Here is a 121896-nt window from a genome sequence, read left to right as displayed (position 1 = left end):
CATAATTGATGCAAAGTTCATATTGTGAATCAATATTAAAAGTCTATGTAGTGCTGTTCCACTGGGGTCATATGATAAGGGTGAAAAAGTGAAAGATGATCTTAGATTTTGTGATCCGGTGACACCGGGCTCTCTGGACTCTCACCTTAAATAAAATTGATAAGGGCATCAAAACCAGGTTCTCTGTTCTTGGTAATACAATGATGTAAAAATGGGACTTCTCTGGTGTTGTAGCGGTCTCTCTGCTTAGCAATACCTGTGAGATGTAGGGATAGAAGGGGGGTTGCCCATCTGGGCTCCACCAGTCCGGTGGTGTGAACAGGAAGGGGAGAGAGAAAAGATGCCTCCAATGGTGTAGTAGGTTTAAACAAGTGACTATTTATTAAAAGATAAAGTGGTCTCTTACATATAAACAAGTTAAAAATAGCTTTAGAAGTAAAAGAATTGAGGAACGGCGTTTGGGACGCCTCCTTACTGGTTTCCGGTTTCGTCTGTGCTCGGCCACGCCCTACGCGTTATGTCACCGCTCGTGACTTCAACTGGGGAACCGGATTGGTCCGAGAAGGTTGTCTTTTATGTGACGATACCGGAAGTCGTGTGTCGGCCATCTTTGTTGTGGTAAAGTGCCCCAGTATCCTTATTGATCTTTTGCGCAGCCATTTTAGGTTATTTAAATGCGCCTGTGCTACCGCGGCCATTTTGCAGGTGGCACTATATGTCGAATAGCGGCCATATGTAAAGGGGTCAAGTAAAATCTAGAACGCTGTGTTGATACGAATTCTGTCCTTGTCATCTGAGTTTTTCCTTATACATTTGGTTAATCCTGATGCTAATAGATGTGGAGAGTTACTGTTATAATGTTGTTGTATCTTTGATCTAAGTATAAATAAAAATATTTTAGATGAGAAAGTCTTGCCCGTCGGCCATTTTTTTGTAGTCTAAAATTGTATCTGGTCTTCATGTTAATTAAATCATATGGAAGGCGGGCCTTTTGGAGGAGGGGATTAGTGTTGTTGTCCGCCATGTTACTGTCTGCAATAGAGGTATGATAAGCTGACTGATGATAGGGACTGTCAGTCGATGTCCAGGTGCTTAAGGAGGTGTCCCAATTCTCATAACATAATAAAATGTTATCTAACTATAGTTCAAATAATTAATACATATATATAGAGAACTCTCTAGAGGTTAATATTAGTCTAATGTATATATATCCTATATCCATTATTCAATAAACAATCCATAAAAATCCACGATAACATTGTATCTGTCAAAGTGATTAATACCAATAAAAATCTAAACAAGATATAAAATTAAAAATGCTAAGATTAAAAATTGCTTAAAAAACAGTTTAAGTCAAACTCTACGTTCATTCCTCTAGGTGTAAGTGTACGTAGAGTATGTATCCAATATGACTCTCTTTGGCTGATGCTTCTAATTTTGTGGCTGCCTCTCCATGTAGCTTTATATTTTTCAATACCCCAGAATTGAAGGTGTGAAGGGTCTCGGTTATGTGTTGTCGCAAAATGTTTGGATACATTATGTTTGGGGTTGCCTTTTAAAATATTTTGAATGTGTTCCTTGATCCTTACTTTGAGAGCCCTTTTCGTTCTTCCCACATATTGCAATTGGCAACTGCATTGGAGTACATAGACTACCCCCTCTGTGTGGCACCCCACAAAATCTTTGATTTTGTATGACTGTTGTGTTGTCGTGCATGTGAATTCTTGTCTTTTGCCTTGAAATTTCTTTGCATGACTGCATGCATAGCAATTTCTACACGGATAAAATCCTTTACCTGAAAAAAAGGAATATGTTGCTTCTTTTGGAGGTTCTATGACTGATTTGACTATCATGTTTCTCACCGTTGGTGCTTTTTTGTATATAATGTTGGGTCTTGTTGGTAATATTTGGTTTAAATCTTTGTCATTTCTCAAGATATGCCAATATCGTTGAATAATGTGTGAAACCTGTTTATATTGTACACTGTAATCAAAAATAAGGCTTGGTGCTTCTTGATTGAATGGGGTTTTTGAGTTTTTTTCCAGCATTTTTGTTCTATCCATCCTATTTACTTCTTCTGTTTGTTGTTGTATCCAAGTAGGTTCATATCCTTTTTCTATAAATCTGGATCCTATAAGTCTAGCCTGTTCTTTATAGTCGTTTTCATTCGTGCAGTTTCTTTTTATTCGGACTAATTGTCCCTTGGGTATATTGTAAAGCCACGTTTTGTGGTGGCAGCTGTTTAAAGAAAGATAACTGTTGGTGTCCACTTGTTTGAAAAACGTTTTGGTGACTACTTTGTCTTGTTCCAGATTAATTTGTAAATCTAGGAATTCCACGGTTTTTTCATCTATATTCCATGTTAAATGTATGTTTTTTTCATTTTGATTCAGTTTTTCTAGGAATTGTTCGAGTGCTTCTCTTTTCCCATTCCATATTATGATGACATCGTCGATGTATCTTCTGTATAGCGTGAGTTCTGGCGGGGTATCTTTGTATATGGATTGTTCCTCCCACTGGGCCATGAACGCGTTTGCCACACTAGGTGCGAACTTGGCACCCATTGCTATACCTGTGGTTTGTTTATAATAGGCATGGTTGTGCCAAAAGTAGTTGTTTTTCAAACATGTGTCTAGGCATTTGATGATGCCTAGACACATGTTTGAAAAACAACTACTTTTGGCACAACCATGCCTATTATAAACAAACCACAGGTATAGCAATGGGTGCCAAGTTCGCACCTAGTGTGGCAAACGCGTTCATGGCCCAGTGGGAGGAACAATCCATATACAAAGATACCCCGCCAGAACTCACGCTATACAGAAGATACATCGACGATGTCATCATAATATGGAATGGGAAAAGAGAAGCACTCGAACAATTCCTAGAAAAACTGAATCAAAATGAAAAAAACATACATTTAACATGGAATATAGATGAAAAAAACGTGGAATTCCTAGATTTACAAATTAATCTGGAACAAGACAAAGTAGTCACCAAAACGTTTTTCAAACAAGTGGACACCAACAGTTATCTTTCTTTAAACAGCTGCCACCACAAAACGTGGCTTTACAATATACCCAAGGGACAATTAGTCCGAATAAAAAGAAACTGCACGAATGAAAACGACTATAAAGAACAGGCTAGACTTATAGGATCCAGATTTATAGAAAAAGGATATGAACCTACTTGGATACAACAACAAACAGAAGAAGTAAATAGGATGGATAGAACAAAAATGCTGGAAAAAAACTCAAAAACCCCATTCAATCAAGAAGCACAAAGCCTTATTTTTGATTACAGTGTACAATATAAACAGGTTTCACACATTATTCAACGATATTGGCATATCTTGAGAAATGACAAAGATTTAAACCAAATATTACCAACAAGACCCAACATTATATACAAAAAAGCACCAACGGTGAGAAACATGATAGTCAAATCAGTCATAGAACCTCCAAAAGAAGCAACATATTCCTTTTTTTCAGGTAAAGGATTTTATCCATGTAGAAATTGCTATGCATGCAGTCATGCAAAGAAATTTCAAGGCAAAAGACAAGAATTCACATGCACGACAACACAACAGTCATACAAAATCAAAGATTTTGTGGGGTGCCACACAGAGGGGGTAGTCTATGTACTCCAATGCAGTTGCCAATTGCAATATGTGGGAAGAACGAAAAGGGCTCTCAAAGTAAGGATCAAGGAACACATTCAAAATATTTTAAAAGGCAACCCCAAACATAATGTATCCAAACATTTTGCGACAACACATAACCGAGACCCTTCACACCTTCAATTCTGGGGTATTGAAAAATATAAAGCTACACGGAGAGGCAGCCACAAAATTAGAAGCATCAGCCAAAGAGAGTCATATTGGATACATACTCTACGTACACTTACACCTAGAGGAATGAACGTAGAGTTTGACTTAAACTGTTTTTTAAGCAATTTTTAATCTTAGCATTTTTAATTTTATATCTTGTTTAGATTTTTATTGGTATTAATCACTTTGACAGATACAATGTTATCGTGGATTTTTATGGATTGTTTATTGAATAATGGATATAGGATATATATACATTAGACTAATATTAACCTCTAGAGAGTTCTCTATATATATGTATTAATTATTTGAACTATAGTTAGATAACATTTTATTATGTTATGAGAATTGGGACACCTCCTTAAGCACCTGGACATCGACTGACAGTCCCTATCATCAGTCAGCTTATCATACCTCTATTGCAGACAGTAACATGGCGGACAACAACACTAATCCCCTCCTCCAAAAGGCCCGCCTTCCATATGATTTAATTAACATGAAGACCAGATACAATTTTAGACTACAAAAAAATGGCCGACGGGCAAGACTTTCTCATCTAAAATATTTTTATTTATACTTAGATCAAAGATACAACAACATTATAACAGTAACTCTCCACATCTATTAGCATCAGGATTAACCAAATGTATAAGGAAAAACTCAGATGACAAGGACAGAATTCGTATCAACACAGCGTTCTAGATTTTACTTGACCCCTTTACATATGGCCGCTATTCGACATATAGTGCCACCTGTAAAATGGCCGCGGTAGCACAGGCGCATTTAAATAACCTAAAATGGCTGCGCAAAAGATCAATAAGGATACTAGGGCACTTTACCACAACAAAGATGGCCGACACACGACTTCCGGTATCGTCACATAAAAGACAACCTTCTCGGACCAATCCGGTTCCCCAGTTGAAGTCACAAGCGGTGACGTAACGCGTAGGGCGTGGCCGAGCACAGACGAAACCGGAAACCAGTAAGGAGGCGTCCCAAACGCCGTTCCTCAATTCTTTTACTTCTAAAGCTATTTTTAACTTGTTTATATGTAAGAGACCACTTTATCTTTTAATAAATAGTCACTTGTTTAAACCTACTACACCATTGGAGGCATCTTTTCTCTCTCCCCTTCCTGTTCACACCACCGGACTGGTGGAGCCCAGGTGGGCAACCCCCCTTCTATCCCTACATCTCACAGGTATTGCTAAGCAGAGAGACCGCTACAACACCAGAGAAGTCCCATTTTTACATCATTGTATTACCAAGAACAGAGAACCTGGTTTTGATGCCCTTATCAATTTTATTTAAGGTGAGAGTCCAGAGAGCCCGGTGTCACCGGATCACAAAATCTAAGATCATCTTTCACTTTTTCACCCTTATCATATGACCCCAGTGGAACAGCACTACATAGACTTTTAATATTGATTCACAATATGAACTTTGCATCAATTATGATTAATGTTTATTAATTTTATGCACATAGCACTTTGATGTATTGTTGCACTATGGAGCACCTTTAGATATTGCACGTTTATATATTTGGTATCATCTTATGCACTTTATTTGGAGGAGATAGATTTTAAGCGCGAAATCATTTTTTATTCTATTTCGTTGAGTGAAAGTGAACACTTTAGATTTTGCTGCTATCTATTAAGATATCATCACCCCTCATTTACACCAATTTGCACATATATTAGTTTAGTTCGCCACTGTTACATCTACACCACCTATTTACTCGATTTAGCGCGAGGAACTACACCATACTTTATTTTAAGCATTACAGAGTGATTTCCTTGTCCTCATCAACAATGACACCTGTGGTTAACAGGAGAATCACTGACATGGTCAGCTGGTCCTTTTTGTGGCAGGGCTGAAATGCAGTGGAAATGTTTTTTGGGGATTGAGGGCCAGTTCACACCACATGCAGTCCAGTGTGTTTTTTTTTCTGCATCAAAAACGCATGGAAAGTTGGTCATATAGTTTTCAATGTCATAGGTCACACCAGTGCTTGCCGTTCTAGAAAAAAAAAAAGTAGAACATGCTGCAGGGACTATGGCAATGATATGTTGTTTCAAGATTACAGAGAGCACATGATGATCAGCCAGCCAGCTAGAGAGAGAGAGACTAGGGAACATGCTCAAGCTTTAAGACTCAGTTCACACTATGAGCCACATGTGAATTGCACAGGAAGTGTACTGCATTCCTGTTCAATTCACATGCGAATCAGTGCGATTTAAAACCCATGCCTTTTAAATGGGCTCAAATCGCACCAAAGTACATGCACCTTTTTTGAGCTGCACAGCAACCAGATCATATAGTGGTTTTGTACCATGCGATCCAGTGCAGGCAAATGCACTGCGTTTGGGGGGTCATTAACTTTGTCTACAGAGTGATTTGCATGCGGTGCAGGAAATGAGCACGTACTGCAGCGTTTCCTGCACCGCATAAGTGTGAGCCTAGCCTTAAATAGGTAAGATCTCCAAAAATCTGCAAAGGCTGTCGGACATTTCCCCATTCTGGAAAGTGTCAAGAAGGGCCTTTTTGGTGGATATGGCAGACCTGGAATGTCAGGTCTTGGAGGTGGAAGGAGGATCCAGCTTGGAGGGTCTCAAAGTGGAAGTCGAAGGCATACTGAATAAAAAACTGAAAATTTATATCAAATACTTACCGTAATTTTCCTTTCCTGATAGGCTCCATGGCAGCATACGTGTGGGTTGACCCCGCCTCCATAATTACCCAATAGGACCCCTATAAATTTCAGCTGTGAGCTCCCAGCTGTGTTTGGTAACTAGCCTACTCCAAGCATTGGGAGGGACTCCTGCTGCCATGGAGCCTATCAGGAAAGGAAAATGATGGTAAGTATTTGATATAAATTTTCCGTTTTACTGACAGGCTGCATGGGTGCGACGTGACTAGAAGCAGCGCAAGAGGTTGAGATACTCCAAGTTTAGTGTGCATTCACTGCCTCTGGAGGAGCCAAGCCCTTCGCTTTATAAGCCCTTTGAATGATCTGTACTATCCAAGCAGAAATGGATCTAATTAAAGCCCGATTTCCTTTATTTTTTCCATGTAGAAGAATGAAAAGAAAGTCTGTCTAAAAGATTCTGTAAATTCCAAATATTGACTCAAAGTATGTCCCACATCAAGGGGATGGACATCTCGACCCTCTGTTGTGCCAAAGGTAGGCAACACAATTTCTTGATTTTCATGGAAAATAGATGTTACTTTAGGGTTTGAGCCCAGCATGGGAATTAACACTGCTCCATCTGGAAGAAAAGGCCAGGAAAGGCTCTTTAGAACCTAAGTTTCTGATTTCAGACACTCTTTTGGCTGAGGTTACTGCCACCAGGAAGACGTTCTTAAGTGTGAGGTCTTTGACTGATAGAGGTTTTTCAGGATCTGTTCCAAGCGTGGAAAGAAAATCTAGAACAAGGGGAAGATCCCATTTAGGAAACCTCGGTTTTCTTTGAGGTCTTAACCCGATAGCACCCTTGAAAAATTGGCGAACCAGTGCGTGGTTAGCCCATGAAATTCCTGTAAATACCGAGATGGCTGATATTTGTACACAAAGGGAACTCACTGCTAGAGGCAAATCCAACCCTGTTTGCAGAAAGCTGAGGATATCCTGGACTTCTGGAGAACCACAAGGATTAGGTCTAGAGGACATGTGTTCTGTGAACTTGGACCAGATACGCTCATAAACTCTATTAGTGCTCTTCCGTCTGGCATTAAGAAGAGTCAAAATGTCTTCTTCTGGACAACCTAAGGCTTCAAGCTTTCCCCTCTCAAAACCAGACCCTGAGATGTAGATGAGCAGGGCATGGATGCAGGATTGTGCCTTGGGACAGAAAATCCAGCCTGAGAGGCAGAGGAATTGCATCCCGATAACTGAGGAGTGTTAAGAGGGGAAACCATGGCCTGTTGGGCCAAAACGGTATTACTGCTATGACTTCCACCTCCTCTGTTCTAAGCCTGCGGAGAAACTGGAGTATCACAGGTACCTGAGGGAAGGCATACGCCTTGTTGAACCTCCACCGATCCATTAAGGGCATCTATCCCACAGGCTTGGGGATCCCGGAACCTCGAATAATACTTGGTCAGCTTGCAATTGCATGGGGATGCAAAAAGATCCACTTCTGGAGACACTCCCAGTGTCAGGAGCCATTTGAACACCTCTTTGTGTAGGGACCACTCGTTGTCCACACAAGACAGAAAGTCCGCCTATACATTCTGGACCCCTGGAATGTAGACTGCCGAAATGTTGGACAGATTCTTCTGAGCCCAGTTCATGATTGGCTCCACCTCTCGTAGGAGAGACCAGCTGCGAGTTCCACCTTGCTTCCTTATGTAGGCCACCGCAGTTGTATTTTCCAACCGGAGCCCACTGAGGAGTTTTCTATCAGATGGTGGAAGGATCTGAGTGCCTGAAAGGCTGCCCGCAGTTCCAGTATATTGGATACAATCCCCTGAGATGGTGAGTTCCATCTGCCCTGAGCCACTTCCGGCAATGAGCGCCCCAGCCCCGATTGCTGGCATTTGAGGTTATTGTAACCCATGTGATGGGAAGAATCAAGTGGCAGTTGCGGAGATTTTTTCTCTTGGAGCCACCAAAGGAGAGACTCTCTCATGGATGGAGTGAGGAGAATGCGCTGACTCTTGCTGAGGGAATCCCATTGTTGGAGAAACCCTTTCTGGAATGGGCGAGTGTGCCATTGCGCCCACTTCACCATGGGAATGGTGGCTGCCATTGTGCCAATCACCTTCAGACATTGAAGAGCGGACAGGTGAGATGAAGCAAGTGTTGAGCGGATCCTGTCCCGGATCACCACAATCTTCTCCTCGGGTAGCGAGATGGTGCCTTCTAGCGTGTTGAAATGAGCACCTAGAAATATGAGAGACTGAGATGGATTCAGGTGACTTTTCTCCAAATTCAGGAGCCATCCAAACTCTTGGAGAGAATTACCAGACTCCTGTGCTCTAGTAGTTGACCCTTGTCCTGGGCTAGAAGGAGGAGGTCGTCTAGATAGTGGTGAAGATGAACTCCTTTGACTCGGAGCAGAGCAACAACAGCCAACAGAACCTTGGAGAACACCCGAGGTGATGTCGTGAGACCAAATGGAAGGCAGGTAAACTGTAATGCCCCGTACACACGGTCGGATTTTCCGACGGAAAATGTGTGATAGGACCTTGTTGTCGGAAATTCCGACCGTGTGTAGGCTCCATCACACATTTTCCATCGGATTTTCCGACACACAAAGTTTGACAGCAGGATATAAAATTTTCCGACAACAAAATTTTGTTGTCGGAAATTCCGATCGTGTGTACACAAATCCGACGGACAAAGTGCCACGCATGCTCAGAATAAATAAAGAGATGAAAGCTATTGGCCACTGCCCCGTTTATAGTCCCGACCTACGTGTTTTACGTCACCGCGTTTAGAACGATCGGATTTTCCGACAACTTTGTGTGACCGTGTTTATGCAAGACAAGTTTGAGCCAACATCCGTCGGAAAAAATCCTAGGATTTTGTTGTCGGAATGTCCGAACAAAGTCCGACCATGTGTACGGGGCATAAGTGTTGATCGCCCACTGCAAAGCGAAGGAACTTTGGAAGTCTGCCGCCACTGGAATGTGGAAGTAGGCATCTTTCACGTCTATAGACACCAACCAATACCCTAGATGAACCGACTGTTGATTCGTTAATAGTGATTCCATCTTGAATTTTTCCAGATAAACCGGTTGAGAAGAGTCAAGCCTATGACTGGCCTCTATGTTCCGTTCTTTTTCTGCACCAAGAATAGAGGGGAATACATGCCTTCGCCTCGTTCGCTATCTGGAACAGGAATGGCTGTGCCTTGAGCCAATAAAGAGCTTACATAAGCTAAAAGATCTTGTTTCTTCTCCTCTGAACTTGGTAGATTTGTTGGCATAAATCTTAGTCTGGGAGTGCTGTTGAAAACCCAGGTGTGACCTGAGGAGACCATCTTGACGGTCCAGAAATCCCGAATTGAAGCCGCTAAAACATGCCGGAAGAGGAGAAGGCGAGCCCCCACCTGACATGTTTCAGCGGGCCCAATTTCAAAAGGACTTAGTGGAGTCCTGGTTACCAGAAGAAGCCCCTTTAGTGGGCTTTTTAAAAGAGGTCTGCCTGGATTTCCAAGATCTTGAAAATTCACGACCAGGCTTGTAGCTGCGTGCTTCCCTTGCACTGTCGGTGTTTTGCGTTCTTGAAAAGGTGCATTTCTGGTTCTGTAAAGGCCTATCTTGAGGGAAGAACCCAGACTTACCACCCGTAGCTTGGGTAATGGCGCTATCAAGTTTGTTGCCAAGAGAGACGAGCCTCAAAGGGAATACGGCACCAAGCTTGCTTAGAAGCTGGATCCGCCAACCAGGGTCGGAGCCACAAGGCCCGACGGGCAGTGACCGCTGACAACGTCACCCGAGCCACTAGGCGAATAACATCAATAGAGACCTCCCCCAGAAAGGCGGAGGCTAGCCTGATTTCCTGAATAGGGGAGCTCTTGGCTGCTCCTTCAGAGATACCTCTAAGAGATTCATTCACATTGTCTGACCATGCCTCTAAAGCTTTAGAGACTGCTGCTAAGGCCAGGACAGGTTTACACACTGTGCTTGCTGTCAAATAAATCCTTTTTAGGTCGGAATCAATCCGTCTCTCCAGAGGATCTTTAAATGAGACCGTATCTTCGAGAGGAAGAGTCACATACCTTACAAGTCTCATAATGCAGCATCCACCAAGGGAGCTGACTCAAGATGTTTAACCTCTTCTTCCTTGAAAGGGTGTAGTTTTGTAATTTTAGACTGAATAGAACTTTTTCTATCCATCTTGCCCATTCTTCAGATAGTATGGTTCCTACTTCAGTGAGAAAAGGAAAATATTGACGCTCCTTGCTGAGCTGTTTGAAAAATTTTCTCTGTTTAGGAGGAGAAATTACTGAGTCTTTCCAATTCAAAGCGTCTGAAACAGCTTTCACCAGAGAAGGAACCAGGGCGTATTCAAAGCCCATCCCAGGATTATCTGCTTCTGAGCCGCTATCTGAAGGGGAGCTGACTGGTGACTAGGTTAAGAAGACTCCCACGTCTCATGTACTCTTCTGACAGGGGAATCAGTGGATCTGGAGGAGAATCACGAGGTTTTGCAGCGTCTTTCTCCTGTAGCGACTCTTTCATGACTCGCTTAATTAGTGTTTCCAGGTGTTGGCCTGCACCTTCTCTCTCATTAGCTGCTTTAGAGAAACAGCGGTCACAGAGAGACTTGCTGGCAGGAACTGGGGCCCTGCATCCCCAACATAATTTCTCCAGTCCCCTACTATGAGATGGGGGAGGGGGGGGGGTGAGGAGAGCCTCTACTGTGGTCTTACAGACTTCGAAGATGAACCATGGTGTCTAGAGCCAGAAGAGGAATGCTGGTGGTGTGATTAAGAAGACCCACTCCTACTGCGGGAACTACTTTTTGTCTTTAGTCAGACCTAGAAGGACTGAGAAAGAGGGAAACGCAGAAATAGAGAGGGAAAAAGGCACAAAGTCAGGAATAATGCCTACACTCCACTCTCTTTCCCCCAGCAGGCAGAATAAAGGAAAAAACACATTTTCCAAATCACACCTGCTGCGAGAGGACTGGCCACCAGGAGGCAGTGAAGAGTCCAAGACTGATACTTGAAATCACTGCAGGTGAACAGAGAATGCATCAGACACAGCAGGAAAACGAAAATGCAAAAAAAATCAGACCCATCTGAACTTGCACTTACCTGGGGTAGGCTCTGCAGAAGCTCAGGGAAGTGTGAAATTTGGCATTATCGCTCTGACTCTCTCACACTGGTCACTGGAAGTTCAACATGGCACCTCATGGCAAAGAACTCTGAGGATCAAAAAAAAAAATTGGACCAGTTACACTTAGACCCGGTTTACACACGGGCGGCACGACTTGCAGGTCGCCTCAGCGAGGCGACCTGCAAACGACTTCTGCGGCGACTTGCAAAACGACTTCTATGCAAGTCGCCACAAGTCGCCCCCAAAGTCGTACAGGAACCTTTTTCTATGTCGGAGCGACTTGCGTCGCTCCGATTAGAACGGTTCCATTGTACAGAACGGGAGGTGACTTGTCAGGCGACTAGGTCGCTGACAAGTCGTCCCTGTGTGAACCGAGTCTTACTGGTAACAGTGTTTCTGGGAAGTCTTCCAGGACAGCACCCTGAGAGATGACTGGTCCCACCTGACAGGAAACACAATCAAAGAGGTTAAAACCCCCACCCCTCCCTGTGCTCCTCAGTTGTCAAAAGTACTGACCCACACCAGTGCATGAGAGTGAAAACAAACACCACAAAACTCTATACATTATGAATAAACCTAAAAAGAGTGAGTAGGAAGTAGGCCTGTCGTCCTGGAAGACTTCCCAGAAACACCGTTACCGGTAAGTGTAACTGGTCATTTTCTCAAGTCATCTTCCAAGACAGCACCCTGAGAGAAGAGCAAGTAGCTCAGGCCTAGGTTAGGGTGGGACAACAGCTTGTAGGACCTTCCTACCAAACGCCAGATCCTGAGGTGACAGCAACTCCACTCAATAATATCTCAGGAAGGTGTTTTGACTTGTCCATGTAGCTGCCTTACATATTTGCTCCACCGATGCTCCGGCCCTTTCTGCCCAAGAGGTCGCCAGAGACTGGGTGGAATGTGCCTTAAGGTCCCTTGGGACTGCCGTACCGGAGTGCTCATAGGCTAAAGAAATAGTATGCTTAATCCACCTTACTATAGATGCTCTAGATGCCTGGTGGCCCTTCTTCTGGCCAAAAAAATTAACTAATGGCTGGACCTTCTAAACTCTGACTTTCTCTAAATAAATCAACAGACAGCGTCTGACATCTAGACAATGAAAAGAAATTTCCTTCTCGTTTTGAGGATTATTGCAAAAGGAAGGAAGCACAATCTATTGAGTTCTATGGAACTTCAAGGCTACCCTTCGGGAGGTACAGGGGGTCCTGCCTAAGTACAATCCTGTCATCAAGTAAACATATACAACAAGTGTTTGCCCCAAAAATAGCAAAGGATATCAGTTAGAAAGGAGGTACCATCATCCAGTAATATGTTTGAAAGGGAATATACAAGGGCTACTCCAAGCACGCCCTAATTCACCAAGGTGTTTGGACTATTACGGTACCCAAGTAAAGAGTGAGGCAAGAATAAAATTACAATTTATTTAATTACAAACATTTTTTTGTTGCATAGTAATACACAAAAGACAACTTGAGAGTTATTACATAGTAAACAGTCAAGCAAAAGTATTTAAAATATCAATAAATGAAACCCCCATGGGTGGATGAAGGCATGGTGATGTGAAAGAGGACGTTGGCCTCAACAGTTTCGCGGCCGATGCCGCTTCCTCAGGAGGCGTCCAATTATAACATTTACAAAACAGTCAGAATTACAACAGAACAATAACATATAAGGTTTACTGATATTACAAAGGTAAACTTGAAGTATTGAAGCAGTATGTAACAAAACTCACTAACACTTGCCCAAGTGGGCAAAAAACGGCAATTTTGAGACATCACCTCTTTCAAATCACCATACCTTCATCCACCCATGGGGGTTTCATTTATTGATATTTTAAATACTTTTGCTCGACTGTTTACTATGTAATAACTCTCAAGTTGTCTTTGTGTATTGCAACAAAAAATTTTTGTAATTAAATAAATTGTAATTTTATTCTTGCCTCACTCTTTACTTGGGTACCATAATAGTCCAAACACCTTGGTGAATTAGGGCGTGCTTGGAGTAGCCCTTGTATATTCCCTTTTCCCTTTCAATCATGTAAACGAAAAAATGGCTCAATTGAAAAACCTGAATGTCGCTTATTCTCCTGCCTGTTGTAATCGCCAGTAAGAAAGCCAACTTAAAAGTGAGGAACTTGAGGGGAATCTGATCTAACGGTTCAAAACGGAGCCTTGGTTAGCCCCTCTAAAACTAAAGTAAGGTCCCATGGCGGAAATCTACACATCTGTACTGGGGACAGCCTGTCTCTGACCGACAAGAACCTTTTGATCAGGATCTAGAGCCAATCTCCTGTCCAAAAAACAGGACAGGGCTGCAACCTGTACCCTAAGGGTCTTGGTTGCTAGTCCCTGATCCACACCATCCTGGAGAAATTCCAGGATGGCAGGGATCTCTTGTTGAGAAGTCCCTCTCGCCTGACACCAGCGTGAGAAAATACCCCAGGCCTTTGCGTAAATACACCTTGTAACTGGCTTCCTACTTAGCAGGAGAGTATCAACTACTCTATCAGAAAGACCCTTCTCCCGCAGGTTCTGCCTTTCAAGAGCCAGGCCTTCAGCTTGAAGAAGCCGGGATCTGGGTGGCAGACTGGACCCTGAAGGAGAAGGTCCTGTCGAACAGGAAGATGCTGAGGCGGGGCTATCGACCAACTCCCCAGGTTTGGAAACCAGGCCCTCTTGGGCCACCATGGGGTGATTAGGATCAGACTGCCCTCTGAGTGATACAACTTCTGCAGTACTCTCGGGATTAGACCCAAGGGGGGAAAAGGCATAGGCCAAATGGAAGTTCCAAACTTGGGCCAACGCATCCACCCCCTCTGAATCCCATTCGTGGGAGAGAGAGAAGAATCTCTTTATCCTTCTGTTCTTCCTGCGAGCGAAGAGGTCGATCTCCAGTTTGCCAAAATGCCGGCATACCAGGGAGCATACTTTGGTATTCAACTCCCATTCTCTCTGGAGAATCGGCTGTAGACTGAGATAGTCCACCTCGCTGTTGAATGTTCCCTTTATATGCACTGCTGAAATAGAGAGAATACATTGCTCTGCCCAGCCAATCATCTCTAGTGCCAGAGTCAGAAGAGCGCGAGATCTAGTGCCTCCCTGATGATTCAGGAATGCCACAGCTGTAGCATTGTCTGAAAGAATCTGGACCTTTCGGCCCCTGATCCTTCCCTCGAAACCCTTTAATGCCTCCCCGGCGGCCAAGAGCTCCCGAAAATTAGAGGAGGCGCTTCTCTGACCCCGGCCCCAAGTACCCTGGGCTCGCAGTTCCTCCAGGTGGGCCCCCCACCCCCAGGAACTCGCATCCGTCGTTATTCTGAGGGGCTGAAGTTGGCCCCAAAGGAGACCCCCCTGCAAATTCTGGGGATAAAGCCACCACTGTAGAGATTCCCTTACTTTGTTGTCCAGCGTTCCTCTCTCCCCATCCCAGGAGGAAAGGAGGAAGTGCTGGAGAGTCCTGGAATGGAGCTGAGCCCACGGTACGGCTGGGATACAAGATGTCATTAAACCCAGAACCCTCATGATCCCTCTGTAAGAGACCCTTTCTCCCTTTAACAGGAAAGTAACTGCTGAAATGAGGCCCTCTACCTTGCCCTGAGGCAAGACCAGCCTCTGTTCTGAGGAATCCACCAGGAATCCCAGACAGACCTTCGTCTGGGAAGGCACCAAGGATTTCTCCTTGCTGTTGATCCACCCCAGAGATTCTAAAGGTACTCACTACTCTGGCTAGGTCGGAGAGCAGTTGATGAATGTTACAGTTGTAAATCAGAATGTCATTTAAATAAGGGATCAGCGCTACCCCCTGAAGATGCAGGAAGGCAACCACCTCTGCCAGAACTTTCGTAAACACCCTTGGACTGGATGCCAGTCCGAAGGGAAGAGCCGCAAACTGCCAGTGCTGCACTCCCTGCGCTGAGGCAATTGTGAACCTGAGGAAAACCTGATGTTCTGGAAAGATCGGAACGTGGAGTTAGGCATCCTTCAAATCCATTGTTTCCATAAATACGTCCCTTAGAAGGTGCTTTCTGAGAGTATAAATGCTCTCCATGTGGAACTTCTTGTACCGCAGAAAAACATTCAGACTCCTCAAATTTATAATGAGGCGATACTTCTAAGGGCTTTGGGAGAATGAAGAAGTGAGTAGAAATCCTGACCCCGTTGACTCACTGGGACTGGCACTATGACACCCTGTTCTGCTAGTTCTCTGACATTCTGCAGCTTTGAGGGGGTCCTTGGGCAAGTGGGTTAAAAGAAACTTTGGGGGAGGAGATGAGAGAAACTCCAGCCTGTAGCCCTCTCTTATAATCTGGAGAATATGGGGGCTCTGCGTAATCCCTTCCCGCTGAGAAAGTGGGAAAGCCTTCCCCCTACTCTGTAACTTAGGGCCTTTGTTGGACAACTTTTGGTTTGAAAAGAGAATACTTCCCTTCTGCTTGTCTCTTTCAACCCCCCAACATCTGTTAACGGAGCCCTTCTTATCTGGGAAATGGTTCTTCACCTGGGGGCCTCGAAAAAATTTCCTTTTGTCTTTCTTAGGCTTAGTGGGAAACTTTTTCCCTTTTTCGGTAGACCTAGCAAGAGCCTGATGTAAACTAGTACCGAAAAGGAGGGAACCCTCAAATGGGAGACCACACAAATGGGTTTTAGACAAATTATCCCCGTCCCAAGTCTTGACCCACAGGGCTCTCCTTGCTGAATTCAACAGAGCACCAGATTTTGGCGGTTGTATGTTGGTCTCAACCGCTGCACCTGCTAAGTAGGCAACCGCACTACCTATCACTTCTAACAATCCAGGACCTCCTTAGACTTGGAGGTCCGGGATACGTGATCCATTAATTTGGAGATCCACGCATCTGCGTTTCTCGCTACACAGGCTGAAGCCAATGTAGGGCTCATAGGCGCAGCATTAGCTTCCCAAGCTCTGCGCAAAATGGTCTCAGCTCACCAATCCGGTTGATCTTTGATGTTGCCAGCTTCTTCAAAAGGAAAGATCGGACTGTTTGGATACCCGCACCAAGGAAGCGTCTAACCTAGGTGTTTTACTAAACTTTTCCTCATCTTCCTCTTTGAAGGGGCACCTACAGCTCCTGTATCTCCACAGATACATAAATTGCCCTAAGAAGGCCCTCCATGTCATCAGCTAAAAAGATATGTCTGCCAGTCTTAGAGTCCTCTCCCTCCTCCTGTCTACTAGACCCTCATCAGAAAATCCCCGATCAGGGGCTTCAGATTCTTCTTCTTCCTCAGAATCCTGAGAAAGGAGAGATCTCGGAGGTTCAGGCCACCTCTTAAAGCCTCTGGAAGAGGCAGAGCCCTCCTGGGAGGGGGAACCCTCTTTACTACTATGTGGTTCTGGTTCCCTAGATTTAAGGAAGGTCTGAAAAGCCTTAAGCGTAGACAGCATCTCAGTTTGGACTGTAAGAAATTCTCTCATAACTGGAAATATTTCCTTCCCTGTTAGCTTCTGAGTACATTTAAAGCAAAAGGGTTTTGGATGGTCCGGGGGGTAGTTTCTCATTGCAATTCCTGCATCTTTTAGAACGGGCAGAGGACTTAACACGACAGCTGGCAACCCCATGGGCAGTGGATACACAGGCACAAGGTTAAAAATGGCACTGTCACACAGAGGAAAGAGTCCGGGTACCCCCCCATCAAAACCTGTCGGCCGGTCTGACTCACCCCCTGTGGTCTTTTCCACATCCGTGGACCCTATCCTGTGGGCCTCTCCTTGCGCTCCATTGCTGCCGGTGTCAGTATAACAGTTAGCCTCCGTCTGACATTCACCCAGCTGTACAGGAGAAGTGGGCTCCTGCTCCTCCTGGCTTTAGTCCTTTTATCTGTAGGAGGACAGCGTTGTCCTCCACAGACACAGCCGCCGCCATTTTGCCGGAAATGAAGCTGGCCGCCCTGAGCTCACTTCCAGCGCTGGGGAGGAAACAATGTCATTCCTCCACCAGACGCCGAGCAGATGGTGCCGAGCAGCGCCATCTCCAGCTAACAGCCCGCGCGAGCCACGAGGAGAGAGGCTAGGCGGTCAGCAGTGCTCACAGCACACGCCTAGAAGCATCAGCCACCTGTCACCTTCCCCAGCACTGTCACCGCTACTTAGGCCGTACAGACGGAGGAGAGAGCTAGTTCAAACACACAGCTCATTAGCCTTAAAAAGGCACAACAGGCTGCATAGACCGAAGGATATCCAGGACTCATTTTCTGAACGGCACCCGCACAGGTAAGGAGGGGAGACAAGATAATGGACCCCGAAATTCGGTTTACACCACTTTACCCAGGGCACTCCAGTCCTTAGGGGGGTCTTCCCAATGCTTCCCCCCCTAAGGAAAGTGGATGGGGAAAGCCCCCCAGGAACGATACAGAAATTCTACCGGACCCAGAGGCTTCCCAAGCTTGTGGTCCGACTCCCAGGGGGAGACCACCAGCACCAGGCTTCGGGTCCTATAGAAAAAACAAAACAAACGGTTTCTCTGTGGGGAAACAATCAAAAAATGAGGAGCACAGGGAGGGGCGGGGGTTTTAACCTCTTTGATTGTGTTTCCTGTCAGGTGGGACCAGTCATCTCTCAGGGTGCCGTCCTGGAAGACGAATTGTTGCTCTACATAAAGATGACCTAGACTATAAGAAGATTGCCAAGACCCTGAAACTGAGCTGCAGCACGGTGGCCAAAACCATACAGCGGTTTAACAAGACAGGTTCCATTCAGAACAGGCCTCGCCATGGTCGACCAAAGACGTTGAGTGCACGTGCTCAGCGTCATATCCAGAGGTTGTCTTTGGGAAATAGACGTATAAGTGCTGCCAGCATTGCTGCAGAGGTTGAAGGGGTGGGGGGGTCAGCCTGTCAGTGTTCAGACCATATGCCGCACACTGCATCAAATTGGTCTGTGTGGCTGTCATCCCAGCAGGAAGCCTCTTTTGAAGGTGATGCACAAGAAAGTCCACAAGCAGTTTGCTGAAGACAAGCAGACTAAGGACATGGATTACTGGAACCATGTCCTGTGGTCTATGGGACCAATATAAACTTAATTGGTTCAGATTGTGGTGGGGCGGCAACCAGGTGAGGCATACAAAGACAATTGTGTCTTGCCTACAATCAAGCATGGTGGTGGGAGTATCATGGTCTGGGGCTGCATGAGTGCTGGCAGCACTGGGGAGCTACAGCTCATTGAGGGAATCATGAATGCCAATATGTACTGTGACATACTGAAGCAGAGCATGATTCCCCTCCCTTTGGAGACTGGGCCGCAGGGCACTATTCCTACATGATAACGACCCAAACACACCTCCAAGACGACCACTGCCTTGCTAAAGAAGTTGAGGGTAAAGGTGATGGCCTGGCCAAGCATGTCTCCAGACCTAAACCCTATTGGGCATCTGTGGGGCATCCTTAACAGAAGGTGGAGGAGCTCGGTGGAGGTCACGGACGAGTGGAAGAGGAAAGGTTCCTTTCCTTTGCCATTTGTTCTAGTGTATGGATGAAGCAGGTATGAGAGTGCTCTGGTGAATTAACCAGTTAGTCTATTTTTGATTTCATACACTTTACTTAAACAATTATGGAATACTTGATTCTTAAAAAACTCAAATGATTAAAATTATATATATATATACACATACCGGTATATATATATATATATATATATATACACACACACATAGATCAATTTACATGATTCTAATATATTCTACAATACATAGTATAGTTAAAGCTAATCATATTGTGGGTTGGTCACTATTAATCTTGAAGTGATTTATACTAAGACCTATATATATTAAAAATTATATTAAAAATGTCAATTCCTCATCCAATATTTTAGGAGGGTAAATGAACATATTCGATACTAATGTAAATTAAAATAATGTTAAAAATTATTTAAAAAACAGTTTAAATCGAACTCTACGTTCAGGCCCCCTGGTACAAGGGTACGCAAAGTATGAATCCATTTGGATTCTTTACGGCTAATATCTCGAACCAGGTGACTTCCTCTCCAAGATGGTTTATGTTTTTCTATTCCCCAAAATTGGAGGTGTGCGGGATCTTTGTTATGCACTAATGCAAAATGTTTTGACACATTGTGTTTAGGGAAGCCAGATTTTATATTTTGTACATGTTCCTTTATTCGTGTTTTAAGTGCTCTTTTTGTGCGGCCTACGTATTGCAGGTTACAGCTACATTGTAACACGTACACCACTCCTTCTGTATGACATCCTATAAAATCTCTGATATTAAAATTTTGTCCTGTACTGGTAGCTGTAAATTCTTTGCGCTTTCCGTGAAATTTTTTCGCATGACGGCACGCATAGCAGTTGCGACAGGGATAAAATCCTTTTCCTGAAAAAAATGTATATGTAGATATCGGGCGAGGGTCAGTTACTGATTTTACAATTAGATCTCTAATAGTCGGTGCTCTTTTATATACTATATTCGGTCTCTCTGGTAATATTTGAGGTCCTTATCATTTTTTTAAAATGTGCCAGTGTTTTTGAGTCACTTTTGCTGCATCTTTATATTGTATATTGAAGTCTAATATTATACTAGGTGCTTCTTGTTGGAATCTTTTCTTGGGGTGCTCTTCAAGCATTTTCTTTCTATCGATGAGATTGACGTGTTCAATCTGAAGCACAAGTGAGAGGGCGCTGAGAACGCCAGATCGTTTTTTCATTTACTCTGCCTGTTTTTAATATAATAAATGTAAGAGCAATACTTAAATAAATACTCCTCCTTTGATTTTAAAACTTTAATACACTAGTGGAGCCTCTTTTCTCCCCCTCCCCTCTCTATCTCCCCCATTGCTGAGTATACCAGAGCGGAGCCACATAGAAGGAATGATGGAGAAATAAAAACAGAGAAAGAGAGGTTCCCAGAGACTACCCCTACATCTTAAAGCCACAATCACTGAATGCCTGAGTACTACAAACTGAAGGTGAGGCTTCTGTGAGACCACACTAGGAGACACCATCAGCAGAGAAAATATACCCACTATATTTCATAGACCAGAATTAAATAGAAGAAATACTTATAGACTGTTTACATGCTGCTATCCATCTACCTCATTCAACTTATTTGATATAATTTAATCACCTGCACTTTATTATAGCACCGAAGTGGACTATCATTACACATTTTTATGTTCACCATTTTCATGTCTATTGCTTTATGATATTATTCATGATTGATTGCACATATGATTAATGATTATAGAAGAATTTGCTGTTTTTTATTCACAAGGAGTTGCTTTTTATTCGTAATTTGTTTTTTATTCACGCTGTCTTTATTCACGTTTATTGTAGAGTCTAACTATAACACCACCGCAGTTATTTATATGTATTTATCTACGTATATTTTAAAATTATCACTTTATCAGAGAATAGTGGCGATTGCTATTTAATACAATATAAAAATCATTGATTTTAGCAATATTAGCCGTAATAACTACTATCTGTATAGTCCTTTGACTTTATTTATGCACACAATTTTTTACACTCATTTATGTTTTATTAATATTGCGCGAAATTTACTCAAATATTTACTGTACTAAGTGTTGGTGTGAACACCTTCATTTTGCTGCAATATTATCACTTTTTCGTTAAGGAATAATTATTTGTATAATTGTTTAGCTACCATCACCATTTATCATCCACCAGCGCGAAGGACACTTTTTAGTCTCAGTGCTGGAAAATAATGGTGGCCACACAAAATATTGACACTTTGGGCCCAATTTGGATATTTTCACTTAGGGGTGTACTCACATTTGTTGCCAGCGGTTTAGACATTAATGGCTGTGTGTTGAGTTATTTTGAGGGGACAGCAAATGTACACTGTTATACCAGCTGTACAATCACTACTTTACATTGTAGCAAAATGTCATTTCTTCAGTGTTGTCACATGAAAAGATATAATAAAAATATTTACAAAAATGTGAGGGGTGTCACTTTTGTGAGATACTGTGTGCACATATATATATATATATATATATATATATATACACACACACACACACATACACACACACACACATACACACAATTCACTTTTTGTCACAAATATGTATTTAACATTGTCATTATGGGGTATTGTTTGTAGAATTTTGAGGAAAACAATGAATTTAATCAATTTTGGAATAAGGCTATAACAGAACAAAATGTGGAAAAAGTGAAGCGTTGTGGTTGTGCATATTTTCCAGATGCACTGTAGATGAAGCAGTAGTAAAGACACATACTGACACCAAGAAAAGCAATACAGAATAGTATAAATGTTTATTTTTCTGTGATTTCTTTGTACAATATAGAAAGTTATTTTTTGAATAGTCCTAGTAAATATAAACTTTGTCTGTTATTCTACCTTCAGATGTACACAGAACTAGAAAAAGACAAGGGGATTGTTAAATATAGGCAGAATACACATTGCCATCCAATTTGTTCAGTTTTTAGATAAGGGTACAAAAAGGTTTATTTTACAGTGAGATCAAGTTTAACAACTTCAAAATCCATCATTCTGCAATGTTTAGGGGGCAATTTATGAAAATTAAAAAAAAAAAAAAAAAAAAGTGAGTGGAGCTGTTGCCCAGTCACCACCATATCTTACTACTTTACTCTTCATAAAACAATGTTTTTGGATTTGTTCAATTTCTAACTATTAAGGAATTCAGTGACATACAGCCATTACATGTTAATATGTCATTTCAGAAACCAATCAGACTTACAGCACATATCTGATGATCTCATGAACATAGGATGCACCACTCTAGAGGTTGTGACTGCAGATAATTTAATTAGATCACACATCACTGACTTTATTCTCCCCTTGCAAATTTTAAACTACACCTTTGGGAACAATGTCCTGAGTACAGAATTAAAGTGGAACTAAATGCAAACACAAGATTGCATTTTGAATGTTAGATCACCCACAAGTAATTTAAGTCTATTTCTACTGGATTTATTTTAACACTGTACAACTTCTGCCTCTCATGTTTTACCTTAGGCAGGCCAAAAGAAACTTGCACGATTCCCCTATCAGCACATTCAGTGCTGACAGGGGAATGCCTCCTTCCCTCCAGGAGAAGACAGTGATTACTACTATCGTCTATAGCAGCCACTAGCGATAATCACAAGTGAATCCGGCAGGCTGGTTGTATCCAAGTTGATAGATTGATCAACTTGGTACATTCAGCCTGCCCACACACGGTTCGAATCTTGGACAGTTTCTGCTAAACCGGCCAAGATTCGAACCATGGCTGTCTTTACAGTACCATTCTTCCTATTACATTCTCCAAAATATGAGATTTTGTAAAAGTATGTGTTAGAAATTCAGGCTGGAAAGTAGGCCCCCCCAACCACCACAATGGCCATGGTAGGTGTGTACACCTGGGAACGCAAATCTCACCACCAGAATACCAGAGGGAAAAAAAAAAAAAAGACCATTAGGTAGTCTAAAAACCCAGTTCCTGCTAAGTGGAATATTGGTTTGGTTGGACAGACACGATACAAGTCGATGACCGATATAATGTTGAAAAATAAACTAGTGTTCTTTACTATTTTGATCCTAAAGCCCAATTGAACGCATAATTGCCAGAGTTCTCATTTTTGCTCGAGGATCATGAGCATTGCCAATTGGAGCAATGGGCAGGGGCATATATGGTGGCTGCTGGAGATCCATATTGCTGTGCTGTGTGAAAGAAGGGGTTGGAATCTCCAGTGTGCTGCCAATGCAGGGGAGTTTAGCTTAGCCTGCAGCACATAGGCCAATTTCACATCTATGCGGCTCTGCGAGCAGTGTTTGCACAGGGCCTCCGCACCTTTTTTTAAAATGTAGCCACATGGAAATCACATTGTGCTTTTGCACCATGCATTTATGTATGCGAAAAACTTCACCATGTTTTTCAGTGTGTGAATGGGGGTGCCATTAGGGGTAAACCTAACTATATGCTAGCTAATTATTGTCCAAAATAGGTCAGTTAGACCCAAAGTAAGTGACCTTCTAGTGTATAGAGGTTATAACACCAAATCACCATGCAACCTTACAAAAGTTCTCTGGGTGCTCAACATCTACATTTGACAGGTTTGGCCATATACAGATAACTCTTGTGAAGACTAAGCAGTCCCATACACTGGGGGTGATTTACTAAAACTGGAGTGTACAAAATCTTATGCAGCGCTGCATAGGGACTAATCAGCTTCCACTTTTATTGTCAAATCTGAAGTTAGAAGCGGACTGACTACCATGCACAGCTGCACCAGATTTTACACTCTCCGGTTTTAGTAAATCACCCCCTTTGTTTTGTTCTGTACCCACTAGAATAATATAGTCATCAGAGTGATGATACAGCCTATAGCCAAAATCTTCAATCTGTGGCATTTAGTTCCACTCTATAAAACACTGGCATAGTAAAACTAATATTAGGATTGTTTAAAACCTACGGGAAGTATTGTTTGCACCTTATATTTATAGGTGAAAGACTCTTTATACATAATCTACAAGTGTCATTTAAAATTCACATTTTCTTACACGTATAAATACACATCACAAAAAGGAGCCATACTGGGTTTCAGCACTACACTATTTACAACACTAATAGCTCTTGCTCTACAAAACACATACACAAATCGTGAAATCTTTTGCAATCTACACAACCTAATTTACATTTATACATAGTTACTTAGACCAAATGTGGACAGTCACGGAGTTAATGCTATGATCACATAGTTATTTCACAGACAGAGAGAACATTTACTTCCACTGGTCAGTTCCCTTTTTCTTCTCATAAAGTTAGTTTTGAGATCAGAAGCATAAGGACAGAGATTATGACTTTTGTGAACAGAAAAATATCCTTTTTTTGGCAAAAATATGTTAAGTGCTTACTTTTTTTGGGAGAAAAAAAACCCCCAAAACAGTATAAACAAAACTTAGGCTCTACATTTCAATTTTTAAAAATATAAAGAAGCAGCGCTAAATCAATAAACAGGTTATTCAATCTTAAACGAATGTTTAAAAATATTAAAACAACTAAAATATATGATATATATGTGTTTAAAGTGACACCAAATTATTTTGTGACAAATAATAATCGGTCCACAGGAGCCCATCAGTGAGGGCATTAAAGAAATGTATTTAAAACAAAGTCCAAAAAATAATAATAATCAATCCGCAATCCAATTGTCATATTGGTGTTCCCACACTCTCAAATTCAGTGCTTCCACCACCGAGTGACACCAGATAAATGAGCCTCTTACGGGATCCAGTGGACCATCATATAAATGGTCACATGCGCTTATTAAATCTCTTTAAAACAGGATAGTTCCAAACACCAGGTACTTGTTCAGTCGGGGTTACTCATCAGCATAATAAAAAAAATAAAATATATGCTCCCATAGTGTAATCTGTAAAACGTGTTTATTTAAAAAGCATGATAACAAGCAAAACAACTTGTAAACGGAGCCACACTACACAATTAATGGGCAGAAAGTTCTAAAAATCCACACACAACGGTAAAAACAAATAAAATGCTTTTAAATAAATAAAAGGCTGTGTGGCCACCCCGGGCTCCACACGCCGGTCGGCGAGCATGCATGATGACATGGTGTCGTAGTTGTTTTGCTTGTCATCATGATTTTAAACAAACACGTTTTACGGATTACACTATGGGAGCATATATTTTATTTTATTATTATGCTGATAGGGATTTAACCATTTATATGGTCCACTGGATCCGGTAAGAGGCTCATTTATCTGGTGTGGAAGCACTGAATATTGTGTGGGGACACCCATATGACAACTGGATTGCAGATTGAGTATTATATATATTTTTGGAGTTTACTTTAAATACATTTCTTTAATGGCCTCACTGATGGGCTCCTATGGACTGATTATTTTTGTCACAAAATAGTTTGGTGTGACTTTAAACACATATATTATATATAGCGTATATTTTAGTTGTTTTAATATTTTTAAACATTGGTTTAAGATTGAATCACTTGGTTATTGATTTACCGCTGCTTCTTTATATTATACTTTTGCTGTTGGTGTCACAATTGCTTAAGCAGCTGCTTATTTAGAATTTATATCCTGCACAGGTTTTCCTTATAATTTTTGATCTACATTTCAAATTGTAAACAAAAATTACTGTTGCATGATCATTAATATCAATGTGAATATTTATAATTTGAAATGTAAAAATCTGCGATAAGTCAGCTGAAACACCTAAAGATGTTGGGTAAAAAAAAATATAAGTAAATCATTGCAGTCATACTTCACGCTGTAATACAATGAAAACAGGTTTATCATTAGGACATCACTAAAATTATAGGACAGACAGGTAGGCAAGCTGTTTCCATTTTAAAATGCACCAGAAATTCTCAATGCAGAGTATTAGGGCAGGGGTAAGGTGTCATTTAGAATTTAGACTAAAACTGGAGCATAAGCTTTGCTGATTGAAGAGCTAAAGGTGTGACTCAGTAGAGCGTGTTTTGGACTTGAAATGAGCTCACTGCTTCCCACGGAGAGCAGCATCCCCCTCTACAGTTGCTGGCAGAGGACAGGCTTTTCTGCCAAGACTGTGGCTGCTTTGGAAAGGAAATGAACTGTAAGAGATTGAGCACCTTTTGTTTTGATGCATTTGGAAAGTTTTCTGTTTTAAACTGAAAGTTCAGTTGGGCTTTAAAGGATAAGTTCACCTTTGGTTTCACCATTTTTAGGGTGCAACATATAACATGTTCCCAATGCTGCAGCCGCTGCCAGATCCCCCCTCCCTGTGACAGCAGTACGGGGAGAAGTTCCCTGTACTAGCTGTTGGTTTTTGAAACTAGCAGCTTCGCCCACATGGCCCCGTCATTCATACACAGAGTTCTGTGAATGAATGAACTACAAGTCCCGACATCATTTGTGGCTGTCGGCTTGTAGTTCTCAATGAACTACCACAGCATTGTGGAATGCCATGGCAGTTCATTGAATCTTCCCGTTAGACCCCTTTCACACTGGGGCATTTTTCAGGCGTTTTTGGGATAAAAATAGCGCCTGTAAAGTGACCAAAAAAACCTCCCCTGCAGTCCCAGTGTGAAAGCCCAAGTGCTTTCACACTGGGGCGGTGCGCTGGCAGGATGTTAAAAAAAAGTTCTGCAAGCAGCATCTTTGGGGCGGTGGAGGAGCGGTTTATACATCGCTCCTGCCCATTGGAATGAATGGGCACCGCTGCCGCAGCGCCTGCAAAGCGCCTCAAGAGTGGCGCTACATGGGAGCATTTAACCCTTTGTTTGGCCGCTAGCAGAGTTTAAAAGCGCCCCACTAGCGGCCGAAGAGCGCCGCTAAAATGACGGTAAAGCGCTGCTAAAACTAGCGGCGTTTTACCGTCAATGCCCACCCCAGTGTGAAAGGGGTCGTAGTGTATCTGCTTGCTCGTATGGGATGTACGGGCACACAGATACACCGACAGATCTGCAGGAGACTTGCATGGCACCAGCAATCAGCAATGCTTTACAGGCTCCAAAAAATAAATAAATAAATTCACATTTTTTTACCTGCAAACAATGTGCATTTATTTATTTTTTAAAGTAAACTTATCTTTTAATGTTATTTCTCTGTTTTACTTGTTTTTCTCAATTGTCATAAAAATGTACACAAAGCTTTTAGTGTACATGTTCGTCTAATGATAGTGAAGAAGGGAACTTTACCTTACAAAAATGCTACCAGCAAAGCCTTTTTTTGCAGAAGAGACTTTGTATATGTCTCCTGCATTAAAATCCTCTTACCTGCCTGCCTGCAATATTGTATACTGAGCCTTGCATGTGCAGTTCACTGTGCACAATCACAGTATTCTTTAGTGTCTGGTTGAATTAATCCCGGTGTGCATGCACAGGAGTCATGTCATCCCAGGATATCCAATCAAGGTGGCTGAAGATAGCAAAACAGAATATCAGGCGAATATGTCTGCAGTGGTAAGCAGGCTTACGGGCATTGCATTGCTGGAGTGGAGGCTAGTAAAGTAGGCTTACTCTTAAACTAGATACAATAATAAAAATTCAACTTTAAATAAACTTTTATTTTTTTCTTTTTGTATGGAAAAAAGGTGGGTGTGGATAGGGCCTTTGGTTTTTATTGCTCTTTGCGTTCATATTGGGGTAGAACTTACCTCACTTTCTGAACAAAAGGCAGTGGTTACCAAAAAAGTCCCTAATAAGGGCACATATGGAAATGGTTAAAAGTTAGCACCTCTGTCAAAATTTCTACTTCTGGCTGTTTCTCTACTGGAAAGATAATCCTACCAACTGCTATCACTAGGAAATCTCTACAGGGAACCATACAGCAATAAAAACCTATACAGGGGTTCTAACCTTCCCTCCTACTCAATCCCAAACTAACAAAAAGAAAATACATTTTAGATGGAGTTACACCTAAAGATTACTACATGTAGTTTCTTGATCAGGCAACCACTCTTAAGAAAACAATAAAGGTTTACATTATCTTTACAACTGAGTATATTAAAGAGGAAGTAGGGCCACAGCTTTTTTGGTCCTACTTCTCCTATGGATCACAAGAGGGCATTTTGTTCTGCACACCTGTGACCTGTTTTAAGTGAAACCAACGGTCATCTAACGTCACTTTGCCGGTCCAGGCTGGGAAAAGATTCCGACATTACAGTCGCGATCGACCTGGACCAGCTGGCAGCTGGCTCAGTCTCCCAGCTCCACCACACCCTCCCCTCCCTAGCCCAGCACTCCAGTGAGCGCTAGAGGGGCAGAGCAGAAAGCCAGTAACTGATAGCTCTCTGCTCAGAGTGGGAGGGGAGAACTGAGTGATCAGCAGCGTTTGATTGCTCAGTTCTCACAGCAGAGGAAGTGGGGGACAGATGCAGCATTGGATCTATGCTGTATCCACCTAGGCGAGTGTCTTTTTTTTTTTTGTAAACCCCATACTTTTCTTTTAACTCAAATAGCATGATAGTGCTATATAACTAAAGGGATAACATTCATTAAGAAGACCTGTGTTGCTATTTCAAAATAATCTAAAGCAAAGGGCCTGTTAAATGTAGAGTCAAGAGACTTAAAAGATAAAATCATATCTAACAGATGGCTGCTTTACCAAGATATCCAGTCTCAGTGCAGATCATCCCATTGTAAAAGATAACATGATAACCCCTCCAAAACAGTGTATGTGATGTTGAGGTAAAATGGATACCATTTAACACACAGTCTGTATATGTGATAATCGCAGTCTTAAAATAAATTCAGAGAGGAAAACAAAATAAGGTAGATTTATAGAGGGAGGAGATCACATTTGGATGTTACGATAGGATCCAATCTCAAAAATGTAATTACCCCCACATCAATAGTCACATAGATATAGGAAATAAGCATGCCTATATCAGCGGTCTACCCAACCATCTGGTATCTCTGCATAGAACAGAAGATAAGCTATGGTCTGTACATTTCTAACCATACAGCTTTTTTTGTAATAATAGCAATTGTGGGGATGTAATCTGTGGTGGGTAAGGGACCCTTTCACATTTGCAATGGCTGTCCAAGAACTTTTGAATTGGGTAAATGTTTATGTTATATTTATGATTAAACCCAAATCACCATAGGATGAATGCTTCCATATGACATGCCCCAATAGAAAAGCTCTATCTTAGCTTTAAAACAATCAGTCTCACCACCAGGGTAAACCACTGGAGTTTAAACACAATGGGGTTGATTTACTAAAAGTAGAGAGTTCAAATTCTGGTGAAGCTGTGCAACCAATCAGCTTCCAGGTCTTTTGTCATAGCTTAATTGAACAAGCTAAAGTTAGAAGCTCATTGGCTACAATGCACAGCTGCACCAGATTTTGCACTCTCCACTTTTACTAAAACAACCCCAATATGCCTTCACCTAGCTGCTTTCTAAAGCTTATACTTGGGGTACCAAAAATAGTGCCATTATGTCAAATCAGCCTTAAACATTGTCTAAGATATGTTACAATGGAAATAGTATTCTTAGGTTAATGCTAATGGATTTAGACGCATTTCTACTCAAATGATACAGGAAAATAATTGGGCACTACAACTAAGTCATGTAAGACTATAAAACTAAGTCCATAAAAACCACCAGCCTAAATCATGCTCCCATAATGTATTATAGCGTACATAATCCAAATATAAATATGAAAATATAACAAGCATTATGTAATATTAAGAGCGCAGAAGGCACGATGCATATATTTCAAAAACAATATATTCTGAAGGATAGTACTCTATTGCGCCTGGCACCAGATTTAGTGAACACTAGATGGGGGCAAGACATATTTATATCCACTTCTCTGTACAGTTCCATCTTAGTACACTTCAGATGCAAATAGCGACTGGTACAGCGATTTACATCCAAGCTATTCTCAACCTAATCAGACATATCATTTCTGATGCTTTCCACCTACCTTCATAATGTATTCTATGACCTGATGTTTATTACAGAGATTATCCATTGATTACAAAGATCACAGCAATCCACTTCACATTTCTATCTCATCAGACCAAAACCTGCTTCCAGGTACACACATTTGAATTAAAAAAAACAAAAAACAAAAAAAAATCACTTGTTCAAACTAGAAAAATTAGAATTGGTACATGAGTTTGTCAATTACACTAAAAAGGATTCACCACTGGGTGTCGTCAATAATTTAGGGGTGGGAAATAGGTGCAAGATTTAAAACAAATGGTTTGCCATAAAATCTCAGTTTTGTCGCAAAACACATTGAAAATTGCCACATACAAAACACACAAGAATTCTGGCACATATATGGATGGTAAGTGAAGACTTCAGAATTGTGTGGCAGTGTATTCTTTGTACATTATCTTATAGACCTCTCTCCCATGCAGTCACAATTTCTGATCACTCATGCTAGTCTCACAGTCAGCCACACTTAACAAGTCATCGTACAAGGGTCGCTTTTTGCTTTTCCTGCAGAATTAATGACCCTCATGAGGCAACGTCCAAATTCTTCTAGGATCATCCTCTCTGTGGCAGCTTGGGATTTGGAGAGCTTCTCTCCCTGCTCAGCCTGGGCAAGAAGGCATTCGCACGTGGCTTCAGCAACTTCTCTTGTGACAAATGTAAACGGCAGCCTTAAAAAATGATTGATATCACATGTAAGTCAGATATTTTACAACATTTAAAACAATATAAAATCTAGCTAGCTGAAAAAAGTTTTCAATATATTGACGCTTAATAGTCTTTAGGTGTGGTAGCTGCATAAGTTTTCTTTTATCAGGCTTTTTTACTTATTTTTGCTTGGTAATCCTGTCCGTAACACTTTCGTTTCTAGGGTGACAATGCTCATGCAATGTATTGTATATGGAGCAGCATTGTCTCTTAAACAGGAAGTGTGTCATTACTACAAACCACCACCCCGCTCATCATTTTAAAAAAGGGGGAGATGTTATATTTCACTGCTTTAAGCTGATAATGTTTTAGTATGCACAAAACACAGGATAGCACTGGATCTCTGGCATGATCAACAGGTATTTTTTGCATTTAATCAAAAAAATATAAACAGAACAAGTTTAATGGAATATTTTAAATATGATTGTAAAAGCTAAAGTTTTCTTTTTTTTTTACCTTAATGCAGTCTCTGCATTAAGGTAAAACATTTTTTTTACATGCAGCTCCTTAGAACGCTTCGAACAGAGGCTTGCACACGAAAGCTGCCATGTTCGAGACCCTCCTAGCCGATGTAATGGCCACCAGAAAAGCCCCTTTCTGTGACAAATTCTGTAGGGGCATCTCGCCGTTATTCTCAAATGGAGGTCTCATAAACCTGTTAGATTTCCAGGTTACAAGCCTTAAAGAGGTTGTATATTCTATGCATTAAGGTGAAAAACCTTCTTGTAGTGCAGCAGCCCCCTTTTACCTCTTCTGCGACGAGAATGAGCACAGCAGCTCCAGCTGCTGTCTTGAGCCTTATTGGATAGATTGATAGCAGCAGCAGCAGCAGCCATTGGCTCCCACTGCTGTCAATCAAATCCAGTGACATGAGAGCCGGGGGTGTCAATAGATGCAGCAGCAGGACTCGGGAGCGTGCCTGCATGTGTGCCCCGTGGAATGTAGGTCTCAGAGGGGGCACGCAATGCGGAGAGGAGCGCCGCTGGGGGACCCCAGAAGAGGAGGATCTGGGCCACTGTGTGCAAAACCCTTGCACAGAGTAGGCAAGTATACCATGTTTGTGATTTAAAAAAAAAAAAAAAAAAAACCTTTAGAACCCCTTTAACCCCTTGTCTGCCAAGGTACGATTATACTGCAGCCATGAGCTTGGTATTGTTTTTTTTTTTTCAGCTGGTGATCGGTTGTCATAAAAATATGATCTGGATACTAAGAAAGGGTCACCCGCCATGGTTTCCGGGCTCTCCTGTTCCTCCGGGGAGCCAGGGACGGTGGTAAACTACTTTAGGATAGCGAGCATGAGGAAACTGAGGAACATCTATTCCCTGATCACTCTGCAATTAATGAAGCTGGAGGTGATGAGCAATTCATCACTTTGGGTTCCTTGATTAGCTGCAGCAGAGGTGATATGAGGGGTCCAATAGACCCCATGATATCTCCATAAAGAGGACCTGTCAACTGCATCATGCTATTGAATAGGGGGCTTGTTAGGAGATTTTTTTCAAGAACCCCAGTCACTACACGCATACAAACGAATGCAAATGTGCGCTTAGAGCATGCACTTGTATGAACACATAGCACCACACATGAAATAGCACCACAAACACTGCAGTGAGAGCAATCTATGAATGGGGAGAGAATCCAGTACCAGATCAGACTCCCCCCCCCATAGATCATGCTATAAGGTGTGTAATCAAAGATTCGTTGGACTGCTGTTCTGTCTGAGGACCCAAAGCTCTTAACCACTGCAGCACCAGAAGTTCAGAGGCAGGAAGAGAACAGGCACTGAAGATTTCTCAATGAGTCATTTAATTAATGTGGCTGGCATTTTTGCATTGAAGTCAATAGGCTGTGATTTTTCATTGAAGTCAATAGGGGGTCGTTTTTGCATTGAAGCCAATGGGACATGATTTTGCATTGAAGTCACTAGGGGATGTTTTTGCATTGAAGTCAACGAAACACGATTTTGCATGGAAGTCAATGGAACGCAGCATGCCATTAATCGGCACCTTTTTTTTTTCTATTGGCAAAACACTGATAACCCTATTTTCGGCCGATGATTTTCGGCAGCCGATATATCGGTGCATCCCTACACAGAACTTTTCAGTGAGCTTGGCTGACTTTCATTGTCCACAATAAATTTGTTTTTGTTTTTTAAAAACCCATGAATAAGGTTCTCAGTTGCTGGGTGGGGGACTGTCCTTAATCATGGACACGGTCAGTTGGTGGGGATTAACCATCAAATAGTGCTGGCCTCTGAGGTTGCTTTTTTAAAGCTTCTAGCTTTCTTCTGCTGCACACTGTGTTATGAAGCCAAATGTCTGATAAACAGCTGTGTATATTGAATAGAGAAAATAAGAGTTTTGTACTCACTGTAATATCCTTTTTTTGGAGTTCATTGAGGGACATGGGAAGAAGTCTTTAAACTTTGGATTTTACTGACGTCTACAGGAGCATTACACACTTGTAAACAGAAACTGCAAGTCAGCCTAGGATAATTCCTTCTACTACCAGAATACCTCAGTTTTGTTGTGAAGTACCAAGAGCATGATCAAAAACATAGACAGTTGGGACCTCCATGGACTCCACGGATAAGATTTTACAGTGAGTACAAAAACCCCATTTTCTTTCTTGTTCACTGAAGGTCAGGAATTTTTTTAACCAGTGGCACGTCCAAAAGCAGTCCAACTGAGGGATAGACAACACAGCAATCAAATGTTAACAGGTCACTGGGGACATCTACAGCTCAAAGAGCCACCTAAAGGACCTCACCCTTGAAGTTGGCATCAGATGGGGCTAAAACACCTACCTGGTTGAACTTAGACAAGTGGCAGCATTGCAAATCTGCAAAACAGTTGCTTAATGCAAAAATACCCAACAAGTGCTCAAAGATTCAATAGAGAGCACCTTGACAGGAAAGGGTGGAACCCGATCCTTGAGACCATATGGTTAAACGATGGTCTGTTTGCGCCATTCAGAGAAGATGAAACAAAAAAGCCGGTGCCACTTTTCAGGGTTCATCTGGGATGAAAAAAGGGAATCCAGCTTCAAGGAGAGGTGCCTTTTCCTTTTAATGTTGGTGGCACTTAGGAAAGCCAGAATGCCTATGGACTTGCGTGGTGCTGAGAGTGCGCATTCTGTGTAGGCAGTTCAAGTATATTGGAGGAACTACAAATCCCAGGGAGGAATTAACATACTGGGAACACTTTTTGAAAGTACTAATGCTTTATACACGAATAGACTGATCGATATGTTTGGATGACACTTATATTAGACTTTACATATTGTGGATTCCAAAGTATCAGTGTTAGCTGTGGATTTTAGCATGCCTCTTGGGCAATGAAGGTACACATGCTGCATTGACTGTTTAGTCTCTTAACTCCTCCGTGGGATCTGTAGTTCCTCCAATATAACTGGAGAGGCTGTTTGAAGGTAATGCTGGAATAAACAGACTATTTGATACCTGTGAATGACACTTATGTGAGAATTTTTGTAAACTCCATAGCAGCAATGTTAAGTACAGGGTACAGACTTTATATATAGTGTAACCTTTGTATATCTAGAGAATTGACATTAGACCTGTGTGTATAACCCCATAATTCTGTTAGACAATGGCATGGATTTTCTTTATATATGGAGTTTGAAGAGGGAGAGGAGCGTAAATGTTTTCATTTGTCTTACCAAGTTTGTGCTTAGCTGTGAGCTGTGTGCACTGCCGAAATATATACACATAGACCGAGTGTGTTTTTCAAAGGAGCAATACGTTGCATGATTTTATTCTAGAAACTAGACTTCCTAGCTTTGAGCATTGTAGGAATCAATGACTCAGAGAAGCACTGTGCCTCAGAACTTAGGCTTCAGCAGCCACACCAATAAAGCCAGCGACGAAGAAGAATGGCAAAATCACCCACAGTGACAGAAGATCCTGCCAATCTGGCAGTGCTCACAAAAGGTCTAGTCTTACCAAGTTGCTGTACCACAACAAGTCCAGTCCAGAGTAATCAGGGTTACCAGAATGCCTTCTGAAGGCCTCATGCAAACTGCTGCTTTTAAACTCATGTATTTGTAAGTTTAGGCATTTTTTTTTTAACTGCCCTTAAACTCCCCTCTATGTTATCCTATGTGTCCACGCACACATGGATGTTTTAAGCAGTTTATCAGCAGGGGAGTTTATGGGCTGTTTTCTGAACACCTTAAAATTGTGTTCAGGAGCAATCCCTTGACCACAAAAACCACTGAATGCTATAAAACTTGCTTTTAACAACGTTCAGCATTTTTAATTCTTGGAGTAATTACACAAAAACGCCCAAAAACACTGTTAAAGGCGAGCAATGTAAAGGCACGTTTTCCTGTCAGCAATCAAACGTCCAGAAAGAGTTTTTTAAAATGTCCTGTGTGCATGGGGTCTAATACACAGATGAGGTTGCACTGATCCTACACAGCCACCAGGGCATCCACTGCTTCTCTTCAAGGATCCCTTTACCTGGAGACAAACTTGACCAGGTTTGCTGTTGAACCTGCAGGCTAGGAGGTCCACATTTGGTGTCCCTCACCCGAGACACAGGTCTTGAAACACCTCTGGGTCTATTCACTGCCAGCTGAGGAAATCTGCCTGCCATTTGTTGTCTACACCTGATGTGTATACACCTATTGCATTCCAATCTATCTTGTGCACATTTTATCAAAAAACTTTAGAACAGTTTACAAGAATCTATGGATGATACATGAAACTACAACAGACTTTTAAACCGTTGTGATTTTATTTTATATGTGACAACCTTGAAATTCAAAAGATATAAAATTGTAAAATAAACCACTTACTTTCCCCCACCACTTGTTAGTGATGGTGCTGGCCTTGTGAGCAAATCTGAGATCTGTGAGGAGAGCTTAGTTTTGGCTGCAGTTTGTTGCTGCACTCTCACTTCTGCTGCATCTGCCAGATGCATTAATGTTTTACGTTCTGGGCTCTCTTCAAAATTTTTGCAACCTATGCACTTACATATTGAGGAGCACATGATTTTAGCCTGTGGGAAAAAAACAGACAGACATCATAAGTGGAGAGAAAGCAAACAGCAATGAAATCGGTTACTAAAGTATTAAAATCATGCTATTGAAATTTAAATAAATGCACTGGGAAAGGACTTTCCAACAACAGAAGGGCAGTGTAGATCTATTAACTTCTACGATCTTGAACGGTAACAAATTTTACTAAAACAGCATTGTTGCAACAACAATTAATGTAAACCTTTCTCGAGAGAAACATGGAGGTTACCAATGCAGACTTCTCATTTTTGAAATAAAAAGTTGCCTGGCTGTCACGCTGACCCTCAGGCTTTAAAGAGGAGCTCCAGTCTCCCCCTCAAAAAATTAAAAGTCAGCAGCTACAAATACTGTAGCTGCTGACTTTTAATATAAGGACACTTGCCTGACCAGGGATCCAGCGCTGTCTTCACCCAAGCCAATTCTTCAATGGGCTTTGGGTCCAGGCACCAGCATCTTAATAAAGGGAACCCGCAAGTGAGCTGTCCACCCCAGGGAACACACAGTGATCACTGCTAGTGGCTATAACCTCGGCATTATTCACACGAAAAATCCAACATGTTGGTTGTACCCAAGTTGAGCGATCAATCAACTTGGGTACAATCAGCCTGCCCATAAATGGTTGGAATCTCGGCCGGTCCTCACATCCCAAAAGAAAGAAACCCACACAATGAAATGATACAGTTTGCATATTTTAGACCTAAACTAGACCTTCAAAGCAGTACGGTTTGTTCAGATTACTCTCTATACCTCAGGAAATCAACCTTACCTCGTAACATTCACAGTAGTTTTTTAAACATCCAGAACGTTTACAGTTGCAGCCTTTGCTGTGTCTTCTATCAGACTCTCCTTCCTTTCCTTTACCAATTTTTGGTTTGAAAGCTTCAGGATTTCTATCTAGACAAGCCTAGAAGCAGATAGGAAAATGCAAAGAGGCTGTAGGTACGAGGAATAAATATTTATATAAAAAAAAAAAAAAAAAAAAAAAAAAAAAACAGAAAAGGGTGCAATAAATCAAACTTATTGAAACATTCATCAGCAATGTTGCTGCTTTAATTAAAGTTACATCATGGGAAAAAAATCAGGCAGTTATTAAAATCAATGCATACAAAAGGATCAATAAATACATCTAAAATCCATTTACTAAAAAAATTCCACTTTTCTCACCTTGATTGCTTTTTGTCTTTCATTTTCATGTTCTAAGTTATTGTAGCAATTTGTACAGTTGCAGTTGTTGCAAAACTCTCCATTCGCAAAGCAGTCACAATAGCTAAAATAAATAAAAATGAATTAAAAAATCCAAGTCTAAATATTATTTAATTGCACTTTATTCCCAAAAGATTACATAACTTGCAATGCATGCTGAAAAACTAGCACAATTGTGGTGATTGTTTTGATGCAGTACACATGTGAAGTGATTGATCATCATTGTTAGTTACCAAAAATTCTAACTTTTTAATTGTACATCACAGGACAAAGGATGCTTCATATTCATGACTACTTGGGGATGTCCCAAAGCACTGAACATGAGGGGTGAGCAATACTACAACAAGGCCAACATGCCCAAAACAGAAGAGGGGAGAATGCCACTACAAAACTGCCTACAAAATCTTTTGCTCAAAACTGGCATCTGCATAGACATCAATCTGTTAGAACTTGTAAATGTGTAACACCAGGTATCAGCTTTCTAAACTTGAGCAACAGAAGCTTGATGCTGGATTTCTCAGAAAGCACTGACACTCCTGGTGGAATGGGTCCTAATAGGCAAAGGTGGACTCTTGCCCTTAATACCATAGGCCTGAGGAATGGAACATGTTTCCCCCCCAAGAAAAGAGCAGGTCTGTTTCTTCTTGAGCAATGAGGTTTATTTACTAAAGCTAGAGAGTCCAAAACCAGTCTCACTTCTGCATCAAAACAAATCAACTTCCAGGTTTTATTACCAAAGCTTAATTGAACAAGCTGAGGTTAGAAGCTGACTGGTTTCTCTACAGAAGTGAGACTGATTTTGCACTCTCTAGCTTTAGTAAATAAACCCCAGTGTGTCGTGGCATTGTCTGACTGCACCCTTACAGGGAGTCCACAGGTTTACCCAAAGTTCCAGAATGTTGACTGGTAAATTCCACTCCTCTTACAGCCATGCTGCCCAAACGAAGAGGTTTTCTGAAATACCTCCCTAGGCCAACTGGCTGGCATCTATCACCAAGACCTTAAAGTTCATTGGAAAAAAAGACTTTCCCGTATCCAGCGTCTGCGTGCATATTAATCATTCCAGAGCCGACCTGCTCCCTACCTGCTCCTGGGAGTATGAGCAAGTTCAAGGACTCCTGATGGTCATCCTATACCGACAGATACACAATTAAAGAGCTTTTAAATAAAACTAGGAATAAGGGATGGAATCAAAGGTGGTTACCATCTTTCTACCAGTACCTCCATACGGGCCTAAATTAACTATTTTGGGAACCAAACCTAGAAACTCCAGACGTTGTGTGGTAACCAAACACTAAATTGAACCTTTCCAGGACCTATACCATCTACTGGATATTTGACATCAGCTTCTGAGTCAATTGCTCCAAGAGAAGCAGGTCATCCAGATAACCCGCAATGAATATTCAGGTGCTCGCCAACCCCAGAACCAGAGCCAATACCACATTCTGGGGGGGGGGGGGGTGATAGGATGAAAGGCAACACCACAAACAGATAGTGGCATCCTCCACTGCGAATTGCAAAAAAAACCCTTGATGAGGCCAGAAAATCAGGATGTGTAAATAGGCAACCTTGATATCCACTGATACCAATAAATTCCCTCTGATGAGGCGAACCAAGCACCAACTGGGTGAATTCCATCCTGAATTTTGTGGTTTCAGGGACTTGTGACTTTTGATAGGCCAGACATCTTTGTTTGGCCTGGGAACTGTAAACAAGCTGGAATAGAAGCCATAAGACATCAGCCTTTCCAGAGATGCAAGAAACCTCTTTTTTGTGGTTCCACATATGCCTTTGTGGAGTAAGTGTGGAGGGGCAAAGCAGGGAAACTCTGTCCGAGACTTGCTGCTTACAAAAGGAACTCTTCTTTGATTCAGAAGGCATCCCCAGTTTCTGACCTGTCACCTTCACCACATTCTTCAGTGTGAAGAAAATGCTTTTCCCAACAGGCATCCAAGTATGGTCCAAACAAGTGTTTGCCCTCAAAGAAAATCCTCTCAATGTGCTTCCTGCAGAGAAGTACCGCTGACAGACATTTGAGCCATACAACCCTGCTTATGTGAACAGACATGGTACCCAACCAAGAAAGCTGCCTTCTGGAATTTTTAAAGGCATTTACTGAGAAACTCAATGCTCTTGAAAAATCTTACAGGAAATGCCATACAGCAGGAGCCCCTGGATTCAATTCTCTGGAACAAAGCATATGCTTTGAGGGCTTGGCACACTTCCATTGCATCCACTGCAGGCTGCAGAGCCACTCCTACCAGAGAGAAGCACACCTTAAAGAAGGGACCTCATCCATATGGATCATGAGGGCCTTTTATTCAAGTGGGAAGTAGCCAGGTTAACAACCATAGGACCCCGTCTCTTGTAGAATGCCTCCTCCATCAGGTATTGCTAAGTAAATTGCTTCCTCTGTCTAACCCAGGTTAGCCAAATCGGCATACGTTAAGTCCTGCAAGTGAGGGTGCACTGGGAAGGATTTGGCTTGTTTTGGTGGCTACCAGGACTCAAACCAGGTAACTTTTAGAGTAGAAAGTCCAGAAGTGGCAATATCAAGTTAGTATACACCACATCCACCAGGAAGTCCACTGTGGTAATCTGTGTCAGAGATGGCCCCGGACCTTGAAATTCCTCCTGGGAAGATTCATCTATAGAGGGCACCTGATCCTCTACAGCTTCCTCCTCTGAGTATCCTCTAATGCCTCATCCTCCTGCTTGCATCCCAGGCATTCGAAACCAGTGAGAACCAGATAAGGGCAGGTATTCAGAGCTAATCTAGCCCTTAGAGGAACTGTTACAGGGAGAACTGTGCAGGGGGTCCTCCCTACCTGATAGAAGGGATTAGGAATCCCACCCAATTTTTCATTCCCCCAAACTTTTTGCCTGTGCAAGGGCATTGCCTGCTAAGGTTTTATTGGCTTTCAATACCCTATAGAGGAGTGGCCTCCAAGCTAAAAGTGTCAGGCCAAACCAGAACTCCTAAGTGGCAAGTGACCCCAATGCAGACAAGAGTGACAATACTTGTTGTGCCCTAGCGCCAATTGTGCTGTAGCCTGCTGCAACTGTGCTGGGGATGAGGCTGAGAGCAGTTGAACCTCTGGAGCTGTACTGTACAAAAGTTTAAAAGGCTCAACATGTGGGGGGGCGTGGCCTGACACAGCATGGAGTAGGACGTGCATCTCCTGAGCTCCGTCCATTACTCCTGCTGTAATTAATCCTGGACATCCCATACCGCACCATCCGCTGGATCAACCTCCCCAGAACATCCACCACACGCTGAGCTGTCCATTTCAGCAGCAGGATGAACGGCGGCCCGAACGGCGGCCGGTCTCAGGCAAGTCCGCGGCTTCGGCCTACTCCCGGAGGTCCGTGGCCATCTTGGTCCACCTCTACACCCAGCCCCCATTAAGATAGCTGTGCCTGCCGCTGCCTAATTAAGGAAAAACCTCCTAGGGGACCTAGAACATACCTATCCCCTCATATACAGACTTCCTCTGGCCCCCAATACCCCTGAAGGAGCGGCGGCCACATTTAGGCAAAACTGAGGCTTCGGCCTACACACTGAGGCCGGCAGCCATCTTAGCACACTCACAGACCCGGCCTGTGCTGCACTTCTAATCTGCTGCCTTTTCAATTCTTTCTGGGGAAAAAAAAAAAAAAACTTTCCCTTTGGGGAACCCTCAAAATCTGCACTGTGCATCTAGGCTACTAGTACCCCAAACGGTACGGCAACCCAGTACGCACTTGTCACGTAGAGGCAGACTTTATTCCCGGGTACCTTGGGGGCTCTGTGACTCTAGCCAGCACCCTTTCCCTTCTCACAGGCTACTAAATCTGCTGTAACAATATTGGGGACCCATTTAGTAATTCACCGGACCCCCCAAGTATGTCACCAACCAAAGCACAGAAGGCAGCGGCGGTGAGACTTGACCAATACCGCCGACAAGACAAAGAAGATATGGAGGAAGATGGGGCCTCCGAGAAAGCAGAGGGGGGCGAACGAACAACGAGTGATACTGACAAATTACTTGAAGCAATCACCTTCTGTAGAACTTCCCTCACAGCACAAATTGAGGAAGTCAAGATGGATATTTCCCTTATTAGGCAAGACTTTCAAAAGCTCAGAGATAGAGTGAAGGAAGCTGAGACCAGGCTGAGCACAGTTGAAGACGCCATTCCACCTCTACAAACATCCTCAGACCGCGTACAAAGGCAAATACACCAACTCCTTACCAAACAAGATGACATGGAGAATAGGCTGAGATGATGTAATTTACGCCTGATCGGTCTGCCAGAGGGGACTGAGGGCAAGGACACAACCACGTTCCTCGAACAACTACTGATCAACACCTATGGGAGAGAGGCCTTTTCCCCTATGTTTGCGGTGGGGCGGGCACATCGTATGCCAGCCAGACCCCCGCCGCAGGGAGCCCCTCCTCGCACTTTCATAGCTGAACTCCTCAATTACAAAGATCGAGATACAGCCCTGAGGATGGCAAGAGAGAAAGGCAATATCCCAGTAGGGAATGTCAAAGTCGCCATTTTTCCAGATTTTTCAGCGGAGGTACAGCGCCGTCGGCAGAGCTTTACAGAGGCCAAGCGCAGGCTGAGGAATTTACAATACAAATACTCCATGCTCTTTCCAGCACGCCTCCGTATAGAACATGACGGATGTGCGTTCTTTTTTGAAGATCCTGCAGAAGTGATCTCCTGGTTGGAACGTCGCACCATTCCTGAAAGAGTTCATTGACCAGAGTTATATGACTGCATTGTTCCCTGCTGCTGTATGTAACCCTTTTTGTTGCCGCCTACTTGGGAATGTAAACCGTTCCTTACTACCCGCAAAAAAAGAAGGTTTGTGATGATATGGAATCATTTACAAACCAGCGCGTATATAAAATACAAGTTCTGGACCTTATAGTATGGGAGTCCACTTACTTTCCGGGGCTCCGGAAGAGCAGAAGTCCTACCAGCAACGTGCATCGTGCAGCGAGACTTTACCCCACACACCACTGGGAAGCAGCACTATGATCACTGGAATTTTTTCTGGAACATATTAGATACACTCAATTGGAAACAAGGAGATGGAGAAACCTTACTATATCTAGTACTAATACTATGGATGACATCTCTTACTCTACTCCAAACCCGGAGCCTTAGCCAGTTGTACTGCATTTCCTATGTAACCTCGAAGTTGGAATGTTTCCCAGTTGGATACAAGTTGAGGGAATATGCCTGCACCAGTTTGGGATAGTGTAGGGCGGGGGGGGGGTTCATCTGTTTATAATTTGGTTTAATTTGATTGTGCATACTGACTGCAGACAACAGGTAACGCTTCGAATGCTGTGCTCATGTGAGTGTTCATATGTAATATGTGCTATAGGTTTGATGCAACAAGATTTACATACTAGTAACCTATATGTTTCATACATAAAGAGTAAATTACTTAACATAACTGTTTTCTTAGATTCCAAAAGGTTCTATTTATGGCATCCCTAAAATTTCTTACATGGAATGTGAGGGGCATGCGCGAGAAATTTAAGCGCGCAGCAGTCTTCACATTCCTTAAGAAACAGCGTGCTCATGTGACAGTCTTGGTAGAGACGCATGTGGAGGGGAGCATCCAGATGGCACTCCGCCCACCATGGGTGGGATGGGCATACCATTCTACCCATACATCCCATTCCAGGGGAGTCTCAATCTTGATAGCCAAATCGGTTCATTTTGAGTTGTGTGAATTGTCCACTGATCCACAGGGGCGTTATATATTTATTCTAGCTAAATTATATGGAGAACCCATACTTATATTGGCTTTCTATGTACACCCCCATTTAACATCTCCATAATTAAAGAAGGATTTTCATTCATGACCCGCCACTCTGATATATCTGCAGTTTGGCTAGGAGATTTTAATACCACACTAAACCCGACCTTGGATAGACTACAGCTCACTCCGCTCACCCCTAATACTCCCAATGAAACTAGGTTTTCTAAGCTTATATCCACCTTCCACTTAACAGATACATGGCGTCACAAGTTCCCACAGACTAAATCATACTAGTGTTTCTCATCCTCTCACAATACCATGTCCCGCATAGACTACATATTAATTTCCCACAGATTAATATCAAGACTGTTGGAGGCGGTTTTCTGCCCCAGAACATTCTCGGATCATAGTCCTTACTGGATTACGTTAAGTATCCCCATAGAGAAAACCAACACGGTCTTGGCGTTTAAACCCATTTTGGCTCTCTCTTCTACCGGAGGATGATGAGCTCACGGATAAGTGGAAACTTTACTTTATAGAGAACGATGAGTCAGCATCACCCTCCGCAATATGGGACTCCTTTAAACTATTTGCTCGCTCCACGTTAATTAGTACTATTAATAAAATCAAGACAAACTTCCTCCAGTGCCCTCGGTAAGGCGTGGAGGATTTATCCTCTGCTGAAAAAGACTTTGCTACCACTCCAACCCCCGTAAATGCGGATCTGCTAAAATTACAAACCAGAGTAGTTACCCAGTTACAATACCAGAAAGCCAGACAAAAACTTTTTTTCTCCAGACAAAAAAATGTTTGAGTACGGGGAAAAGGCGGCAAGTTGTTGGCCTACTTAGTGCACAGTGAAGATAGGCCCCCTGTGGTGATCACACTGCATGGCACTGGAGGAGGACAAATAACAGACCCACCTAGTGTTACATCTATCTTCAGGGCTTTCTTTACTGACTTGTATAAAACAATAGCTCCTACTGAAACACAATCAATGTCCACCTTTCTTGAGAAGGTGGTTTTCCCACAGCTAACAGAGGAACAGATAGACCTATTAGAGGCACCCCTCACTACAGACGAAATTACAATTGCCATTGCCAGTTTTGCCAGGTCTAAATCCCCAGGATCAGACGGACTCCCAATTGAGTTTTATTCGCAATACAGCGAAATATTAACCCCTAAATTGTTAACCTTATACAATCACCTCTTCGAGACTGGGACTTTACCCCCATCTATGACAGAGGCAATAATAGTCCTCATTCCCAAACCAGGAAAAGATCCGGGATACCCGGAGTCCCATCGCCCAATATCCCTTTTACAGGTTGATATTAAAATACTCGCCAAAGTGCTATCTATTAGGCTTAATCAGGTTATTTTATCACTAATACATACAGATCAGGCAGGTTTTATGCCTGGTTGCAACACCTCGTTCAATCTCAGAAAACTTTATATGAACTTACAGGCTACACACGAGGAGGTTGGCACACGAGTTGTGGTAACTTTAGACACAGCAAAAGCCTTCGACTCGGTGGAGTGGAGGTATCTCTGGAGATGTCTAGAGGGTTATGGCTTTGGTCCGAAATTTATCAAATGGGTTCAATTGCTATACCAGGCACCCAGGGTGGTGGCTAATGGATGGTCATCTCGGACGTTTGACCTCAGCAGAGGTACGAGACAGGGCTGCCCCTTGTCCCCATTATTGTATGCCCTTGAGGCAGAACCCCTGGCGATATCCATTCGAATGAAGCCGGAGATTAGAGGCCTAAGACTGGGCTCTCTAATCGAAAAAATCAGCATGTATGCCGACAACACACTATTGTATTTAGCGGACTCAGGCCCATCTCTATATACCGCACTCCATACGATCGAACAATTTGGAATATTTTCGGGATTGAAAATCAATTGGGATAAGTCGCAAATTCTACCAATTGATAGCTTCCCACCCCCAGAATCCCAAGCTAGACTACCGCGCTTCAGAGAGTTGATGCTCTCAAATATTTAGGGATCCATATATCCAGATCCCCTGCAGATTACGTATCCCTAAACATAGACCCTCTCATTTCCATGGTTAAAAACAAAATCCGGGTTTGGTCCAAACTCCCACTTGGGACTTGGGGCCGCATAAATTTAATTAAAATGATCTTACTCCCTAAAATTCTGTATGTTCTATGGCACTCTCCGGTTTACCTACCCTTGAAGCACTTTAAAATCTCTAGAGTCCCTTCTTAAGCCATTCCTGTGGGGCGCTAACAGACATAAACTGGCATGGCAAACTCTCAAAAATCAGGCTGACCTCAGTGGCACAGCTCTCCCGGACTTTAACCTATATTACATTGCATCACAGTTGTCACAACTTTTTCATTTGGATAAAACGGATAGCGAGAGGTTTCTCACGCTCCTATGTCCAAGGTGGGCACAACAAACCAAGGACTCGATATACGCTATAGCATCAGGCTCAGGAGGGATGGAATTAGGGGACAATAGATTCTCTATGTTATATCACTACAGGAAAATTTGGGACTTGGCTACCTCTAAACTTGAAATCCCACAGTTCAATGATTACATGCCAGTATGGCACAACAAGAATCTTCCTGAATTCAACAAAATACAAGACACATTTATATGGTCCATACAGGGAATATTTTATCTGCACCACTTAATAAAAGACGGACATCTAAAAACTTTTGATTCACTTAAAGCAGAATTTACAATTCCGAATCAAATGTTCTTTAGATTCTTACAAGTCCGTCATGCGGCGAAATCACAGTTTCCTGATTCCCTCCCAAGCCCTACACCTAATATTCTAATGGCAGTAATTAAGAACACAGACCCACATGAATTGATTTCAGCTTTTTATAACATGCTCTTAACCCCTGTGTCTACTAGAATAGCATATGCTCTTAAACCAAGATGGGAAAGAGATGTGGGACCAATAGAGGATGAGGAGTGGGGCGAGGCACTGGAGTCTTGTAGGGAGGTGTCCCCCAAATTATCAGATCGCCTGTCGCAGCTTTGCATTCTTCATAGGGCATATCTCACACCCCTCAGAGTGGCAAGATATAAACGCACACAATCCACCACATGCCTGATGTGTGGGAAAGAGACTGGCACCTTTTTCCATCCGATATGGACACGTCCTAAGATTCAGGGTCTGTGGGAACAAATTGTGACATTCCTCCATGATACAATGGGCTCACCCCTAGCACTAGATCCAAAACAGTGTCTTTTAGGTATAATTCCAGATACAATTGACAAATACACAAAAACATTTCTCCATGAAACACTCTTTGCAGCAAGAAAGATTATAGCCAAAAAATGGATGAGACAGATGTCTCCTAAACTAGTGTAATGGAAGGTCGAAGTGAATAACACCCTGCCGTATAAGAAATGTATATATATTAATAGAGGCTGTCCTGCTAAGTACAATAAGATATGGGATCGTTGGCTCCAAGAATCTGATACCTGTGTATAATGCAACCAATTTTAGTTTGGAATGTTTCCTTGAAGATACATCTTGTTGCATAGTTACTAAAATTCTATGTATGATTACTGAATATTTTCGCAGAATGAACATAATGTACTATTCAGCATATGTATAGACTTTGGAATTATATATGTACATGTTGTCAAGTTTGTATGTTACAGCAAATATTACATGTATGCACCAGTTAATCAATAAAACATTGTTTGATAAATTTAAAAAAAGGCTCAACATGTAGCTGCTTGTGAGAAGCAGGCAAAATGGTGTCCGCACACGCACAGTCACAAATGGTGACATCACTACGCACATGCACCATGCCGATCCATCCCATTTGAACACCGCTACTGCGGTGTAGTGCTTTTTATAGAAATTTAGTCCAGCTAGCCCGATCTTCACCCAATGGTGGTTGGGCCTTTCATTGCCTTTGGGAACTATACTTCCCTTCGGGGGGGGGGGGGGGTGTTGATCACTGCCACAAACCTGCACCCCGACAACAATAAGGTCACATGGCAGTCTTTACCCTGGAGATTGTGCTCATAGGACCCAATGCCAACTGGCAACATTACAGGCCATCCTAGTTCATCTGTAGACACATATATCACCTAAGGACACAAGCTAAAAACTTAGGTTTAGCTAATCTGGGAGGGGTTATGCTTGGGTGGGGTCTTCCTGCCTTGTTTGGCCAGTGTCCATTCACCTCAAAGCAGCAGCAATAATGAAGTGTCCTGTGTCCTGTAATGTATGAGTAAAAAAATCTATTTTGCATGTGTAGCTCGGTGTACATTTTAAAGCATATTGCAAGAAAGAAAGTCAGAGCCCATATGGAAAAAAGACCTAGGGGTTTATGTATAAAACGTTCGCTGAGCCATATGACAAACATCCACACAAATTTGCCCTATTTTCTGCAAGAATGAGTCCTTACATTTAAAGAGCACCTGTCATTTCAGATCCATCATGGCAGCGCCTGTTAGCGGGCATCCACTCACCTGCTGCCGCCACATCCCTCACCTTGTTGTGTCACTGCCACATCAGCAGCCATCCCATTAAAGTGAATGGGACTGTCGGTGGGTCAAGGAGGAGCCGCTGCGGGACAGAGATGATAGTTGCTCTTTAAAAATTATGATTTAAATTGAGTTGATTTAAATCAAGCCTTTTTACTAGTAATTTAAATCATGATTTAAACCAAATCCACTCTGGTAAAAAAAAAACGTTAAAAAAAAAAAAAATCACTGTGCCAGAAGTTGGGCTTTAACACACTTACAGTACTTAAAGTAGGGGCATCATCAGTTATAAGTAAACCCCATTTTTAACAGGCACCATCTCATAAGAAACGGCAATGTTTACTCAACACCGCACTTGCATTTATGACTCATTCATAAACTACAGACTGCAGTGTCCCCTGAAATGTTCTCTGCAAAATGTTGCAAAGCAATTGGATAGATTGAGAGGCCAGTCACATTACTGACAGATCATGACTTGAATCTCCTCCTCACAGATTCTTTTATCCATTTGAATGAAGCTTTGCTACCTTTGGAATCCTAAAGCAAATGACTAAGCACATTTGTAAAGCATAGCGCTGCCCCTTGTATAGGCGTCGCAGCACTGCCATACGCCTGCCTTATAAACAGATCCCTGTGTTTTGTTTTCTTATAAAATATGATATAGATATCTTGTTTGCATAAATATGCAATATATGAAAATCAGCAGCTTCTGAACGAGTACAAAGAATAAAGTACTTACAGTTTCAGGCACAATGACTTCGTACAATTACATGGCTTTCTTGGGCGACTTGTTGATTCTGAAGAAATTATGCTATGAAGGTGAAAGACAAGAAATAATATACTTTTAAATTTCTCAGCTTTTAAACTAAACCGCAAAGATATATTTAGGGCTGAAACAACGAATCGATTAATCGACAACTAATCGATTATGAAATTAATCGATTACTATTTTCATAATCGATTAATCGGCCAGTAACATAATGGGGTTAAAGAAAAACTAAAATGAGGCCTTTATAGTACAAAAAAAGCAAATAATCGCTACTGTAAATATATTACTTACACAGTTCTACAGTAAAAAAAATGAACCCCTTACAGTAGTTATTATTTGCTTTTTGTTTGTACTCTAAAGGGCCAATTTTTGTTTTTTTAACCCCATTATGTTACTAAATGTCTTAGACCTGGTTCACGCCTATGTGTTTTTAGGTGCTTTTTGCAGAAACGCACTGCAGTTCATTTACATGGTTTCCTATGGGACACGTTCAAGCAAAACGGTGCTTTTTTGGTTCAATATACTTCAATAGAGAAGCTGCAGAAAAGCATGTAATGCGTTTTTGCAGCAATTTGTGCTTTTTAATCTGCCCAACAACAAATTGGCCAAAATAAAGCAAAATGCAAATCGCAGCAAAAACATGCACAAAAATCAAAACGCACAGCAAAAAGCACTGCAGAAACAGATCAAAAGCAAACTGCATAGGTGTGTACCGAGCCTTATGCTGGCCACACCGATCAATTTTCAGAAAAATATTTGTACATTCGCTGAATGAAAGAATGTTGTTTGAAATTTTCACTTGTTTTTAAGATGAATGTCATTTCTGAACGAAAACCACATACACTGTCTGAAAATTCCTTTGACCAAGTTTTGTATTTCCAAATTTTCCCGTCACTGTGGTTGAAAATGAACATCTCTTCTGTCTGTTATTCTCAGAGTGGATTTGATATTTTGCTCCCTAACCATATAGTTGGTTATTTATATTTACAACTGCATAAGGATATTTAAGAATAAATTACCTTTTTTTAAAACTACATATTAACTAAAATTATACACCACACTTTTTTTAAGGTTATTAACTGATTAATCGAAACAATAATCAGCCAACTAATCGATTATGAAAATAATCGTTAGTTGCAGCTCTAGATATATTTATCCTCAAAACCCTCACTGTGTAATGGGAATGTAAACAAGATCAAAGCAAATCTTCTAATTTGTGGTGTATAATTTGTTAACCACTTCAGTCTCCACAAAGTACCAGTACATCGCCAGGTTGAAGGGGTTTATACCAAGATGATGCCTGCAACTACAGGTACCATTCCGATAGCTTATTTTTAATTTTTTTTTTTTTCAGCGGGCGTTGCTCTTTCATGTAAAAGTAATCCTGGAATCTCATTAGCCATTGGATTGCTTTTACAAGAGGTGGAATGCCCACCCCCCTTCTTCCAGGTTCTGCCGGCTGACCATAGAGATGACAAGGGACCGGAAACGTCCTCCATCATTTCTAGGGTCTAAGCAACTGAAAGTGATGAGTATCTTGCCACTTCCTGTTTCGGTTTAATGTAAACAGGCCGTTACATGCCTGTGAAAGCACTGGATAAAACCGATCTTGGTTTGATCTGATGCTTTTAAGAGCAAAGGAGAGATTCTGGGTCTAGTAGACCCCAGATCTCTCAGTAGAGAGTACCTGTCAATGCCCATGATATCATGACCATGAATGTTGTTCATCTCCCCTGTGATAGCAATGTGGATAAAAATTTTTTTAGAGACAGTGTAAAAATAAAAATATTAAATAAAATCATTTGTTAAAGCGCCCCTGTCCCCCTGCGCAAAGGTAAAACGCACGCATCAGACCAGCACGCATATAAAAACAGTGGTCTAGTGATCACACCACACATATGAGGCTTCACCGCCAACATCAGAGCCTGAGCAATAATCTAGCACCAGGCCTTCTGTGTAAAATCTAAAATGGTAACCTGTAAAAGGCTTTAAAATTGTTGCCTACAGATAATTTAATGTACTGTAGTTTGACCCCGTTCCACGGGCGTGCAAAATTTTAAAGCATGACATGTTTGGCATGTATTTACTTGGCATAACATCATCTTTTATATTTTACCAAAAAGTTAGGTATTATATTGTGTCTGTGTGCACTAAAATTCATTAAAAGTAGTATTAATCCCAAAAGTAAACATTTATTATATTGCAGCTTACCAATTCTTAGGCTTCATGTACACTGGCCTATATTTACTGCGGCAGCGGAAAAAAGCAAAACACAGCAAAATCTATTCTTTCGTGTTCAGGAGAGGGAGATCGAAGCTCACGTAAACGCGGCAGCTCCTAAACTCTGCTAAAAGCCTATGCGTACATGGACACATAGGCTTTTATGGAACGGAGTTTAGAGTTAGCTTTGGCAAACAAACACTGAAAGCTCCAAAACTCAAGTTTAGCAGCTGCCACTGTAGGCTAGTGTATATGAAGCCTAAGATGTGATTGCTGAATTAGTTTCCTTTTTTAGGCTTTCTTCTATTTTCCTCTAGTGATCCTCTGGTGATCCAGCCAGCAAGTCTGTTTTTCAACAAAAAAGCTCTCCAGCAGAATGTATCAGTTTATGAGACAATTTACTAAACACTAGCAGGGGTAATTAAAATGATCAGCTTTTGTTTATTCATGTAAAACTGTTATCCCAAAAGGGAAAAAACTGTTTGCAGTAACTGCTTAAAGAGTGTGAGCTGGAGTTTTGGCTTCGATTTATTAGTGGTTTCAAATCTACTAGTACATCTAACACTACTCACCCACCCCAGACTAACAATGCTGCCATCTGCTTTGTCTTGCATGCTCATTTCTCCAGAGTTGTGTCTTACTAACACAGGAGGTGTGTTACTGGCCAGATCACCAGGTGAAAACAGAGGGGAAAAAAGCCTGAAAAAAGAAAACTGAGGCAGCAACCACATCTAATGACTGGTACGCTGCAATATATTACATTTTTGGTTTTGGGCTTATTACCGCTTTAAAGTATATTTTTCCCCTAAAAAATTGTGTTTGGAAAACCGCTGAGCAAATACCACATGACATAAAGAATTGAAACACCCACCATTTTATTCTCTAGGTTCTCTACTTAAATATATAGAATGTTTGGAGGTTCCATGTAATTTTCTAGCAAAAAAAAAAAAAAAAAGGTAGATTTTTACATATATGTGAGAAGTGAGAGAATTGGCCGGGGGGCTGAAGTGGTTAAAGAAGTGCGGGAATCCAAAAAAACAAAAAAAAAAAAAAAAAAACAAAAAACACCATACATACTCACCTACCTACTGTGGTCGGTAAGCTAAGCTCGAGAATCACATGACCGCTGATCACTCAGTTCTCGGGTCCGCTCTAAGCAGAGAGTGGTGACTATCAGTCACCACTCTGTGCTCTGCCCCTCTAGTGCTCCCTGGAGCGCCGGGCAGGAGAGGGGGGGCGGTGGCAGATGGCTCAGGCTCTCTGCAGCGCACTGAGAGGCGGAACCAGCTGCCAGTCAGGTATCTGGGTGGATCCTGACATTGTTGGAATCCCTCCAGAGTCTGTAAAGGCTCCTATTATGCCATTTGACAGAAGGCTTTAGCCTGCTGTTGGTTGATTCTGGGTCACGGGACAGCACAAGTGCAGTCCTGTGATCCACAAGAGAAATATGGTCAAAAGAGCTTTGGCCATATTTTTCTTTTAAGCAACTTAAGCTTTCAAGGATCTGGGCCTCCCCCCTAACCCCAAGCACTATGCGGCAGATGGTGTTGTCATTGGGAAACTTCAGTTACTGAAGTTGTTTTTTGCAAAGCAATCCAGGATTTGGAGTTCTACAGAGTATATAAACATATATGCAGGCACTTTCAAGTACTTCACATAACGGTTACCAATTAAGCAACCTTAACATAAAGATTCACTTTCAGCATTACTTGAATAATTCATTAACAGCAAAACATACAAATGTATATGCTACCTATTTTATATCATAAAAGCTTGCTTACAGAATGTCCAATCCCTTAAAAATCTACTGGTTTAAAGATGACAAAACTAAAATTATACTCACCCATTTAGTGGTCCACGGGGCTGATTCTGTGAGCTCTGAGTAGCAGATAAACCTGCATTGCTTGCTATGGAAACATATGAAGACTGCTGCAACTGTACAAAAGGCAACATAAAATAAAATTAAGTGATATATACAAACAAAAGTTTTAAAACTATACTTAACAGATTAGTAAATTATGCAGCTGAGCCATACAAACATTTGTAAGTGAAAACACAAACAGGCTGTTATAGTAAATCCATACTGAAACCACATAAGCAATGAGAAATACAATGCCCAACTTTGAAACTTTACCAATTATATACAATTGGTTGTTGTAACTTCTGCAGATCTTGTGGAACTAAATCTCAACATCCTGTAAACACAAGAAGTGAGAGTAATCTTCCTTATGGGGACAAAAAAATTCTAACCCTTCCCTACTCTGATCAAAACCAAGAGCTAGAGCTGGGCGCCAATTATTTAATTAGACTGCATGAAATGTTTGGTGGAATTGTAAACCCTTAAGTCACAAAATGTTATGCTATGGATTCTTTTAGATGAATAGTGTCTAGAATGCTTTAAACAATGGAAGAACCAGTATCATCAAGCAATGAAAGGATACAAATAAGCAAGTTATGCCCCCTTAAGTACTACCATGCTAAATTTTAAAGTATGACTGCGGTGTCACTTTACATGGTGAACCTGACGAACTCCAGCCACAAGGTGTTTATTGCTGTATGTACCTTCCATTTTGTTCTGGTGACCACAGGCAGTGAGGAAAATCTCCCTACAGGCACATACACTGCAATGAATCCTAAGTGCCGGTTCACACTAGACGCGGCACGACTTGCAGGTCGCCTCACCAAGGCAACCTGCACACGACTGCCGGGGCGACTTGCAAGACGACTTCTGTATAGAAGTCTATGCAAGTCGCCCCCAAAGTAGTACAGGAACCTTTCTTCTAAGTCGGAGCGACTTGCGTTGCTCCGATTAGAACGGTTCCATTGTACAGAACGGGAGGCGACTTGTCAGGCGGCTAGGTCGCCTGTAAAGTCGCTCCCGTGTGAACCGAGCCTAAGGCCTCATGTACACTGCTGCTGCTAAACGGAAGTTTAGGAGCAGTTGGGTTTTTTTTTTTTTTTTTTAACTGCCCCTGAACTCTCCTCTGTTATCATATCTGTCCATGTACACAGGGTCGTTTACAGTAGTTTCTAGGCAGTTGAATTTAGAGGCATTTTTTGGAATGCAAAAAAATGCGTTCAGAAGCTGAGTTTACAGGCATTTCAAGCTCTAAACGCATCTAAACACGGTAACTCGCGTTTAGCCGCATTTCGTTTACAGGCGTTTTTCATTTTTGGCTATTTGAAAAAAAAAAAATAAAAAAAAAAAAATATATATATATATATATATATATATATATAAATTTTTTTTTTAAAACGCTTCTAAACGCAAACGCTGCAAAACGTCAGTTACTTATCTGTCATGTTCAGGAGAAGCTGTAAAAACGTCCCCGTGTACATGAAGCCTAAGGCCTCATGTACACGAGACGCCAGTGCAAACTCTGCTGAACACGTTTGTAAAAGCTGAAACCGGCGTTTAGAAACGCCTGTTTTGCCGCGTTTGCGTCTAGAAGCGTCTGCAGAGCAGAAAATAACATTTTGCGACCCAACTTTGGGGCCACATATCTCGGGGCCACTTGGAGCTAGGAACCCCAAATTTGGGGTAACACAGTTGACCTAGCACTATAACATATCCATATTTGGGGTTCCTAGCACTAAGTGGCCCCGAGATAAGGGGCCCCAAAGTCGGGTCGCAAAATGTCAAGCACTTCTGCAGCAGAGAATGACATTTTGTGAGCCGACTTTGGGGCCAAATATCTCAGGGCCACTTAGTGCTAGGAACCCCAAATGTGGATATGTTATAGTGCTAGTCCAACTGTGTTAGCACACCAAATTTTGGGCTCCAAGTGGCCCCGAGATATGTGGCCCCAAAGTCGGGTTGTAAAAAACACTTATAAATGCAAACGCGGCTAAACGCGGTGCCGGCATTTAGCTGCGATTGGTGTCTGAAACGTGGAAAACTTTTGCGTCTGAACCCATTTTTTTGCTTCTGGAAAAACGAGGTTAAACGCAACTGCCTAAAAACGCTAAAAAAACGAGACTGTGTACATGGACACATAGGATAACATTGAATGGGTTCAGGGGCAGTTGAAAAAAAAGTGTCCAACTGCCTCTGAACACGAGTTTAACAGCGTCTCGTGTGCATGAGGCCTAACACGGTTTGTAATTTTCTCATTTAAAGCATGTTACCCCAACATTACATATTCCTGATGTGAATCCACCAGCTCCGTGATGTCGTAATGGAGGAGTGGAAGAGGACTCCAGTGGCAATCTGTGAAGCTCTGGTGAACTCCATGCCCAAGAGAATTAAGGCAGTGCTGGAAAATAATGGTGGCCACACAAAATATTGACACTTTGGCCCAATTTGCACATTTTCACTTAGGGGTGTACTCACTTTTGTTGCCAGCGGTTTAGACATTAATGGCTGTGTGTTGAGTTATTTTGAGGGGGCAGCAAATTTACACTGTTATACAAGCTGTACACTCACTACTTTGTAGCAAAGTGTCATTTCATCAGTGTTGTCACATGAAAAGATATATCAAAATATTTACAAAAATGTGACGGTGTACTCACTTTTGTGAGATACTATATATATATATATATATATATATATATATATATATATATATACATATACACATACACACACACACACACACTGTACATACACAGAGGTTTTGAGTTTCATTTCTATTTTAAACTGAATAGGTTTTTTTTTTTTACAAGGTAAGGGTTTCACCTATAAGAATAGAACACAACGTTCAAAAAATGGCTTCTTTACTAATTAAATACGTACAGGTAAAGGAAGACAAAAATGCACAGCTGCAGGACAGCCGGTAAATGCAAAACGTCAGTAATAGTTGCTCCCAAGAGTTGTTTTATTTCTACATAATAATCCCACAATAACAGTGGGGACAAAAGTACATTATAGCCCTGAATGTGTTTTTTTTTTTAATGACTGAACATGAGCTGTGGCCCAGATTGGGAGAGGTTGAAGAAACTGTTTCCTAATAACTAACCTGAGTCACATATTGAGCGGGTAGGACGGCATAGCCAACGTTTCCAGTTCCTGGAGCAGGTGTCAGAACAGTACCTGGAGGAAGATTAGTGAGGTTGGGCTGAATTTGTGCCAATGGTGTAGCAGGCATGAGAAGTCGCTGCTGTGGTTGACTGGTGGTCACTATCTGTGAAGGTGCATTTATTGGTTTTGGGGCCACCTAAAAAGAGAAAGAAATTAATAGGAACATATACACCACTAATAACTTTAGGTGGAAAATATTGATGTAAAGTCTTTGTCAAAATGTTTAAGTAGTCCAGTAGTGGTCAACTTTCTTGACTCAGGGGGCCCCAACCACCAAAAGGGCCAACAATTTAATTCAGTAAACACTCATCAGAAACAGCAGACACACAACAGGATATGGTTAAAAAAAAAAAAAAAACTATGGGCATAGAAGAGATGGTCAGAGATTGCAGATGTGATACAGGAAAACGACTTTGGACATAACACAAGACATGGTCAGGGTTGCGGACATGCTCCAGGAGACTGTGAACATGCCATAGTTGTTGTTAGAGACTGGGGAAATGCTTCCTGAGACAATCAATCAGACTAGAGACAAATTTCATGAGGCTGCTAGAAATCACTATTATAACAGGGCAATAGGAAAACAAAATTATTGTCTGCAGGGCACACAAAAAGTGCCAAAGGGCCTCGTGTGGCCCCCAGCTGCAGGTGGGGCACCAGGGGTTTAACCTGTTCCCAATAAAAGTTTATTACTTTTAACACTTCTATTTTAAAGCAAAGCACTTTCAAGGGCAACTGCACATATCTATGTTTAAATATAATGTAGTAATAAATAAGTACAGCAATAATGGTGTCCATATAGCTATAGTGCAAGAGGAGTGTTACATAGTTAGGCTAGGTTCACACTTGTGCAGGTGGTTGTGGGTGAGGGAATCACACCTGTTCCTGCACCTAAAACACACTGCTCTTTTATAGACACACAGGGCTGCCATTCATCCTTAATGGTGAACCCACACATCTAAACACACAGTGAGTTTGCTGGAAATCGCATGGTGTAAAAGCGCCATGCAGTTTCATTGCGGCTGCGATTTTAAAAAGAAGCAGGGGAGCTTTTTTTCTGCGTTTTCCACAGGTACAGGAGCCCATTCAAATGAATAAGCTGCTGTGCCTGTGCAAATGCGGGTCGCACTAAAATGCATAGGTGTAAACCAAGCCCCAAACTGATTAAAGGCACATGTCCATTCAGTTCAAATGAAGGCAAAGATCAATAAATAAAAAAATTGCATCGTAGAAATCCTAAACATGCTGATAAACTATATCATGGTACATTTTTTTTTCAGCAGAGAAAAAAAGTCCTTCTGGATCCCCTAAGGCAATCACTCAATGGATCACCAATCCAGAGTGGTATTTTGTTATAAATATTGAAGGCAGCTATTTTTTTCCACATTCAAAAACATTCGGCTTTTTTTTCTAGAACAATTTTCAGATTTGGCTCGAACTAGCTACTGTGGACGCCCATTGCCCTTTCTGTATGCAGGGGTTAAACCTCTTTATGCCCTTGTCATTTGCAAAGCCTTTAAAGTGATCAACCTTTCACAGAGTTTGAAATATGGACCGTTCGTGTATTTATACAAGGTGATCAAATCCCTCTTTTAACCACTTGAGCCCCGGACCATTATGCTGCCTAAGGACCAGAGGTCTTTTTCCAGTTTGGCACTGCGTCGCTTTAACTGCTAATTGCGCGGTCATGCAATGCTGTACCCAAACGAAATTTGCGTCCTTTTCTTCCCACAAATAGAGCTTTCTTTTGATGGTATTTGATCACCTCTGCGGTTTTTATTTTTTGCGCTATAAACGGAAAAAGACCGAAAATTTTGAAAAAAATGATATTTTCTACTTTTTGTTATAAAAAAAATCCAATAAACTCAATTTTAGTCATATATTTAGGCCAAAATGTATTCGGCCACATGTCTTTGGTAAAAAAAATGTCAATAAGCGTATATTTATTGGTTTACGCAAAAGTTATAGCGCCTACAAACTAGGGTACATTTTCTGTAATTTACACAGCTTTTAGTTTATGACTGCCTATGTCATTTCTTGAGGTGCTAAAATGGCAGGGCAGTACAAAACCCCCCCAAGTGACCCCGTTTTGGAAAGTAGACACCCCAAGGAAATTGCTGAGAGGCATGTTGAACCCATTGAATATTTATTTTTTTTGTCCCAAGTGATTGAATAATGACAAAAAAAAAAAAAAAAAAATATTTACAAAAAGTTGTCACTAAATGATATATTGCTCACACAGGCCATGGGCCTATGTGGAATTGCACCCCAAAATACATTCAGCTGCTTCTCCTGAGTATGGGGATACCACATGTGTGGGACTTTTTGGGAGCCTAGCCGCGTACGGGGCCCCGAAAACCAATCACCACCTTCAGGATTTCTAAGGGTGTAAATTTTTGATTTTACTCCTCACTACTTATCACAGTTTCGGAGGCCATGGAATGCCCAGGTGGCACAAAACCCCCCAAAATGACCCCATTTTGGAAAGTAGACACCCCAAGCTATTTGCTGAGAGGCATATTGAGTCCATGGAATATTTTATATTTTGACACAAGTTGTGGGAAAGTGACACTTTTTTTTTTTTTTTTTTTTGCATAAAGTTGTCACTAAATGATATATTGCTCACACAGGCCATGGGCATATGTGGAATTGCACCCCAAAATACATTTAGCTGCTTCTCCTGAGTATGGGGATACCACATGTGTGGGACTTTTTGGGAGACTAGCCGCGTACGGGGCCCCAAAATCCAATCACCGCCTTCAGGATTTCTAAGGGTGAAAATTTTTGATTTCACTCTTCACTGCCTATCACAGTTTCGGAGGCCATGGAATGCCCAGGTGGCACAAAACCCCCCCAAATGACCCCATTTTGGAAAGTAGACACCCCAAGCTATTTGCTGAGAGGCATGGTGAGTATTTTGCAGCTCTCATTTGTTTTTGAAAATGAAGAAAGACAAGAAAAAACTTTTTTTTTTTTCTTTTTTCAATTTTCAAAACTTTGTGACAAAAAGTGAGGTCTGCAAAATACTCACTATACCTCTCAGCAAATAGCTTGGGGTGTCTACTTTCCAAAATGGGGTCATTTGGGGGGGTTTGTGCCACCTGGGCTTTCCATGGCCTCCGAAACTGTGATAGGCAGTGAAGAGTGAAATCAAAAATTCACGCCCTTAGAAAGCCTGAAGGCGGTGCTTGGTTTTCGGGGTCCCGTACGTGGCTAGGCTCCCAAAAAGTCTCACACATGTGGTATCCCCGTACTCAGGAGAAGCAACAGAATGTATTTTGGGGTGTAATTTCACATATTCCCATGGCATGTTTGAGCAATATATCATTTAGTGACAACTTTGTGCAAAAAAAAAAAAAAAAAATGTGTCTCTTTCCCGCAACTTGTGTCGCAATATAAAATATTCCATGGACTCGACATGCCTCTCAGCAAATAGCTTGGGGTGTCTACTTTCCAAAATGGGGTCATTTGGGGGGGTTTTGAACTGTCCTGGCATTTTATGCACAACATTTAGAAGCTTATGTCACACATCACCCACTCTTCTAACCACTTGAAGACAAAGCCCTTTCTGACACTTATTGTTTACATGAAAAAGTTTTTTTTTTTTTGCAAAAAAATTACTTTGAACCCCCAAACATTACATTTTTTTTAAAGCAAATGCCCTACAGATTAAAATGGTGGGTGTTTCATTTTTTTTTTTCACACAGTATTTGTGCAGCGATTTTTCAAACGCATTTTTTGGGGAAAAAACACACTTTTTTAAATTTTAATGCACTAAAACACACTATATTGCCCAAATGTTTGATGAAATAAAAAAGATGATCTTAGGCCGAGTACATGGATACCAAACATGACATGCTTTAAAATTGCGCACAAACGTGCAGTGGCAACAAAATAAATACATTTTTAAAAGCCTTTAAAAGCCTTTACAGGTTACCACTTTAGATCTACAGAGGAGGTCTACTGCAAAAATTACTGCCCTCGATCTGACCTTCGCGGTGATACCTCACATGCATGGTGCAATTGCTGTTTACGTTTGACGACAGACCGCCGATTGCGTTCGCCTTAGCGCGAGAGCAGGGGGCGACAGGGGTGCTTTTTTTTTTTTTTTTTTTTTTTTTTTTTTTTTTTTTTTCTTTATTATTTTTCTGCTTTTTTTATCTTATTTTTAAACTGTTCCTTTCATATTTTTTTTTTTAATCATTTTTATTGTTATCTCGGGGAATGTAAATATCCCCTATGATAGCAATAGGTAGTGACAGGTACTCTTTTTTGAAAAAATTGGGGTCTATTAGACCCTAGATTTCTCCTCTGCCCTCAAAGCATCTGACCACACCAAGATCGGTGTGATAAAATGCTTCCCCAATTTCCCAATGGCGCTATTTACATCCGGCGAAATCTAAGTCATAAAATGCTCGTAGCTTCCGGTTTCTTAGGCCATAGAGATGTTTGGAGCCACTCTGGTCTCTGATCAGCTCTATGGTCAGCTGGCTGAATCACCGGCTGCATTCTCAGGTTCCCTGTTGAGACAGGAGAGCCAGAGAAAAACACGGAAGACGGTGGGGGGGCATTCCCTCCCACAGCTTGTAAAAGCAGTCTAGAGGCTAATTAGCCGCTAGGATTGCTTTTACATGAAAGCCGACCGCTGGCTGAAAAGAATGATACCAAGATGATACCTAAATCTGCAGGCATCATTCTGGTATAACCACTCAAAGTCGTGAATGGCGTACCTGAAGACAAAAAAATGGTTAACAATAAAGCACAGTAAACGGTAAAGTATAAAAAATTGCATACCTGAAAAGCAAACATGATAAAACATAATACCAATAAAACATTGCAGAATAGAATACAGTAAAAAAGAGCAGAACAATAGAGAGAGAATAGAGAGAGAGAGAACAATAAAACGACAACTATTTTTTTTTTTATTTTATATATATATATATTTTTTTTTGACACTTTTTTTGTAACTAACTTTTGTAACTGTAACCGGTTCCAGGTTCGGGTCTCACAAAATGCGATGGCATCTTGGGAGACCCTGTGAAAGTGTGTCTAGTCTGTGCAATGCTGTACCCTACGCTAATACTCAACTAGTGCATGGTAGCGTTCAAAACATTCACCAATGCAAAGACCAGGATTGTCAGGACAGGAGGGACAATAATAGCGGGTGTCACGCCTATATCCGCGCTTGCTGCAGACACAACATCTTTTTTGGGGGTTCGTTGGGTAGGGGTACTCGGGAGGACATAAAGAAAATGCCTCTCATGCAGCCGACTGCATTTGATTGGGGATGTGAATGGGGGAAGTACGGGCGCTGCAGAAGCGGTGGGTTCCCAATTAGGATTGGCGAATGCAGCAGGAAGGGCACTATGGGCACGACGGGCCTGTGTTTGTCTTTTTGGTGGCAGCGGGACACTACTTGTGCTTGTCACCTCACCAGCTTGAACTGCACTTATGGGACTCGCCACGTCACCAAGTGTTGCTGCAGTGCTGGTTTGACTACGACCGGGGTGTACTAGGCCGCTGGTGCTTGCCAGTTCACCAAAACGCTACCAAAAAAACTGTTAGCGATCGCAGGGATCAAGGCCTGACTCTGCGAACGCTGCAGTTATGCGTTTAGTGTTTTGTAAGTGTCAGTGATCAATCGATACTGCACTTGGGTGGGCTGGGCTGGGCCGGGCGGAGGGGCAAAACGCAGGTGCTAGCAGGTATCTGGGCTGATCCCGCTAACACTGCGTTTTTGGGAACCCTAAACTGCTGGGGACGCTAGTATAGATCTGATCGGATCAGATATTGATCCGATCAGATACTATACCACTAAGGGAGGTGTACGGTGCGTGCGTGGGTGTTAGCGCTACTGGCGCTAACCTGACGCTGCCTGGTGCTTGCTTGCCAGTTCACCAAAATGCTACCAAAAAAACTGTTAGCGATCGCAGGGATCAGGCCTGACTCTGCGAACGCTGCAGTTATGCATTTAGTGTTTTGTAAGTGACAGCGATCGATCGATACTGCACTTGGGTGGGCCGGGCGGAGGGGCAAAACGCAGGTGCTAGCGGGTATCTGGGCTGATCCCGCTAACACTGCGTTTTTGGGAACCCTAAACTGCTGGGGACGCTAGTATAGATCTGATCGGATCAGATATTGATCCGATCAGATACTATACCACTAAGGGAGGCGTATGCTGCGTGCGTGGGTGTTAGCGGTACTGGCGCTAATCTGACGCTGCCTGGGGCGACGCATATCACCGCCGGGCGATCAGGGGGCTAAACCTTTATTCGGTAATAAACGGCGGGTGCCCTGACACTATAAAAAATAAACGAACTAACCAGCGTCAACCGTAACGTTTATACGGTGATCAGTGGTGAAAGGGTTAACTAGGGGGCAATCAAGGGGTTAAAACATTTATTAGATAGTATATGGGGGTCCCTGACACTATAAAACGCTGACGGCGAACCTAAATATTTACGTCCCTAACTAGCGTCACCAGTGACACTAATACAGCGATCAGAAAAATGATCGCTTAGCAACACTGGTGACAGGGGGTGATCAAGGGGTTAAAACTTTATTAGGGGGGGTTAGGGGGGTACCCTAGACCTAAAGGGGGTAATACTAACTGTCCCAACACTGTAACTGTCACAAACTGACACTATGCAGTAATCAGAAAAAAAAAAAAAAACCTGCTGGTGTCAGTTTGTGACAGGGGGGGGGGGGGTGATTGGGGGGGGATCGGGGGGCGATCGGGGGGGGGGGGGGGGGGATCGGGGTGTTTTGTGTGCCTGGCATGTTCTACTGTGTGTGTGTGTGTGTTGTGCACTCACATTGATGTCTTCTCCCCTCGGCGCTGGAACGGAATACCGAGCCGAGGGGAGATGACATCATTTCCTTTGCTGCTGTTTAGCATACAGCAGCAAAGGAATGTTCCCATTGGCCGGCGGCGATCGCGAGGGGGGGGCCACGAACGGATGGCCTCCCCCTCATCTCGGATCGCCGGGGAACAGAACGGGACCGCCTCGGGCACCGGGGGGGGGTCCGATCGGACCCCCCACCCGCGGAAGGCAAATCACGTACATGTACGTGATTTTGCCTGCCCGTGCCGCTTTGCCGACGTAAATCGGCGTTAGGCGGTCCTTAAGTGGTTAAACACCTCATCAACAGGGACAATTAGCATGATTTTGTTTTGTTTATATATTGCCCATGCACTTCTACAAGGCTCATTAGTTGCTGCAAACTTACATCAGATCCATAATGTGAGCCTACAGGTAATATCAATGTCTAACTAGTAGAAAAAGAGATATAAAGTTGCTAAACAGAATGTTGGGGAACTGGAAAAAGTGCAGAGAAGGGCAATTAAATTAACCACTTCAATACTGGGCACTTTTAGCCCCTTCCTGCCCAGACCAATTTTCAGCGCTGTCACACTTTGAATGACAATTGTGTGGTCATGCTACACTGTCCCCACAAATAGAGCTTTCTTTTGGTGGTATTTGATCACCGCTGGGTTTTTTATTTTTTTGCTAAATGAAAAAAAAAAAAAAAATAGGATTTTTCCTACAGCTTACCTGAAAAATCCTTTTCTTGGAGTACATCACAGGACACAGAGCAGCCATAGTAATTACTATCTGGGTCATACGCCACCTATAGGTGAATGGACACTGGCACACCTAATAGACATGAAGTCCCCCTCTATCTAATCCCTCCCCATACAGGAAGTACCTCAGTTTTGTAGCAAAGCAATGAATATCCCAGTAAAGAGGGGAGGGACCTCTGTGTCCCGTGATGTACTCCTAGAAAAGGATTTTACAGGTAAGCTGTAGGAAAAATCCTATTTTCTTCATCGTACATCATGGGACACAGAGCAGCCATAGTAATTACTATCTGGGACATCCAAAAGCAAAGTCCCTGAGGGGAGGGAGACACCATCATAGAAACTGCCATCAAAGAAGGACCTACTCTGCCATTTGTAATACGCTGAGGCCAAAGGCAGTAACTTCTGCATGATTGACATCAACCTGGTAAAAAGCCTGTAGATGTATAAACAAAAAGACCAAATAGTGGTCTTGTACACCTGGGCCACTGACATCCAATGATGGATGGCCCAAGAAACTCCCACACCTGGCAGAGAATCTCTCCCCAGAAAAAAAAAAGGTTTTTGCCATTTAAACCATAGGCATCATTGATAAACTGCCAGATCCACTGCTAAATATTCAACCTGGATGCCACCTGCACTTCCTGGGCTCTTCTGGCAGTTCAAACCAGGATTCCCGACTTATGACGACAACTCAAGTAGATCCTGAGCGTCTGAACTACCTCTAGAGTAGGTAGTGATCTTTCTCCTGCCGACTGTGGATAAGGAGAAAAATAAAAGGCAAGACACTGTCCTGATTCAAGTGAAAAACTAGAAACCACTTTAAGCAATACAAATGGATGAGGACGCAACATCACCTTATGATGCGAGACCAAGAATGGCTCCTTGCATGAAAGAGCCACCAACTCTGACACTCCACTTCGTGAAGTGATAGCAACCGAAGAAGCCACCTTCTGAGATAAAAGCACCGACAGAATGCCCTGATCGGTGTAAAAAGTGGCCTCTGCCATAATTCAAGTCCCAAGGACACAAGAATGGCCTGACAGGTGGGACTGTTACATGCTGTATGGAGGTATGAAACAAAGGAGTGAGAAACAACAGCCACTGGAAAAAAAATGGATAGGGACGAACTATGACCCTTAACGGTACTTACGGCCAAACTCCTTTCCTCTACCGACTGGAAAAAAAAAAAGAAAATCTCCCACACGCAGATTTCTGCAGGTGCCACTTCCTGGCTTCACCCCAGGCGAAAAAATATTTCAAGTCTTGTAACTGAAGTTCCCCGAAGCTGGCTTCCAGGGGCTCAACAGTGCTGAGATACAGGACTCAAAACCATCAGGTCCCGCTGGACTGGGAGTGTCCAAAGGAGCAACCCCCGCAAGACTCGCTATGCCTGTGTACCAGGCGCCCCTGGGCTAATTAGGCCAACACTAATATCAGTGTTACCACCTTACGGATTCTTCACAAAAGATGTGGCAGAATCCAAAACGGGGGAAAAAAAAAAAACGTCAAATAAGGGAGAACCAGACCTTGAGACGTTACCAGTACATGTACCCTTTTCGGCAGTGGGACTCTTGTCCCGGACACACCTGTTCCAAACTGTTGTAGAACTTGTAATCTAGATTCCCCCTTGCCACTATGCTATCCCTAGAATATGTATTGGCAATAGAGACAGCACTTGCACTGTCCCAGACAGAATGTGGTACACCTCCCTCAGTCGCATGACCTCTGGTGCCACCCTAGTGGTTGAGAGATATATATATATATATATATATATATATATATATATATATATATATATATATATATATATATATATGCCTGCAGAGGCATTTTCAGGTTGAACTTACAAAATTCCAAGCTATTGGACAGTATTCTCTCCTGTGGAGATCAAGCCCACTGAACTGTAGCCAGCCTCAAGTCAACTTAGAGAGACTGGCATCAGTGGTAATTATTTTCCAAATTCCTGAAAAGGAAGAATATCAAGCACCAATTTTTGCTCTGCAACATCCCGGAAACAGAGAAAATATAAATAACACTGCGCTAACCCAATGTGAAAAGCAGCTACATAAAATATGACCAATATTGTAAACAGAAGTAAAAGTGAAATGCAGCGCTAAAAATGATAACCAATGGTAAAAGGCACATCAGACATGGTGACCATTACCAAAATATACATAGCTGAAACACATGAAGCATAATACCAAGAAATTGAATATTAGACGGGATATAGTAAAGTCCCAATGTATGGCTATGAATCTGATACAAGAGAGTCCCAAACATAGGCTAAATACGAATGTTGGACTGATGTAGAAATCTTTTGTATATCATGAGTTGTACGATCATGGGAAGTGAATAGATGGAATACGCTTACCAGCAGGAGTGGATTCGGATGCCGGTGACATCGAATCAAACAGGCTCCGAGATCCTTAATGGAAGATGGTTGGTCCTGGAAATCCCGGATCTCGAGGGGGATCTATCCTCTATGGTCCACGTCACAACTGTCCGTTCAGAAGCCCGAGGGAGAATTCTCCGCCACAAACAAGTCTCCAGAGCATGGATGGTTCCCAAAAAGATAGATAGGACGCCAATAGTGCAGATCAAATGACGTATTTTATTGGATATAACCAATAATCAACAAACGATATAAAAACGTGATCACGTGTAAAACAATAAAATCAAGTGTAGGGAAGCGTAAGGCTCCCCGACGCATTTCGTCCACATGGACTTCAACAGGGGCAGCCCCTGTTGAAGTCCATGTGGATGAAATGCGTCGGGTGAGCCTCTTTCCTACACTTGATTTTATTGTTTTACACGTGATCACGTTTTTATATCGTTTGTTGATTATTGGTTATATCCAATAAACTACGTCACTTGATCTGCACTATTGGCGTCCTATCTTTTTGGGAACCATCCATGCTCTGGAGACTTGTTTGTGGCGGAGAATTCCCCCTCGGGCTTCTGAATGGACAGTCGTGACGTGGACCATAGAGGATAGATCCTCCTCGAGATCTGGGATTTCCAGGACCAACCATCGTCCAACCAATGTCCATTAAGAATCTCAGAGCCAGTTTGATTCGGTGTCACCGGCATCCGAATCCACTCCTGCTGGTAAGCGTATTCCATCTATTCACTTCCCATGATCGTACAACTCATGATATACAAGAGAAGATTTCTACATCAGTCCAACATTCATATTTAGCCTATGTTTGGGACTCTCTTGTATCAGATTCATAGCCATACATTGGGACTTTACTATATCCCGTCTAATATTCAATTTCTTGGTATTATGCTTCATGTGTTTCAGCTATGTATATATTGGTAACGGTCACCATGTCTGATGTGCCTTTTACCATTGGTTATCATTTTTAGCGCTGCATTTCACTTTTACTTCTATTTTAATCCCGGAAACAGAGCCTTCCATCAATGCAATGCTTGGATCTTCCAGACAGAGAATGAACCTCTACCAAGACCTGGAGTAGGGCTGTATGTAGAGAACGTACTTTGACCTAAACACAGCTTCCTTCTGAAGAAATATACCGAAGGAACCCCTGGAATTGACTGCTCCCTGAGCAAAGATTGAGGTAAAGAGTATTGCGGTGTCTTCAGCAAGCCCACCACTGGGGCTAGACGCTTTGAGAACCCTCCGGAGCTGTGACCAACCCAAAGGGAAGAATCACAAAAAAAAAAAAAAAAAAAAAACGGCTTTCCACTGCAATTACAGAAATCTTTGATAAGCCTGGAAACAAAATGCCAGATGACGATGTGCATTTACAGATGATTATGGACCCCAAAATCTACCTCTTGCAGAGAGTTTATCACTGAACAATCTAGCCTATCTGAAACAGAAGGATGTTCAGCAGCTTGAGATCCTAAGATAGACGTCATGTCCCTATTTGGCTTTGGAACTGCTACCATTTAATTGCCTCACAATAATGAGCCCATAACTTCTGCTCCAAGAGCAAATGCAAGGCAAAAGACTGACGACTCTGACAGACCCAGACAGTCCCAAGAGGTGCATTTAACCTACCAGGTTTCTGCCGGCTAAAGATGGAACAAACCACCTCAGAGACTGCCCTAAGATTTTCTGGCCTGAAATGCTCTCAAAACCCAGTAGCCTCGGATGCCTCCCTAACCCAGGTGGGGAAAGCTTACAGCGCCTGGTATCCCCGGGCAGTCTCCCATCTATATACTAACCAGGCTTGATCCTGCTTAGGCTTCCATCAACCGAGATCAGGCATGATCAAGGTGATGTGGCCGCAGTCTGAAAAATGAATGCGACATGAAACACTGCAATGCCAAACACCACAGTGGCTCAGATGCACCCGACACCACTGTCCATTGGGAGATGTGGACACCACCAGATCCCTGAAACTGAGAGGAGTGACCCTGCTTCCTCCAGCTGCCTCTCTTTTCTGGAACCATTTAACTGGTAAAACAGGTAAATAATTCATCAACTATATTATCCAACCTAATATACAGTCCTCCAAGGATGCAGGCCTAAAACCATGTTGGCTTACCTCTATGCAACCCCCATAGGTATGCAAACATGTAGGTATACAAGTATTCTTGCCATCCATGCATTTATGTATGCAGTACAAGGTCAATAAACACACACGCATGTACCCCCAGGCAAACAAGCACTCAGGCAAATAAACCCATATGCACGTAGTCCTATGCAAATAAGCACATATGTACTTGTTTACCTGGGACTACATACATATGTATACAGCTTAATGTAAATAAACATTCGTATGCAGTACAAATGAAAACATGGCAACGTGTTTAAGCAATATGCATCTATGGAAGCATGCGCTTATGCAATTAGGCAAAATATGAAAGCGAACGCTGTACACGCGCATTCATGCAACATGTGCCCATGGAAACAAGCATTTTCGCAATAAGCAAGCATGCGTTTATGCAGACATGTATAAACATGCATCTTTATGTAACCATGTATCCCTATGCAGTCATGTACCTTTATGCAATCAAGTATCCTTATGCAATCAAGTATCACCATGTATATTTAAGCAAACATGTATAACAAGCATCTTTATGCAAGCATGTATCTTTATGCGATCAAGTATCCTTATGCGATCAAGTATAACTATGTATATCTATGCAAACATGTCTAAACATGCATCATTATGCAACCATGTATTTTTATGCAATCATGTATAACCATGTATATCCAAGCAAACATGTATAAACATGAATCTTTATGCGATCACGAATAACCATGTCTATTTATACAAACATGTATCTTTATGCAACCATGCATCTTTATGCAATCATGTATAACCATGTATATTTATGCAAACATGAATATCCATGCATCTTTGTGCAACCATGAATCTTTATGCAAACATGTATAACCATGTATATTTATGCAAACATGAATAAACATACATCTTTGTGCAACCATGCAACCTTGTGCAACCATGATCATGCATCTTTATGCAAACATGTATAACCATGTATATTTATGCGAATATGTAAAACATGCATCTTCATGCATCTTATTGAGTTGATTGATTTCTCAACTATTCCTCAGAGATTCAAATGTCAATAAAAATTACACTTACTTGTTTGACAGCCTGTGCTGGAACTATAGGAACAGACATCCGCACTTGCGTAGCATTTACCACCACTGGTTTAGCTGGGGGAAGAAAAAAAAAAAGAACATTACTTGTATTATTTTGCTAAAATCTAAAAAATGTAAAATTAGTCCTGTTTCACATGTTGTCCACACCCTACAAAAAAAAGCACTGCCAATACATATTAATCTTAGACTAGATAATTAGACTAAATGACCCAAGATCCCCGTCAGCAACTGCCATAAGGACTCTTGACCTCAATGACCCGCATCTGCAATAAGAAATGCCTTATAAAGAATTCTAGCACAGTATATTTTTACAGCTTGGACCAAAGTAACTATGTATTCACCATACCTGGGCGAGTTCCCTGAAAGATGAAAAATCACTGAAGCAGACACTGATACTTGAGTGATCTCTGCTTGCCTCTGGGTCCCATGCTGAGCAGCCATCCTAATGCATTGATAATACAGGACATCAGCTCCTCAGCACGGGCGCCATTCTGAAAATGCTTTGCATTTTCTGCATGAATGCAAAATGTTCACTGATTGGACGAGGTGGATAGGTGGGGAAGTGACATCACATGCTTCACTTCATTCAATTAGAACCTCTCATTCTTCTTCTTGGCCAGGAACACTGCTGACATAATTTCTTGTGAGGTCAAGCATCTGCCTTCTCTTGGTTTCTTCTTTTTGGCTAAAGACTAACTCTATCTTCAATACCATGTTAAATCCATATTTAGGGTGCAACATGGTGCCAAGTGGACACGCATTGACATCATTCACTCACAGAGAGCCATGAATGAATGAACTACAAGTACTGTCTTCCAGTCAGACCCACTTACTCCAGCAGCCATTTCTAACCCCTCTCCTTCGACTTCAGGTGTTCATTCTTCTTCCTGTCTCACAGTGCAGGCATTTCTCTACAGTTATGCAGGAATTTATGACTCAGTGCGACGCGTTGCTCCCCCTGGTTTCAGAGGCCTAAAGCATCCACAGCCACTTTTCCTCTGCAGAATCTGACACAGATGCTTACTATTTTTTATTCCCTCTGGGATCCTTCAAAGGGTTGTTGTCAGGCACAGAATCCCTTCCTTTTTTAGAAGAGCAGAACCCACCAGCCAAATTTTAGTCAGCAGTTGTCTCACCTAAACAAAAGGAAACTGTTTCCTTTCTAATTGAGGCAGCATGAGCTATTTGAAAGTGGACCTGTACTCCCCTAAATGACCAGCTACGCAATGCTAAGGATTGACACAGGTTGACACCTTCCCATCCTGCATCAAAACATGCTTTACATTCCTCCAATTTAGGTTCCAGTTCCCATACCCACCAGTCTTCTTCTAATCTTTTGAGGTCAGAGATTCTAAGAGTCCAAGGCAAACCAAGGGATCCTAATCCACCACCACATGATGAACTGCCCTCACCAGTTTTGCCAAAGGTGGGAGGGTGCCTGATGGCTTTTGTAGAGATTTGGAATCTCAAATAGCTGATACATGGGTGAGGGAGGTAGTATAAAAAAGGCTAAAAAACAGAGTTTCACTTTCCGCCTTGATTCTTCCCATGTCTCAGCAATGTTGGCTGGACCTCTTTTTAGTCCTACAGGGATTACTCTCCCACGGGGTTATCATTCCTGTTCCCCCAACCGAAAGGTTTTAATTCAAACCTAGTTTATAATTCCAAAACCAAAAAAGAAATATTTGTCCCATCTTTAACTTTAAAGATATCCCATCATTACAGAGACTTCTTGGCATCCAACGAAATAACAAATGTATATTTACATAAACTAAAGTGATATTGAAACACTATACTATCTTTCGAGGTCATCATTGATTTCTTCGCTTGGCTGTGAGAAACCACTAAGTTTGTGGCCCTTTAATTTGGTCTTGCCTTAAATCCAAGAGTGTTCACAAAAGGTCCTCTCACTAGCTTAGGGTCTTAGAGATAGTGATTGGATATTCGATTTTGATTATCTGTTGCTACGAAAAGCAGACATCCCTGGCCTTAGACTCGTTAAATCACACCACCTTTGACCATGGAGGACATCAGATATATCAAGATTGTTGAGAAGTCATCCCTAATATCATCATGATGTACTCTGGCCTTCTCCTGGTTACTTTTCAGGCCAGGAACTTCCTGCCCCAGAAGATACTGATGAAGGTGCAGAGTCAGGTTCTGCAACTTCAATCCATGATGTCAGTCTTCCCTGTGGAGCTACATGCGAGTACTGGTGAAATTAATCTTCAAAGCAGTTCCATGTGCTCAATTCCACTCAGAAACCACGCAATGGAGCATTCTCATGGCATAGGGCAAGATGATCCCAGTTACACCCTTGAACCAAGAGGTCCCCATTATAGGGGCTCCTGCCCCTGGCACCAGGGGGCAGTTGTTTCCTTTTACAATAGACATTTGTCACAATGTATGCCACTCTTAGTTCTAGGCCCTCTGTCTGTTCAGGGTTGCTGGCCTCAGTTAGAATCAATGCTTCCAAACAACATCCAGGTGCTACAAGCAACTTGCCTGTTGTCAACTCCCCCTCCCCCCGGCCTGAATTCAATTGAACAATGCCACAGCTGTGGCTTACAATTTTTTTTTGATCTTATTATACTATCTCCATGTGGCCAATACACCTAGTATTTCCAAGACTTTGCCATCATGGTGTTTTCACACTATTTATACATGCATGCATTATTATTAATAAGTATTTTTTATCTTTTTATAATAGTCTGCTGGCATATTCCATGGGGCTATGGAGTCTGCTGTGGCTGCTTGGCAGGGGTCACCGGCTGCACCTCAGCTCTTCCCCTGGATTTGGCTAGTGGGAGGTGTCTTGTAGTTTGTCCTCAATTTGATAATTGAGTGCTATATATTCATGTAGGTCAGTGTGCCTCTGTTAGCTCTGATGAACAGGGTTCTCCTTGTAAACATGAAAGCCTCCCTTTATGTGCATGGGCATCACTTGTAATTATTGGATCATCGATGTGTCTGTTTATACACAAGTATATTTTTATTTATTTAAATTTAATGAAATGGTTATATGGTAATGCACATGGGTAGTGCACCCTCTTTGTGTGTTTTGTTAGTCTCTAAGGATCTCCCCTATCTAAATAGGGCAGCAAAGCTTGCTCATCACCAGATTTTTGATGGATTGTATGATCTGAGAAATACAGTGGAAGATTTCCCCATTTCTGTTTTTGTGATGGTCTTTTATGCATACAAGATTAGATGGCAGGCATTCATTTAGCGCTGATGGTTTTCTTCTGTGTTTAAACTGAAGAAATGGTAAAATGTACCATTTCAAGAAAAAAGAAAAAAAGAAAAAAAAAAAAAAAAACACACAAGGTCATTTTAAAATTGATGGCAGCAGCACATCTCAAAGTTGGGACAGGGTCGCATTTACCAGTGTATCATCCCCTCTTTAGACAACACTCTGTAAACATTTAGGAAAAGAAGAGACTAATTGCTGACAACAGACCTGAGCAGCGATGCTGCTAGACAGAGCCACGACGCCGAATGTTGTTTACGTTCATGTTGATGGTGGAAACCCCTGTGTGGGAAGATTTTCTGTATGAACTTTTTATGAATAAAAGGTGGGCCAGCAAGTCCTTAAAGAGCATGAATGGAGTGGACTGAAAGCCCTTTCTTGTATTAAGACAGGTATGGACTCCAGAGAGAGAGAGAGAGAGAGAGAGAATATAATTTTGCCCCTGTACAAATCATTAGTAAGATCTCATCTGGAATATGCAGTTCAATTTTGGGCACCAGTTCTCAAAAAGGATATCGGAGAACTGGAGAAAGTGCAGAGAACGGCAACCAAACTGATAAGAGGCATGGAGGAGCTCAGCTATGAGGAAAGATAAGAGGAACAGAATTTATTCACTCTTGAAAAAAGAGGAGGAGATTAAGGGGGGATATAATCACCATGTATAAATATATAAGGGGTCCATATAGTGAACTTGGTGTTGAGTTATTCACTTTACAGTCAACACAGAGGACAAGGGGGCACTCTTTCTAGAGGAAAAGAGATTTAATCTCCAAATATGGAAAGGTTTCTTCACAGTAAGAGCTGTGAAAATGTGGAATAGACACCCTCCAGAGGTGGTTCTGGTCAGCTTAGTAGACTGCTTTAAGAAAGGCCTGGATTCTTTCCTAAATGTACATAATATAACTGGGTACTAATATTTATAGATAAAGTTGATCCAGGGAAAATCCGATTGCCTCTCTGGGATCAGGAAAGATTTTTTCCCCTGCTGTAGCAAGTTGGATCATGCTTTTTTGGGGGGTTTTTCCACCTTCCTCTGGATCAACTGTGGGTATAGGATTGGGTATATGGGATTGTATGATATTTTTTTTTATTTTTTTTTTTTTATGGTTGAACTAGATGGACTTGTGTCTTTTTTCAATCTAACTATGTAACTCACTGGAAAGCACTACCATTGAGCCAACAACCCCCCAAACCATTTCTCAGCACTGATGGTGCTTTTCCAGTTGTGCAAGTTGCCTATTCCTTAGGCACTAATGCACCCCTATACCATCAGAGATGCAGGCTTTTGTGTTGAGCCTGTAAAAATCCATGATGCGCTGAAAAGATGGGGACATGTAGCTACAAGTCCTTGATGTTCACAGACACCAGAAAATCTCTATTATGCAAAAAGGCTGGGAGACCTGGTAGAGTCTATGCAAAATTTCTGGGCCCAAATACTCTTTGATCCAAGATGGACGGATGCTTCCATTTGTTTAGGAAACTGAACATGTTGAAGTAGAAACCCTTAAACAGATCTGCCACAGGAACAGGGGCACTGAAACACTGTACAATAATACATGCTAGGGATGCCTAGAGATCTACTAATATGTAGGGTGACAGAAGGTTGGAGCTGATAAACTGAGGAGGGGGCTAGGAGAGAATATCTAGCTTGTAGTCTATGGAAACTACCTCCTGCACCCAATTTCTCTAAGATGCAACCCTTCAAAAGCCCACAAAGACTAACAGACATCCCCCAGTCTGGGAAAAAGCACTTTCATGCTGAAGAGAGTTTGAGGGTTTGACAGACCTGTAGTCCCAGGACTTGCAGGAGCTTGTGCTTAAACTTAAAGGGGAAGTTCCACTTTTCTTCCTCCTCCCACCACCCCCTCCTCTATCACATTTGGATTTTTTTTTTTTGGGGTGGGGGGGGGGTTGAGGCGGGTACCAGATTTTGAAACGGTACCTGCTGAAGATCGGCCTTCCCCAGAGCCTCATAGGACACATCATGGTTCCCAGGAGACTGCAGGACCAGTCACAGAGCACAGTACAGATCGTGCATGCACAGTGGGTAGCCGGCTGTGAAGCCACAAGGAGTCACAGTCAGCTGTCCACAGTTAAAGGGGTTGTAAACCCTCATGTTTTTTTTCACCATATGCATTAAGGTGAAAAAACTTCTGATTCCCCCCCCCACCAGTTTTACTCACCTGAGTCCTGTAATTCCCACGCCGGAGACGCGCTCTTCCCCTCTGTTGTCTCAGCTCTTGATTGGATAGATGGATAGCAGCGCAGCCATTGGCTCCCGCTGCTGTCAATCGAATCCATTGATGTGGGCATCTATGGGCGCAAATGCTGGACTCGGGAGCGCGCCCACAAGGTAATCCCCCGGGAGAGCGCTTCTCCTACGGGGTTATACGAAGCGGGGAGGAGCTACCAGTGCCGCCGGGGGACCCCAGAAGTGGAGGATCGGGGCCACGCTGTGCAAAACAAACTGCACAGTGGAGGTAAGTATGACATGTTTGTTATTTAAAAAAAAAAAAAAAACAAGCTGTACAACCACTTTAAGATGCTGGCGCTTGCACCCAAAGATAGGCAAAGAGCCGGGTGGGGGAGGACCTCTCTGGATCTTGGGCCAGATAAGTGTATGTTTTTTGAAAGTCAACAGCTACAGTATTTGTAGCTGCTGACTTTTTAATTTTTTGTTTACAGGCTGAAGCTCCATTTTAAGAGTTTGACCCTGAAAAGTACCAAGAGAGACTTTTTCCCAGACTGAGCCATAGGCTTCTTTGGCTGAAAAAGGTGCGTGTTACCATCAGTAGCTAAGCATACCTCAAGATGTTGTTTCTCACATACCACACGGAGCAAGCACTTCTTATATGCGGATTTCACAGTCCAACACTTTAACCAAAGTGTTCTCTACATGTGAACTGACGTGAGACTTATGCATGAAACAAGATAGGAAACCTCTAGCGGCCAATCAAAGCTGTAGTTCAAAGCTACAGCCATTTGATCCAAACATTCTAAGACAAAGGGATCAACCATAGTGATATCTCTTCAAATAGCCTTAGACCTGTCAGTTAAGGTTTGACAGATCATGGTCATAACCAAAGCAGGATGCAAAGCAAGGCCTGCCAGAAAGTACAAGATTCTAGAAAAAAACCTCTAGACTCTTGTTGATAAGTCCTTGAGGACAGGTACATGCACCACTGAAATGGGGGATGCTTTGTTAAGACAGGACACTGTCAGATCCACAAAGAGGGAAGACCACTTTTTAAAACAGTCTTCCTCAAACAGCACAAGGCTAACAGGTGCTTGGGAGGTACAAATATTTTGTCAGAATATTTCCAGTCTTCATAAAGGAAGACCTGGAACAGTGGGTGCACCAGAAAGGTCTTGGCAGTCTTAAGAGCTATAAAGGATCCTAGACTGGGAACAACACTGGTAAAACCGAAAGACTGATCCTCTAGCTTTATCATGTTGTGCACATCATCAAAAAGAGCTTAAGCGGTCTCATATTTGGGAGTGATGGTAGAAGATCATAACTACTCACAGGCAGGTTCATTCAGTCAAACTAGACAGATTTAGCATCAGGCAGTCTGAGCGGCTGATAACTTGGAGGCCATGGGCAAACTTAGATGCAGAATCTGCAAGAGAATGTGTAGGAGCACGATTGTGGCTTCTGAATTCAGATTCAGAATCGGCAAACATTTGCATAGTTTGGCCCATAAAGTCATGCATGACTGATGAATAAACCTCCCTAGACAGAGTAGAAGCTAGGAAAAGCTAGGAAAAACGCAAAAGATGACCTAGACCCTAGGAGCAGAGGGCACAGAGATTTTAGGCTGCACACATCAACCAGACATGAATATCCAGTGTAGATATAGAGCTTGGAGAGGGAATGAAAAGCTGATTAGGGCGTATATATACACTGCCTGGCCACTGTCCAAAAATTAAAAAAACCAACACAGTACTCATGCATATTATACCTGGCCACATACATATAAGCTAGATACAGAAAATCATACCTTGCTGGAGAGGCTGAGTGCTGGTGCTTGGGTTCTGACCAGATGTGGCGCTGCTTGCTGTTGATGTAGTAACAAGCCTTACATAATGAAATTTGCTTCCAGGGACTTGAATCTGCTGCACATTTGGAGCTGCTGCAAGCGGTATAATTGTTTTGAACTGTGGTGTTGCATTAACACCACCAACTGTTATTGTCTGAACTGTTGGTTTTACAGTCTGAAGAAAAAAAAAAAAAAAAAACAGACAAATTACATGTAATTTAGAGATCAATAGTATGAATACACCTTTTTAATTTTTAGAAAATCGTTGCACTTGCCGTAAAAGCCTTTTTCTTGAAGTCCATTGAGGGACACAGAAAGACAATCAGGTTTTACAGTGCTCAGGATTGGACAGTGGCAAAGAAAAAAAAAAGAAGTAAGCCAGTCCAAGATAAGCTCTTACAACTAGCATGCCGCAGTTTTGTATCTAAGCAGTACTGAGAGTTTGATCATAAACAAAGTTGGGTGTGACCTGTGTACCTCAACAGACTTCAAGAAAAGGATTTTACGGGGAGCAAAAAAACCCTGTTTTCTTTCTCATCCATTGAGCAACACAGAAAGAGTTCAACCTTCACCTGCAGGACTTTCAAAAGCAGTTAAATAAGGGGTGGGCAACAGCGAGAAAATACCAACAGGAGCCCTAAACAAAAGAAAAATAAAGACTGCCTGCAGATAAAAGAGCTGCCTGAAGGACCTTATGCTAAGATGGCATTGGATAAGTACTGAATATCAAACCTGGTAAAACTTAGAAATCTTGTGAACCAAAGACCATGTGGCAGGGTTGCAAATCTGGGAAACAGTAGCCTGATGCCATAGAGTTTAAGAAGCACTCAAAGTAGTAAGTGCAGAGTGTGCCTTGACAGTAAAGGCAGTGACCTGACCTTGAGACCATAACCTTGGAGAATCACCTAAGGTTGAGGCCTTGCATTTCTTACCAAGTAAAGTATGCCTTCCACATAAGGTGTTAAACATGGTGAGAAGTAGACTTTCTAACTTTTAACAATGTTGGAATTACTTATTCAAAGATGGACCCTGTCCTTTAGAACCTTGGTTTCAAAAGCCATGCTGTTAAAGATTGAAGCCGGATAGTAAATTGGTCTTTGAGACAGCAGATTCAGATGATTTAGAAAAGCCCACAGAGCATCTGCTAAGAGTCTTATCAGGTCAGAATATCACATAGGCCTGGCCAATCCCAAAGCTATAAAAAAAAAAAAAAATAACAGGAATGTACTCCATCCTGAATCCCATCTCGATCCTGCATCTGATGAAGTAGTAATATCAGGGGAGGAAAAGCATAGATCAGAGTGTACTGATCCCACAGAGCAAAATGAGCATCCACTGCTTTCGCTAGGAGATGCCTATACCTTGTGACAAACCTGTCCAGTTTCTTTTTAAAACTGGAGGCCAGGGGGGTCTACATGCAGTGTCCCCCACCCGTGACACAGATTCTGAAACACCTCTGGATGTAGGGACCACAGCGCCCCCCCCCCCACCTCGCTTTCAAAAATCCAGACACTACCGGCTTAGGAAGTCAGTCTACCATAGTGCAAACTTTCTGGTCAGATATTTTTGTAATTCATTATAAATTTTTTGACACATCTTTATCACCAGACCCAACTGTAGCTCTCCTGAACAACAAACCCATGTCTTTGACCCACAGCCAGTTTAAACTTCTGCTTCATGTCAATACTGCTGCCAAACAGACCATAGAAAAATCCTGGAAATCCACGTCCTTGTGTGTACTCGTGGAAAAACACAGAATTACTACCCAAGCAATGATTGCTGTTCTATTAGATAAAGTTCCTAAATTTGAGACGCTATGGAACTCTTGGGTGACCCATTTCCTACCCCCTGGTTTTGATGAAACATTACTACTCCCATAATATCTCCAGTTAACTTTGTTCACACTACCCTTGAGTCTGCCACCACTCTCCTATCCTCCCCTAGGGGGGTCCACTAGCCCGCCCTCCCCTCCCCAGCCTCTCCCCTTTCCTTTCTTTTGCTCCTTTCTACTCCTTTTACGCACTTGTCCCCCGTCCTTCCCACTTCATTCTCATCTCTATCGTTCCCATTCTACCCCTGCAGCCTTGCTACCCCTGGCTTAAGCATCTAGCTAGGCCTACCCGTTAGTATGCCCCCATTGCCCACCCTGATGTACAGTCTCTCAGTACTTTTGTGCTCTTTGGTAAAGTCACCCATTGGGGTGCCAAACTGCTCCCTCTGTTATTTGGGCATGGTTCGGAGCCCTATGTAAATGCACTCCTCCCTATTCCACCATCCCCCTGTTTTTTTTTACCTGGGCTGTTAATAAATTGCTTACGCCTAGAATTTCATCCTACCTTTGTGTAGCTTTGTGGGGGATTATCCTCCCTTGATGTTTGCCACGTGCCCTTTTTGACCCTGCATGGTCTTTTCCATGCTCTAGCTTTTGTTATGTTGTACTTGCTATATACAGTGCCTTGCAAAGGTATTCACCTCCCTTGGCTTTTTACCTATTTTGTTACATTACAGCCTTTAGTTCAATGTTTTTTTAATCTGAATTATATGTGATGGATCAGAACACAATAGTCTAAGTTGGTGAAGTAAAATTAGAAAAATATATACATAAAACTTTTTTTCAGAAATAAAAAACTGATAATTGGCATGTGCGTATGTATTCGCCCCCTTTGTTATGAAGCCCATAAAAAGCTCTGGTGCAACCAATTACCTTCAGAAGTCACATACAGGGGGTCCCCGGGTTACGAACGAGATAGGGACTGTAGGTTTGTTCTTAAGTCGAATTTGTTTGTAAGTCGGAACAGTACCTTTTTTAAGTACAAATCCAGTCTCAGAGTCAGGAAGTGAGATTAAATCCATCTAATGAGGATACAGACAGTATAATTTTTTTTATTTTAATTATTCTTTACTTTTTTTAATTACTTTGTTTTTTTTTTTTTAATTTAATTAATACTGTATTTCTTATTTTTTTTATTTTTTTATAATTTTTTTTTCACTTAACTTTATTGCTATCACACAGGAGAAAACAATTCCCTGTGTGATAGCAATTGGAGGTGACAGGTTCCCTTTATTGACCCTGTCACCTCCTAGCACTGCTAGATTTTCTGTCAGAGCTGAGAGGGGAGGAGCACAGCTCTCCCCTCTCACTCTTTACATGGCGGCAGGGACAGGAGGAACAGGTACAGTACACTGCATATTAAGCATATTACAGTACTGCTCACAGGCTGTTACAGGCTGCTCACCTGATGGCACAGCAGGGAGATGGATAGATGCTGTGTCCAGGCAGGCCGGCCGCGGTGCACCTCCGCGGGGCAGCGCTCGTAGGAAAGACCGGGGATCCTGGAGGCTTCACTAGGCCGGACAAGGCCACGGTGACGTCACTCGGGCCCCGTTCGTAAGTAGGGGTCGTTCGTAAGTCGGATGTTCGTAGGTCGGGGACCCCCTGTAATTAGTGAAATGATGTCCACCTGTGTGCAATCTAAGTGTCACATGATCTGCCATTACATATACACACCTTTTTGAAAGGCCCCAGAGGCTGCAACACCTAAGCAAGAGGCACCACTAACCAAACACTGCCATGAAGACCAAGGAACTCTCCAAACAAGTAAGGGACAATGTTGTTGAGAAGTACAAGTCAGGGTTAGGTTATAAAAAAAAATATCCAAATCTTTGATGATCCCTAGGAGCACCATCAAATCGATCATAACCAAATGGAAAGAACATGGCACAACAGCAAACCTGCAAGGAGACGGCGGCACACCAAAATTCATGGACCGGGCAAGGAGAGCATTAATCAGAGGCAGCACAGAGACCTAAGGTAACCCTGGAGGAGCTGCGGGGTTCCACAGCAGAGACTGGAGCATCTGTACATAGGACGACAATAATCCATACACACCATAGAGTTGGGCTTTATGGCAGAGTGGCCAGAAGAAAGCTATTACTTTCAGCAAAAAGCAAAATGGCACATTTTGAGTTTGCGAAAAGGCATGTGGGAGACTCCCAAAATGTATGGAGGAAGGTGCTCTGGTCTGATGAGACTAAAATTGAACTTTTTGGCCAGCAAAGAAAACGCTATGTCTCACGCATACCCATCACATCACCCAAAGAACACCATCCCCACTGTGAAACATGGTGGTGGCAGCGTCATGCTGTGGGGATGTTTTTCAGCAGTCGGCACTGGGAAACTGATCAGAGTTGAGGGAAAGATGGATGGTGCTAAATACAGGGATATTCTTGAGCAAAACCTATACCACTCTTTGTGCGATTTGAGGCTAGGACAGAGATTCACCTTCCAGCAGGACAATGACCCCAACACACACTGCTAAAGCAACACTTGAGTGGTTTAGGGGGAAACATGTAAATGTGTTGGAATGGCCTAGTCAAAGCCCAGACCTCAATCCAATAGAAAATCTGTGGTCAGACTTAAAGATTGCTGTTTACAAGCACAAACCATCCAACTTGAAGGAGCTGGAGCAGTTTTGCAAGGGGGAATGGGCAAAAATCCCAGAAGTAAGATGTGGCAAGCTCATAGAGACTTATCCAAAGCGACTTGGAGCTGTGATAGCCGCAAAAGGTGGCTCTACAAAGTATTGACTTTAGGGGGGTGAATAGTTATGCACATTGACTTTTTCTGTTATTTTGTCCTATGTGTTGTTTGTTTCACAATAAAAAAAATAAAAATAAATCTTCAAAGTTGTGGGCATGTTCTGTAAATAAAAATATAGAGAGAGAGAAAAACTTTGCGCTCAGGATAGCAACAATATTATAGCAGGTTGCAGCCTCCCCTAATCAGTGCCTGGAATGGGACTGAAGAACGTAATGATGTGCAGGTGTGGGGTTGGTGGCACTACCTACTGACTAACTTATAAGGATGAATATAGTGGCAATAAGTTTGCCAGTGGTGAATGCGTGTACGGAAGGGTTACCCCGATAATGCAGGCTCCATGCATCCATACCAATGTGCAAAAAATAAAAGAAATTTAAAAAATGTGCAATACACAGATAAAAATAAATATTAAGTGAATCCCAATAAACTATATATATATATATATATATATATATATATATATATATATATATATATATATGCAGAAGAATAACCTTGAGAGATAAAACTCATGGGGTTCCATGTACCATCAAAAAAACCTTAATGTCCAAAAGATAAAAAATATATATACACATTATGTGCAAAAATGTATAAAACCCAAAACCAGCAAAATCCAGTGACACATGTGTAGTCATAAACCATAATAAAAAAAATCAGCATGAAGATATAAAATATATATAGAAAATTATTTGTGAAGCTCCAAAATGACCAGCAAAAAAAAAAAAAAAAAAAAAAAAAAAAAGTGCTCAAGTGACTCTTGTGTTCAGAGAATCGAGTGACTTCTGTGCTCCCCCTGATGGGTCCCCAGTCACCAGCTCCCTGCACCCCTGCAGGGGTAATGGGCATGTAAAGATAGCCTGGGATGGTTCCTGGTATCTCTCCTAGTGGTCCACATGTGGTATCTGTGGTCTGTAGGGCCTAAATCTAGGCCATTAGGGGGTCATGAGTTCCTAGTCTCGAGGTAGCTGAAAAGAGCCATAATGCAGGTTAAACCCCCACATCCAGTGAAGCGGGGTCCAGGTATGGCACTTTAAGTGAGGCTTAGAAAAAGCCGATCCAGGTAGCTGCATAAAACTTAGCAGCAATGTGGCAGGAATCTTGAAAAACAGTAGCCATCAAAAAAGTTGAACCTTTTTCAGCAGAGCAGACATGTTCATCCTCCTAGGACACTAGCAAAAAAATGAAGCATGCTGGGCAGATGGGGTTTATCCTGGGCTGGCCCCCAACTTTTCTGTTTGCCAGTGTTCAATCCTCCTGTAGGTGGCTGAATTACCCGACAGTACAGGCCTTCCAGTTTCCCTGAATTGATTGTATTAATAACCAACTCATTATAAATATTGAATTGAAATGTTGAACCAATTACAAAATCATGTACTTCTGGTCTCATGATATTTTTGAAAAATTAAAATGTAAGAAAAATTTAGACTATCTCACTGGCAGAAATAAAACCACAGTGATTACCTGAGCGGTTGTACAATTAGTAATAGCCTTTGCGGGAGAAGAGGAAGTGGATGTCTGAACACTCAGAAGCTGCTGACCAAGGGCCATACTTATGGGCACACCAACTGTCTTCTGAGGAGAGCTGGAGGGCTGGGATGCAACCGATACCACTGTGACCTGAGGAGTATTACAGAATAGATAAAAAAATGTTGAAATGGAGAGGAAAAAAAAAAAGGGAAAAGGGATCTTTACATTAACCCATTTACTGCCAGGTCATGCTTTTCATTTGTAACCATATATTTTCTGAAAGCACAGGAGGCTAAAATAAAAAGATGGTGCTCCTAATTTTGTACATCCCACAATAGTTATTCATACAAGACATTGTAAACAAAGACAGGTCCAGTACTGAAATTCTAAGAGATCTATCCGCTCGTGGAAAAGGGCTGTATATGTGTGAAAGGGAGATTGCAGGTGATCCTTCAATGGAGACAAACTGTATATACTGCTAATAGAGTTCTGGTGGTATGTCAAAAGTGCGTAAAACACAACAAAACACATATAGTCATTAACAGCACTGGACCAACAGCCCACAATAGTTACAAATGTCTATCAAAACTATATTTTCCATAAAAATACCCTAAAATTATTTTTAGCACACAAAAACGCAACATGAAACAGTATTTCAACTAAATCAAAAAGATAAACAGTGTTTTTAATAAATTGTAAATATACGCCAGTTTTAAATTGTGCATTTTTGCAACTCAGTGAAAATCAAAAGGTACGCAAAACTGTAAATAAGAAACGTACTTTAAAAATCTGGAAGTTGTCTTCACACCTATGCCGTGTGTGTACTGTATTGGTATGCGTTGCGATAACAGAATCAAGGCACGTTGCAAGGTGTTGCAGAGTGGTGCTGTGCATAGTTAAATGAATGTAATTTAAAAAAATAAAATAAAAGTACTTTAATGTGTTGCACTGTGCTACACGTGCACTGGGGTACATTGTTACAACACACACCAGCGTGCCTTCTGTGCAACATTAATCATGCCCGCTGATGTGAATGGACCATTTTATTTTAATGCAGCACACCTCAATGCATGGTAACAAGTCACCATGTCTTGTGGTGCTCTAGGAGTGCGTTAGCAAGGTGCATTGGGGTGGTATTAACAATGAATGGCACCACAGTGCACCAACAGGAAGGCACATTTTTGTCGGATGCAACACATGTTATTGCGCATCACACAGAAGTGAACTGAGTATTTATGTTTTTGTTTTTTTAACTATATTTTTTTTAATTAACTTTTTAACTAGTAGGGTTTCAAGGCAATATAAGACCTTTCTCTTTTGCACTAGGGAAGGAAATGGATGACACAGATTCCTCAATCTCCTCCTCCTCTGCACATCCTACTGTACAGAGCACGTTCCTGTTCATTCACAAAGAGAAGATGATAGTAAACATGCTCTCTTCCTTGTCCCCTCCATACCCCTCTGTCTCTGCTGGTACAGGTGGAGGGAAAGCAGAAAAGGGAGGGGGGTATCAGAGGGCATACAAGAGACAGCGAATTGTTGAGGTGACACGGAGGGGAGATGATTGCAAGTGCACAGAGGGGAAGATAGTCGCAGACAGAGAACACAGAAGGCTGGCAGTAGCAGCAGCAGGGGGCATCAGCTGCTGATCACAGTAATTCAGAAGTAAGAAAGGTCTAGGGCAGTGTTTCTCAACTCCAGTCCTCAAGGCACCCCAGCAGGTCATGTTTTCAGGCTTTCCATTATTTTGCACAGGTGATTTGATCGGTTTCACTGCCTTAGTAAATACCACAGCCGTTTCATCTGAGGGAAATCCTGAAAACATGACCTGTTGGGGTGCCTTGAGGACTGGAGTTGAAAAACACAGGTCATGGGGACCTTTCTGTTATAAGTTTATGGCCGCTAAAGTAAAAGCAGAAAGGATTGTAGAGGAGATAAGGCTTTTGTCGGAACAGAACCTGCTCAGCGTTCATTCATTTCATTAGCCAAAATACTCATTTATTCTGGACACTGAAATGAGCGCTCAAGACACATATACACATACTTCTCTCCTGAACGCGATTTTGGTGCAGTCAGACTTCCACCCCTAAACTTCCCTGCCTCTAAATACTTATGTGTGCATGGACACATATGGGTAACTTAGGGGGGCATTTAGGGGCAGAAAAAAAAAGGCGTTTGACAGCTGCAGTGTGCATGAGGCCTAACTGAGTATGCAGCTTCTTTAACTTATAGTTCATGAACACTTCCCTGGTTTCAGGGTGGCTCTTTCGCTTGCAGCATCCCATGGAGACACCCTTGCATGCAGGTACTAATGCCTTGTATCTACACTGTGTGCAACAATAGAAACGCACAGCCCTATAACCAGGGATGGAAACGCACCTGTCCTGCTCCTCCCTCCCCTCTTTGTCATTCTTTCTTTCCTTGACTACCTATTGTTCATATAAGGTGTCCAAACACATTATATGCATATCCTTGTTTGAGATTAGGGATTCATAGAGTAGTTAAAAAGAAAAATGACAGCCCTGTAGAATGCAAAACCGAATAACAGTTTTACTTTAATGCTGGACCCACCAACTACATATACTTGCCTTCCCTTTATACCTCTGTAGTTTTGCTTGGATGCAGGAAGCAGTTACAAAGTTAGTCCAGCTGGAGTAGGAGCAGCCAACTGCTGGGCACCAGTACTGTGGGACTGAGCATTACACGCCCTATACATGCAAGAATTCATCATCTGTATTAGCTCCCAGCAACTGAAAAGTAGGGGAGGCATTTATTTGCTGCTAGCCAGGCTGCCTTTAAAATGAACCTGTTGCTTTGTCTTGCATGGGCAAGGCACAGGTCTGCTTTCAAGTAGACACATCATCCTTTCAGGAGTAAAAAATATTTACACTGTGTATACAAAGTCATAAGCACCCAATGAAATAAAAGTCAATCTTACAAAAAAAAAATTACCTTGGTAGGAGGAGACTTTAGAGGGGATATGGCAATTTTACTGGATGACTGGGTTGTGGACTCTAGGGATGTCCCAGTGACTGCTCCACTTTCAGTGATGGTAATTTGCTTGGACTGAGTTGCAGAATTAACATGAGAAAGCACCTTACCTATAAAAGAAAGTAAACATCTTGTAAGGCTAGATTCAGACTGTTGTGCTGCAATTGGTGCAATACAGTGCAATTCATTCTAAATGGCACCCCAACACACCTTGCCAAAGCACCTGCGTTGCAACGTGCCACAACATGTAGTAAATCATTACTAATACCGCATGCATTAGGCACCCCACTCAAACTAAAAGATTACCTTAATGCAACACACTTTAAAATGATTGTAAAGTTTATTTACTTATTTATTAATAACAAACACGTTATACTTACCTGCTCTGTGCAATAGAAATGCAAAGAGCAGCCCCGATCCTCCTCTTCTGGAGGCGATATTACTGCCTAAACATTTTTACCATAATGCAGGTAATGCATTAAGGTAAAAATATTTAGGCTTTAGAACCACTTTAATGAGTGGCGCAGCATGAGTTAATGCGTGGAGTAACATGGGTTAACTTGCATGTACCAACATACCATTACAGTGTGAATCCAGCCTAAAAGTCAATAACCGTTCAGACATTTTAAAGAGACACAGATGTGAACAACCTTCTAATTGATGGATGCCTATGGCCACCCGTGAGGTTATTTGCTGTGTAGGATGACTGGTTGCATCATCTTTATTGTTGGAGAGGCCATACTTCTAAAAACATAAATGTCTTGATACAGCTATATACCGTTTATCTGGACTATATTATTTACTTGGGGATTCTGTTTTATTGTGTTTTTTATTACACCCAATGATGGGTGATTTGTAATTCTATGGTTTATGTTTTGAACTTATTCCTGCTGTGCACCAAAACAATTTAATTTTTTTTTCTTAAATAATGTGTAAAAAGGAGACACAGATGTCAGTGAATTATATGCAAAGATTATTTGAGCATAAGGTTATTTTTACTCTTTACACTTTAGGGTTTACATGGGTTCACACTGCTTCGACACAGAAGTCGCACGAAAGCTGATCTGTCTTTGTCCTGTGACTTCATGTTCGACTTCATTGCGACTTCAATGAACGGAAACCGACCTTGAGATGATTGCAACTTGTCTTTGACCAATCAAAACAATTCCTTTGCTTCTGGTATGGGGGAAACTTCATGTCAAATTTATTAAAAACCTGTCTCTGCACCCTCCCCCCCACCCCAAAGCACCTTGTCCCCATGTTGATGGAGATAAGGGCCTATTTCAGACAACCCTGGGCAGTGGTTGTGGGGGTCTGAGGGCAGGGGGCTTATCAGAATCTGGAAGCCCCCTTTAACAAGGGGGCATCCAGATCCCAGTGCACCCCCCATGTGAATGAGTAGGGGTACATCGTACCCCTACTCATTCACCAAAAAAAGTGTCAGTAAGAAAAAAAACAGACAGAGTTTTTGACAAGTCCTTTACTAAAAATGAAGAATGTCCCCCGTTGTAGCTCCAACATGTCTTCTTTCTCCAGTTCAGCCACTGCTGTCTTCTTCCTCTGAGGTCTTCTTCCTCAGTCTTCTCCCTCCTGTAATGCCTTCTGTCGCCGCCAACCCATCAGAGGGGGACCATTTTTTTTGCTTTTAGCAGGTCGGCGGCGGGAGAAGACATCAGCAGCAGAACCTGAGAAAGAAGACGTTGGAGCTACGACGGGGATATTCTTCATTCTTAAATAATTGACACTTTTTTTGGTGAATGAGTAGGGGTACAATGTACTCACATAAGGGGGGGGGGGTGTGTGGTCAGGATCAGGGGGCTTCCAGATTACGATAAGCCCCCTGCCAGCAGACCCCCACAACCACCGCCCAGGTTTGACGCTCATTCGCCCCCCCCGTGGGGTTCCCCCTTCAAGATCCTCAGAGCACAAGTCGCATGTCACAAGTCAGATCAGTTAAGATGATGATCCTACTTAGATGTTACTTACATTCAAATCAATGGGCTGAAATCGCTCCCAAGTCGGACCAAAGCAGTGCAGGAAACTTTTTTAAAGTTGGACCGACACAAGTCGGACCAGTTCAGATGGCTCTCATAGGAAATCATTGATTTTGACATGTCATGCAACTTGTGTTCTTGAATTCGGAGCATATGTTGGACCAGCCCATGCCGCATTTTTGTTGAGAAACAGGAGTGAAAAAAAAAAAAATGTAGGCAAGGAGGTACCCAATTTATGCATTATTACTGTATAAAGACACAGGCAAAAAAAGATAGTATCCAGAACTTGAGGCTGGGTTCACACTAGCTGCGGCTCACAGGAGGGAGTCCGGTGCGCCCCTGTTCTCCGTTTCAGGTGTGAATAAGGTTCGAATTTTTGCCTGAATTCGGACCTGAAACAGAGCCAAAGACGCACAGGACCCTTTTCCAATGCGGATCATGCCCGTCCCGAAGTTGTGTGAACAGGCTCCATTGAGAGCCGGTCACAGTCTCCCGTCATGCGAATTGGATGCAGCGAAAGCTGCATCCAATTCACATAAGTGTGAACCCAGCCTAAGGAAATTAATTGCCTTTTATTTATTTTTTTGTTTGTTTTAAGATAACATGAATGACATCAACTTGATGCAAACGTCATCGATGTAATGATCCAAACTAAATTTCTACGTACTGTATAGTCTACAATTATGTACTTACCGTAAAAAGTCTTTTAGGAGTCCTATGAGGCACACAGAAAGTCTTTGACGTTTAAGGTTTACTGCCTCGTACAGAAGAATTAAACATTGGCAAATAAAATTGTAGGGTGGCGCAAGTTAACCCCCCCCACAAGTATCGAGAGCATAATAAAAATACTCAGAGGAGTGGGACCTGCTTACCTGAAAGGACTCCAAGAAAAGGATATGGTGAGTGCAAAAATTCTATTTTCGTTCTCATCAATTAAAAGGGACAAAGAAGTCTTTAACCACTTCAATACCAGACACTTTCACCCCCCTCCTGCCCAGGCCAATTTTCAGCTTTCAGCTGTGTCACACTTTGAATGACAATTACGCAGTCATGCAACACTGTACCCATACGAACCTTTTATCGTTTTTTTTTAAATAGTGTTCTATTCGTTTGGTGGTATTTAAGCACCACTTTTGCAAATAAATACCCTTTCTTCATAAATTTAGGTCAAAATGTATTCTGCTACATTTCTTTGTTGAAAACAGCCCAAATCAGTGTTTATTAATTAGTCAGTAGCAAAGTTATAGAGTACACAAACTAAGGTATATATATCTGAAAAAGCGATCAATCTTTATGTACTGACGCTTCATCTCATTTCTTGAGGCTTGAAAACGACAGGACAGTATAAATATCCCCTCTTTGGAAACTATACAGTCCAAGGTATTTAGCAAGTCATGGTGAGTTATTCAACGTTTTCTTTTTGTTTTTTTTTTTAACATAATGACAATCAGATGGCAACTTTGCATAAGGAACCAATGCTTGATGCCAAAAAAAAAAAAAAAAATCAACACTCACATCTAGTGAAGTATGTTTTGACAGGGAAGGAGAAACCAATCTCAAAGATCAAAGTGGTATCAAACCCAAAAGCAAACATTATATTGCAGCTCACCAATTCTTAGATGTGATGGCTGAATTTGTTTTCTTTTTTAGGTTTCTTTCTTGCATTTTCCCCTGGTGATCTAGCCAGTACATCTGTTTTTCAAAAGAACAAGCTCTCTTGTAGATGTAGCAGTTACAGGAACGAGACAGACCATTTGCCACTGACAGAGGTGCTTACAATGATCAGCTTTTATTTATGAAACAACCTTAATTCCAAAAGGAAAAAAATGTTGCTGTAACTGCTTATAAAGTGTGTGCTGTATTTCAGCTTCAGTTTGTTAGCGAATCTAAATCGGCTAGTCCATCTAACACTCCCCTTTTCCGCCAGATTGACATGCTGCTCTCTAAAGTTGCTCCTGTGCGCCTTCCTTTCAAAGTGGGGGCACTCTAATGCAAAAAAGTTTGTTACTGACAGGATCATCAGGTGAAAACAGAGGGAAAAAAAAGCCTAAAAAAGAAAAGAAAACAAATACAGCCACCCCATTTATAGATTGGTAGGTTGCAATATACAGCATTACATTTTTTGTAATACCACTTCAGGCTTGGAAGCTAATTAAGCTCAGCCAGACAGAAGGTGGAACAGACCAAGTGACCCTACAGGCTCCTCCTGGGATGACTAAAAGTAAACAGTAGCGGAAACACAGAGGTTGATTTACTAAAACTAGAGAGTGCAAAATCTGGTGCAACTCTGCATAGAAACCAATCAGCTTCCAGTTTTTTTTTTTTTTTCAAAGCTTAATTGAACAAGCTAAAGTTAAAAGCGGATTGGCTATGACATGCATAGCTGCACCAGATTTTGCACTCTCTAATTTTAGTAAATCAACCCCAGAGACTCACAGCTTAAACCATAATCTAACAGAAGAGCTGGAACCCTACAGAGGGACCAAAAACGATGTTCTGGTCGATGAGATCAGAAAATGCCCTAGGACAAAAAGCCCGACTCCAAGGAGTCCAAACAACAGTTCTTTAAAAGCAGAAAGAGACAAAGTTTAAAGTGGATGTAAACCCAATGTCATCCTTTCTAAACTACTGCCATAGGGGTTATCTATAAGGATATACATGCCTCCTGCATGTATCCTTTCCTGTCAAATGTCTCCCCTCTGTCTGTTATGAGAGTCGAAAAACTGCAGATTCTGTGGGTGGGTCTGTTGTCTGGAACTCGGTGGGTGGAGACGTGATGTCAGTAGACTCCCCACCCACCTCTACACTCCCCTTGTCAATATGCATTTTCTCCTGTGTATATTTCTTACACGGAACTTCTGCTATGATCTCTAACATCCAGTGAAAAGACAGGAAAGTAACCACATGACTTCAGCATGCCAAATCATGGTGAGGTGTGGAACAGCCAATCCTTGCAGAGCTGCTGAAGAAAGGAGTGGGAGGGAATTAAAAAGCAATGCCTTTGTCTTAGGCTAGTGCACGAGATATGTAAATCACTTGTCACTCACAGCAAGGGGGAGGATTTGACAAAGTTTTTCTCTGTCAAGATTTTTCTCACTGAACAAGAATAGAGGATTGCTTAGAGCTGGATTAACTCTTTGTGGCAAGACTGGGCTCAAATGATAGGAAATCTTATACTCTACATTATGACATAAAAAAAAAATTTGGGGTTTACATCCACCTTAATCCCAAGGAGTCACAAGAGAAAAACGTAATGAACTTTCCAAAAAGGTCTTAGACCCCTTTCACACTGGGGCGGTATGCAGGCGGTATTGCGCTAAAAATACCGCCTGCAAACCGCCCCTAAACAGCCTCCGCTGTTTGTTCAGTGTGAAAGCCCGAGAGCTTTCACACTGAAGCGGTGCGCTGGCAGGACGGTGAAAAAAGTCCTGCAAACCGCTTTTTTGGAGCGGTGAAGGAGCGGTGTATTCACCGCTCCTGCCCATTGAAATCATTGGGACAGCGCGGTTATACCGCGGCAATACCGCGGCTATAGCCGCGCTGTAGGAGGGATTTTAACCCTTTTTCGGCCGCCAGCGGGGGTTAAAACCGCACCGCTAGCGGCCGAATACCGCTGCAAGAACGACGGTACAGCAGCGCTAAAAATAGCGCTGTTGTACCGCCGACGCCCCCACCGCCCCAGTGTGAAAGGGGCCTTAAGGTGAATTAACACTCTACGTACCCTCCCTACACACTTCAGTCCCCACTGTAAGTGCCTATGCAGCCAGTGTAGCAGTCTGCTGTTCTCACTCTTTTTTCTGCAGGGCTTCCGGGACAGACCAGAGAAATTCAGATTGGTCAGCGTCAGAACAGAGCACCACTCTGATCCACCCTGGAAGGGCTGTAGAAAAAAAAAAAAAAAAAGAGGTAAAAGAGCATGGTTTCAAATCTCCAGACAACTATATCGGCTGCATGGGCACTGATAGCACATCACCCACGGAGACAAATACAGCAGGGACCATGGAGTGGGGTGGGTGTAGGGTGTTAGTTCAGTTTTTCTAACCCTTTAACCACTTAAGAACCGCCCCACCTACATATACTGCGGCAGGCGGCCCTTAAACGCATAACAACTTACTTGTACGACATCTCTGTCATCAGCTCTGGGATGCGCGCACACGCCGCTGGAACCGCACTCCCACGATCGTTCAGGAGGAGAGAGAAAACAGCAGTCTGCATATGTAAACAAGGCAGACCGCCATTCTGTGAGGGAGGAAAATGGAGATCTTGTGTTTCTGCTAAGCAGAAACACGGATTTTGGTTTTCCTCCAGCGTCAGCATGCCCTCCACAGTTAAAAAGCACTCCCTAGGAGCACACTTAGCCCTTTGATCGTTCCTGATGTTAACCCCTTCCCTGACAGTGTAATTTATACAGTGACAGTGCATTTTTTTTAGCACTGATCACTGTATTGGTATTGATGTCACTGGTCCCCAAAAAGTGTCACTTAGTGTCAGATTTGTCTGCCGCAATGTTGGAGTCTCGCTAAAGATCGCCGTCATCACTAGTAAAAAACAATAAAAATAAAAAGTTTATAAAAATATCCCATAGTTTATAGACACTTTTGCACAAACCAATCAATTTTCCCTTTTTGAGATTTTTTTTACCAAAAATATGTAGCAGAATACATATTGGCCTAAATTGATTAAGAAATTTAGTTTTTTAATTTTTTTTTATTGGATATGTTTTATAACAGAAAGTAAAAAAAAATAAAATGTTTTCTTCAAAATTGTCAGTCTTTATGTGTAAATAGTGCAAAAAAAAAAAAAAAACAAAACAAAAAAAAAAACAAAAAAAAAAAAAAAAACGCAGAGGTGATCAAGTACCACCAAAAGAAAGCTCTATTTGTGGGAAAAAAGGACATCAATTTTGTTTGGATACAGCGTTGCGCAATTGTCAGTTAAAGTAACACAGTGCCTTAAGGCAAAAAATGGCCTGGTCAGGAAGGGGGAAAAACCTTCCGGAGCTGAAGCGGTTAAGGAAGTGATAGGTTTTTTTTTTTCAGATTAGAATGTCAACCTATCTGTTCAAACCGAATGCCAGGCTGTAGCCCAACCTATCTGCAAGAAGGGAGGACACCTCATGGGTGGAATCCTTCCTATGCTTGAGCATCATAAAAGCACTCCTTTCTTATTTACGAGCATCATAAAAATTGCAGATTTAGAGATGCTCCTGACTCATCAAATTCAATGATCTGTTAAGAGTCAATGAAGCAACAGTCAGGAATCTCACCAGATTGGCAAAGTATATCTGCCTTGGTTCATTTAGAACAGACATCACAAAATGGCGGACCACGGTCCGGATCTGGACTGAGTCAATGTCATATTTGGACCCACCTCAGTCCTAGCAACAAGGGATCACATGGCAATTGCTGGGAATTTTTAGACCAGGCTTCCAGGAGGGCCCGCATGGCCCTACATACATGATAAAATTGATGAACATTTTACAAAGCTGCACATTTTAAAAACTTTACCTTTAAATCTCAACTAAACCCATTGATTTCTTGGTTTCCCAAAACAGTTACATTCAAGGCATGCTACCAATGATAACTGTCACAGTTGCTTGTGCTCGCAATAAAACTGTCAAGCCATCAAAAGGTTGGTGTCATAACTGATCACATGTGCAGCACCATGGCAACTGCAGATATTACAGAAACTAAGATAGCGGCTCCCTTGGCTGTAAAGGATAAGAGGGTTTAGTTCCCCTTTAATGCTTCTTATCACAATGCAATTTTTTGGGGCTAAATTACTAAAGGTGTTCAGCATCTTCACACCATTGTGTGAAAATTACTTTCAAGTATCTAGTAATGTGAAGATTCTCAACACCTTTAGTAAATTTGCCTTTATGTGTTGGCCCCTGTGTGGACAGCTTATCCCAAATGTTGTTAAGCAAGGAGTTTGAACAATTTGAAGTCTAATGCAGAGCTCAACTAGTGGTTATACAACCTTGTACTACATTGACCCCTGATCTATACTGTATAACAAAAATATTTGAAAGTTTATCAAAAGCCAACATTTTGTATAGAGTGGTAAGGGGTTTAGAACCCATTAAGTTTTTAATGCCGTGCCCGTGTCCCTATTACGGATATCACCCAAAACTTAAAATGAGGGAAAATCGAAAATTTCGAGTTACACCCAGAACAGTTATAGAGAATCTTCCAATAGGAACATCAGTTCTGGGGACAGCTGTTTAAGAAAGGATTTTCCTCACTTGGGAGAGATTTCTTCCTACTTCCTGTTGAGTGTGTCTCACACCGATACCGGCACACACACCGTCAAAAATTACAAAAATGCGTGCTCATATAAAATATCAGGGTGGAAAAAAAATCTATGATTTTTTAAAAAAAAAATAAATAAAATTTTAAAAAAATCTGATTTTTTTTTGATTTTTATTACATTTATTTTAATAAAATGCTTTTGGAGTAGAAATCTATCGAAAGGTAGTTTTCTATTTAAGATACATTAATAATTTTGTTAGTTATATAGCATGAACGACCACAATATACAGGGATATACAATATAGGTTGGATTTGATGGACTTGTGTCTTTTTTTTCAACCTCGCCTACTATGTAACTATGTAGCATGAGGCTGTATATTCTGCAATATTTACATTTTTGGTAAACTCATTAAATGAATCCAAGCTCTGCAAGCTGAGAGAACATGCACTGCATTGATGCATTCACACAATTTCACAGTAACCATGAGATAAAACAAAGTTCAGGAATATTCTTTTATCCCATTGTTTTGCAAATCTATGTACACTACAAACTGTATGATTGAATCAGTTCTGATATCGCTGTTCTACTAACCTGACAGCTTATTATTCTAAATAGGAAACCTTAATTTTGTTTGCAAATATTAAAGATTTTAACTACCAGCAAGAATGAGTCCTTACATTTAAAGAGCACCTGTCATTTCAGATCCATCATGGCAGCGCTTGTTAGCGGGCATCCACTCCCCTGCTGCTGCCACGTCCTTCACCTTGTTGTGTCACTGCCACATCACCAGCCGTCCCATTAAAGTGAATGGGACTGTCGGTGAGTCAACAGCGGGTCAGAGGAGAAGCCGCTGCGGAACAGAGATGACAGTTGCTCTTTAAAAATTTAAATCAAGTCTTTTTACTAGTGATTTAAATCGACATGATTTAAATCAAATTCACCCTGTAAAATATACTTTTAAATTTCCTTTAAAACAAGATGATGCAACATAAACAGATGCAGGGAAAGCTACTGGTCTTTACCTGCAAACACAGATGATACTTGGGTAGTCTGCCCAGGCTTGCTGTTCAACGGTTTTGCAATGATCAGTTTGGTAATAACAGCACCAGAAGACGAAACAGGAACTTTCTTAGCAATCTGAAAAACAATACGTTGCCTATGATAGGAGCCCATTTGATATTGCACATTAAGGAGGAACTTCACCATTCAGCCCCCCCAACATTTATTTTTTTACAATCCCAGCTCATTTTATGCTAGGTTCTGCATGGTTCAGATACTCACCCACCCAGCGGATGCAGCATTGTCCTGCTGAAATCCATTTATCTGCAGCCACCGCTCGAGGTCCGCACTGCCATCTTCTCCTGTGACATCATCAGGAGGATGACGGCTCTACCGGGTTCAGGTGCTGCTTCCTAAGGACATGCCAGTAGGCCCACCCCCATCCTTTAATGAATGGAATGATGTGCAGTGCTCTCAATGCCTCCTGGGATATGTACTTTATTTAAAAGTGACATTAAACAATATCCTTATTTTTCACAAATAATACATACAACATCGACTACTTAATGGCCCTGTAATCTATTTATCATGAAATTGTTTCTTACTGTACTTTTCTGCCTCCTTGTAACATCCTCCATGAGCTCCTCTTCTTTTCCCCTTCACTTCCCTTTGTTTGAAAGAAGCAATGCACGTAAGCTGTGATAACTTCAGCCCGCTGTCTGCTGAAAACGGGTCACAGGACTGCAGAATGAACTGCACTCCTGTGATCCACAGAAGTACAGCCAAACAAGCTTTGGCTGTACTTCTCCTTTAAGTGTAGCTTGTTTCCAGCGAGTTCACTCCAGAATTATTTAAAGCTTGCTGGCCCACTTATATTTAGAAGAAAAAATAAAAAGTTCCACAAATGAAAGGTTATCTTTGCAGGGGTTTCCACCAACACTTCAAACACAAACGTAAATTACATTAGCCTCCAGGTTTGCTCTTGCAGCGTGGCTGCGCAGGCCTCAAGCCTGGGCCTTTGATCTGGTCCCGCAGACTATTACACCCACCGTTGAGCCTCTCCCTTAGCTCTCTGTGGACCTTTGCAGCTCCCTGCTGCACTGGCCCACACCCTGGTCTGGGTAGGATGCCTCCAATCTCTCAGGAGGAGTCCTGAACTAGGGGCCCTTGACTATAAAGGGTTTTCACATCTGCATGCACGCACAGCCTGCTGGTCTCTGGTAAAACCTTGACACGGGGTAGAGACAACTTCTCTCCCAAAGCTCTTCAAAGCCTCTGGACCCCAATCCTAGCGTTACAGAACCCAGAGAAAATGGAAAAGGTGATTTTGTCTGCTGTAAACAGATATTTTGGAGTCCCTCAATAATCATCCGTGAGCACTGTGGGTGCCATGTACCTCTAACACAGTGGCAGGGTCTAGCGCTGTCACGATAGATCTACTGTATCATTCCATTTGCAAAACAAAACAAAAAAACAAACGTCTGATAACTATGCAGGACTACTTAAATTAAACTGTAATGTAAGCTGAATGTAGGTCATCACTCCTGATCCACCCTTCCTAAATACCGAATCCAGACAACCAGCATTAAAAAAAAAAAAAGAAGAAGATCAGCAATAACAATTCCTATGTTATTTAAGTACAGGTTAACAGGTACAGGATTAACATCCACTCGAGGACCAATCAAGACAAGTGATCCTATAGCATCTGCATCCCAGCACCCTAACCAACTATATAGAGACGGTACCCCTCAAAAATGTACTCAAGCGACTTTAAGGGCAACTATTAAACAAATAGAATTATAATATTATACCAGTTTTATTAGACTTGTAAAAAATGTGGTGCACACATTACCATATAACAAAGTACATAAAAACAATAGCAGAATTGGACCATATGAATATACAGTCAGGTCCATAAATATTGGGACATCGACACAATTCTAATCTTTTTGGCTCTATACACCACCACAATGGATTTGAAATGAAACAAACAAGATGTGCTTTAACTGCAGACTTTCAGCCTTAATTTGAGGGTATTTACATCCAAACCAGGTGAACAGTGTAGGAATGACAACAGTTTGTATATGTGCCTCCCACTTTTTAAGGGACCAAAAGTAATGGGACAATTGGCTGCTCAGCTGTTCCATGGCCAGGTGTGTGTTATTCCCTCATTCTCATTTGCAAGGAGCAGATAAAAGGTCCAGAGTTCATTTCAAGTGTGCTATTTGCATTTGGAATCTGTTGCTGTCAACTCTCAATATGAGAGCCAAAGAGCTGTCACTATCAGTGAAGCAAGCCATCATTAGGCTGAAAAAAAAACAAAACAAGCCCATCAGAGAGATAGCAAAAACATTAGGTATGGCAAAATCAACTGGAACATCCCTAAAAAGAAAGAATGCACCGGTGAGCTGAGCAACACCAAAAGACCCGCGAGACCACGGAAAACAACTGTGGTGGATGACCGAAGAATTCTTTCCCTGGTGAAGAAAACACCCTTCACAACAGTTGGCCAGATCAAGAACACTCTCCAAGAGGTAGGTGTATGTGTGTCAAAGTCAACAATCAAGAGAAGACTTCACCACAAGATGTAAACCATTGGTGAGCCTCAAAAACAGGAAGGCCAGATTAGAGTTTGCAAAACAACATCTAAAAAAGCCTTCACAGTTCTGGAACCAAGTCCGATGGACAGATGAGACCAAGATCAACTTGTACCAGAGAGATGGGAAGAGAAGAGTATGGAGAAGGAAAGGAACTGCTCATGATCCAAAACATACCACCTCATCAATGAAGCATGGTGGTGGTAGTGTCATGGCGTGGGCATGTATGGCTGCCAATGGAACTGGTTATCTTGTATTTTTTGATGTGACTGATGACAAAAGCAGCAGGATGAATTCTGAAGTGTTTCGGGCAATATTATCTGCTCATATTCAGCAAAATGCTTCAGAACTGATTGGATGACGCTTCACAGTACAGATGGACAATGACCCGAAGCATACTGCTAAAGCAACCAGAGTTTTTTTAAGGGAAAGAAGTGGAATGTTATGCAATGGCCAAGTCAATCACCTAACCTGAATCCGATTGAGCATGCATTTCAATTGCTGAAGACAAAACTGAAGGGAAAATGCCCCAAGAACAAGCAGGAACTGAAGACAGTTGCAGTAGAGGCCTGGCAGAGCATCACCAGGGATGAAACCCAGCATCTGGTGATTTCTATGCGTTCCAGACTTCAGGTTGTAATTGACTGCAAAGGATTTGCAACCAAGTATTAAAACGTGAAAGTTTGATGGATGATTGTTAATCTGTCCCATTACTTTTGGTCCTTTAAAAAGTGAGAGGCACATATACAAACTGTTATAATTCCTACACCGTTCACCTGATTTGGATGTAAATACCCTTGAATTAAAACCGAAAGTCTGCAGTTAAAGCACATCTTGTTCGTTTCATTTCAAATCCATTGTGGTGGTGTATAAAGCCAAAAAGATTAGAATTGTGCCGATGTCCCAATATTTATGGACCTGACTGTATATTCTCCTAGTAGTGAGCCCAACGCGTTTCAGGACCGATTAGGGGTCCTTTCTTCAGAGGCATTCCATACGGAGTGTTTATACTATATACAACATTCCATCCAAAATGGGATCTGCGCTTTGAGTGCCACCAGATACAGAGCAAGGGACTAGGAGTGCTCTAGTATCTTGAGGGAACCCTAATAGATGATAAACCTGGAGCAGTCTTTATCTCTTTTGAGTTGTTATGAACATCCAAAAGTATTAAAGCGGAGGAGGCTTTTTCATAAACCGACTTTAACGGTACTGTTAACTAAGTAAAAATATATCCAAGTGCCACAGAGGATGAGGAATATTTCTCCTAATCTCAAAGTGAACTTTTTTTTATAAAGCAAAGGCACTAGGATTGAGCTTTTTATCTGACAGAGGGGATAATATAAAAGGTCAGATAATTTTGAAGCAGCACAGAGAGGAGCAGATCAGCGCTAGTGAGAGCCGACACGCAGGGAGGAGGGAGGAGGACAGAGGGAGACACAAAAGAGCTGCAGATAACAGCGGATGACGGATGCACATACACTGACCACGGAGTCAGGGCTCAGCTTCCCTGATATATCATGGTCAGCGCACAGAGGGGAGAGTAGAAACTGGCAGGATCAGCCAGGTATAACAGGGGGCCAAATGACAGCACGAGCACTGTGCTGTATAACATGCTTTAAAGGTAACAGGATCAATTTTTGGGGGGGTTTAACAAACACTTTAAACCTCAAACATGTGGAAAGGTCTTTGCAATTGTAGAAGCTCTAAAAGATCCAAGGCTGGAGACAGCAAGCTGATTCTCCAGATGTGGTACGTACAGCATTAACAAGGGCCAAATCGGTCTCTTGTACTTCGGAGGTAACAGCAGGAGAGAGACTGGGGGGACTCTGGGATGGCCACTGTGATCAGTCGACTGCCTCTTCTAGGTCCACAGGGAGCTCAAAGAGGTGCAAGAGCATGTCACCAGAACTATTAGAAGAGTTTGGGTTGGGATCAGCCACTGTAGTGAGACCATCTCTTCTGTGTCTAGGCAAGGTCTCTGATACTCACAAATTCAGGCAACATAATTTTTGTTGTCAGCCCTACTGCCTTGCAGTACTGGTCTCCTAGGGCACTATCTGCACATACTTTGCATGGGTTTCCTCTGGGTACATCGGTTTCATCCCACATTCCAAAGACAAGCTAGTAGGTTAATTAACTGCAGTCTTAATTGGCCTAAGTATGTGTATGTTTGTGAGATAGGAAGCTTGGACCCCAAGTTCCTTGAGGGCAGGGACTGATGTGACTGTATAGTGTGCAAAGTGCTGCATAAAATGTCATAGAGTGCACAGAGCTTGCCCAGCTCTCCACCCAGCAGATAGCGTCAGCATTCAATCCCTCAACATAAACCCCTAATATAGTAAAACTGGCAGTAGAAAAAATGTTTAAAAGGTGTCCACCGGTGCAGAGACTGAGGTAGCTCCTGGTGCTTAGCCTGATCAGCTTACTCACAGATTGAGACTTCAGAGACAAGGCAAGCGTTGAGGTAATGTCGGTAGTTTTGACCCTGGAAAGCAGTACATGGCTAACTTGTTACCAGAACAAAAGTGCCTATAGTGGAACCCAGAGCCCACAGGTCACTTCCAGACTGGCCCTGTAACATCCAGTTCAACAGAGTCCAGGTACAGCACTCCAAAGCTAGCCTGAAGAAAGACCAATCCAGAAAGCTACCATATAGAGGCCAACTCAAACATCAACATAGCACAGACTCTTAAATGAGGAGAAAAAACTTTAGACAATTCTCAGAAAAAAATAAGAAAAAAAAACTGTTAGCTTTTTCCCAGAATTTTTGTACTCCTGTAGGCAGCAGTATAAAACAACAAGATATGACTTTTTCTGTCCCTCAATAAACGAGAAAGAAAAAAAGTTTTAAATTATTAATATAAATTTTACCTGTACATTCTGTACTTGTTGTGTCTGGAGAACAGAAGACTTGGCAGTGGAAGTAATGAGTTGAGCAGACGTTAATGAGGACATGCCCAGTACAGGCTTGATATCAGAACGGCTTCCAATAGTAACCAACTTGATCTGCTGTGGTGCCCCCTTGCCATCTACATGCTGGAGAGGAGTGACTTTCTGGGTACCTGACATCTGATTTTGAGGAATCAGTACAATGGGATGGCTTGACTTCCCTATAGTTGTTACGATCAGCTTTTCTTGCTTTACAAATCTATTACCAGAGGTGATGTCAGAAGCCTTATTAAGAAGCACTTGTCCAGACAACTGTGTCCCCAGTTTATGTATGCCACTTTGTAGAACAGTTTTCATAGCTGTAGCTGAAGGCCCTGGGCTGGGTTTTGAAGCAACGCTTACTACAGCCAGATGGCTGGCATGATTACTAGTGGTTGGAACGGTTTCCTTAGGAAAAGAAGTACTAACACATTCTCCACTGCTATTTACTTCTACTATTTCCTCCAGTTCTGTTTCCATAGGCACCTCTTCTGCAATGGGAGAGGAAATTGTAATGGCTTCAATGCTGTCATCATCCATGTCTCACTTTCTAAGATGAGAAAGAAGGGTTTCTATTAGTGACCAAAAGTTTTAGGCCAGACAAAAAAAAAAAAAAAACCAACTCCACCCCCTCCATACCTTTATCACTTATGGGAAAAAAAAAAAAAAACACAGCACTTTTGTGCGTGTGAAATACATATTAATGCAATTGTGGATACTTACAATGGTCAGCTTCAGCAAAACAAAAAAAAAAAAAAAAGAAAAAAGGAAGGACAGGGGAGGGGAGGACCTAACAAACCCCCCCCCCCCCAAAAAGTTTGGGTTTGACATGCATTTTCAGTCTAGTTCTGTTTTACAAATAAAAAAATATTTAAAAAATGCTAGCATAATTGCTTGTGTTTATATAATTCTCTCACAGTCTCCTGTATAGCAGACTAAAGTGGTATTACACCCAAAACCTTGGATGTGGTGATTGCATTAGTTTCCTTTTTTATGTTTTTTTTTTTTTTCACCTGGTGATCCAAGTGGTCTGTTATTTTTGCTTTAACTAACCAAGCTGTCCAGCAAACATGGCAGTTAGGTGGTTGAGATAAACCATTTACCAAGGACAAGGATGCTTACAATGAATGGTCAGCTTTTATTCAATTATGTAAAACCGTTATCCCAAAAGGAAAAAAAACTGTTGACAGTGCTGCTGTCCAAAAAGCATTTCTGTGTTGCTCCTACATCCTGAGTGGAGACACCCTTAGACAGGAAGTGTGCTAATCGCTAGATCACCTGGTGAAAGTAAAGGAAGGAAAGCTTAGAAAAGAAAAACGAATTAAGTCACCATATTTAAGAAACGGTAATATATTATTTTACTGTTGTGGGTTTAATGTTGCTTTACGATTTAAACATTTTTCAAATATCTGTATCATCACCCACCCTAAGCAACTCGGAAGCTACCTTGCAGCCGAATGCTGAGCACAACACAAAGAGCCTGCAAACAAAACAGAGCTTGCACGGAGATGAGGATTGTGATTGCCTAAACTGGAATGGAAGCAGTTTCCATGTTCTTCCATACCAGGAAGGATCAGGTATCTAACCTTACTCCCCTGGGCAAAATGAGCGAGTAGGGATTGAAGGAAAGGACAGCATGCAAAGCCATCCACCACCTGGCCCTTAGCTATATAACTAACCTGGTCTCAAAATACTAACCAAATCGTCTTCTTCGCTCCTCCCAAGGCCTCCTGCTTTCTAGTTACCTTTATATCTCATCCTATGCTTGCCTCCAGGACTTCTCCCATCCTCTGGAATGCTCTACCCCAATCCCTCTGACTATCTGCTACTTTGTCTACTTTCAGGCGATCCCCGAAAACTCATCTCTTTAGAGAAGCCTATCTGGCCCCCACCTAACAACTCTACATTTATTTTCTCAATCAGCACATCCCCCACAGTTATTACCTCTTGCATCTCCTGACCGTCCCTCTTAGATTGTAAGCTCTAACGAGCAGGGCCCTCTGATTCCTACTGTATAAAAGTATCGTATTTGTACTGTCTACCCTCAAGTTGTAAAGCACTGCGTAAAATCCTGTATTATAATAATATTAATAATCATCAGGTAAAATGACTCTGTGTTGAGAGAAGTATACAAGCTTTCATAGTTGGCCTCTTTCTGAAAATTCTTGATGCTGGGCTGTATCTGACATCAGTTTTATAATATAGCTAAAACACAGCCTCAAATTTAGCTCCCGATGTTTCCAAAGGGTCACATATAATATTAGAAAAGACAAATCACCGCGCTATAAACGGAAATTAGTGCGTAAAAAACATACTGAGAGAAACAAAATTGAAAAAACAAAAAGTGACAGTTCACTGATCAAAACCAAACACAAGAGCAGCCGCTGAAGGTGGGATACACACATTACATAATAAATACAAAAAGAGCAGCGCTGTGACAAAAAAAAGTGAAAAAAGTATATATGATATAACCAAATCAGATAAGTTGAATATTAGACCCAAATTTGAGATAGGCTCCAAAGTTCATATAAAAGTACATAATAAACAAAGGTAAAAAAGTCCTATCCAAAATCGATCATAAATAGTGGATAAAGTGGGAAGCGTAGATAGGTGGAAATACAAATAAATCAATATGTCCTTCACCGCACCACTGTGGTATTGATAAGAATGCGCACTTACCAAACGGCAAGCTTAAAGAAGCTTGCGACCTTAACCCGGTCGGGGCCTTTCAGGATGGAACCATCAAAGGAAAAGCACACCACCTTCGCTTGGATTAAGCACGCTGTTCACCAATTATCACTGTATTGTGGAGATGTGACCCCTGGCTAAGGATAAACCTCAAGAGAGGTATACCAAAGAAAGAAGGAAAGCAACATAGCGTAATCCTGCTTTCACTTTTTATTAAAATTAATAAAATTGCACTTACATTCGGAAAGGTAAACAAAAGCACATAAGCCGGCCGGCTAGAAGCGAACGCCCGTCCTACAGACGGTGGATGCAGCACGTCAGCACGTGCTGACGTGCTGCATCCACGTCAAGCACGTCAGCACGTGCTGACGTGCTGCATCCACCGTCTGTAGGACGGGCGTTCGCTTCTAGCCGGCCGGCTTATGTGCTTTTGTTTACCTTTCCGAATGTAAGTGCAATTTTATTAATTTTAATAAAAAGTGAAAGCAGGATTACGCTATGTTGCTTTCCTTCTTTCTTTGGTATACCTCTCTCGAGGTTTATCCTTAGCCAGGGGTCACATCTCCACAATACAGTGATAATTGGTGAACAGCGTGCTTAATCCAAGCGAAGGTGGTGTGCTTTTCCTTTGATGGTTCCATCCTGAAAGGCCCCGACCGGGTTAAGGTCGCAAGCTTCTTTAAGCTTGCCGTTTGGTAAGCGCGCATTCTTATCAATACCACAGTGGTGCGGTGAAGGACATATTGATTTATTTGTATTTCCACCTATCTACGCTTCCCACTTTATCCACTATTTATGATCGATTTTGGATAGGACTTTTTTACCTTTGTTTATTATGTACTTTTATATGAACTTTGGAGCCTATCTCAAATTTGGGTCTAATATTCAACTTATCTGATTTGGTTATATCATATATACTTTTTTCACTTTTTTTGTCACAGCGCTGCTCTTTTTGTATTTATCACATATAATATTATATAAAGCGCCACAGAAAATAATCATAGACTAAAAGATGTCTTAATCCCAAAAGCAAATACAGTAAAAGCTTGGATTGCGAGTAGTTTGGTCTGCGAGTGTTTTACAAGACAAGCACTTTTTTTTAGACTCCAAGCCGTGTGACATGTGAAATCCCATTTTAGTCAATTTTTAGTCAATGAGAGCTGTCTTAATTATCACTACTGAAGTCACTCCAACTTTAGAAAAGGTTCCTCTACTACTTCAAGGGCACCTTCTTTCTGACTTGTGCCCATAGACTTTAATGGAAGTTGCCTCCAAGTCAGATCCTCATCTCAATTGATGTGATTTGGATCCAACATTACAGGAAGATTACCCAGGCATTGCCTGGCAAAGTTGTGCTGACTTTCAGGTCGTGGCAGTCTGAACCACCTCTCTTCTCTTTTATACTCTGTAGGTCCTGAAGTGCAGGTTAATTTGTTTCATTTTTACAGTACACTTTATACTGTATTTTGTATTGCTGTAATCATTTTTATATGAATAAATGATTGTGCAGCGAATCATTATTTCTAACAGGGAAATTCGCTTTGATATACAAGTGCTTTGGATTACAAGCACGTTTCCGGAACGAACTATGTTCGCAATTCAAGGTTTTACCGTATTATATTGCAGCTTACCAATTCTTAGATATGATGTCTGTGTGGGTTTTCTTTTTTTGGGTTCTCTTTCCTTTATTTTCACCTGATGATCTAGTCAGTAGGTCTATTCTTTTTGAATACAACAAGCGCTTTTGCAAATGTATTTACAGGCATGAGACAAATCATTTACTACTGACAGGGGTGCGTACAGTGATCCACTGTTATTTATGTAAAACCTTGTTCCCACCGGTGCAACTTGTCATGCGACTTGACTAAGCATGAGCTCTGGCGTGTTCGCAAACTCCACGTGCAGAGCCTGCCAGGAAGTTGGCACGGCGCTACGCTAATCACAGGCAATGAGACATTTTCCCGATGTGCGGCTGCAGAGATCGGGAAATGTCTCACTGCCTGTGATTAGCGCAGTGCCGTGCCAACTTCCTAGCGGGCTCTGCATGTGGAGTGTGCGAACACGCCGGAGCTCATCCTTAGACTTGACAGTTCAAAGTTGCATGACAAGCTGCACGTCATTTGCGCCACAAGAACCGTTCAAATTCCTGGGACTCATCGCAGCAACTTTGAAAAGGGTTCCTGCACTATTTCTGTGCGACTTGCATCAAAGCGGTTGTATACCTTTATTTTTAACTTTTACCTACAGGTAAGCCTATAAGGCTTACCTGTAGGTAAAAAAAAAAATATCTCCTAAACCTGTAAGGTTTAGGAGATATTTCCCTCGCAATGAGCCGCCGACTGCAGCGGCGCATGCGCACAGGGGATTCTCGGCTGACAGCCCGGCAAACTCCGGAGCTTGCCGGGCAGAAGTCTCCCGCGCACATGCGCGGGAGTGACGACATCGCGGCTCCGGCCGCGATACCCGGAAGACACGCCGAGGGGAGATGTCAGCTCCCTCGGCGTGGACCAGGTGAGATGCCGGCACCTCGTTCTAAGGTAAGTATTTCATAATGAGCTAGTATGCGGTGCATACTAGCTCATTATGCCTTTTCCCTTGCAGGTGTAGAAAAAAAAAAAAAAGACAGCGGGTATACAACCGCTTTAACATCTGAACGAAGCTGCACAGATGTCTGCAAGCCGCACATGAAATCGCACCGATAATTTGCTTTGAAGTCACGTAACTTCGAAGCAGCACTGGTGTGAACCAGGGATAACTCAGTGTGCACGGATGTCAAATTGGGAACAGCAGTTGCAATGCCCCAATTGACACGAATGGGACTACCAACGCAGGAATGCACAGATCATGGCCCTCGCATGGGAGAACGCTTATGTGAACATGATAGCGACTACGGCCTCTTTATTAAAAAAAAAAAAAAAAAAAAGCAATGCTCTCACTCCTGACTGTTGTGACTCTCGGGGTGTACTTCAATAGACAGCAGGCTGAGCATCAAGACAATCACCAATCGTCAGAACTGCTTATCTGTATGCTTTGCTCAGGTCAGTAACTCAATCAAAGCATCATACTGGCAGCCAGGGAACTAGCATTCTCAAAACAAGAGGTTGGCAACGGCAGGCTGCTTAGCGTTCTCATAACAGATCCCCTTTATGGGAGCCTGTTTTGCATAGGCACTGGTTCACTTAGAGTGAACACTTTTGTCAGTTTAATAAAGCTTTTATTGATACAGATCAGTACACTGGAGAGACACAAAAATTGGGGGCTTCATTTAAGTTCAAAAAGTGGAATAGTTGCCCCCATCACATGCCAGTTCCCCCAGAGTCTATGCCATCTAATGACTTTCATGTCCCCTATTATTCTGCACCCCCCAGGCTGTGCACATATGCCCCCTTATACAAATTCATGGCTACTTACAGTTTCCCCTCACATAATGCACCTCAGTAATGTGCCCTCTCACTCCGTGCATACACTTACACTGTACGAGCTCATTCCATTCATGCCCCCCACACTCTGCCCACTTATCACCAACCTACCCCCAGCCTGTACCCCCCTCATTATAAACATGCTCCCTGCCACTACTACCCCTTTACTCCGACTCCTCCGCTCACTAATTGCCCCCCCGCAGGACAAACCTGCTGTGGAGCAGCTGCGAGCTGACTGAAGACTTCCCGGGCTCTGCTCAGATCACGGGACGGCAAGCTCCGCCTCCTTCCCCTTCTACTTCCTGGAGGAAAAAAAAAAAAGTCTCTTCTCGCGAGACTTTCGCTGTTTCCGTAATTGGGAGGGCGGCTGTTACGTCAGGCGGGCTTTGGGTTGCTGAGGGAATACTAGCAGTCCGGGGAACCGAGCATATGACTGTGTGTGTGTGTGAGGTGCGAGTTTATTATCGCGATTCGCTACTATGGAGCGTTCAGACGTGTATAGGACGGTAGTAATCTCTGCGGGAAGCGACAGTTCTCCGGCCACGTGTTCTAGTTTGCTAGAACTTCGCTCCATATATATTCTTGTTAGACTTAAAGGATAAGATTTACTAAAACGAGTGAAAAATCTGGAGAAGCTCTGCTTAGGAACCAATCAGATTCCAGGTTTTATTAGCAACCTAATTGAACAAGCTGAAGTTAGAAGCTGATTGGCTACCATGTAGAGTTGCTCCGGATTCTGGGTGCTCCAGTTTTAGTATATCTACTAGGGCTGCAACTATTATTTCCATAATCAATCAGTTGCCAATTAATAGATTAGTTGTTTCGGACCTAATATCTACCCCCCCACAGTGGAGCTGCATGATTCTGGCCAAAATAAGAATCACTATTTTTTTTGCTTAGAATAAAAAGATCACGATTCTTGCGACGTAAAATCTCACATTATACAAAAAAAAATGGGCTAACTTTACTGGTTCGTATTTTTTTTTTTTTTAATTCATTAAAGTACTGTATTTATCGGTGTATAACACGCACCCCAAGTTTAGGAGGGAATTTTTAAGGAAAAAAACTTTTAGGAGGGAAGTTTAAGGAAAAAAAACTTACATTTAAATGGCCATCAATGCAGCCTTATCAGTGTAATTTGCAGCCTTGTCCATCATTGTAGCCTTGTCAGTGTCAATTGCAGCCTTGTCCATCATTGCAGCCTTGTCAGTGTCAATTGCAGCCTTGTCCATCGTTGCAGCCTTGTCAGTGTAATTTGCAGCCTTGTCCATCATTGTAGCCTTGTCAGTGTCAATTGCAGCCTTGTCCATCGTTGCAGCCTTGTCAGTGTAATTTGCAGCCTTGTCCATCATTGTAGCCTTGTCAGTGTCAATTGCAGCCTTGCTCCTGTGTCATTTGCAGACAGTCTGTACACTGTCAGTACCTTGCCATTTAAAAATGGCCCCACCGAGATACAGAGCCGGATGTCCTGTATATCTCGGCGGCTCACGCTGGATGCGAGAGCCACCCGAGAGCGGTCGAAAGCCGCTGAGAGGCTCACAATCGGTGTATAACACGCACCCACGATTTTCCCCTGATTTTAAGGGAAAAAAGTGCGTGTTATACGCCGATAAATACAGTAATTTTTTCTAAAAAAAATTGCATTTGAAAGACTGCAACACAAATACAGTGTGACAAAAAATATTGCAACAACCACCATTTTATTGAACTAAAAAATATGCATAATGTTTAGGGGTTCTAAGACATTTTCTAGCAAAAAAAAAAATTAACTTGGAACCAACAAATGTCAGAAAAAGGTTTAGTGTTTAAGTGGTTAATCTTTTTTCACTTACACACAAAGTCTATTCCTTAGACAAATTGCAACAATGTTTATACTTAAGTTCAACTGATAAAGAATGTTCTAATTCTTGGCAGACTGCCTGTTTTTTTCCTTCCTTTCTTTTGAGGGCTGTGGCTTCAGAAGAGCAGAGAGAATTCTTTGCATCGCAAGAATCGGGAAACACTTTAGTCTGGGGCGTGATAACGATTCTTGGCGATTAATTGTGTAGCTCTACCCCACATGAGGTGAAGCTCCGTTGATGAACACTATAAACTCAATGCCAAGGAGAGCTGTCTGCAAGAGATATAGACTGCACACACGCTATAGGAGTTGTTGGAGACTAATGCCCTGTACACACGACCAGTTTTGCCGTCGGAATAAACTCTGAAGGTTTTTACAACGGAATTCCGCTCAAACTGTCTTGCATACACACGGTCACACCAAATTCCAACCGTCCAGAACGCGGTGACTTGCAACACGTACGACAAGAAAGCGGAAGTTCAATAGCCAGTAGCCAATAGCTTCCGTCTCGTACTTGCTTCAGAGCATGCGTCGTTTTTGGTGCATCAGAACAGCATACAGACGAGCGTTTTATCCAATGGTAATTTGTTCCGTTCTAAAAATATAGAACATGTTCTCTCTAAGTTGGAAAGAGTCTGATGGGGCATACACACGGTCAGAATATACGATGAAAAGCTCCCATCGGACTCTTTCTGTCAGAAATTCTGCTCGTGTGTACGCGGCATTAGGCCTAATTCACACCTATGCACTTTTAGTGCTTTTTGCAGTTTTGCACTACAGTCCATTTAACATGGTTTCCTATGGAACACGTTCTGTAGTGCAAAATGCAAAAAGCACTAAAAATGCAGAGGTGTGAATCAGGCCTGAGATTGCTTCAGGTTGCTGCTAGACATGTGCAATTCGTTTCGTTCCGAATTCGTTGTTCGATGTAATTCGGAAATATTCGAAGTAACGAAAACCCATTTAACACATTTTTCCAAAAATAAGAATGAACATTCAAAAGAACAGTAATCTGAAAATAAGAACAAAAATCCAAAATAATAACTGTTAAATTATGGGTATTGGAATTTCCTTTCAAGTTTGGCTGTTAGGGAACGTTACGAATTTATCTGAAATAATGAATGCCGCATCTAAGGCCACTTTCACACTGGTCGTTAGCTGTAAAGCTCCACTTGTTTTAGCTTTACAACTGTTTAAGCAGCGCTTTTAACCCAAAAAAGGGGTTAAAAGCCCCATGTTGCTGTGCTTTCGCTAGCGCTGGCCATTCATTGTAATGGGCAGGGCCATTTTGGGAACGGTGTATACATCGCTTCCAAACCGCCCCAAAGATTCTGCTTGCAGGACTTTTCTGAACGTCCCGCAAGCGCACAGCCCAAGTGTGAAAGCACCCATGGTAATGACTACTGGCAAGCATAATTAAACAGTGATATGAACATTTATGATATAAAGAATATAGTTATAAAGAAATCAACATAGTTGATATAATAATGGTACATTTAATAATAAATAATGGATTACTAGACATGATTGGTGACAAACAATAGGGGTCATAGCAAAAATCAAATATGTAGAAATAATCGATGCATAATTCATATACCGTATATACTCGAGTATAAGTCGAAATTTTCAGACCCTTTTTTGGGGCTGAAAGTGCCCCCCTCGACTTATACTCGAGTCACCGCCGTCTGCCTACATGATCAGCATGTCATGCAGGCAGACGGCGGCCAGCGTGTGCTACATAGCACTCGGCAGCCTCTCACTGTTCAAAAGCCGCGCCTCCTCGTCTGTGATAGGCAGTCAGTGTACAGCCTATCAGGGATATTCTCTCATCCTAGTCCGTGGTATGAGGATGAGAGAATGTCCGTGATAGGCTGACTGCTGGGAAATGGAGTTTTCTGCCTATCATGGACGAGGAGGAGGCGCGGCTTTTGAACAGTGAATGGCCGCCGCACATGCTGATCGGTGCAGAGCGGCACATGGAGGATGCACAGGACACAGGTAGGATGCACACAGGTGCACATATACACAGGTACATGACACATGCACACATACACAGGTACATATACACAGGTACATGACACATGCACATATACATATGACACAGGTACATTCACATATACACAGGACACAGGTACATGACACATGCACATAGACACATGACATATACACAGGACACAGGGAGGTATACAGCTGCAGGTGGGCATTGTTGACCCTCTTTTTCCACTTACAGTAGCTGCTGCATTTCTCACCCTCGTCTTATACTCGGGTCAATAAGTTTTTCCCATTTATTTGTGGTAAATTAGGGCCTCGACTTATACTCGAGTATATACAGTAATAGGTATAATAGACGCAGACAATGAACATGATGGTTTGTTATAGTTATTGGAGCAAGCTTGGGTTGGCAAAGCCTGGATAAACACTAAACACATTTCCTGGCCTGTTGCCAATCGTCAGGAGTTGGATGCATGGGTTGAACTACAGTGTAATAAAATAATTGAATAATAAATGGATTTAATAACTGATTATGCACTCTACCCTAAAGATGAAGGAAAGGGCGATTTCTTAACTACTTACAAAGTAGCCCATAAATTGGAATCAGCTCCAAGGGTGGGATTTGACGGTGTTCTGGTGTAGGTAGTCTCACCCAGGGCTGAGGCGGGGAAAGCCCAGATAGGAACCAAGGGGAAAATACAGCCACAGAACAAGACTGATGGCCACTATATGAGATATGATGCGTGCTGTGTGTATTATTGGCATCTGCCAAATTCTGTGTGGTATTTAATCACCACTGTTTTAACTTTTTTTTTTATTTTTACTAAATAAATGAAAAAAGATTAAAAATGTTGAAAGAAAAAAAAAAACATGTTTTTCTTTGTTTCTGTTATAAAATTTTGCAAATAATCTTTCTTCATAAATTTAAGCCAAACTGTATTCTGCTGCATTTCTATGGTGAAAAAACCCAAATCAGTGTTTATTATTTAGTTTGTAGGAAAGTTATAGAGTCCACAAACTATGGTATATACTGTATACAGTAAATATCTGAAAATTGATCACTCCTGATGTACTGACGACCTATATCATTTCTTGAGGACCTAAAATGCCAGGACAGTACAGATATCCCCCAAATGACTCCATGTTGGAAAGTAGACAGTCCAAGGTATTAAAGGAGTTGTAAAGCCTCAGGGTTTTTCACCTCAATGCATTCTATGTATTAAGGTGAAAAACCTTCTGTGTTGCAACTGCCCTCCTTTTTCTTACCTGAACCCGATCGTACCAGCGACAAGCACGAGCAGAGCAGCTCCAGCTGCTGTCTCTGGTCCTCATTTGATAGAATGATAGCAGCAGAAACCATTGGCTCCCACTGCTGTCAATCAAATCCAGTGACACGGGGGGGCGAGGCTGAGTCCTGCTGTCTGTGAAAGTCCGTGACCACCAGAGGACCCGGCGCATCATGGATCACGGTAAACGGCCGCTGATCGTCAAATGAAGGAGCAATCACATGTAAACAAATCAGGGTCATGTCATGACCCGGGTTCCTCTCTCGCCTCTGTTTACCGATCTGTACAGTGGAGGGGAGAGATCGGATGGCAGCAGCGTTGTGGGCTGGATCTGTAGTGCCCACAGCGCTGCTCTGTGACAATTGCAGTCCCATCTATCCATGCTCAGCCATCCCTCCATGCTCAGCAATACCCTGCAATACTTTGCAATATCCCGCAATACTCTGCAGTACTGTGCAATACCCTGCAATGCTCTACAATACCTTGCAATACTCTGCAATACCCCACAATAATCTGCAATACCCAGCTACACTCTGCAATACCCAGCCATACTCTGCCATACCCAGCCATACTCTGCCATACCCAGCCATACTCTGCCATACCCAGCCATACTCTGCCATACCCAGCCATACTCTGCAATACTCAGCCATACTCTGCAATACCCAGCCATACTCTGCAATACTCAGTGATACCCTGCCATACCCAGCTATACTCTGCAATACCCAGCCATACTCTGCAATACTCGGTGATACCCAGCCATACTCTGCAATACCCAGCCATACTCTGCAATACTCGGTGATACCCAGCCATACTCAGCCATACCCAGCCATACTCGGCTGTACTCGGCCTCTGTATGTGGCCAGGCTGTGGAAGTCTTACACATGTGGTATCGCCGTACTCAGGAGGAGTAGGAGAATCTATTTCGGGGTGTCATTTTTGGTATGTACATGTGTTAGAAATATTGTATAAATGGACAACTTTGTGTTAAAAAAAATGCGTTTTAACCACTTCCCGCCCGCCGGCCGTCATATGACGTCCTTGACTTTGTGCGGGGATATCTGAATGATGCCTGCAGCTACAGGCATCATTCAGATATCAGCTTTTTCAGCCGGCGTTTCCCTACACCATACGAATGATCATAGTGGCTGTTCCACTGCTTGATCGTTTTTATGGGAGGAGAGAGGGGACGTCCCCCCCTCCCACCGCCCTCAGGCGCTTCTACCGACTCACCGCTTCGATCGAAGCCAGGATAGTTTTTTTTTTATTTCAGGCTTCCCAGCCTAGAGGTGAGATGTGGGGTCTTATTGAAGGGCGTGTTTTACGTCACCGCGTTTAGAACGATCGGACAACTTTGTGCGACCGTGTGTATGCAAGACAAGTTTGAGCCAACATCCGTCGGAAAAAATCCTAGGATTTTGTTGTCGGAATGTCCGAACAAAGACCGACCGTGTGTACGCCCTATTACTGTGAGGGAGGTGCTTGTATTAGTGGAAGGCAAAGATCCATGTCCCTGCTTTGCAGGAACACCGGATCCATGCCTTCTGTACTGGCAGAATGTTGATTTGCCTTGTTTACATAGGCAGACCGCCGTTCTCTCTCTGTACCAAAGGATCGGCGGGTGCCGGCGAACATCAAGTCTGTGATACCCACCGATCAGCTTCCACTGTGTGTAATCACATCGAGACGGTGGCACGCGTGTGCGCCCCAGACCCGGATGTGTCGGGTCACACACTAGGATCTGGCGCAGCCGTGCCACTTTGCCCCTGTATATCTAAATTAGTTATACAGTCGGCAAGTGGTTACCTTCTGTTTTTTCTTTTTTTTTAATTAAGGTGTGTTTTTCCCCCAAAAAATTGAGTTTAAAAAACCACTGCACAAAAACTGTGTGACAAAAAAAAACAACCACCATTTTATTCTCTAGGGTCTCTGCTAAAAAATAAATAAATATATATATACACACAGTATCTCACAAAAGTGACTACGCCCTTCACATTTTTGTAAATAGTTTATTATATATATATATATATATATATATATATATATATATATATATATATATATATCCATTAATGTCTAAACCGCTGGCAACAAAAGTGAGTACACCCCTAAGTGAAGATGTCCAAATTGGGCCCAAAGTGTCAATATTTTGTGCGGCCACCATGATTTTCCAGCACTGCCTTTACCCTCTTGGGTATGGAGTTCACCAGAGCTTCACAGGTTGCCACTGGAGTCCTTTTCCACTCCTCCATGATGACATCACGGAGCTGGTGGATGTTAGAGACCTTGCGTTCCTCCACCATCCATTTGAGGATGCCCCACAGATGCTCGATAGGGTTTAGGTCTGGAGACATGCTTGGCCAGTCCATCACCTTTAACCTCAGCTTCTTTAGCAAGGCAGTGGTCGTCTTGGAGGGGTGCTTGGGGTCAGTATCATGTTGGAATACTGCCCTGCGGCCCAGTTATGCTCTGCTTCAGTATGTCACAGTACATGTTGGCATTCAATGGTTCCCTCAATAAACTGTAGCTCCCCAGTGCTGGCAGCACTCATGCAGCCCCAGACCATGACACTCCCACCACCATGCTTGACTGTAGGCAAGACACACTTGTCTTTGTACTCCTCACCTGGTTGCCGCCACACACGCTTGACACCATCTGAACCAAATAAGTTTATCTTGGTCTCATCAGACCACAGGACATGGTTTCAGTAATCCATTAGCTTAGTCTGCTTGTCTTCAGTAAACTGTTTGCAGGCTTTCCTGTGCATCATCTTTAGAAGAGGCTTTCTTTTGGGACGACAGCCATGCAGACCAATATGATGCAGTGTGCGGCGTATTGTCTGAGCACTGACAGGCTGACCCCCCACTCCTTCAACTTCTGTTGCAATGCTGGCAGCACTCATACCTCTATTTCCCAAAGACAACCTCTGGATATGACGCTGAGCACGTGCACTCAACTTCTTTGGTCGATCATGGCGAGGCCTGAGTCAAACCTGTCTTGTTAAACCGCTGTATGGTCTTGGCCACCATGCTGCAGCTGACTTTCAGGGTCTTGGCAATCTTCTTATAGCCTATGCCATCTTTATGTAGAGAAACAATTCTTTTTTTTTCAAATCCTCAGAGAGTTCTTTGCCATGAGGTGCCATGTTGAACTTCCAGTGACCAGTATGAGAGAGTGAGAGCGATAACACCAAATTTAACACACCTGCTCCCCATTCACACCTGAGACCTTGTAACACTAACAAGTCACATGACATTGGGGAGGGAAAATGGCTAATTGGACCCAATTTGGACATTTTCACTTAGGGGTGTATTCACTTTTGTTGCCAGCGGTTTAGACATTAATGGCTGTGTGTTGAGTTATTTTGAGTGGACAGCAAATTTACACTGTTATACAAGCTGTACATTCACTACTTTACATTGTAGCAAAGTGTGATTTCTTCAGTGTTGTCACATGAAAAGATATAATAAAATAGTTACAAAAATGTGAGGGGTGTACTCACTTTTGTGAGATACTGTATATACACAGTATATAATGTTTGGAGGTTTTCTAGCAAAAAATACAGATTTTTATAATACTGAAGTGTCAAAAAAGGCTTGGTCCTTAAGTGGTTATACCAGTGAATTTCACTGGTGTAAGCAACCATTTTTGCTGAATAAAACTGATTCATTTACTGTGTATTGCGAATAACATGGTACAGATAGACTGTTGGTCCTGTCTTTAACATGTAATTACTGTGACCAATCACAGCTAGCAACACATTTGCACACAATGAATGGTATGAATAAAAGCCATTCATTGTTTACAATTGTCATGTGATCTGCTATAATTGATCACAGAGATCGCATGGTAGCGGTTCAGTACACTGATCAGTCATCCTCTGTGTTCAGTGGACACAGATGTGGGGCACACGTGAGGTGCATGGAGGATGTCATATGACGTCCACATGGAACGACATGTTCCACCCAGCCGTCATTCGATAATAGGCTGGGCAGAAAGTGGTTAATCTGTGCCCCGTACAGGGCCATGTTGTAACGGGTGCATGAACACGAGCACACCTGAGGTGCATTTGGGGCCATGCACCTGAATGGATGTTGTGCAGCCGCTGTATCCCAATTGACAGCTACTGTATGTGACTGCAGGCACGAATATGCATGCAACACCTGTGCATTCCAATGATGGTAAACGGCGCTGCGCGGTTTAAAATGCCCCATGTGAACAAGGCCTTATAACAAATCAATGTTTCCTTTCATGGTTGGTTCACACTACTTGCATGGTAAAATTCTGTGTTTTACAATGCAGGAGGTGTCTGTTCTGGCTGGTGGTTACTTGCACTTTTAAAGCTGATATCCACATTTTCATGGTTGCCAACAGTCCCGAATTGCCCAGGACATTCCCGGTAATCAGACCGATGTCCCAGTCTGAGTGTGTCCCGGGTAAAATCCAGAAAATCCGCCACTGTCCCCGACATTGGGACCTTTGGCACTGACATAGTTAAGCAGCCGGCACCGGGTTAGTCACATGGTCCAGAGTGCCTTCTGCGATTGCTCAATAGCGAGCAGGAGCATGGTTAACCAAGAGTTATCACGCCAGCCCTCATTCATGCGAGCATGTGGAACAGCCTACGCCATGAGGAGTCACAGTGACTATCAAGACTTAGCTCTGCTGTTAGTGAAACCAGTCAGAGGAGCAGGAGTCAGGAAGCCCCCCCTGGGAGAGAGTGCAGACTCAGCCAGGACTCAGGAGGACTCAAGGTAACTTGGAAAGAGACTGTCTGCTCTCTAGATTATTTTTCTTTTTGGGGGGGGGGGGGGGTGAGAGGAAGAGGCAGTGTGTGGCCTTAATCAGTACAAATCACTCATAGGGGGCCGGTTTTTGTATTCTCTAACCCTTTCCTGTACCACGCCAGCAGTCTCTGACCCTCTCCTGAGCGGAGACCCGACCAGCCACCAGGACTCAGGAGGACCCAAGGTAATTCTCCAAGAGACTGCCCCTGCTCCCTAGATTCTTTCTTTTTCCTTTTGGGGGGGATTTAGGGGAGGCCAAATGGGGACAAATGGCTGATGGGGGCCCTGTTTTTTTTTTGGTGGGGGGGGTGAAAGGAAGCCGTGGCAGGTGTCCTTTATGGATACAAATGGGTGATAGTGGGCTTGTTTTTAGTATTTTTGGGGGGACTGTCATGTACTACGCCAGCAGTCTCTGGCCCTCTCCTTTACTACACTGGCAGCCTCTGGCCCTCTCCCATACTACCCCAGCAGTCTCTGACCTTTTCCTGTACTATGCCAGCAGTCTCTGACCCTTTCCTGTACTACATCGGCAGTCTCGGACCCTGTTTTGTACTATGCCAGCAGTCTCTGACCCTGACTTGTACTACGCCAGCAGTCTCTGACCCTGTCTTGTTCTACGGCAGTAGTCTCGGACCCTCTTCTGTACTACTCCAGCAGTCTCTGACGCAGTCTTGTACTATGCCAGCATTCTCTGGCACAGTCTTGTACTACACCAGCAGTCTCTGACCCAGTCTTGTACTACGCCAGCAGTCTCTGACCCAGTCCTGTACTACACCAGTAGTCTCTGACCCAGTCTTGTACTATGCCCTACAGTCTCTGACCCAGTCTTGTACTATGCCCTGCAGTCTCTGACCCTCTCTTGTAGCCTCTGTACTATGTCTGCAGTCTCTGACAGTCTCTTGTACTAACTGCGGTAATCTCTAGCAGCCAACCAGTGAGTGTGGACCAGTTCTTCATGTTTACATTAGTTTTTTGAGACAAGTCTATCTGTGTGTTTATTTGTTATTGATATTTTGGGATGGAGAGCAAAATTTCATGGGGTAGGGAGGGGGCAAGAAAATCTCAGACAATATTTAACCTCACCCCTTTAAACCACGCTCAATATTTAGTGTAATTTAAACCACGCCCATTTTTCTCAGTGCGCTGCAAAATTTACCACTTCAGTCACACCCACAAAATGAATGCCCCACCCCTAATTTACATACAGCTTCACCTACACTGCCTTTCTGGAAAAAAGCGTCCCTAAAAATTTTTGGGAAATGTTTGCAACTGTGCATTTAACTACTTCAGATCCGCGCTATAGCCGAATTACGGCTACAGCTCGGACCTGCTTTGCCGGGAGTTCGTCCATTGACGTTCTCCCGTGCCCGAGCGGCCTGCACGCCCCCTGTAGGGCGCGTGCGGTGTGCTCTGTGATCAGCAAGTCTATGAGACTCGCTGAATCACAGATCGGAGTAAGGGGTCGATCCTGACCCCTTACCACGTGATCAGCTGTCAGCTAATGACAGCTGATCATGTGATGTCAACAGAGCCGGTAATCGGCTATTTTTTCTCCTCGCACTGACAGCGTGAGGAGAAAAAAAAAGCCGATCACCGCCGGCCATGAGAGGGACATTAGTCCCGATCACGGCGAGCTGCCACCAGATCCTCAGTGCCCACCTGTGCCCCCTGCCAGTGCCACCTAGCAATAGGCAACAGTGCCGCCTACCAGTGCCCACCAGCACCACCCATCAGTGCCCACAGTGCCACATATCAGTGCCTCAACAGTGCTGCACATCAGTGCCACCTATCAGTACCCATCAGTGTCACCTACCAGTGCCCATCAGTGTCACCTACCAGTGCCCATCAGTGCCACCTATCAGCGCCCATCCGTGCCACCTATCCATGCCCATCAGTGCCATCTTATCAGTGCCACCTTATGTGTGCCCATCAGTACAGACTTATCTGTCCCTATCAGTGCCGCCTTAACTGTGCCTATCAGTGCCCATCAGTGCAGCCTATCAGTGCCCACCAGTGCAGCCTCATCCGCGCATACCAATGAAGGAGAAAAATGACCTGTTTGCAAAATTTTATTACAAACTATTAAACATGTTTTTTTTTTTTTTTTTTTCAAAATTTTCCATCTTTTGTTTGTTTAGCAAAAAATAAAAATCCCAGCTGTGATTAATTACCACCAAAAGAAAGCTCTATTTGTAGGAAAAAAATGATACAAATTTCATTTGGGTACAGTGCTGTATGACCGCACAATTGTCAAAGTGCATCAGCGCTGAAAATTGGTCCGGGCAGGAGGGGGGTTTAAGTGCCCAGTAAGCAAGTGGTTAATACCCTTTTAAATAGTTTGGACCAAGCTGGTCCAAAATTATTGTTTACTACACTAACAGGTGCGCTTGCTGGCGTGCTTGTATTAAAGTGATACTAAAGGTAATTTTTTTTAAAAATAACAAATGTCATACTTACCTACTCTGTGTAATAGTTTTGCACAGAGCCGCCCAGATCCTCCTCTTCTCAGGTCCCCTGCCACACCTGGTTTCTCCCCCCTGCTGGGTGCACTCATGCATGCGCATCAGCTCGGCCCCACTCCCAATTACTGACTGTGATTGACAGCAGTGGGAGCCAATGGAGTTGCTGCTCTCATGCACATCACTGGATCAAGATTGGCTCAAGTAAGTAATAGGGGGGCTGTGGGGGAAGCTGCAGACTGAAAGATTTGTACCTTTATGCATAGAACGTGTCAGCTATATACAGAATACTGTGTTGTGTTCTGGCATTGGGACAAGAGTCTTCTAGTCTCTGTCCCAGAGCAAATTAGAATCGGGCTGAGCGCCACACATCGAGTCACAGTAAATGTTGTATTTTATCAATGAATACAAAGCTTCCTTTGATTGGCTGAGGCATGTGGATGACATCACAATCTCAGCCAATCAGAGGAGGCTTTGTATTCATTCATAGAATACAAATCTCTCTGTGAATGGCCGAGCGGTGCTCAACCCAACTCTGTTTTGTTCCAGAGATCGGATGGGAACTTCCCATCTTACTGCCAGAACACAGTGCTCTATACTATTTGTAGCTGAGCCTACATACAGTACAGTTAATAGCGCACACCAAGCAATTACACCTGTTAGTGCAGTAAATAGTTCATTTGGGCAGATTAACTATTTAAAGCAAGGATATCCAAAATTTTGACCTTCCTGGGCCACATTGGAAGAAGAGGTATTGTCTTGGGCCTCACATAAAATACACCAACAATAGGGAGAGCTGATGAGCAGTTCCTCCTGCTGCTCTCAGAAGGTAGGTGCAGCCGCCAGGCCCATTTACTATAATGACAGGTCGCCGGCAACTGCACCTATTCGATGCTCTGTATCACCTGTGGTGATTGCTGCTGGATGCAGACAAAGTGCATCTAGCAGTGACCACCACAGGTAATCGCTGAGAGCCCCAGGAAGAACTTTGCAGCATTTACTTACCTGACATCCCTGCATTCCCTGCTGCTCCTGCTATTGCGAACATGGCAGCCCCGACATCTCTCCACACATGTATATGCCTGGCTTGTCAATGTTGGCTGCCAAACTGCTATTTGCATGGCACCACCGGCATCCCTACATATGTGCATAGGCTGGGCTTGTCTGTGTCAGCCGCCATGGCTGCTGTGCTTACACAGCATCTCCGGTGTCCCCCCAGATGATTTGTCCCTCCCCTGATTTAAAGGGACAATACAGTGGTTGAAAATCTCAGATATGAAAAATGAACAAAGCACATCCCTGCATACCAGCCTGAATCCAAAGCACTGAATGTGGGTCCTCTCTGTTATCTGCATGAGTCACTGACACAAATGTAAGCCATAGCTCTCAACTGCAGTGGCGTAGCGTGGGTTGCCAGCACCTGGGGCAAGACAAGTAATTTGCGCCCCCTAACCTGCGGACTTTTAGCACTCCCCGAGTCCCTTCAAATACAATAGTACTGACCTACCTGATTCCTATACTGACCACTAGACTAACCTACTTGATTTCAACACTGACCAACCTGATTCCTTTACTGACCATTACACACTACACTGACCACTATACTATACTGTCCACTACACTACACTGTCCACTACACTATACTGACCACTATACTATACTGTCCACTACACTGACCACTATACTATACTGTCCACTACACTACACTATCCACTACACTATACTGTCAACTACACTGACCACTAAACTATACTGTCCACTACACTGACCACTATATTGTCCACTACACTACACTGTCCACTACACTATACTGTCCACTACACTGACCACTATACTGTCCACTACACTGACCACTATACTATACTGACCCCTACACTGAGAACTACACTGACCACTATACTATACTGTCCACTACACTGACTACTATACTGAGAACTACACTATACTGTCCACTACACTGACCACTACACTATACTGTCCACTACACTGACCACTACACTATACTGTCCACTACACTGAGAACTACACTGACCACTATACTGTCCACTACACTGTCCACTACACTGACCACCATACTACACTACACTGACCACTATACTATACTGTCCACTACACTGACCACTATACTATACTGAGAACTACACTGATCACTATGCTGAATACCATACTATACTGACCACCATACTACACTACACTGACCGCTATACTGTCCACTACACTGACCACCATACTACACTACACTGACCACCATACTACACTACACTGACTGCTTTACTGTCCACTACACTGACCACCATACTACACTACACTGACCACTACACTGACCACCATACTACACTACACTGACCGCTATACTGTCCACTACACTGACCACCATACTACTCTACACTACACTGACCACTATACTACACTGACTGACTGCCATACTACACTACACTGAACCACCATACTACACTAACTGACCACCATACTACACTACACTGAACCACTATACTACACTAACTGACCACCATACTACACTAACTGACCACATACTACTGACTTTCTCTCCCCCCCCCCAGCCAGTAACACGATTCTCACGAGGGAGTCTCACTCACCTTCATGTCTGGCTGGCCGGCATCAGTGCGGAGGAGGAGACAGCAGCGGCTCACATTGCTTCTCTCCCCCGCGCTCTAGCTGCCATGTTCAGTGTCTGGCGCAGCGCACTGTGATAGGGCGTATGGGAGTCATATGCAGAGGCGGGACTTCAAAACCGCCAAACATTATATATATATTTTAAACAGAGGCCTAGAGAATAAAATGGTGGGCGTTGCATATTTTTATGTTACATTTGTGATATTTGCACAGCGTTTTTTCAAATGCAAATTTTTGGAGAAAAAATACACTTTATCGAATGTCAATGCACAAAAAACACAATCTAATACCCAATTGTTTAGTAAAATATAAAAGATGATGTTATTCTGAGTAAATAGATACCAAACATGTCACACTTTAAAATTGCGTTCGCCCATGGAACTGCACCAAACTACGGTACCTAAAAATCTCTATAGGCGACACTTTAAAAGCCTTTACAGGTTACCCATTTAGAGATACAGAGGAGGTCTGGAGCTAGAATTATTTCCCTCACTCTGATGTTCATGGCGATACCTCACCTGTGGTGTGCGATACCTCACCTGTGGTGTGCGATCGACCTACTGTATGTGCACGTTTGCATTTGCACAGGGGAGCAGGGGTGCTTTAATTTTTTTTTTATTTCATTTTTTTAATTTACACATCTTTTTTATTGCTATCACAAGGAATGAACAACATCCCTTGTGATAGCATGGGCCATGACAGCTCATCTTTATGGAGAGGTCTGGGGTCTATTAGCTCTCCTCTGGCCTCCAAAGCATCTGATCAAACCAGGATTGGCTTGATCAGATGTTTGTTAAAGCCAGTAACAGCCTGTTTACCAAAGACCAAAACCGGAAGTGACAAAATCCTTGTCACTTCCGGTTTCTGACGTCACACAGTGGGGGAAAGCAACATCAGTTCCTTCCATTGTGTCAGAAGAACTGGATGCCGCCGGTAGTATCCTTACTGGGTTACACGATTGCATGGGAGGGCCTGGTAAAGTCACCGGGGGGAGGGAGGGCTTCTTTGCTGTTAGGAGTACGTTCGCAGGGAAGGGAATCAGGCCTTAAAAATTATATCTTAATCATTGCTGCAGCAATAAATGCGAAATCACCCTTCAAATCCAGCGACGTACTGGTATGTCGCTGGATGGGAGGCAGTTAGGTTTAATGGCTGAGAGCTTCATAGAGATACAACATCTTTCCTTTCTTGGTCTGTCAGTAAGGGATTCAAAAAAATTGGACACAGGGG

The 121896-nt window shown here is 42.5% G+C and overlaps 1 protein-coding gene across 2 annotated transcripts; it reads right to left on the bottom strand.

The window, feature by feature from the left end:
* Positions 1 to 21865: 21865 nt before the first annotated feature.
* On the bottom strand, positions 21866 to 105980 carry LIN54 (lin-54 DREAM MuvB core complex component). 2 transcript variants are annotated; one of them, XM_073597853.1, is made up of 14 exons: positions 105882 to 105980; positions 99508 to 100114; positions 94060 to 94174; positions 84753 to 84901; positions 81795 to 81950; positions 75695 to 75908; positions 68424 to 68497; positions 55195 to 55392; positions 52080 to 52171; positions 47987 to 48058; positions 36957 to 37059; positions 36559 to 36696; positions 35571 to 35773; positions 21866 to 30715 (listed from the first exon to the last, which is right to left on the bottom strand). In XM_073597853.1, exons 2-14 carry the CDS (start codon positions 100102 to 100104, stop codon positions 30514 to 30516), a joined length of 2313 nt encoding a protein of 770 aa, XP_073453954.1. In that variant the 5' UTR covers positions 100105 to 100114; positions 105882 to 105980; the 3' UTR covers positions 21866 to 30513. The 2 variants fall into 2 exon arrangements, with proteins under 2 accessions (XP_073453954.1, XP_073453955.1); XM_073597854.1 differs by lacking the exon at positions 81795 to 81950.
* Between the last annotated feature and the right edge of the window lie 15916 nt (positions 105981 to 121896).

This window comes from Aquarana catesbeiana, linkage group LG01 (genome assembly GCF_042186555.1).
Source record: "Aquarana catesbeiana isolate 2022-GZ linkage group LG01, ASM4218655v1, whole genome shotgun sequence".
Lineage (NCBI taxonomy): Eukaryota > Metazoa > Chordata > Amphibia > Anura > Ranidae > Aquarana > Aquarana catesbeiana.
Note: the sequence above shows the minus strand (reverse complement) of the source record. Positions and strands in the feature narration are given on the sequence as shown.

What these genes read in the sequence shown, in the direction of transcription:
- LIN54 (XM_073597853.1), bottom strand. Translation starts at nt 100,104, where the DNA reads ATGGATGATGACAGCATTGAAGCCATTACAATTTCCTCTCCCATTGCA. An exon ending in ACTACTGTGAATGTTACGAG is followed by an intron (nt 35,774 to 36,558) that starts GTAAGGTTGATT and finishes TTTTTCCCACAG; the next exon opens with GCTAAAATCATGTGCTCCTC. An exon ending in CTAACAAGTGGTGGGGGAAA is followed by an intron (nt 30,716 to 35,570) that starts GTAAGTGGTTTA and finishes TCATTTTTTAAG; the next exon opens with GCTGCCGTTTACATTTGTCA.